The sequence below is a fragment of the Bacillus rossius genome, chromosome 1, assembly GCF_032445375.1.
Source record: "Bacillus rossius redtenbacheri isolate Brsri chromosome 1, Brsri_v3, whole genome shotgun sequence".
In the NCBI taxonomy this organism is placed as follows: Eukaryota; Metazoa; Arthropoda; class Insecta; order Phasmatodea; family Bacillidae; genus Bacillus; species Bacillus rossius.
Window position 1 is genome coordinate 372107314 of NC_086330.1, and position 116871 is coordinate 372224184.

At 41.5% G+C, this 116871-nt stretch overlaps 3 protein-coding genes and 1 long non-coding RNA gene across 4 annotated transcripts; 3 read left to right on the forward strand and 1 right to left on the reverse strand.

The window, feature by feature from the left end:
• Positions 1–3184: 3184 nt before the first annotated feature.
• Positions 3185–17784, forward strand: LOC134528473 (small ribosomal subunit protein uS15). Its single transcript, XM_063362121.1, has 4 exons — positions 3185–3296; positions 3480–3607; positions 14484–14649; positions 17601–17784. The coding sequence occupies exons 1-4, from the start codon at positions 3274–3276 to the stop codon at positions 17737–17739; spliced, it is 456 nt and encodes a 151-aa protein (XP_063218191.1). The 5' UTR covers positions 3185–3273; the 3' UTR covers positions 17740–17784.
• A 7692-nt stretch (positions 17785–25476) lies between these two features.
• LOC134528471 (uncharacterized) lies at positions 25477–40819 on the reverse strand. The gene is made up of 6 exons (XM_063362120.1): positions 40433–40819; positions 35426–35473; positions 34058–34141; positions 30348–30482; positions 28214–28420; positions 25477–25945 (listed from the first exon to the last, which is right to left on the reverse strand). The coding sequence occupies exons 1-6, from the start codon at positions 40514–40516 to the stop codon at positions 25883–25885; spliced, it is 621 nt and encodes a 206-aa protein (XP_063218190.1). The 5' UTR covers positions 40517–40819; the 3' UTR covers positions 25477–25882.
• A 1328-nt stretch (positions 40820–42147) lies between these two features.
• LOC134528474 (uncharacterized) lies at positions 42148–45623 on the forward strand. Its single transcript, XR_010074398.1, has 2 exons — positions 42148–42186; positions 42913–45623. It is a non-coding gene; the product is annotated as an uncharacterized LOC134528474 (long non-coding RNA).
• A 139-nt stretch (positions 45624–45762) lies between these two features.
• LOC134528780 (formin-binding protein 4-like) lies at positions 45763–91712 on the forward strand. The gene is made up of 13 exons (XM_063362451.1): positions 45763–45904; positions 47584–47688; positions 49201–49376; positions 50562–50745; positions 51656–51826; positions 54044–54206; positions 58092–58307; positions 58393–60200; positions 60283–60410; positions 63255–63388; positions 83758–84036; positions 84121–84655; positions 86354–91712. Exons 2-13 carry the CDS (start codon positions 47598–47600, stop codon positions 86477–86479), a joined length of 4011 nt encoding a protein of 1336 aa, XP_063218521.1. The 5' UTR covers positions 45763–45904; positions 47584–47597; the 3' UTR covers positions 86480–91712.
• The last annotated feature ends 25159 nt before the right edge of the window (positions 91713–116871 follow it).

A 116871-nucleotide genomic window follows, 5' to 3' on the forward strand; every position in this document is an offset into this window, starting at 1 on the left:
CTAAGTAGCCGGTAAGCTAAGTTGGGGCGTGAAGAGCCGACGTAAAGTCTCGTAGACTCCCCACAGTACTCACATATTATGTAGAACACTCATCTTGGAGCACTGATTTAATTAAGTGAAATACCTCATGGTAGATTGAGGCCGGCCGCGGAACTGTACGTAAACGATTATGAAAATATTATACTATTGAAACTACATGTCGGTGAAAGCAAAGGTTGATGGTTCCGCATTGCGCGCAGGCTGCCGGCCTGTCGGAGCTCCTGTAGGACACTATCGGTGTCGCCGCGCGCGACCCCCCTCCCCCACCAGCCCTCCCGCGGAAACGTGTGAATTTCGCGGGAAACTGAACCGGACAGGTTCGGGACAAAGCGCACAGTGAAACATGAATTTGAAAGGACTGAAATATTAATTGATGAAAAATAATGTTTAATAAAAACCTGTGGAAAAATATACATAAATTAATTGGTTGTAGTGCGGCGGAGGGATATGCCACACCCGGCCGGATCCTTCCGCCGGGTAGCACTCGTTGCCTGGCGTTCGCCTCGTCGCACGAACTACACTTTGCTGCGCGCACGAACGCGTTCGGTGCACACGCCTTTGCGAGATGTTGATGAGGCATAGTGGTCTATGCAACATAGAGGAGCATTGGCGGTCGGCGTCACAATATTTACATCACTAACAAATAATCTTCGAAAAATGCCTAATAATCAATTACACTTAAAAATGTATATTCCCCAGTCACTCAGTTTTTACACACCGCACACTTCCATGGGTCGCACCTTTGGCGCAACTTTCGCCGCTGCACCCCTCGTGGACCTCCGGCGCAGGACTCCGTTGCTGAACTCCGCCGCCGCCGTCGCACTTCCCTTCGCCCAAGTTCCGTTCGACGCTTCACTCGGAACTAGACACTCGCCCCAGAACACTGCCGCACCCGCGACACTATTGCGCAGACACTCTCGCTCAGACACTCGCCCCGGAACTCCGCCGTACCTGTGGCACTATCGCCCGGACTATCGCACCGGAACTGAACTCCCAACCCAACTCTACTCTGAAGCCGGCGTCCCGAGCTTATATGGGCCCAGGCGCCACTTCTAGGATTCGAAGGGCGGATGGGGCCAGTCGCGTCATCCTATGCCGACCCGACATCAGAATTCTCGAGAAAGGCATCGGCAGCTCGCGTGGCAGAGCGTGTAATTCCCCAGCTGCCAGGTGTCAGGTTTACAGTGCCGCATGGGGATTGGCATGAAGGAGGGGGGAAGCGACGACCCTTGTCATCCACCAGACACACGCGGCACGTCTCACGTTGTGGCGGCCACGTGACATAATTGACCGTGCGGGCCACTAGCCAGCTTTGAATCCGCGTGCGCCGCGACCCTGCTTACGTTTCGTAACAGTATGCATACAGCGAATGCACCGGTCATGTAAGTGAGTGCAGGAAAGATAACAACATCGATGTCAATGGGTAGATAGCTGCCTGCGCAGCTATCTAGGAGTGTTTATGTGTTTATCCACCTCTATAGTGTATATATTCGTCAGTTGAACATAGATCCCAAACATTGTTTATTTTTTTATTTAATTACTAATTGTCCCTTCCAAATACCCCATAATTATCCCTCCTCAGTTCCCTATCCTCAATTTCCTCATCTAATCAATTCTCTACCGTTACAACTTTAAACGCTTTATATGCCTTAACTATACTCCAGAACATGTCTAACTTCTTATACACACTTCTACAGTTTATTACTACCGCCCTCACAAGATCATTGTCTCATCATACCGTTGCTCTTCCGTTTCCATTTCTCTACCTCTGCACCACCCTACCCCCACACTTTCCAACTCCTCCACATTCAGTCCTTTCTCCCCCCTTTATCTTTCTTAACTGTCTCCCATCCTGGCCACCACTTTCCTGTTTCCCAAAAGTATTTCTCTCATCTCACCACCCTACCTGCTTTCATTACCTCCTCTTCCAGAAACCTTGATAGTTTCTCCTGCCCTTTTTGATTTAGGTTGACATTGACATCGTCCTCCCTGTAGTGATTAAGTTGGTACAAAAATACGTGGGTCTCAGGATTTGGTTCGGCCACATGACTAATGGCAGAGGCGTGCCGACTGAAAAAATTCCTGGTTTGTTCAGGCTACCCTGGACGTCGTATAAGATTAAAAGATGAATACACTGACAAATTACAGTGCAAATTACATGACTGGCACGAGGCGCACAGTGTTGTCGTACTATTGACCGTTTATGTTTTCGGATATACGTCTCCACACTAATACGGCCCCTTTTAGTGGTGGCCCCGATTCCGTTGCTCATGAAGATCCCTTACCGACGAGTGATGCGGTGGCCTTCCCGTGTGGCACGAAGTCTCTAACAGTATTATTAATGTAAATACATGACACTTGAGGATATACTTAAGACACAGTTGTCGTTGTGCTGCCTGTACGCATGATGAGCGATACTATGTCGACATCATGGACATTTCCCCTACATGCTTGTCCACGCATAGCGTGGAGGCTGTTGGCCTGTGTCAGCTCCCAACGGTGACTGACTCGCTTCCCAGCACCAGACTGGAGGCAGACACTAAATTCCGCTAAAAAAAAAAAACAGAGCACAGGAAAATACAAATGGCCAGTTTGACGACATAGTCGCACGTTGAACAATTTGTGTTTATGTGAAAAGCAATTCAAAGCAGTTACAAGTTTAAGTCTGTCCCTGGAAATAACTACATGAACCCTTCTGCGTAGTTTGGCGAAAGTGTCTTGCCACACCCGGCGAGAAGATATGGCCAACGTGGCCGATAGCTGCTCTATCTTTGTAGCGTTCGCGCAATGCTCACATCGGCACTCTACTCCGTGCACATCCGCGTTCTTAGCACATGTTTCTGGGCAGGTGTTGAAGATGCATAACAACCTGTGCCACGAGAGGATCACTGACGGGTGGCGTCAGAATGTTGTTGCACACAATGCGTTATTAAATTATAGTTTGATTAGTTACCAACAAATGTTTTTAAATTTTTTACATGCCCCCTCACAAAAATATAAACAGCCGATCGCGGGCCGTTTCAACCCCTTCCAGGCAAAATCAGGGATCATATTTTGGTCAGTACTTTATACCGACCTTTGATATCGTACCTAGTGTTTCGGATTTATTGGCGTTGGCGACACTTATTTTATTAAACCTTATGTTATTTTTTTGTGTTTCGTGTATTTATCTTTGGTAAAGTTCTTTTTTTCTCTTTGATTTTAGCGTTGTACGTTTTCAATTAAATAAGAAATATGGGTCGTATGCACGCTCCTGGGTATGTATTTGCGCAAATTATTTAATTGATATAATTTTTAATCGTGTTTTTGATTCTTTATAACCCTAATTTAGATTGTTATATAGTTTTATTTAAATGTTTTATACCACGTGGAGTTCGATACTTCATTCAATGTTGTGTTACTTTGTGGCTTTTTAATGAATTATTGGTGGTTTTTTCTAGTAAGGGCATTTCGCAGTCTGCTTTACCGTATCGGAGAAGTGTACCGACGTGGCTGAAATTAACTCCTGAAGATGTGAAAGACCAAATTTTTAGGTTGGCCAAGAAAGGGTTAACCCCTTCGCAAATAGGTGAGCATTTGTTTTGACCATCTTAATAAAAGTTAGTGGAATATTCTAGAATTAGATACCATATAAATATTGTTCACGTCGCTAACATGACGGCGTTAACGTCGTTACCATTCTTACAGGGAATTATTTCTAGATCCTGATTTGATAACATTACTAATTACGTCACCTAAATGGTGACCACCCCTTCATTCTTATGGGGGACCCTTTGGAATATGCTATTTTTCATCCATTTTATTTCGTGAATAGTACACTTTTTCAGTATCTTAAATTATACTATAATCCTTACTACTTGTGGGGGTTTGATTTTAAGTTACCTGGGGGTTTATTCTAAGTTTCCAGTGTTTTCTATCGGAACATTTCGATATCGATTCCGACATATAGCTCTTTGGCCGATTGGCAACACACGGTTTTGAACGATCGTAATCAAAAGGGACTGAAATTGCTATTCTAAGCGCGGTATCGTTACGAGACCTAACTATCTCGGCAAAGTTCGGGTTACGATTTCCCCCTCTAAAATTTTTCTGGCAGCGAAGATGTGATTTCAAAACTGCAACATAAAAACAAAAAACACTTCATATTTCTAACAAATTTATAAATAAAAACACAGAGTTTATAAGACAATATACTTTCTAGATGTTTCAATGTTGATAAGTATTTATAAAAAATCTGAAGTAATTTTAAAAGTGCTCGAGCAAGCGAAAAATGTTTATTTCTTAAATTATTTTTATAGGATATTTGAAGTGAAATGTTTAGAGTTGTTTGCACGTGGTCGGTCATTGTATTATTGAAATAATGGCTGCTCGGCGATCTCGTGTGAGTGAGAGGCAAATTAAAATGTTGCTTTATTTTTTGGTGGAGCACCCCGAATTCTTGTGGAGAAAATTTTCATCAAATTCCATGACTGCAACAAAATACACACGCTGAGTTATTGTTGAAACTTTTGATATCTGAAACAGGCGAATAATTTATGAATATGTATTTTGAAAGTTGGGTTATTTTTCAATTTACTTGCATAAAATCTTCGTTATTATATTGTTATTATAGAAAGAACGTCTTTACATTCCCACTTAGTTATTATGTATCTGGATCACTACTTACATTATGTAATTTTTAAATTTCTTTGATTAAATAGAAGTCGCTTCCACATGAAGATATACTTTCGTGTTTTTGGGGCGTTATTCAAGTAGTTGGCCTAACACAACAGTCACGAGATGGCAGGGCTTGCGGAAGTGCGAGGCAGTAGCGCGCAGCGGCTGGTAGGACTACTACAACACTTTATCGGAATTAAGTTTCCTGTCCACTACAGTTTCCTGATTGGTAAAAGTAATTACTGAAGATATTTGTTCATGTATTATGAATCAATATTTATACATAATAAATGTACAAATATCTTCAGTAATTACTGTTACCACTCGGGAAACGTTAATGGACGCGAAACTTAATTCCGATTAAGTGTTGTAGTAGTCCTACTCGCCGCAGCGCGCGCTACTGCCTTGCACTCCCGCAAGCCCTGCTGCCCTCTCGTGACTGTTAGGTCAACTACTTGAATAAGCCCCAAAATCATACATATTCAATGTTACTGGGAAAACATTTCATTTTACAAAATATTAAACACAATTGACACCTACGTTAAATATCATAAAAATAGATCACGCCCAAAAATGTACTATTTTCGACAATGTTCAACTATTTGTGTACACATAAATCGTGCATCCGCCATGATTTCAACTGGCTGCTAATTCCCGATCGGCAAAGGTTTTTCGACAGCAATTGTATACTCAAAACATGCCGATCGTTGGCTTCCGAGAATCAAAAGGTTCCGAGTTGATGAAAGTAACTTAGAATACAAAATTGTAGAAAGCTTTCGATAATCGTGGCATCACGATCGGGAACTCTTTTCCGAGAAACTTAGAATAAACCCCCTGGAAAGAAGTTCCAGATCGTAAAATGACTATCAGAAGATTCCACGTGTTTGATATTTTAAGTTATATGTGGCGTCGATCTAGAGAGCCCAACTGCTGGAACCTCACTACGGTCGGCAACTCTTTTCGAACTTAGAGGCTTGGAAGTGTGTCAATAGTTACATTTAAGCTGGATATCCACTCATTATTCACTTTTTAATCATTACTTGCATTGTTCTTAAAGTAAATTTTAATACATTTATGAATTTCTGTTTATTTACTAATTCCAATATAAACTAATCATTAAATTAACTATAGTTTTATTCTATCATCTAAGGAAGAAGTAGCAGAATGGATTAGGTCATGGCATTGTAACCACAATGATAAAGTTTTGCGAGTTCAAATCTCCGCTTTCACAAATTATTTTTGTTTTGAAATCAAGCCGATTTAATTTTTGTTCAAACAATTACAATTTTCAATATATTTTAAGTGTTAATCTTGTCTTACCTATCTTTATCAGTATACTCTGATATTGTTTAGTGCTATTATTTTCATATTTTATATTTTAATGGTAATAATCTGATATTGCGGCTTTTTAGAAGGGATATATATTTAAAAAAATGGTTTTCACACACTAATCACATCCCTAAATTTAATCCAAAAATATGGTTTCGTAATTTACTAGTTTGTGAAAAAATTAAATTTTATACCTTGCATTACATTACCTGTGCTTTTACACAGCTGCCGCCAATCATTGTCTAACCGCGAATAATAAAAATATTTGTTTGCCATATACTTGAGACATTCCTGAATTAATCCTGAATGGAAGGTTTCTTAATTCACACTGGTTAGTGAAAAAATTAAGTCTACATTATAATACCCGCGTATACACGCTTTCGCTGACTTTTCATTGTTTTCCTGTTTGGGTTTTTAAAAATTTTCTTTGGAGAACTCTTAGTCAATGTAGATGTAATAATGGAATTTGTGTAAATAGCTGCAAATAAATTAGCAATCCATCACCATACTGCTTACAACGGCCTCCACTGATCTTACCAGTACCGCATCTAGCAGAGTTCTATTTTCCTCCTCTTCTCTACAACTACCCCATTCTGGTGTTCTCCCCCCACCCCGGGTTCCAGCACCCACACTACCCCTGGCAACTCTCCCCTAGCCTGTCCAGTTCAGTCTGTATTGCTGTTGGAAAGAATTTTTAATGCTTATATTTCATGTTTTTTGTTTTATTAGAATAAGTAATTGTATTGCGAAATGTTTGTTTTGTTAACATTGCATTTAAAGTAAGTACATACTAATTTGAGTTAAATGTGAGGCGAAAATTTGAGTAGAATTGTTAACGTCGTTCATAATCTGTGAGGAATATGTGCTGTGCGATGAAGTAGCTGACACATTGATATTGGCAGTATTTCCAAGGAATTCTTTAATAACAGCCATCATATATTCTGTGTTTGATATGGTTGGTGTTTCATGTATCCCAGTTTATCCCTGTATCCTGAAGGCTTGATCCTGATGGCATGATATTGTTGGCTTGATCCTCTGGTAACTTACATGATGCTTGCTTGTTTTAGTTCAGTAATTATGTTGTAAGATCATGCACGTGAAAGAAATAGCTAAATTAAATACCATTATTGACCTCAGGATCATGCCATCAGGATCTTCCGACGTACTGAACTAAAACAGCAAGCATCATGTACCACAGGATCATGCCATCAGGATTGAGCCTTTAGGATCTAGGGACAAACAGGGGAAAATTAGCATATTTTAAATTCTCCATGGTTGGCCACAGTTGTGCTAAACAATTAATGGTGGCGGCAGTGTGAAAACAGGTAAATTGTAAAGTAAGTTTCAAACTGTTATTTTTGATGAACCAGTAGGAATTGAGGAATCATCCCTTCAGGGTAAATTTAGGGTTATGTGCAGTGTATGTAAACCATGTTTTCCGATTTTTCTTTCTATTCTAAAAGCCTGTATGTTAGAGTATTGCCATTTTAATTAATAATTTCAAGACTTACATTTTAAAATATTATTTCTTGTGTTAAACTTTGCTCAAAAGTCTTCATATTTATTCGAACAATTAGTTAAAAGTGATCATTTTTTTATGAGATATTACCTGAGATTGCACTGATAAAGTAAGGCTATAGTCAAATGTAATAAAAATCAATGTAATTTTTTTATCATTTTAATTTTTGTAAATAAAAATGAATATTTAACCTTTTTATAGAATAAAAAAAAATTTCAATTTGTTATAGAACCGAATCAAAAACAATCTCTAGCCGCAGTTATAGCATGTCATGCAGTCATTCTAACAACTGAGCTAAATCAGTTGATGTACTTATCATTATTATAATATATAATTATATAAAATGCAGAGAAGGCAGAGTAAGTGTGTATTTAGTTGCAGAGTGAGCTGAACCTTGTACCGATACAGCACTTAGAATAGCATTTTAAACACTTGGTCGGTAAAACTGATATATATTTAGATCGGCGAGCGAGCAGTATGTCTGAATTGACATTGGAAACTTACGATAGAATAAATGAAAAACATGGAATAAACCCCCTCCTCAAGTCTATTTTGTGAAGGTGTTATAACTTATGTCTAATAGTGTTAAAAACACTGTTACACTTTAATACCATTCAGATTTAAAAAATAATAAAGTGATAAGTGTTATATTTAATCATGCAAAGATATTCATTGTTTGAACTGCACAAGATTTTTTGTACATCAAATGCAATTTTCCTCTTAATGTCCACATGTGGATACATAGAATAATTTAATGGCAAACAGCTGGAAATGTTACACTATATTTCCCTTGTTTCTATGCTAAACAAAGATGTTTCTTTCATTTGCGACACAGTATTATTCGTAATATATGTTGTTCCACGTTTTTACAGTATCTTAACTTATCATTTCGCAAGCGCAGAGTTTAAATAAATAACTACGATTTAGTGATAAATTATGAAGATGTAATGGCTGATAGTGTCGCCATGTTGTGTGCCTGCATTGCCCAGGAGGAGGATACTGAAGAGAAAAGGTGGGGAATTGTTAGACCCAAACATTGCAGAGAGAGCGCAACCTTGTACCGATACAGCACTTAGAATAGCATTTTAAAACCCTTATCGATAAAACTGATATATTCAGATCGGAGTGCGAGCAGTATGTTTGAATTCACATTGGAATCTTACAATAGAATAACCTAAAAACTTAGAATAAACCCCCTGCTCAAGTCTATTTTGTGAAGTCTGTAGGTGTTATAACTTATGCCAGTAAAAGTTGCTGGAAAAAGTGGTGAATTATGACGAATAAAATATCTTATCGCAAAATAGACTACATCTGGTGAGATTATCTTCTACTTCATGATACTGTTGAAATATTTGTGTCGAAAAATCTCGCTTTCAAAAAAATAAAATAGCGGTGTTGCAAAGTAGACTAGACCGGGTGGGCCTGTATACTAATTCATGATTCCAATGAAATATGTTGAAAATTCTCATTTTCTAAATATTTAATATTGGTATCGCAAAATGTACTACAATGGGCGGGATTGTGTGTTCAGACAGTGACATTGAGGCCTGGGTCGTCTCGCGGTTTGAGTACTTGTGCAGGAGACAGCGACACTGAGGCCTGGGTCGGATCGCTGTTTGATTGCTTGTGCCAGAGACAGCGACACTGAGGCCTGTGTTTGAGTGCTTGTGCCCGAGACAGCGACACTGAGGCCTGTGTCAGCTTGCTGTTATAGTGCTTGTGCCAGAGACAGCCACACGGAGGCCTGTGTCAGCTTGCTGTTATAGTACCTGTGCAAGAGACAGAGACACTGAGGCCTGGGTCGGATTGCTGTTTGATTGCTTGTGCCAGAGACAGCGACACTGAGGCCTGTGTTTGAGTGCTTGTGCCAGAGACAGCGACACTGAGGCCTGTGTCAGCTTGCTGTTATAGTGCTTGTGCCAGAGACAGCCACACGGAGGCCTGTGTCAGCTTGCTGTTATAGTACCTGTGCCGGAGACAGAGACACTGAGGCCTGGGTCGGATTGCTATTTGATTGCTTGTGCCAGAGACAGCGACACTGAGGCCTGTGTTTGAGTGCTTGTGCCCGAGACAGCGACACTGAGGCCTGTGTTTGATTGCTTGTGCCCGAGACAGCGACACTGAGGCCTGTGTCAGCTTGCTGTTATAGTGCTTGTGCCAGAGACAGCCACACGGAGGCCTGTGTCAGCTTGCTGTTATAGTACCTGTGCCGGAGACAGAGACACTGAGGCCTGGGTCGGATTGCTGTTTGATTGCTTGTGCCAGAGACAGCGACACTGAGGCCTGTGTTTGAGTGCTTGTGCCCGAGACAGCGACACTGAGGCCTGTGTTTGATTGCTTGTGCCCGAGACAGCGACACTGAGGCCTGTGTTTGATTGCTTGTGCCCGAGACAGCGACACTGAGGCCTGTGTCAGCTTGCTGTTATAGTACTTGTGCCGGAGACAGAGACACTGAGGCCTGTGTCGGCTCGCTGTTTGATTGCTTGTGCCAAAGACAGCGACACTGAGGCCTGTGTTTGAGTGCTTGTGCCCGAGACAGCGACACTGAGGCCTGTGTCAGCTTGCTGTTATAGTGCTTGTGCCAGAGACAGCCACACGGAGGCCTGTGTCAGCTTGCTGTTATAGTACCTGTGCCGGAGACAGAGACACTGAGGCCTGGGTCGGATTGCTGTTTGATTGCTTGTGCCAGAGACAGCGACACTGAGGCCTGTGTTTGAGTGCTTGTGCCCGAGACAGCGACACTGAGGCCTGTGTTTGATTGCTTGTGCCCGAGACAGCGACACTGAGGCCTGTGTTTGATTGCTTGTGCCCGAGACAGCGACACTGAGGCCTGTGTCAGCTTGCTGTTATAGTACTTGTGCCGGAGACAGAGACACTGAGGCCTGTGTCGGCTCGCTGTTTGATTGCTTGTGCCAAAGACAGCGACACTGAGGCCTGTGTTTGAGTGCTTGTGCCCGAGACGGCGACACTGAGGCCTGTGTCAGCTTGCTGTTATAGTGCTTGTGCCAGAGACAGCCACACGGAGGCCTGTGTCAGCTTGCTGTTATAGTACCTGTGCCGGAGACAGCGACACTGAGGCCTGTGTCAGCTTGCTGTTATAGTGCTTGTGCCAGAGACAGCCACACGGAGGCCTGTGTCAGCTTGCTGTTATAGTACCTGTGCCGGAGACAGAGACACTGAGGCCTGGGTCGGATTGCTGTTTGATTGCTTGTGCCAGAGACAGCGACACTGAGGCCTGTGTTTGAGTGCTTGTGCCCGAGACAGCGACACTGAGGCCTGTGTCAGCTTGCTGTTATAGTGCTTGTGCCAGAGACAGCCACACGGAGGCCTGTGTCAGCTTGCTGTTATAGTACCTGTGCCGGAGACAGCGACACTGAGGCCTGTGTTTGAGTGCTTGTGCCCGAGACAGCGACACTGAGGCCTGTGTCAGCTTGCTGTTATAGTGCTTGTGCCAGAGACAGCCACACGGAGGCCTGTGTCAGCTTGCTGTTATAGTACCTGTGCCGGAGACAGAGACACTGAGGCCTGGGTCGGATTGCTGTTTGATTGCTTGTGTCCGAGACAGCGACACTGAGGCCTGTGTTTGCTTGTGCCAGAGACAGCGACACTGAGGCCTGTGTCAGCTTGCTGTTATAGTGCTTGTGCCAGAGACAGCCACACGGAGGCCTGTGTCAGCTTGCTGTTATAGTACCTGTGCCGGAGACAGAGACACTGAGGCCTGGGTCAGATTGCTGTTTGATTGCTTGTGCCCGAGACTGCGACACTGAGGCCTGTGTTTGATTGCTTGTGCCCGAGACAGCGACACTGAGGCCTCTGTCAGCTTGCTGTTATAGTGCTTGTGCCAGAGACAGCCACACGGAGGCCTGTGTCAGCTTGCTGTTATAGTGCTTGTGCCAGAGACAGCCACACGGAGGCCTGTGTCAGCTTGCTGTTATAGTACCTGTGCCGGAGACAGAGACACTGAGGCCTGGGTCGGATTTCTGTTTGATTGCTTGTGCCAGAGACAGCGACACTAAGGCCTGTGTTTGAGTGCTTGTGCCAGAGACAGCGACACTGAGGCCTGTGTTTGAGTGCTTGTGCCCGAGACAGCGACACTGAGGTCTGTGTCAGCTTGCTGTTAGAGTGCTTGTGCCAGAGACAGCCACAAGGAGGCCTGTGTCAGCTTGCTGTTATAGTACCTGTGCCGGAGACAGAGTCACTGAGGCCTGGGTCGGATTGCTGTTTGATTGCTTGTGCCAGAGACAGCGACACTGAGGCCTGTGTTTGAGTGCTTGTGCCCGAGACAGCGACACTGAGGCCTGTGTTTGATTGCTTGTGCCCGAGACAGCGACACTGAGGCCTGTGTTTGATTGCTTGTGCCCGAGACAGCGACACTGAGGCCTGTGTCAGCTTGCTGTTATAGTACCTGTGCCGGAGACAGAGACACTGAGGCCTGGGTCGGATTTCTGTTTGATTGCTTGTGCCAGAGACAGCGACACTAAGGCCTGTGTTTGAGTGCTTGTGCCAGAGACAGCGACACTGAGGCCTGTGTTTGAGTGCTTGTGCCCGAGACAGCGACACTGAGGTCTGTGTCAGCTTGCTGTTAGAGTGCTTGTGCCAGAGACAGCCACAAGGAGGCCTGTGTCAGCTTGCTGTTATAGTACCTGTGCCGGAGACAGAGTCACTGAGGCCTGGGTCGGATTGCTGTTTGATTGCTTGTGCCAGAGACAGCGACACTGAGGCCTGTGTTTGAGTGCTTGTGCCCGAGACAGCGACACTGAGGCCTGTGTTTGATTGCTTGTGCCCAAGACACCAACACTGAGGCCTGTGTCAGCTTCTTGTTATAGTGCTTGTGCCAGAGACAGCCACACGGAGGCCTGTGTCAGCTTGCTGTTATAGTACCTGTGCCGGAGACAGAGTCACTGAGGCCTGGGTCGGATTGCTGTTTGATTGCTTGTGCCAGAGACAGTGACACTGAGGCCTGTGTTTGAGTGCTTGTGCCGGAGACAGAGACACTGAGGCCTGTGTTTGATTGCTTGTGCCTGAGACAGCAACACTGAGGCCTGTGTCAGCTTGCTGTGATAGTACTTGTGCCGGAGACAGAGACACTGAGGCCTGTGTCGGCTCGCTGTTTGATTGCTTGTGCCAGAGACAGTGACACTGAGGCCTGTGTTTGAGTGCTTGTGCCCGAGACTGCGACACTGAGGCCTGTGTCAGCTTGCTGTTATAGTACCTGTGCCGGAGACAGAGACACTGAGGCCTGTGTCGGCTCGCTGTTTGATTGCTTGTGCCAGAGACAGCGACACTAAGGCCTGTGTTTGAGTGCTTGTGCCCGAGACAGCGACACTGAGGCCTGTGTCAGCTTGCTGTTATAGTACCTGTGCCGGAGACAGAGACACTGAGGCCTGTGTCAGCTTGCTGTTATAGTGCTTGTGCCAGAGACAGCCACACGGAGGCCTGTGTCAGCTTGCTGTTATAGTACCTGTGCCGGAGACAGAGACACTGAGGCCTGGGTCGGATTGCTGTTTGATTGCTTGTGCCAGAGACAGCGACACTGAGGCCTGTGTTTGAGTGCTTGTGCCCGAGACAGCGACACTGAGGCCTGTGTCAGCTTGCTGTTAGAGTGCTTGTGCCAGAGACAGCCACAAGGAGGCCTGTGTCAGCTTGCTGTTATAGTACCTGTGCCGGAGACAGCGACACTGAGGCCTGTGTTTGAGTGCTTGTGCCCGAGACAGCGACACTGAGGCCTGTGTCAGCTTGCTGTTATAGTGCTTGTGCCAGAGACAGCCACACGGAGGCCTGTGTCAGCTTGCTGTTATAGTACCTGTGCCGGAGACAGAGACACTGAGGCCTGGGTCGGATTGCTGTTTGATTGCTTGTGCCCGAGACTGCGACACTGAGGCCTGTGTTTGATTGCTTGTGCCCGAGACAGCGACACTGAGGCCTGTGTCAGCTTGCTGTTATAGTGCTTGTGCCAGAGTCAGCCACACGGAGGCCTGTGTCAGCTTGCTTTTATAGTACCTGTGCCGGAGACAGAGACACTGAGGCCTGGGTCGGATTGCTGTTTGATTGCTTGTGCCAGAGACAGTGACACTGAGGCCTGTGTTTGAGTGCTTGTGCCGGAGACAGAGACACTGAGGCCTGTGTTTGATTGCTTGTGCCCGAGACAGCAACACTGAAGCCTGTGTCAGCTTGCTGTTATAGTACTTGTGCCGGAGACAGAGACACTGAGGCCTGTGTCGGCTCGCTGTTTGATTGCTTGTGCCAGAGACAGCGACACTGAGGCCTGTGTTTGAGTGCTTGTGCCCGAGACAGCGACACTGAGGCCTGTGTTTGAGTGCTTGTGCCAGAGACAGCGACACTGAGGCCTGTGTCAGCTTGCTGTTATAGTGCTTGTGCCAGAGACAGCCACACGGAGGCCTGTGTTTGAGTGCTTGTGCCAGAGACAGCGACACTGAGGCCTGTGTTTGAGTGCTTGTGCCAGAGACAGCGACACTGAGGCCTGTGTTTGAGTGCTTGTGCCAGAGACAGCGACACTGAGGCCTGTGTCAGCTTGCTGTTATAGTGCTTGTGCCAGAGACAGCCACACGGAGGCCTGTGTTTGAGTGCTTGTGCCAGAGACAGCGACACTGAGGCCTGTGTTTGAGTGCTTGTGCCCGAGACAGCGACACTGAGGCCTGTGTTTGAGTGCTTGTGCCAGAGACAGCGACACTGAGGCCTGTGTCAGCTTGCTGTTATAGTGCTTGTGCCAGAGACAGCGACACTGAGGCCTGTGTCAGCTTGCTGTTATAGTGCTTGTGCCAGAGACAGCGACACTGAGGCCTGTGTTTGAGTGCTTGTGCCCGAGACAGCGACACTGAGGCCTGTGTTTGAGTGCTTGTGCCAGAGACAGCGACACTGAGGCCTGTGTTTGAGTACTTGTGCTCGAGACAGCCACACTGAGGCCTGGGTCGGTTTGCAGGGGTGATCCTGAGGGACTCGCACGGCGTTGCTCAGGTGCGCTTCGTCACGGGCAACAAGATCCTGCGCATCATGAAGGCCATGGGCCTGGCCCCCGACCTGCCGGAGGACCTCTACTACCTCATCAAGAAGGCGGTGGCCATCCGCAAGCACTTGGAGCGCAACAGGTACCACACGCTGCATCACGTTGAAGATTACTGCTCAGTTTGTAAAACAATCTAGAACCAGTAATCAATGCCTGGTTTGTGGGATATCATGGTCAACTCATTTTCAGTATAAAATATTAATTCTTAAGTTTTCCAAAATCAGTGCAGGTAGGGACGTACATATACTTTTGATCAGGCATCTATCATTTCGACATGTGCTATGATCGGCCTACTATCAAGTCGCTTGTGTTGAATTGTAAGGTAGGTGGATTTGGACTTTGTAGAACCTGACACAGGAGTATTTGTATTTTGCGGTTATGCAATGTATTTACAAAGTGAAGTTAGGTTTGGCAAATTCAGTATCTCAAAAAAAATAATGGATATATTCATTGCTATTAAAGTAATTCAGTCAAACCTTACAATATTTCGTATGATTTAGGTTTGAAAAATAACACCAAAGTGTTTATTTTCTTCCTAGTAGTGTACATACAGTAGAACCCCGATTATCCGCCACACGATCATCCAATTCGCGGATTAACCACGATTTATGTCCATCAAGTCCAATTTTTTAGTTACATATAACCAATGATTCAAAATGTATGTAAATGTTAAAATACTTTGCAAAATGTATGTTGGTCAAAGTACTTTGACTCAGTTATGTTTATATACACAGAAAGTTTAAAAAAAAATACTAGTACATACATACGTATGTACATAATATTTTTGTGTTTCATGTTACGTGAATAGATTATACACTGGTGCGCGATTCCACGTCCGCATGACCGGACTGTACACTCCCGCGCGCAGCACGGCGCCGTGCCTCAGAGATTACCCGGCGCATGCCGCATGGAGACAGTCCATTCCATTAGTGTACGTTGTTGAAGCGTGAAGGTGGTGATAATTTTATGTATTGTAACAGTGATCTGCATTCCGACGGATTATACCGTTGTGTTGTGCGGAAGTGTTGAGCGCAACATTTCATCATGTCATCAAATGAACAGAAAAGAAAGCGAGTGGTACTGTCCATCGACAGCAAAACAAAAATTATAGAAAGATTTCAGAGTGGAGAAACGATTGCAAACTTGCGACTGAGTTTAATGTCGGTAACACAACAGTGCACGACATCATAAAAAATCGCGAAAAAATCCTTCAGTTTGCTTCACAGGCTGACATTTCAAGTGGATTAAATAAACGCAAGACGATGAACGAATCCACATTTAGCAGCTTGGACACTTGTTTGTTTGAATGGTTTCAACAGAAAAGGTCGGAGGGTATAGCATTAAGTGGCGTAATTTTATCACAGCAGACGTAAATTTTTTAAAAATCTAGGCTTCACAGAAGAACCATTTTCCTGTTATATTACTTCTCCGTTATTTTATGAGCACCGACTGTACGGAAGTGTGTGTGTTGCAACTAGTACTTGGCACGCAAGATAAATTCAGCCTATCACTTGCTGATGCGGCGCAGTGATACGACGGTGTTTGTTTATTTCAAAACTCAGCTAAGAGTGAACGGAGAATAGATATAACGACACCTCACGGTTCCCGAGATTAGGGTCGTTATAGAGAGGTGGTCGTTATGAGATTTCCTACCCATCTGCAACACTAAGTCATAATAGGCCGTTTTTGCACTAATTCCACGTTCAGCAAGCTAAAAATAAAAAATCTAACATTTAAAATTCATATAAATAAAGGGGGATAAAAACACCGTGAATTATACGAGACAGAGACACCGTTTCAAAACCATGAAATCAAGTCTCAATGCACTGGTATGAAAAATCTTATCTCGAAAAGAATTTTGAAGGCAGTCGTTCTGTAAAACAATAACCAGCCCGATGGTGTTACCGACAACAGAGCAATGAGCTAAGTGTGGCAGCGTCGCTTATGGGCGATGAAAAGAATGCGTGACCTTGGCAGCTATCAGCTGTCTTGGGCCCTCGGACTGGCGGGCGGCTAGTCACACACCTCGGTGCAACAACGACTCGCGTGCCCACGTCTCCGCACACGAAAGACTTAAAAACCACTGCTGCCCAGCACTAAGCAGTCCGCTTCTATGTCAACAACGCACACGCACACAAAGCATGTGTATATATGTAATCTCCGAATGTTAACAGATGGCTGTCTGTGGGCTAATGACCTTTGAGGCAAGCATGACTCGGCTAACCGCGATTTTCGATTATCTGACTCACTCGCCCCCTTCATTAACACGGATAATCGGGGTTCTACTGTATTAATTTTTCTTTGGTATTCTTGTTCAAACTATTGGAGTTGGATAATCCAACCAATTCTGGCTGTGGTCCCTAAACGTGTGTTTTTTGATGTATAGAAAAGTTTGCTTCTGGAATAATTTTAAGAATTAAAAATAAACCCATATATTACAAAATAACATGTGGAACTGTAAAATATGGAATGGCCTTTATCTGCAAATGCTCCACAGCTTCAAGCTTAGAGCACTGGGAAATGTCAAGAGACAGACATGGTATACACATAACATGTTAACTTTCCTAGATAGTGTGTGTTGGAATAGTTAATTTTTTAAAAACTTTCTTTGCCTTTTTTGAGGGTCCTACTGTATTTGCAAAAAAGCCTTAATGGTTATGAATAATTACCCAGTTTATGAGTATAGATTCACTAGGCACTTGAAAATGTTCGCAAGCATTTTCAAAACTTTGGTGCTAGGCTTATTTCAAACAATTTTTTTTGGTGGGTGGGTGGAAATTCTAATGGCTGATTCACAGGAAAAATAATGGCTTGCTTGCCAACAACGTTACAAGACACATCCATTATATTTATTTAGATTTTGTTGGCAAATATAGAACAGTTGGAATTTGTGAATAATGATTAATGATTCCCGTCTGTATTTGATTGAGACTGGGAACGTGAGGTCTGCATGACGCAGAAGCTATCCTTGCCGTGCTTCGGCTGTGGAGGCGAGCGTTGTTTGTGGAGGGGTGCCGCCGTGTGGGGTTGCAGGAAGGACAAGGACTCCAAGTTCCGCCTGATCCTGGTGGAGTCCCGCATCCACCGGCTGGCACGCTACTACAAGACCAAGACCATCCTGCCGCCCACCTGGAAGTACGAGTCCAGCACGGCGTCTGCACTCGTGGCCTGAGCGAGCGTGTTCTTTTAAGCAATACAGCCTCCATACCTAGCTGTCCGTGTTGCGTTGTTATTGCCTCTCCGCTCCCTTCGTGACAACAGCAGTGGTCACGCTGAAACTTTATAAATGAGCTGTAATCACCTGGGAGTTTTAATGTTATGTCAATTGTTTACATCAAGCCTCAACAGCCACTTGCTTCGCTGAAATATAGGGTTTGCTTGTTTAGAAGCACACTCTGTGGTTCTCTCGCAAGGAACTAAGTTAACCTCCCCAGTTTTGCCCTCCGTACATGTTTACTTTAAATGGCTTCCTGTAATGTGGTGGTTTTATAAATGGAAATGTAAGGTTGTTAAAGTATTATAACGTAGTAAAAATTAAATTCAGTACAATTCAATATGCTTAAAATAAATTTTAAAATAACACTTTTTTTTTTATACAAAAGCAATTCGTTGGAGCTTATTTAGGTAAATTTTCTGTCCTAAAAACGTTTGTAGTAAAATTAATACAAAAATTAACAAAGAATACTCTGAACTGTTTACAGCTAAGTGAACTGTCGTCATCTGTAGTGTATGCTTGGGGTTTAGTGCAAACAAGTTAAAAGTATTCTACAGTAAAAGCCAGTTGTTATGACCCCCAACTGTTTCTGGAAATAGTGTGGCAATAAACATTTTGGACACCCCCCCCCAGCCTAATTTGTTAAAATGCAATATTTTCACAGTAAGTTGGTTTTGAGACATCGCTGGTAAGAAACTAACAAGTTTTTAAAAACTGAATTTTTTTTATGATGTAAAACAGCTTGCTTTGAAGCGCTGCTTCCAGAGCACCAATAATAGTTGCAGTTTTGTCATGGAATGTTGCATTTGAAAGCTGTGAAATCTCGTGCAAAGAAAACAATGTTGGGTCACACTTGTCTTAAAAACCTGTTTAAATAGATATGTTGAGATTGTGTATAGTGCCAGTTCATGGACATTTACGATAATGACGAGATGACTCAAAACCACTTCATGGGCCCCCCCCCCCTACCCCTACTAACACACACAAGCTGGTTAATTTTTAGATTATAACCCCCCCCCCCCCCCCACCAAAAAAAAAAAGTAAACCGAATAACATAACAGCAAGTCCTGTCAGGACGGCTCAGCAGACTTAGCACAAAGGTGCCATTCATAGTCCATTTTGAGCACTGCTTAGATATTTTAACTAAACTATTAAATACTCTTAAGGTGTGCATGTATACACACACACACACACACACGTGTTATTCATGCACATACTGAATAACATGCAATTATAATTATTTTTTTTACCTAAAATAATACATAAGGGTAGCATAATTTTTTTTTTAAACTAAAAAACTTTGTAAAATGAGACTAATACATGGGTAAACACGGTATACGAGACACCCCTCTTTTGTTCATAATTAAATTTACAAGTGTTATCACTTGCATTTATTCTCACTAAGTGAGGTGGTCATAAAAACATAATCCTAAAATGAGATTCTATAATTTGTAGAATTTTGTATTAAAGGAGAGAAAAATCACAATCAATTCAACTTATAATAACTACAAATAATTTTTTTTTATAGTTTATAGTGATCATAAAGTTTTCAGGTGTCAAGTAACAAAGTAGCCAGTGTGGAACATGCTAGTGCCACGGAACTAATCTTTTTGGAAGAAGGGTGGAAAGGATCAAGACTCTTGCAACCAGATGCACTTACAACGAACTTTGTCTATTTTCTTCAAATGTTTTGACTAACAAAACTATTTCACAGCTGCAAAATTAATATATGTATTGTCGTGGTTGGCACCCCGTGTATCACACCACCACAAGTCAGACACCCGTCTGGGAACAGCCTTAAACACTCCACGTAAATTCTTAATCTTTTTCAAATTATTATTTTGTGGGCTGCTCCAATAAACGGGTGCCCCAAAATTCTTAAGTAAATTATTCAAAGACCTTTTGGAAAAGGAAGAGAACAGAGTAATAGTATTTAAAACGAAAAACACGTAATTACTTGAAATGCCAAAAACTTTAATAGGACTACTTGTGCATGAACATGGCAGGCAATTTAATTGAAGACAAAATCTCAAAAAGATTACAATAATACCTATAACCTTTTGCCCTATAGAGCTACAGAGGCTTTTAATAGAGCCACGTTTTAGTACAGTATATACCAATAAATAAATACTGTAATAAACCCATAAATAAAATCAGACATTGATGAAAAGCTGCTCCAAAAATATATATATGTATATAAATAATTAATTACAATTCTTTTTAAATAAAAGTTAATAAAAATAAATGTCACTCTAAAATGTCTTAACTACACCCAGGTGATTTTTAATTTTCGACGCTTCGCGGCAAGCATGATACAAGGTTCGTTAAAATTGGTACCACGATGAAACATACACTTGAAGTTGTTGGCAGGGTCTTTTTGCAGAAGTTATTTTTGAATTATTCACTCTTATTTTGGCAAAGTCCAAATCTACGCCCCGGGATTACAGGGGCAAAAGTTCAGGGCCGGAATCACTTACTTGGACGAACGATGTACGTTGAATCACACCCCGGACCTCCTGGCCCGGAGTTTAGCGGGCTATAATTTAGCAGAGGTGCTAAATGCTTCATATTAACTCTGCAATCAACAGAAAATGTAGCGTGAACTCTTCTTCTTCTTGGTGGCACCCGTGACGACGTAAGTGTTCCCCAATGCTCAATACACGTCAGCTGATTTTATTGAAAAAGTATTCGCGAGCTTGCCCAGGCCCAATACCACGAGCCATCGCGCCCGTTAAACTCGAAGCGCACATACGCCACCCGGCGATCAGCTGACGACACTCCGCCTACAGCTCATTCTCTTTTTCTTTTTCCTTTGATGTATTTCCCCCACCACCTTATAGCCTTGGAACAGTCCATTTGCATGCTCACAGCGGGGGAGCGTCGCACACAGTATTTTGATTGAAAGTCCAAAGCGTTATTATTAAATATTAAGAAACTAACCATTAACATAAAAAATAACACAATATAAAAACATATTTAAAAATAAGATTTACAAAACTTATAACAAACCAATACTTTTTTAAAAAAAAAAAGAAAAGGCCAAATATTACAACTAAAATTACGTAACAGCCATAATTCAAAATTAATTAAAATAAATCTAAAATCAAGTGGCCATGCCGCCTATGGCCACAGTATTTTCAGTATTTGGTTAAATGGACAGCAACATGGTTATCCTACCCTGATATGCTTGCTTTGGTCAGCAACTGCATTGGCTGGTTTTCTGTTAGCATTCTAGGTATTGTGTGTTATGGATAGGGATGAGGCGAATCCTGATTTCCTCGAATCCGAATCCTAACTCGAATCCTCGACTGGAATTGCCGAATCTCGAACCCAAACCCGAATCTTTTAATAGATGTCCACATATCTAATGTAAGTGAGATGTATTCTGCTTGCACTAAAAGTCCCTTGACTTTATCACATGTAGATTGGTACATTTCTGGTATAAGTGTATATAAAGACAACAATTTTTTCTTGAGAAATTTCAGTTTTAGTACAGATTAGCGGTTAGGATTTTTTCTATAAATAAGCTAGAGGTCTGCGAGCCTAAGAATTTTACTTCGAGCCGAGCACGAACTTTTGTGGTACAGTTACACTTTTGGGAAATTATTTTTATCTTAAACTTAATATCATGTTTGAATAAAGTATTAAAATGAAGTGGGCTTATTAATTTTGGGTAACTATTTACAGAGTGTGTTTACATTTTGCACTGCTAGAAAAAAAATAACATTTTTTTTTCATTGAATCTTACCTGTTTCCATTGGTTCATTAGTAACTGATATCATCCAACTAACATAACCAAGTACAGTAAACTCTCGCCAGTCCGTGGCCCGAGAATCCGAAGTTCTCAGAAATCCGGGGTATTTCCGAAGTGACATGATCGTTACTGTTTAGATGTATGTATCACTATTCTCAGTGGATGATAAGAGCGACGCTCACTGATATTTATAGCGCGGTAAAAGGCTCTGAACTGGCGCGCAGTCATCTCGTTCCCGTCAGATAACTGTGAAATTTGAGCGGTGACCGTAACATTATATGGCGGGAAAATAAAGATAAAGGTGTAATGCCTTTTCCTCTGGTGCTTTCAAGATATTTTTAAACGGTTTTTTTCACCTAAAACTTCAAAACCATGCCTTTTAGCCATTTTAACTCCTCTTAATCCGATATAAAAAAAACAGTTGGGCATTAGCAAATTCTTAAATGCTTTTCGTAAACAGACTCCAGTCGGATATTTAGAGTAGGTTGGAAATCGCGTAGGTTTTCCTGAAGCTCTGGGCACCGTGTGTCAGTGTGTGAAACATGTTGCCAGTGACAAGTTTCCTAGCTGTGCGCGGCACACGACTGTAGTTGTCATGCGTCACACGCCGGGAATGCTGGCCGGAGGGAAGGTGAGTATAGTTCATTTGCGGTAAAAATAAATACTCTAACCGCCCTGCTAAATTTTTCCATTAAAGAAATTTTGAAGTTTCAGAGATTTTCCAGCAGAAATAATGTTCTGTAACTAACAAACAAATTGTATCAAAAAATTAACGGTAAATGGCTGCCGTGGGGGGGCCTTAAATAATGTTCATTTTACCGGGAATGGACTATACAACCTGGCTTTCGTCGCATGCAGTGGAGTAGGGGAGGAAGGATGTTGACAGTTTCACACGCAGAAAATGGCTAGAGGGAGAGAGATGGTTTGTTGTCTGGGAGGGAGAGGTAAGCCGTATGACGTCATGCATCCGCTGCCTTTGCAGCCGCCAGCCTGTCTAGACTAGATTCTCGCACTCCCACTTACGTCGCACAAGCTACTGCTGCCGTGTTTTTAAACGGACTGTCCAATTTTTTTTCTCTTCTTATACGAACATTAGTAAGTGCACTATAAACCAACACAAAATATATGCTGCATGTTAAATAATAGCTTTGTATAAGCTTTTATTGTGAGTTTTACCATTTTTTCCCCGATTATTTTTGTTTTGTGCCAAAATTTCAGATTTTTTGATGGTTCTAGTGTACAATTAACAAATGATTTTTTTTTTATTTCTCCCGTTTCTCTTTAGTTTAACTGGACTGGCCGTGTGTCTGTGAGGGAGTGGCCTTGAGTCTCTTGCCAGCTACGTATCGCTTCTCTCAACCGCCCCTCCTAAATTCACTTCCCCTTATCAAGGGGCTTCCCGTTTCAGCGCACGCCACATTGCTACGCCTAGCTCTTTCACATCAAAGTGCGACTTCGGGTGCCTTTAATTTAATATGACTTTAAATTACTTTTTACACAATTTACTACCAACTTGAACAAATGGGTGTGTTAAATTTAATCAGGCTAGGCTGTAAATTTTCAGGAAAAAAAATTTCTCGGGTGCTTCATTTACTATGAATGGACTATACTGGTATTGCTTACGTACCATTCTGTTAACTTCTCAAGTGTCTTGTTTATTATGACGTCCTGTGGTAGTATTACATGTTCATTGACTACCATCTTATCTTTTAGAATTTTTTTTTGTATTTTAATGAAAATTTTTCAAAAATCCGAAGTTTTCAAAAATCCGAAGGTCATAAATCCCCGACACCCACGGATTTGCGAGAGTTTACTGTATATGTTTGTGTAAATGTAACATATCTTTGGAAAAATTTCACCCTTGTCAATTTTTCTGGAGTCCTTACTGAGCTTCAACAAACTTAGCACCAAAAATCATGTTTGAAAAGTACATTCACATTGTTTCAACATTTCCACTTTTCAGCACAATAATTCTGAGAGAGATTGTTACAGAGTATTAAATTCTGTTCTTTAATCTATCATTCAGAACAATAATTTGTTCTGCACGTTCAGGAGTTAAATTAGCTCTACGATTGGAGATAGTGTTTCCAGCAAAAGAGAAGTGTCTCTCGCTGGCAACCTGCTTGGCTGGAATGCTTTAGTAAAATTGCTTAACCTCAAAATTAGTGTCATAAATATCTGTAACTGGTCATTAAAGTTTAATCAATTGAAAGTAATAAAAATAAAAACATTTTACTTCATTCAATTTACACTTGCAAAAAAAACATACACACAATAAACCTATATGGAAATTAAAGTCTTTTTCAATATCATGAAGTCTAAAGTATGTTTACTCATGTCATTAAATGTAGAGCTGTATTGAAGAAGCCGATTTTGCCAATATTTAGTTGAATCGGCATTTCTGCCGACTTCCGATACAGTACGCTCGTTAATTTTTGGCCGATATTACTGAAAAACGAAAGAGACTGCCATAACCTAAAAATCCACGAGTACCATTTTCACTTTTCGTAGTAGTACTGCATTCTTTCAGATCGCATTATTTCTTAGCAACATGTGCCAACCGTACATATCAAAGTTTAACGTCCTTTTTTTTTTTTTTTTTTAACAATGTTCTTTAATTTAATATGTCATAAATAAATAATACATTACTATCACGGTAAATATACATCTCAGTTGTTACGGTAACTATAGTGCAAATATGGTAGCTATCATGCTTCTGTAGTAATTATGGTATTCTACAAAGAATCTTTAGTTCTTTTTATGGTAATTATCTTATAATAACTATTGGGTTTGTACTGTAGTTATGGTACATCATCCATATTTCTTCGTATGTTGTTGTTCATTTGTCTTTTCTATTTACGTGTGCCATATTTGAGACAAGAAGTTTCAGAAAAAATTTTAACGGACATTATATCACACATTTAATGGCGTAAATGACGAGACCTCGGGCAATTTAAACGCTTTATACGGAAAAACCTACCATGCGGGACCTCGTAAGCGAGTTTTACTGTATTTTTTTCCCCGTAAATAGTAAAAACCGAATCCTTTGACGAATCCTATATCAGACCCGCCGAACCTTCGAATCCCTAGGATTTGGCGGATTCTGCGGATATTGGATTCGGTCGCCCCATCCCTAGTTATGGATTTACAAATTATTTCTTTTCTGCTATACAAATTTTTATGCCCACTTGTATACCCATTGGTATAACAGAAGGTATTGCAAGAAATGGGTTTCACAATAACTTATCAAAGATTGCTGCCTATTACCATTCAGCCTGCCACATCTTTGACTAATCTGTATTAGATCTTGACAACAGATTCAACCAACAGAGGAAAGTGATACACCTATATGAAAGTCACTACACAGTGTTTCATTAAAAATCCATGGTTAAATATGAAATGATAACAAATCACCACAAATGAGCTAATTAATTAATCTTCTATATTGAAATGTATTCCATTCATAAATATTCAGTTCAGGTTTGTAATTATAAATTTAGCTCTTGACAAGGTTTTCATTACGTTACAAAAGCAAAAGTTTTACTAAAAAAAAAACATTAACAGCAAAGTTAATATAATCTGTCAACATCTGATGCAATACTGACATTCATAGAGGCCTTCAGGGAAAATGAAATCTCAAATTTGTAAGAATTGCCTATCAAGATACTAAGATTTATGCATATTCATTATAACAATAAGCCAGTGATGATTAAAATTTATATATGAGCACATTAAAAAAAACTTAAAATCATTATAACAAATGCTTGTGTTTAGCAGTTTCAATAACATGGTTTGTTTTGATATGAAAATATAATACTTGGCACAAATCGAAGTAATTTTGTATAATCATGCAAACTTAGTAACAATCTGGTTTCCAATGAAACACGACCCAAACGGGCAGCAAGGGAGTGATTCAGGCACTCAAGAAACACACAACAACATTTATTCTCTAGTATTTACTGGCCTCCTGCCCTATACAATAATACAATGCATTAAACAAATCAAACTGGCTTGCATCACAAATCACTGGCAGCTTTCTAATTTTTCCAGATAAATAAATTGCAATTAAAAAAAAATACATTCAAATATTTAACACAATACATTTCATACAATATATATACACTTTGATAAAAAAAATTGAACAAATATTAACAAATATGATTTTACACATAGTTTAAACATTATGAATGAAGACTTGCTGGTCTCTTCCAAGGCAAACCAAGTCCGGGGACTATCAAACTTCACCTCGGCCTGCAAAGTGCGGCAGCTGGCCGCAATTCATTAACAAACGCGTGACAAGAGAGAGCGACGTGCCGAGAGAGAGCTTGCACGCAGGAACACGGATCCTCACAGCATGGGCGTGAACACGATGGCCAGCGCGGCGGCCGCGTCGTACATCATCAGGTGCTCCTGTCCACAAACAAAATAATGTCTCACGAGACAATGTCCAAGATCATCAGATGCTCTTTCCCACAAACAACAATGTCTCACGAGACAACATCCAAGATCATCAGATGCTCTTGCCCACAAACAACAATGTCTCACAAGAACACATCCAAGATCATCAGATGCTCCTGATACAAACAAAACATGTCTCACAAGAAAACATCCAAGATCATCAGATGCTCCTGATACAAATAAAAAATGTCTCACAAGACAACATCCAAGATCATCAGATACTCCTGATAAAAACAAAACATGTCTCACAGACAACATCCAAGATCATCAGATGCTCCTGATACAAACAAAAAAATGTCTCAAGACAACGTCCAAGATCATCAGATGCTCCTGTCCACAAACAAAAAATGTCTCACAAGTAGGGGTGTGCGGGATCCCGACGCTTCGGGAAAAAAGTCGGGAAATAGGCTTCCCGAAATGCCTGGCGGGAATTTTATTACTCCTGAATTTTTCGGGAAATTGTTTAAAAATTTACAAATGTTTACTAATCATGTGAAAATGTTTTCTATCAATTCAAACTGTTTTTACAACAATATTTTTTATGGATTCGTACATTTTTGGAGGGTTTCCGTACTATTTAAACGCAAAACATCTTTTAAATGTATGCCAATCGTAGCGACAGCTGTGGTGTGCAGTGAATTATGATAATTGTTTACAAATATCTAATTGGAATATAAAAAACGTACATGGAGTACCTTAAATATTGTATGCGTTCATAAATATATTTCTTCAAGGGTACAAATTTGCAAGATACGTGAATAGTCAGTTATATAACGTTATTGCCGTCATCATCGAATACTTAACCTAAAACCACTTTGTTTCCTTAGACACAAACAAAACACATGCGCAATCCAACCTTTTCACCAAAGATATAAGAAATACTAGACTTGCGTTACATAACGAAGCGTAACCGTTCTCATTACTTGATAGCAGTGGCAATGTAGAGAACTGTATTGGCACTTGCAAAGTATCTGTTCCTATTTTCGATGCCGTTGTATATTAAAACAAACTAGCAGCCTACAAATATTGGAGGTCGCAACCGATCAGCCTGTTACTTATAAACCTAAGGTGTTTGGAAGTATTTCGAACGTCTGACAGACAGTAAATCCCTGGCAAAGTGTGTCTCGTGTCAAAAATTCTTGAGATGCGAGCATGGTAGCACGTCTGGATTACTAAGACATCTCAATAAACATCCCTCTATAAAAAAAGAATTTGAGGATGCTAAAAAATATGAAGTCGCCGCTGAAAAAAGGGCAAGTGAAGCAGACAAAAGAAATAGCAGCAAAAAACAACTAACTTTGCAAGAAACTTTTAAATGGCCATCTTCTCATATTAGAATTAAAAATTTGCTTCTTTTTTTTTTTTTTAATTTTTCCCGATCCCGTCCCGTTTCCCGCGGGAATAATTTATTTTTCCCGAAAATTTCCCGCAGTACAAAAACCTATTCCCGCACACCCCTACTCACAAGACAACGTCCAAGATCATCAGATGCTCCTGTCCACAAACAAAAAATGTCTCACAAGAAAACATCCAAGATCATCAGATGCTTCTGATACAAACAAAACATGTCTCAAGACAATATCCAAGATCATAAGATGCTCTTGTCCACAAACAACAATGTCTCACAAGACAACATCCAAGATCAGATGCTCTTGCCCACAAACAACGTCTCACGAGACAATGTCCAAGATCATCAGATGCTCCTGATACAAACAAAACATGTCTTACAAGACAACATCCAAGATCATCAGATGCTCCTGATACAAACAAAACATGTCTCACAAGACAACATACAAGATCATCTGATGCTCCTGATACAAACAAAACATGTCTCACAAGACAACATCCAAGATCATCAGATGCTCCTGCCCACAAACAACAATGTCTCACAAGACAACGTCCAAGATGAGAGAAATTTATATGTTGTAGTGAAAATTATGATACTTCAAACTGAAACAATTTAGCATTGAAAATAAATGATTTTCGGCAGGTATTTTATTTAAAAAAAATATATATACATATTTTTTAAAGTAAAAAATACATTATAGTGGGCTACGTTGTACCGGTATTCTACTGTATTACATTATAACTCATAAGTGAATTCCAGGGTCTGTGGTGACAACTGTAGTAGTGACAGTTTTGAATTAACATTTTGTATTAATGAAATTCCACAGTAAGCCTCTTACTCCACCCCGTTGAGCGGGCGCGAGGTGCGCTCACCTGGTTGTGCGCGTGGTGGCCGTCCACGCGCCGGCTGATGCTGATCTGCAGCTCGTGCACGGAGCCCAGGTTGTGCGTCATGTGGAAGCCCATCACGGCCTCGCGCGGCGCCTTCACCTCCACCTTGCGCACCACCTGGCCGTTCAGCTCGTTGCGCACGCAGATGTGCGTGAACTTCTGCCGCCCCACGGGGCACGTGTTCGACTCCTGTCGGCCATTACACAACACAGCTGCTACCATCCAACACGAAGCAAACATCACTTCTAGATAATTGTTTTGTTGAGTTCAAAAGAAGGTTTATTTTATTTTAACATGGAACATGGATCTCTTTAAAGGCAGAATTGTGATTATTGTTTACATAACATGACTTGCAAGGTACTTTGGAAAATGGAATGGCATTTGAAGGTACATAATGTTGAGTCGAGATGCTGAAAATGGGCAAGTCAGCATGAAACAGGGGTCCAAATAGTCCTTTCGGTTATTGCAAAAACAAAGCAACCAAAATCCAGCAAATGGAGAACTTTACTCTGGAGAGATAGATAACAACAATCATGAGGTAATTCAGGCACCTGCTCATAGGAATACAGAAATAACAGGTGCACATCTCTTCACATCGCAAGTCCAACTTTCTGTAACCTATTGCATACCAAGGACCTCACTACTTCACAGACGTTTATTTAAGAGGTGCTTAATTTTGTGATCGAATTGAAGAAAATCCAGTTGTGTTCCTGCAGGAACTGGAATATGTGGGTTGAAGGGTACAGTATGTATGTGTTGTAAAATAGTACGGACTCCACCGGGGATTGAACCCGGATCATCTTGGTGGGAGACAAGTGATCCAAACACTTGACCATGAGGGCTCTTTGAACAAATATATCATATATTTCTGAACACTAATTGGAAGTATTGAAAAATATTCACAATTACGTTAGAAGTTGTGAACTGTGCCAAAAGAACAAAATTCTACCCAAAAATTACAATACATGGAACAATAAAACCAATATTGGTAAAAAAAAAAAAAAATGTATTTATAAGTAATTTTAATTTTTATCCGCACAGATCAAAGTCAAGCAGCGAATATTTGGTGATGATGCAGCAGGTATTTTGAAAGTACGTGCGACTATATGCTTTAGTACCAGCACCTCCAGTAGCAACATTGTGAAAATGTATTGTGTATAAAAGAGAGAAACCAAGGCCCACATTCAAAGACAAACTAAATAAATTCATTGGTAAACTACGGCAAAAGAAATTACCTGAGAAGAGTATCACTTCAAATCAAAACCTAACGGGTAATCCAGTTGAAAGGAGAGAGTTAGGTGGAAACAACACCATAACTGATTCACTTACATGCCTAATTAAAAATCTTTGCTGAATCCCTACATCCACAAAGTAAATGTTTATTGGAAAAATGAACAGACAAATGTTCTCAAGATTTCCCAACGGCACCTTCAAAAACGTATCTGATAAATAAGAAACCTTGAAATTGACAATGGCAGCTTAACAAATTGCATATATTTACGAACGACTCTTTTCCGATGCTGCAGTTAATAGAAGAACCATGGTTGCTACTACTAGCTTTTTGATTCCAATATTTCCCGACTTTGAAATCATTTTTATTAATTTAAATTTGCAACATGCGCCACCAACAGATCGAAACCTGTTAGGTGGGCCCCGACATAAAAAAAAAGGTACACAAGACGGTGAGCGTAGACCCAACAGGCATGCAAAATGCCGATCCTAAGCAGTGGACTACTAAGTGCAGGCGCACCATACCTGGGACACACAAGGTACAATACATTCGAAGACAAGAACAAACAATTAGTTACAGATATCAACAAACAATATACCATCAGAATTAATTATACATGACGGACATAAATCATGAAAAAAAAAAAAAAAAAAAAAAAAAAGGTTGGGGGGAGAGAGAGAGAGAGAGAGAGAGAGAGAGAGAGAGAGAGAGAGAGAGAGAGAGAGAGAGAGAGAGAGAGAGAGAGAGAGAGAGAGAGAGAGAGAGAGAGTGAACAAGGATTTCAACAAAAGATAAAAAGAAAATTTCAAGGACAACTTGGTTAATATTGATAAATTATTATTACAAGAGCCACCAAACGGGAGGAGCTGACGGCGCGACGCTCACCTTGGCCCACTTCTCCAGGCACTTGAGGCAGAAGCTGTGGTTGCAGGAGCCGGGCGTGCCCACCTGCTGGGTGTCGAACTCCGACAGGCAGATGGTGCAGCGCTCCGCCTGGGCGTCGCGCTCGCTCGCGCGGGCCTGCGCACACACACGCGCACGGCCTTCCCTTCACCATCGCCACGGCCCGAGTTAACAGTCTGGTTCAGCGTCCACAACTGTGCACGCCCGATATTGCACATTTGATCTGCTGCTGCTGCTGCTGTGCCTGCTTAGCACTATGAAATAATTAATTAGCTAGTGCACAGTCTTCATTCACAGGACAGATAATGCTGTAAAATACAGCAATGAGTAGAGACCGAAAAAATTCGCGAATTAATTTCGCAATAGGCTAAAATACAAATAGTTATACCTCACTGTTGACTCTGCTATTGGCTCACAATTCACCTGCATGACTCTGGGCCAATGAGAAACCACCAACTTTATCGAATCACAGGCTGCTACGTTGGGACGCCTCACAAGACAGCAGCCAATGAGTGGGTTACATTTGACCGAGTGCACGTAGAACTATGGAGTTCATCCTACAGGTCATTGAACCCGCAAATTTTTTCGGTCCCTAGCAATGAGAGAATTGTCCAGAGCTATCCAAAAAAAATCTGAGTAGGTAAGAGCCGACCATCCTATGCTACGTTATGAATAACAACACTAGCGACCTAAAATTTAAGCAGTAAAGCCTTGCTTTGTTTCAAAAAATTTCACGTGTCTAAAATGATTTAAGTAACCTGTAACTTAACAGCTGATAATTTAGCACCTAGACCCTTTTAATTGTCCTCGCATGTAACTAGATGTTAATTTTCAGTATTTTACTGGAAAAGTTTCCTCATTCTTTCACCGAAACACACAAATAAATTTTACCAACATTTTTAAACAAACAGAACCAAATAAAAACATACATTTTATCTTTCACTACCACCTAATGGCTCATTTAACGTTTGAGAGTCGGGTAGGACCCATGCTACCAACTGGTAGGACAAAACCTACCAAAAAGACTTTCATGGACATACACCATGGCTGGTTTTTAATTGTTTGTCATAGAGAAACCACAAGAAGGAACAAGAAAGATGAATACACAAACACACAGAAAACCAGTCAAAATCAGCAAGTGTCAAATGTTAAACACACAGACAACAGAGAATTCAGAGTATGGAATTAGTTTCCAAGACATACAGTTATAACGAGCAATAGAGTATGAAAAAAAAAAAAAAAAAAAAACTTAAATCAAGTTTCTCCATGGCAAGAACCATTCATAGAAACGAAACATCTCTACTTATAACTACCTGCAAACTGATTATTCAAAAAATATAACTAAGGCTACTTATACATGGATAGTTCCTGTATTTTTTTGTTTCTTTCAATCGTATTGTCAGAGGTGTGGTGCTTATACTGGAGTTCTCCACACTTCTCTCTAAAACTGATTGGTACAGATTGACGCGTGCACTGTCTTTTGGAGTTTTTATAGAAGAAACCCGCACTATACACTTGCCAGCTATCAGAATGCCAATGAACAACACTGACAAAGAACATGATGTATGCAATGACATACATTAAGTTTAGGATTCCATCTCACACGTCATTTTTTTCCAGTCATTACATATTTTTTATGAGCTATTTCATAAATTTTAACTACGACACCTACTATGGATTTTTTTTCTGCCACAAATATTTTCAACAGATATTCACTTAGTCTAATCATCTAATATTATGTGTGTAAAAAGTTACGAGGAATTCCGCACATTTTCACGGCCAAAATGTTACAACCATATGAATATCTGTTGGTAATATTTGTGGCTTAACAACAAAACAAAGAGACGTATCGAGTTACAGTTTAATCAATAGCCCTTATAAGAAAAGTAATAATAAAAATCAACATGGCTCATGAGCTCTAACACTGGTTGACAGCGGGGCACGACACGATGAAAGATGATGAGATGCTAACGGAGCTGATGGACTGAACGACTGGGGTGAACGGGAACACTCCAAGAAAACAACCCACCAGGGCATGCTAACGTCTGCCACATTTCCCACTTGTGAATGATCTGTGTTTGACCCCGCTGGGAACAGAACTGGGATCGCCTCCCCACCCGCCTGCTCAACCACCGTGGCGACACAACGCACGCACGTCGTGGACGTTTCACAAAGCACAATAACTTCCGCCAACAATAACTGCTGTGAGGTTTCATCGCACTGAACCAAGTCTTCTACAACACCAGCTATTGAACAGCCAACAGGGAGTGAGCCACAGTTACTTATAACACGAGCTATTGAACAGCGAATGGGGAGTGAGCCACAGTTACTTATAACACAAGCTATTGAACAGCGAATGGGGAGTGAGCCAGTTACTTATAACACGAGCTATTGAACAGCCAACGGGAAGTGAGCCACAGTTACTCATAACACGAGCTATTGAACAGCCAATGGGGAGTGAGCGACAGTTACTTCTTATAACACGAGCTATTGAACAGCCAACGGGGAGTGAGCCACAGTTACTTATAACACGAGCTATTGAACAGCCAACGGGGAGTGAGCCACAGTTACTTATAGCACGAGCCATTGAACAGCCAACAGGGAGTGAGCCACAGTTACTTATAGCACGAGCTATTGAACAGCCAACGGGGAGTGAGCCACAGTTACTTATAGCACGAGCTACTGAACAGCCAACAGGGAGTGAGCCACAGTTACTTATAGCACGAGCTATTGAACAGCCAACGGGGAGTGAGCCACAGTTACTTATAGCACGAGCCATTGAACAGCCAACAGGGAGTGAGCCACAGTTACTTATAGCACGAGCTATTGAACAGCCAACGGGGAGTGAGCCACAGTTACTTATAGCACGAGCTACTGAACAGCCAACAGGGAGTGAGCCACAGTTACTTATAGCACGAGCTATTGAACAGCCAACGGGGAGTGAGCCACAGTTACTTATAGCACGAGCCATTGAACAGCCAACAGGGAGTGAGCCACAGTTACTTATAGCACGAGCCATTGAACAGCCAACAGGGAGTGAGCCACAGTTACTTATAGCACGAGCTATTGAACAGCCAACAGGGAGTGAGCCACAGTTACTTATAGCACGAGCTATTGAACAGCCAACGGGGAGTGAGCCACAGTTACTTATAGCACGAGCCATTGAACAGCCAACAGGGAGTGAGCCACAGTTACTTATAGCACGAGCTATTGAACAGCCAACGGGGAGTGAGCCACAGTTACTTATAGCACGAGCTACTGAACAGCCAACAGGGAGTGAGCCACAGTTACTTATAGCACGAGCTATTGAACAGCCAACGGGGAGTGAGCCACAGTTACTTATAGCACGAGCCATTGAACAGCCAACAGGGAGTGAGCCACAGTTACTTATAGCACGAGCTATTGAACAGCCAACGGGGAGTGAGCCACAGTTACTTATAGCACGAGCCATTGAACAGCCAACAGGGAGTGAGCCACAGTTACTTATAGCACGAGCCATTGAACAGCCAACGGGGAGTGAGCCACAGTTACTTATAGCACGAGCTACTGAACAGCCAACAGGGAGTGAGCCACAGTTACTTATAGCACGAGCTATTGAACAGCCAACGGGGAGTGAGCCACAGTTACTTATAGCACGAGCTACTGAACAGCCAACGGGGAGTGTCGAAGACGGAGTTGCGCGGGCCACGTACCTGAGACGAGACTCCGGGCAAGGTGACCACGCCGGCAGTGCGAGCGTGTGCATGGCTGCGCAGGTTGTAGGGGCACACGTGTTCCTAGACACACACACACACACATCTCAACCTTACTCTCGCATCAGGCACCGTCACAGCACCTCAACACCACAAGCTCGACAATTACCGCGCTCCTGACAAGAGCCTGGAATAAGTAATAGTCTCCTTGGAAGCGGATTGTGAGGTCGGCCCCGTGCTAGAGGCCATTAGCAGTGTGTACGCACCAGCCGGGCTGACAGTCCCTCTGTTACTGTACGAACCACAAGGTATTAAAATGTAAGGTTAAGATTTTCCCCTGACAAACTAGGGAGCAGGCTTACCTTCTCAAACACAGCTGCAACAGACTGAAGCAGCCAAATGTGGAAGCCACTGTGTGATGTTAAAAAGCATGGTTGTACACTATACATTAACAATAATGCAGTGTTTACAGTAAACTAAAAGTAGTAGCTCATTATTGGTATTTGAGAGAATGGTCCATAACAGTGCCTGAATCTTCAGTAACTCTTGTTTCTTTGATGTTTGAGCTGAATTTTCTGTTGTGGAGGTTAAAAGTGATTTTATATAGACTAAATTAATTTTTTTTAAATCAACGCAAAGAATTATTTTGACAAAACAACACTATGTTTCTTTGTAACTAGTTCTAGGATAATAATAAAGAAACTTATTGGTCTGTGAGGACAATATATAAATTCAGAAAAAGTAATTTCGCAGTGACATATTTCAGTATTGTACTACGTTATCAAACATATCTGTTTAAACTCATCACGATTTGTTGAGCAATGTTGAACGCCAGTTGTTCTGCGTCCGCACGACATACCCCAAACATAGGCCGCCCTACGCACAACCAGCCAACCAACGTGTCGCAGATCATATACTATGTTCACTGCTAGGTGACGCCTTTATAACGAGACGCATTTAGTTTAGATATTGGTGTAATAATTACGTAGAGAGGAACCCTCCTCGTCATTCGGCAATAATGATGGCCGTGCCAGTGCACGTACGTTAAAGCCAAGGCAACAAGCCGACATACCTAAAGCATCTCCAGGTTGCCAATCTCCCATTTTGAATCTTCAAACTGAATTTTCAAAACAAAACAAAAAAAAAAAAGCCAATAATTTAAGAGGATAAGCTATTTTAATTATATCTATATATTATGTCGGATGCGCTTCCCACGGCTGACCACTGACACGGTAGCCCACACGTGCCAATGGAGATCCACCACTTTACCCCCCCCCCCCCCCCCCCCCTTCGCACACACTCGGCAGGAAATGCTGTACGACGGAGCGAGTGAGTGCACGTGCGTGGTGCAAGGCACAGAGAACGTACCAGCCGCCTCGGAGCTGGAGCCGATGACTGCAGCGACCGTGCTGCGTTCTGAAACAACCACCAGTCACCCAGCATGCACTTGCTGCTCCGTGATTACAGCACACAGCTTACATGCACTAAATATTATCCCTCACTTTAACCTATTTCTGTGAATTATACATTTTTTACATCTATTATTAAGTCTTTCATATACATTTTTTATGTGAAGTTGAGGCACTTTTCTAGACAAAAAAAATTAAATAGGGTTTTTAGCACACCCTAAGTTATTAGCACCACTCTCTACTGCCTGAACATTAGACACGCGAGCAATAAAGACACACTTGACTTCCTCCAGCATTTCTTGTTTAATTATTAAAAATAAAGGTTAAAAACACTGCAGATGTATGGATGTGCCCTCTGTGTTTATTCATTTAACTTACACAAGCAAATTTCTGCAGAGTACAATTATTCTCTAGGAGGACATTGCGATACTTTGAGTAGTTAAAATTTTCACAAGTGGTCAAGTTAGGTCAGGTTTATTAAAAATAGTGTAAAATTGTGAGAACAGTTAATTAGGTTAACATCACTGTGGCCAGTGAGCACTGACACCTGTTATGAGGACTTATGTATGGCCTTTTTAAATTAAATTTCGAAAATGTTTTTAAAAGACTTAAATAGTTTAATGATGTCATGATGTGGTCAGGGGATTCGCTGTTAGTTGTTAAACGACCAATGGGTGTCACAGTGTTTAAGAGGTACAGACGCGGCAGTGACTCTGTGCCAAACCGGTGACATCACCTGTGTGGGAGTGAGACTAGCATTCCCTTGGCGCAGTTACCAATGACACCTACACCTGGCCCACTCTCAGCATCGAATCACGTTATACACGTTAATGAAGTGAGCTCTTATTGGCATCCCACACGCCGCTCTTAAAAGCAACTCACGCACACGTGGGCAAACGCAGAGGAAACAAAAGATTTGCTGTAAGGAGATTTAATATACGCTACTGCATCACATGCCTCTCATACAAATAATACCACAAAGTCATAACTGCATAAAAGCCTAACAGCACAACTAGCTCACGTGATGTCCACAGCCATTTTGTGTTTGGATACAAGATTCGCGTTTATGATCAAACTCCGGCTAGAGGATTAATATTTAATGAATTAAGCAGTTAAGCCTCCAAGGTAAGCTCCGAGGAAAAAAGAGAATTATCTGAATTAATTAAAGAAGCTGGGATGACAAAGGTGAAGTCCTGCGAGTGCTGGAAGCATTTTACCTCGGTGGCGGTGCGAGGCGACTGTGGCTAGCGATGGCCTCCGAGGCCGCTGGACCGTGCGTCTGACACCTAGTTGAAACGACCATTAGGTAATTCAAATTCGTGCCGTTAAAATTATGATTTTATTCCAGCTTTAAAAACATGTAATGAAATGATGTATTAAGATTACAGTTCAAAAAAATAATTAAATATTGAAATAGCCTTCAGGTCCATTGCTGCAGAGTTATAATTAAATTAAATAAACACATAGAATGTTTGCGGGATCCTGAACTAACATGTAACTTGGGGATAAAAGAAAGGTTTATAATATGAATTATTGTTTAGTAAGGGAATGAGGCACTGACACTACTGCACTCTCTTGCGGAAGTTTTTGGATTAGTGCCATGCTTTTCAAACACGTGACACGCAAGTTGCGGCGGAAGGTTGGAAGTGCCATGAGGACAGGAGGAATGTGAGGGGTAGAGGCCGACTGGGCTCTGTGGGGGCCCAGTCCCAGATGAGTGTCAGTTAATTTTATAAATTTTTAAATTACCGTTAGTATGTTTTTGAATCAGTTTTACTACTGGTTATTTACTACATTTGGTATTAAACTTATTAAACTTTTAATTTGTTTATACAGAACAGTATTTTATTTTTTTTTTAAATTATATTCCTCTTAAATGTTTACAAGTTAATAAATTAATTCATCTTTCTAGTAGCTCAGATTTTAGCGCATTTGGTGTTTGGGAGCCATCTGAGCCAAGTGCAAAGACTGGCTTTTTCGTGGTTGCTTCTGGGAATCGACATTTGCGTGCACGATCTGTCGATGACGTCACCAAGACCAGCTGTTTTGCGAGTACTCGTCTGTTGTAGTTGGAGAGAACTGTGTGTGATCGGCGAGGTTGGCAGCTTTGCGCGGTGGCTTTCGGCTCGACGAGGGCACTAACATCTGCTCAGGAAGACTGGACAGGCTAGAGAGGAAGCCGAATGATGGTAGCTTACAACCTCAACTGGCCAGAAAGTGTGGGAGCAGGTGGGAGGGAAACACCAGAAAAGGTTATGGTAGAGGGAAAGAGGAAAATGGAACTCCGCTAGATGTGGTGCTGGCGAGACAAGTGGAGGTGGTTGTAAGCAGAACGGTGATGTAGGGGGTTCAGCAATCATAGGGGTCCCGGTCGTGGAGATAGTAAAAGAAGGAGAAAGTAGTTGAACTATGGGATAGGAAGGATAGGTTGGAGTATTATAAGTGGGTAGAGATTGAGGGACTAGATGGAGGAGATGGTGGAGTGTTTTGTGCCTGAAAGGGGGGTAGAGAAAGGGGGGTGACTCTCCCTACTATGGGAGAAAGTGCAGGCAGATGCATGGAAAGGCACGGAAGAGGAAGACAGGATGGGGATGAAGGCAGAGATGGAACTGGGGAGGAGAACAGTGGGCAAGGGAAAGGCTACGTGCGAAGGGAGAGGAAGGAATAGTGGTGTTTAGGGGAAGAGAGGGGCAGGAATGTGGGACAGGAGGGAGAAGGGAAAGTTGTTACAGAAGCAGTAGGCCCACCTATCAGTATTTGTTAGGGGAGAGCTATGGGAGGGTCGGAAAGAAGCAAACAAGGTAAAAAAGAGGGGTTTAGATGTATGGATGGAAGAGGTACAAAAGGCGGTTACGAGTTTGAAGGAGAGGAAGGCATCTGGGCCGGGCGGAATACAGAACCATCACCTTAAGTTGGAGGTAAGGCGATATGGAGATACCTAGCGGTGATGTTCCAGCAATCCCAAATCAACAGAAGGAAGCGGTAGTAGTAGCGATTTACAAGGGAGGTAGGGGTAAGGCATACCTGGCAAAATTACAGACCTGTCAGCCTAACATCCTGTGTTGGGTGAGCAGGTATGTGGTGGGGGAAATGGATGTCTCAGGGCGGGTGGACGACAGACAGCATGGTTTCAGGAGAGGGTTCTCGTGTGAAATGCAGATGGTCAGGGTTGCTGGAAGATCTGGTGGAAGCAGAGGACAGGGGGAAGCGGATAGATGCAATTTTCAAAGGTTTTGAAAAGGCTTTTGAAAAGGTACTGCACAAGAGGCTAATGGAAAAGGTAGAGCGTTGGTAAGGGATGAAAGGGCGGTAAGTTAGGAAGGAGACTTCCTGTGGGATAGAAGGTGGAAGGTGAGGGTCGGAAAGGAAAGGTCTGAAGAAGGGGAAGTGACGTCAGGAGTGTCGCAGGGTAGAGTGTTAGGGCCCCAGTTGTTCACAATAATGATGAACGATATTGGGGAGGGGATGGAGGCCAGGATGAGAGTATTTGCGGAGGATTGCATGGTGAATGTGATGGTGGGGGAAGGGGTACATCTGCAAGAGAACATGATCTAGCTGGAACAAGGGACAGAAGAGAACTGGATGTCACTGAATATTGGAAATATGAAGGTGGTTAGATTCACAAGGAAGAGGAAGGTAATGAGGAAGGTACAAGAGATAATGGAGGCAGAAGAGTATAAGTACCTGTAGGTGATCCTGCAAAATAACCTGAGGGTAACTGTTCTTTAATGCGTATCCAGTTGTATTTTAACATAATATATTTAAATACAGGAAGGTATTGTATGTGTTCGTGATACAAAGCTGTATAATCACCTAAATATAATTGATTTTGAAAGCATTTATAAAAATTTGAGAAACATTCTTCCCGGTAGACGGGAGCAGATGTTCTGAGTTGCATAGCAAATTGTATTTTTAAGTAAAAAAAAAATTTAGGAAGCAGTTGAATGTGTGTGTAATTATAAACTGTACCATAACCAAAATATATTTGATTTTGAATATATTAGTTAAAAAAAACTTTGATATAAACTAGATACACAATACTAGTTTTTGTTTGGCCATGATCTTTCGACGTACTGAATAAACACATCAAGCATCATATACAACTGGATCAATATATTACACGATCATGCTATCAGGATCAAGGTTTACATTGGATATGCGTAACAGCACAATTACCTAACCTGGGAAGGGCTAAACAGGTTCAGCGGGTGATGCATAAGGGGAGGAGGGTGCTGGGGTTGCTAAGCAGGACCCCACAGGGAGCAGGCCGGAGGGTAAGGGAGGAGGCATACCCCACATCGGTCAGGCCAGAGATGCAGTATGCGGCTATAATGTGGGACACCCTGTGACAGAGGTAAGCGAGCTGCAGAAGGTAAGCATAGAACAGTGAGGTGGGAGATGGGTATGTAGAGAAGGAAAAGGCAGGAGGGAGAAATGCATAGTCTGTCTGAGATAATTAGAGTTGGGGTGGGAAGCAATACAGAGAAGAAGGGTGGAAAGGTTGGTCAGGCTGCTCAAGGTGATAAAGGATGATGTGTCATGGGGACAGCTGGGAACTAGTGTGCACAGAGGTGGGTATTGAGGGCCACAGAACAAAGAGGTAAATGTTGAGGGTGTAGAGATCACAGGTGGAAGCTTTGGAGTGTATGGAGGCTAACAGAAAGAGGGAGGCGCTTTGCTAATGAGGACAGGAAGGGAAGGGAATAGAATTGGCTGAAAGAAGGAATGCTGGAGGTGAGAGATGCACGAGATCTGTGGCTACATCTAGGAAAATGGTAGGAGTAATTAAAAGAAGGGGAAGAAATTAGATAGGGGAAGATCCTTGCCATTGGGTTAAAGCCGTATTGCGAGTACACAAATCAATTACATATTCTCTGCAAACAGCTTTGGGCACTGTAGTATAGGACGTACATCTTGCACTACTTTCCCAGTACTCACCTTAACATAAGTTAAAAATTAAACTTACTTTTGTTTTGTTTCTTTTCGTATTAGAAGCGTCTTCGCCTTCAGAAGTACTTTTACGTTTACGGGGGTTGCGCTCACTCATCATACAATGGGCAAAAATCAGCTGTTCTTTAAAAACCTAAGCTCGTTTGGAATAAATAGAATTTAGAGTATTACAAGAACGACAAAATATTACAAAATATTGACAACATAAATGAGTTCATAATTTGTACTACACGTGATCCACATCGTAACCGTAATTCATTATTTCTTATAAGTTCTACTTCACCATCAATTAAACTAAAACGACAGCGATAGATTTATAGCTTCTCGTTTCAGAATCGAGAGTATTGCGATTTTTTTAAACCCTGTTATATTTATGATGTTCCAAGACCAAAGATATGATATTGACATATTATTGACTACTGCGCATAAGATAATTTTTAGCTTTGGAATTGTCCTTAAAAACCAACACTACAAAGAAATATATATTAATTATTTATATTAGCCCATTAGTTTACGAATAGAATTTTAAGAAAAATGATTTTGTTAAAATTTCTACACACAGTAGAAATTTCTTTCATGAACATCTTTGAATAAACTACCGAAAAAAAAAAAAAACTGAATTGTTCTATATCCCGGAACACTCAATGCCATGTCAGTTCCAAAGAAAAAGAAACCAACTAAAAAAATAAATAAAAATATCCTGCTGCATTGAAATGTGGACATACTAGGTAGGAGAGTGTAATTTTGACAGTTTTATTTGCAACTAAGATGTTTGGAGGTGGGAAGCCTACGATTCACTGGTCCTTTCGTACACGCCCGAAAACGCCCGATTACTCATGTTCGTGCAACTTCGGAATTTTCGAAAAAACGCGCGCGCGCAAATGTTGTAATTCATGTCCCATGCTGGTCAGCAGAGTTTTCAAGGCTTATTGCAAAACTATGTTTTCAGTGAAGCGGAGAAAAGTATTTCTGGTTTTTTGGATGGAGAGCATCAATAAGGAATTTTTTTTGGATGAACTGAAAAAGTTAGGGCAAACATACTCTGTGCGAAGCAGCTACAATTATGCCACAGCAGGTAAATCATATTATGTAATACTTAACTGTATAATTAATGTATTCAATAAAATGGCAACAGATTGCTACCTAGTTGTTATATGGCATATTTTTAGAAATTGCCCTAAATTCATTATGTTCAAGTATTATTGTTTTAAGCATTTTATCTCCATATATGTATACTGAGGATAAGTTAGATTCGAATCTCGGATTCGAATCCACAACCGTACCAACTTATCCTCAGTTATATGTAGCATATTTTATAAGCCACATTACACTTAACAGGATGCAAAGAAAAGTGGCTGTGAGAAAATCATATAATACAAATAAGATAAAAATAAGGAACGAAAAAGTGTAATACTGCAGAGTTGCAGCTTCTTCAGATTACCTTTAATGTACCTATGTTATTAGTCACCTTATTTTTCAGAAAGCTTTACTCTGCAGTAACTGTAATTCTGCAGTGATGGTGTTGTTGGCAGTGTTTTAATACACAATATGCTATTTTATATGTAATAACAATACTGCATGGTGAATTGATTTTGTTATTACTTTTTTGCAGCTTCGCCTAAAGTATTTTTTCAGTACAAGCAAGGCAAATTAACTCATGCCCCTGAGATTGAGTATTTTGGAGCACCATTCACAGTGGAGAAATGTGTGTTTTTTGAGTGTGCTCAAGGTCCAAAATATTACAATGCCAAACAGACTACAGATCAACTGGTAAGTTGTAAAACTGTGTGTTCATTGATGATTTGTATATAAACTCTATAATATTCATAATACATCCCAGTGAATGTGAGTTCTTTTCATATCTTGCAGTTATTAATAAGAAAGCCTTAGGTCCAAGGATACCTAGTATCGTATTGTTTTCTGTATTCTGCTTATTAGCAACAGTTCTTTTCCCAAAATTTGTAAATCAAGGAAGTTATAACAGACACTTAAATCTTTTTATATATGTAACTATTATTTATCAATTTAATTATTACATTGTTGGAACCAAGTAACTATTTAAGTCACTTAAACTTATATGCAATAAGTTGACATCATAAAGCAATATTAATAATAATATTTAATTAGCTAGGTACTTAATTATTAATGTTATAAATCATTGTTTTACATTGTATTTACTACAGGAATGTCACAGCTGGAAACATTTTCCATGACAAACAGGGTTATGCAATTTTCTTTAACTCAATCTAGAAATATAAAAAAAATCACATACATTTCATACTTGTTTTTATCCATCCAAAACAACCATGGTGAAAAAATATTAAACAGTATTTTTAACAATTGTATCCTGTTAACATTACCATCATGACTATCATGGGATCTTCATGTACCTACTACCTATCACCAGTCTCAAGATATGATTTTTTTTTTAATGTATGAAGCTAAATTTAGTAAATTTGAAGTTGAAGATTTGCCTAATTAAATTTTTTTTTCAAGCCTGACCATCCACAACCAAAAAAGAAAAAATTCTTGATAAAAAGTACCAAAAAACTGGGTTGTCCAGGTGTCATGGCTGTGAGGACTGTGAGAGTCTACCAGGAATTTACCGCAGCGGACTCGCAGAGGAAGAAGCATGCTGTAAGTTATGTACCTAATACAGATTTTAAGTTACATCTTTTACCAAATGCCACTTTAGTGCTTTGGTAACCAGTCAATATGCAAGTAGTTTTGAGCCCTCTGTAGGAACCTTAGAGATCACATGACAACTTAATGTCTTTATTTGCACATTCACAAGAAATATAATATTACATGAGATGTGTTTCTGTCATGGATACTTAAAAGAGAAATTGGCTTTGAAATGTGAACTTGAAAATGAGTGTGATTATGTTTTAATAAGCATAGCAAAATATACAGCCAACGTAGTTTTCTTCTTAAATTTATTTTATACTGTAGATAGTGCAATAGTGGTTGGGAATCAACATAAAATCACATGAATATTCATTATCTCAAGTATTACAACATTTCCTGGTGCACGACCATTAGTTTAGTAGGTCTTATAACTAAGCAAGTTGTAGGCTTCGCGTGCAGGCAACTTCATGTGTCTGGTGCACGCGGTGAACTGCCGTGAGGCAGTAATCGTAGCAACGCCTACCTCCACCTGTGCATGCATTGGAACTTCTGACCACCACAATCATAACTTAACTTTTACGAAAATGGTGTTCTTGTTAATTTCAATTGATAGTGACAATATATAATATTTCTTGTGATGTTTGTAATTTTATATGTGTATGTATACAAAAACATGTACAAATATAATATTTCAGTGACAAATAAATTGATATTAATAGCAAAAATTATTATCTCCAATCTTAAACCCACATGAATTCCACTAATATTTATTACTTCCTATTATATTTCATGGTAAGCATATATTTCATATATTAAAGACATAAAAAGTAATTGGTAGGGCCTAGAAACACTGCTTTCAACATCTTAAGAGAAATATAATAAATATAATGAATCAAATTGTACTTGTTAAAATAACATAAAAGTTTTTTAATTCTTCGGTTAACATAATAGGCAAAACTCATTTTAATTTGGCAACCTAGATTGAAGTGAATTTCAATATCATACTATTATGGGAAGTTAATAGATTATACATACAGTGGCAAAACCATCCAGGCCTTCAAGAACCTATATTTAGAAGCAGTATAATATTAGAACACGTTTACTTCACACTCATATGATTAATTTAAAACTTTTGTATGTGAACAATTTTTATACACAGGATGTTGTGTAAATGTAACATGAATATTAATTACCTTACAGGCTAAAAAATCACAAGTTGCACAAATTTAGATATTAAGGTGTGTGTATTTCCCATATGCTGAATCGGCAGCTATGTGCCTTATGAAAATATTGTAATAGTATGTACTTTTTTTATTCCATTTTACTACATACAAGAAGATAAACTGCTTGAAGCCTTTATGAACAAAATGCATATTCAACCATTTTTAAAGTTCGACAGCAGTCTCTTGCCATTATGTTAATTCATCTGCTACAGCCATTAAGTGTTTGATTAATTGGTTGATTGAACATACGCTTGCGACTGAGCTTTCGCCTGGTGGAAAGGAGTTCTCTCTCTCCAACTCATTCTCCTAAAATTCTAAAACCTCCTCTGTAAGTCTTTTCCTCCTCTCACATCCAGTATCCCCCTTTCAAGCCCATCCAACTCTCGCCCCATCCGCACCAGAAATACCTGCTTTCCTCTCTCGGTTATCTCCACTCCTCTGAATCTTCCACTCATGATCTCCCCTCCCTTTATACCTCCCTCTGTTAAACCTAGCTCCCAACTTTCTCCAGCCCTCCTCCCCTTTAATTAACATAAACAATTTCATGAGTTTCCACTTTCCCCCTCCTTTACAGTGTGTCCAACTCTAGTTCGATCATTACCGTATGTAACAGACCTTCTCAATAATATTTTTAAAAGCTATCCATGTACCTTTCCTAACTTTTTGTCACTTTAGTTAACATGGAGTAGCCTAAATAAATGGTGAATGTATCTCAAATATTTTTTTTCTTCCAACCTATGCCACATAAAAACAAATACAAATATATATCTTCATAGTTCATTAATAGATTTACATACTGTGGCATGAATACAAATATGATACAATGAATGTGTTAACACTAATTTTTCAAAGCATCAAATCTTTCACTTTCTTTTAAATGCATTGAAAAGATGTCCATGATATAAACATATACAATCATAAGATTTTCCCATTGATAACCAGAGATTCTATAAGGTACGTATTAAATATCAATGAAATAGTGACTACACCAGTGATCCTGTAGGCTGTAAACTCATGAACCTATGTTAATCTTCACAACCTAAAGAAGATAATAAAACTGAAATAAATAAATTTCTCGCAAGAAATGCAAATACAACTGATGCACCATACAGAAAAAGTCCATGTGTTAAAGCTCGATACAATAAATTGAAGAAAAAAATTAACGAATAGGAATGTGAACTATCAAACCGACAAATCATATGCTCAAACCATACACGACTCCGCTCATTAGGTATTTCTTATAAATTTCTGATACGTATTTTAAATGAAAATGCGACAAAACAATATAACCTCAATAACCGGTAATATTTTCTACAAGCAACGACCATATACCACCCCCGTGTTTACATTCTTTGTGTACGTAAAAAAAAAAAAAAAACGAAGTTGCACGAACATGAGTAATCGGGCGTTTACGGGCGTGTACGAAAGGACCAGTGAATCGTAGGCTTCCCTTTGGAGGTTTGCCTTACGAATTTTTTTCTCTGTGGAGGTTGAGTGTGCGTTCTAAATCTGCAGTTATCCATGATATCTGTAGAGCTCTGTTTGTATTTATATGTAATATTGCATTGCGAAAATGGCATTTTACTATCATGTGTACATATCGTGGTGTGTGTACGGAGTAAACTTGTAGTTTACGAGTAAGTAAGTAAGTTGATTATTGTATCTTCATTATTGTTAATTTGGAACCATAGAAATAAATATGGCCAACGTATTATAATTCTGGAGTGGAATTTAATTCATTGCGAGTTAAAATAGTATGGTTTTAATAGTGCTACTTGAGTGGAAAAAATACATATGTGACGGGTTGATTGTATAGAAGTGAACGTTTAAATGCTTCTTTGATATTATTTTGTCCACCGATGCATGCCCGTCGTGTTAAATATTGCACCTAAGAATTTGTAGTTAGTATTTGTTTCGACCTGTAACCTCCTGTACCCTAGATTGGCCCTAGCCTTGTTATCTGTTAAGGGGAGCCGCTGAGCTTTTCAGATGAAAAAGTGCTTAAAATCATAATAATGGTTTCCCGTCGCACAATGAAATAAGTTTGCGAAGAAGCTGAAACGAAACCTAAAGGATCAGTGTTTGCTAATCTTCATTACAAGACTTTGGGTTCCTGGAGTATAAGTATAGTGCTATTAAAGTACTCACCTTTGTATTTGAAGCATTTACATTGTTTTTTTTTTTTAAATAACTGATAAAAAAAAAAGTTAAAACATTGCAGGTAGATAGGTGTCCCTCATGTACTAAGTTTGCTTGTAGCCGAGCAGGTTTGTGTTAACACTTTGATAATTATTTTCGAGTGTGGTGCAGCCAAAAAAAAAAAAAATGTAAATATACATTTTTTTTTTTAGTTAGTGAAGGTTTTTTTTTTTTAAATTTTTTAAATGTTATATAGAATTTTAATATTTCCTTCTTATAATATTAAAAATGAAGTAACTTGAAAAGTAATTCATTCTCTTAAATTTTTTTAAATTTTCTCTTTTGTAAGCAATTACTAACTTTGATTAATAATAATTTAAAAGTGTTCTTCAAATACAGTTTTAATAATTCTCTACATATTTTAACTATAGCTAACTCAGCCGAAATAAAGCATTAACTTTTGTGAGGTAATGTAACAGAATAACTACCTAGGCCTTTTTCACTGAGACTTCATTTAAGAATAACAATAAACTAGATCAAAGCAAGGAAAACATAATATTCAAAGATGAAAAAAAAAAACAATATCTTACCCATTTTGGTGATTAAGTATGTAATGTAATCTTTGTAGTGTCCAAGCTATGATCTCTTTAGAAAAAGACTTAAGCAGAGCAAAACTTTCTCAGATTAAGACTAACTGAAAAAAATCTATTTGGTTGCTTTTTGTCATGTATAATCATTCATACTAGAGAGAAACTCTGCTGCAGAGGAACTATTCTCTGGTGTAGGAGGTCGACAATTCACGCAAGTCCCACAAGTCACGGACAAGTAATAAAACTGACGGGCTGGTCACGAGAATCACAAAAATAGTCCCCAAAATAAGCAGCAATGGTGCTGAAAGTCGAACTTCAATTTCCAGCAGCCTTTGCTAACATACATTTTTTTAAATATCTTTCAGTTTATCGTCACGTGGAAATGATCTCGGAAAATGCTTTATCTTTTTTTTTAACAGAAAAATCTGTTCATTATAGGAAATTTTGTACTGTGTTTGCTTATGTTTTTATTTTGGTTGTGTGTGTAGGTTTGGCAATCATCCGTTGATGACGAACACTTGCTGAAGGTTGTGGGAAACTGGTGAATTGGGTCGCCTGGGTGTATGTGACTGTGGTGGGTGTCGCAGGGCGGTGTCTCGCCATGGGGCTGAAGCGGCGCGGCACCAGCTCCCGGCGCCAGGTGCTGAATCTGGCGCCCAAGAAGCAGGAGCCCCAGCGCCACACGTGGCAGAGTGAGTGCCCCCGTCACACCGGCACGTCATCCTCTCAGAGCTCGTGAATCATTATTTTCTTTCAAATTATAAATAATCGCTGAAGATATAGGCAGTATAATTCACTGCTGCAGAGAAAACTGACGTATAAGTATGTGTTTGAAAATGTCCTAGCAAATGTTGCCTTAAAACAAGAAAATAAAAATTATGGTTGAACAGGACTTAAAATGTCTGATTAAATGTTAACTCAAAACAAGAAAATAAAAATTAGGGAACAGGACTTAAAATAACGTTGTTTCCGCAACATTTTGGGAGAAAAAGATTACTTAAGAGTTGTTATTAACAACCAGAAATACGTGAGTACTACAAGGGAAATAAAAAAAATTAAGTGGTTTTCCTTCACAAGATGTGCGCCCCTCCCCTCAAATTCACAAACTTTTTTCACAAAGTTCCAATTTCAAAGTTAATATAGAGCATGTGGGTTTAAGGTTTATTTATTTTTTTTTTTTCATTCTGGTAGATAGTATTATGAATAGGTTTGTTACAAAATAAAAATTTTATCTTTTTATTTTGTGTGATTTGTAAACTACTTTAACTACTAACACTCACTCTTATGCTTGTCTGATGAAGAATACTAGATGAATAAAGTGATCTCTTCATCGGAGTTGTTGCAAATGTAGTAATCATCATCGTGATGGTGGACAAACTATGAATAAGGGTGGGAAATATATTAGTTTTGATAATCCCTATGAAATAAGTTGTGGCTGACCAAAGATGTTTTCTAGCTTTGGAAATCTGTAATCATCAGTGAACTGCTCTGTGGTGGTCAAAGTATTCGTCTTTATTATTTCGATAAAGATGCATCTCCTTTCTGAGGGTATGATGTGTGAGCTTTATTGAAATGTCTCTGTTGAGCATCCACCTTGTGTCTGTTTTACTACCCTGGGAAAATGTTAATGTTACATTAACATGCCTGTTGCTGTGCACTTTTGGTATTAGGACGGATCAATTTTCATAAACTGTATACAAGCAGAATTCTGAATTGTGTAATTAAAATTAGAATTTTACATTACCACTTCGGAGCAAAGTGCTGTATTAACATTATTTACAGGTAGCACTGATAATGTCTGCTTGGCTACATGTCAGCTAGAAAAATGATTTAAGAACTTGATTTAAGAACTTTAAGAACTTGTCCTCCAATTACGGTCCTGGGCATTCCCATCCGCGTTGCGTGCTCCAGTTGACTTTCATTGCCGCATGCGGCCATCACCCGAGACACGCATACAAACACACATGCAAAGATCATTGCGATCAAAGATTCTCCACTTCTCTACATAATGTTTTGGCAAAATATTAGCAAACACTTGTTTCTAAACCAGCTAATTCATAACAAGACAAAATTAATAGGTATAGCAGTAATTAATTAAATGAACAGTACACACAGTACGGAACACGATCGACATGAAGTGTAATTGGGACGTGAAGATGGTCTGGTGCTGGCCTGCGGAGTGAAGCCGTGTTGTGTGGGCGCAGCCAAGTACCAGCAGATCTGCGCGGAGCACAGCAGCCAGCGCAACGGGGAGGCGGAGGGCAGCGGCGCAGACACGCGCGCCAACCCGCTGCAGCTGGTGGGGGAGTACCAGTCGGACAGCGACTCGGGGAGCGACACCCGGGAGAGTCTGGACGCCAAGGTGTCCGACTTCCTCAAGGTGGGTGCCGAGGTCGGCTCATACATGCTGCTGAGAATATTTGAAAACAAGCTTGTTAAAATGTGAATTTGGTAGCTTAAAAGGTTGCGTCGAGTGCCTCTAGATATGTAGTATGAGCCAGCCTAACTAGAAAAAACAATCACACAACATAATATATTGTACGTACCTTGTAAGTTTCTGATTCAACGTTAAAATAGATAGACAATTTCAAACATTAATTTTTTATTTTCTAAAGTTACCAATAAACTTCATTGAAAAAATTTTTTTTTTTACAATTTAATAAATAATGTTAAGAGAAAATGTGCGGGGGGGGGGGGGCGTAAATATTGTATGTACACATTGTAAGCACCGCGTACAGTTTGAAAATGTCATACTTGTGTGCTGAACATTCTTTATTCCGAAGCAGCTCGCTTTAGCTGCATTCATTCCCACTCTCACCCCAGGCCACTAAACAATCTGTAAGCAGACTCGAGCAGAGTATTTAATGTTCAACTTAGTCAGCAGTTAGGTCGGTCCTTTTAAATGTGTGTGCAAGCATTAACTACAAAACAAGTAGGAACATTAAACATCCAAATGACATGATCAAATATAGGCATATAACATACTCACAACTCGTACACGTAAATTGATGTTAGAACTTCGCCTAATCATTTGAGTGTTCATTGTTCACCTTGGCAAAAAAAATTCAACAGGGCTATGAAAAGAAATGGCCTTGAGACAAAATGAGATAGAGAATATTTAATATTTATCACGACAAAAATACCAAAACCATAATTGGAAACAATTTAGAAAGTGCTGTGGTGATGAATTTTGAAGAACCAAACTAATGTTTACTCCAACCTACCATTTGTCAACACACCCTGTCCTAGTGGACTGCAGTCAAAATGGGGCAGGAAACAACACCTTGTAGAAACAGAGAGACCTCAGTTCTGGTCATACACCTCAAAGTCTCGAACAAGAGAGAATGAAAGCAGGAGGGAATAGTGACGTCTCGTCGCCACGTGAAATGCCGCGAGTTGTACGGCCTGACCTGTAAGACCCAGTAACATCGACTGCATGGCTGCATATGTGTGGTGGTTGAATAGCAGGTTGTGTAACTCGCGGTTCGCGACATGCTGGTGGTGACGCAGTTCCGCCTCAGGCCACCGACGTACAGTTGACGTGTGTCGCGGGTGTGTTTCGCAGGAGATTGAGAGCATCGTGCCTAAGGAGCCGCCTGCTGTGACTCCGACCCCGTCTCCGCCCCCCACCCCGGCCCCTGTCTCCGCCCCGGCCCCTGCCACACCTCCGGCGCCAGCGACGGCCAAGAAGAAGATAACCGCCCCTGCCACCCTTGCCACCCCCCAAGAGCCAGAGCACCCGGGCAGTGGTACGTTCGCACAACATTTCTCTAAAATAAAATTTTGTTTATGAGAAAAAATTTTTTTTTATTTTAATCAAATTACAATACAACATCGCTAGCCCGAACTAATTGGAACAGTCCAGTTCGGATTGGTGGAAATTCACATTACCGGGTTTTATTTGCTTTGGAATCTTCCTTTATTAGCTTAAATCGAACATATTTTGATAAATTAATTTCATTATGTTAGAGTTATTAATGTGGAGGGTTTTTTATTTACCACTATATTCTCTGACTTCAATTTACAGAAATACAATATAGATAAAGAAGGATTTAATAAGGTTCGTTTCAGACTTAACCGCATTATTGACTCATATAATTTTACCAAAAAGGGAGTTAAAATTGTGTTGGAACTGTCAGCAAACTAATATAAGGCTGTCTAAAACAGTGTGCAACGTTGTGCCCCTTTGGTTGTTTGTTTTGCTCAAAATATGGCAAAGGAAACTTGTGTGGATCTGGTAGAAAAAAGTTGGCAATAAACATAAGAAATTATCAGGTTATCCTGTCTTGCAAAAACATGTTTTCTAACTAGATATACGCATCGATCGTCTGGAAGAACGTCCGCCCCTACCCCCATTTTTTTTTTTCAATTGAACTGTTCGGGCCTACATCTAGTAAATCAACGTAATCACAGCTTTGGACCTTTTTCCGTTATCTCAATAAATATATTGCTGTTTTAACAATTTAAAAGCTTAAAATTTCAAATAATACTGATATTGTCAAAAATAGAAACTACAAATAATATACGTATATATTTTTACAGCAATAACATCCAAATTGTTTCAAAAAATCACTACCTATTTGTATCTTACCCTCACTGAATTTTTAAAATCTTATATCATGGATATCAGGTAAAACGCGTGTGCGTGTGTGTGTGCAGTGTGGCAGGAGTGCTACGACGAGGGCAGCGGCTACGTCTACTACTGGAACGTCCAGACCAACGCGGTGACGTGGGAGATGCCCCCGGAGCTGCAGGCGTACGCAGCCTCCGTCGACCCGGCACGGTGGCTGTACCACCAGCAGCAACTGGCCTACCAGCACGCCTCCGCAGGTCGGCACGGCTCACTGCTTGTTCTCCTGCTTGTTGCTTCTGATATAAGTGTGTAAGCTGGGTGCAACAATTTCTCATTTATCCTTTTGACCACATTTGACTATATACATGTTTTTTACTCAAAGGTAAAGTACATGTTAAATATAAAATTTTGGGTGCATGGGTACTTGAAATTTGAAGTTGAGTGGAGTTTTAAGTACTCGACTCAAGCCTAATTTTAAAGCTAGAAAAATTTGATTAGTTTACTTTTTAGTCTAGGAAAATAATTAAATCTTCATGAAACATTACGTGTACAAACTTGGAGTAATCTGGGATTCTATGCCTAGTAATTGTGAAGCGCATACAAGACAGTTCAGTAGGAAACATGGTTATTTGCTGCAGAACATATTAAAAAGCTAAAAATACCTCAACATACGACACTTATATTCTCCAGGTGTTTCATTATTATTAACAATGTAGATAATTAAGTATTGAATAGGCTAGCCATGGTGGTTGGTTATATAATCTTCTACTGTATTTATGATTTTCTTTTATTTTGAATGTATTTGCGGTCATTTAGCGCATCGTCAAAGTAATTTGCTTTATATTAACATATACAGTCAAACCTCTATCTATCGTTTTTCAGGGGACCAACAAAAAAATTCAGTAGATGTGTACTTCACTCTAAGAATTTTTAAAAAATATTATTTCAACCTCAAAATTAGTGTCAGAAATATATCAGTTACTTGTCATTAAAGTTAAAGCCGTTGAAAAATAAAAAAAATGGAAGTATTTTACTTAATTCCATTTACACTGGCAAAAAAAACATACGCACAATAAATCTACATGGAAATTAAAGTCTTTTTCAATATCCTGAAGTCTGAAATATGTTACCTCATGTCATCAAATATAGAGCTGTACTGAAGAAGCCGATTTTGCTAATATTTAGTTGAATCAGCATTTCTGCAGACTTCCGATATGCTTGTTAATTTTCGGCTGATATTACTGAAAAACGAGAGAGACTGCCATAACCTAAAAATCCACGATTACACTTTTCACTTTTCGTAGTAGTACCTACTGCATTCTTTCAGATCACATTATTTCTTCGCAACATGTGCCAAACGTACATATAAAAATTTAACATCGGTTTTTTCAATAATGTTGTTCAATTTTAATATGTCATAATTAAATACATTACTGTCACTGTAAATATACATCTCGGTTGTTATGGTAACTGTAGTGCAAATGTGGTAGCTATCGTGCTTCTGTAGTAATTATGGTATTGACAAAGAATCTTTAGTTATTTTTATGGTAATTATCTTAGGATAACAATTGGGTTTTTACTGTAGTTATAGTACATCATCCATATTTCTTCGTAAGTTGTTGTTCGTTTGTCTTTTCTTCATATTTACGTGCTCCATTACTTGGCTGCAGATTTAAGGTGATTTTTACTACTGTATACTATCGTTACTGTTTTTATGACGGTTTCTTTCTAAGATATGGTTATTTCTGCAAAATCTTTATGGTTAAACGATTATCTATTATAATTTATAGTGACGGGACCACATATTTTGTACGATCAATGCGGACAAAACTATAATTCGAACATCGGTACAAGCGGACCTTTTTTAACCTTAGTTGTATGGCAATTTTGCCGGGACCGTAGAAAGTATACGATAAACACGGACAATCTATACATGCGAGTTCGATAGATAGAGGTTTGACTGTACTACAAACACAAAAAATCTAACTTCTATGCAAACGCCATATTAAAAATTTTGTAGAATTCTTTGCAGTAACAACAGTTCCTTAAAATGGGTAATGAATTTCATTTTTCACGTAAATATTATTTATACAGTATGTCATTAAAAGGAAATAAACATACAAAATATACTTTTATTTTACCCTCCGCCTAGCTGAACATAATAGTGGTGCTCGTGAAGTGAAGACAAATGAACAATGAGTGACGAATAAACACTGACGAAGCACCATAGTTGCAGCACATGTGCAATAGTTACCTAAGAAAACTACAGCTGCTTAGAAGCACCATAGTAAATTATACGACAGTCCTACTTCACATACAGGGCATTAGCACAATATATACTATCTTGCAATTCAAAATAAATTTTGTGTGAAGTTTGAAAACATCAAACGTTATATGAACCAAAATGTCCTAGCAGTAATATAATAAACAGTGTTGAGCAAGCAGCCTTTATTTGTTGTGTGTCCATGTGGCAGGCTACGCGGTGGGCCAGCCTCCGGCGGGGCACGGCTACGAGGCGGGATACGCCCACGGGGCCTGGCTCGCGGACTCCGTGCCGTCAGCCCCTGCCCCCGCCGCTACCCCCGCCCCCGCCGCTGCCCCCGACAAGTCTCCCGAGGCCAGCGACTCGGAAGATGAGTGAGTACCACGTCCCCATGCATAGCTCGGGTTAATATTGTCATTCCTTCAGGTTTTATTATAACTCTCATAGTTTCGATTAGAGATGAGTAGAGACCTGCAAAATTCGCGGTTTCAATGGCCTTCAGGATAGACTGCACATACTCCTGTACACTCGGGCAAATAACGCAAGTTCATTGACTGCCGACTTTTAAGTCGTCTCAGCTGGTTTGTCTGCGATTCGATCCTTCTTTGGTTGAGGGTTTATAACTTATAACTGGTTGAGATTCGTCCAGATGAACAGTAAGCCAATAGCAAATTTATCTAAGAGGTACAGTCAAACCTCATTAAGTCATTAATACGAATCCGCTTAGTACGAAATTCCCGTTTATGCGAAGTACTTAAACAGTCCCGGAAAATAAAGTATGATTTCCTATGTTATTCAGTACTTTTAATACGAAATACGGTTAATATGAATTACGAAGTTGTTTTGATCCCTCAAGTAGCTGTTAACGTGTATAAGTAAACGGTTAATACAAATTTCACCGCCGAAGTCTAAAGTAAATCGTCTTCATAACCGTCATGTAAACAAACGTTTCTCTAAAGATACATGTATGTATCCTACAGCGCAAAATGGTCGAAAAACAAGATGAAAAGTTCAACTCTAGTGGCGATGTTAGTAACTAAACTAGAAAAGATGCCATGTTGTAAACGGAAAACGAAAAGGAAAGAACTCTATACCTTATTAATATTAGTCGTCGGAAGTGTACATACGTAGAAGTTTAAACAATCTATGGAAAAAAGTTCTGATATTTTCCATTGTTCACGCACGTGTATCTTAACCTCAATTTTTAGTGTTTGTTGTTTTGTAATATGACTGCGAAACGTAAACGCAACGAACTTACATTACAAGTTAAAGTTAAAATTATCGAAGAAGTAGACAATGGAGAGAGAACGAAAACTGAAATTGCGAGAGAATTTAACATCCCGCAATCGTCGTTTTCGACAATATTAAAAAATCGTGAAAAGATTGAATCTGGTTTTGCGAGTTCGTGCAGATTATCAACAAGAAAAAGAATGCGAGGCCCAAAACATCATGAAATGGAAGCTACATTGTTGCAGTGGTTTTGAGAAATAAGTGCAGCAAACTTGCCAATTTCTGGACCTATGATTCAGAAGAAGACAGACTACCTAGCATTGAGGTTAGGAATTTGAGACTTCAAGTTCAGCAATGGTTGGCTACAACGGTTTAAGGATCGCAACAATCTTGTTGGCAGAACTATGTGTAGGGAGTCGGCAGCAGTATATATGACAAAAGTTAAATGTGGTAAACAATGCCTATAAGAAAAAGATAGTGCAAACCAGAATTGATGCTTTTTTTTTAAACGAAATGTTTGAATTGAAAATGTGTCATGAATGCAAGTTTATTGAAGTTTGTATTATGATTTATTCTGTAAGTGTTGCATTGTGTTTGTTTTCTTCAGTGTTTACATATTGTCATGCATGTAGTGAAGCCAGCTTATTCTACCAACGGTGTGTATAATTTTCTTTAGAATTGTAAATATAGGCATTTAAAGTTCAATAAATTTTTTTTGTCATGATATCCCAATAGTTTGGTTAATACAAACCCTCGTTATTACAAAGTGCTAAAATATGGTCCCTTCAGGTTTGTAATAATGAGGTTTGACTGTATATGTGTTTGAATTCTAGCCTATCACCGAATGAATCCGCGAATTTCGCAGGTCTATAGAGATGAGTTATTCTGAGTTTATAGTCTCGCTGATTCTTTGTGTTGGGAATCATCAATTTTTTCACTGTATTGTAAATCTTTTCAAACTTTTATTGCAGGGTGCAAATGTGTGATTTTCTGGACATGGTTACTACACCAGGTTAATGAGAGAGACTCCAAACTAATCAAGGCTTCCAATTAATGGATTTTTCCCCTTCATTTTTATGTTGATTAAATGTCACTTTGGATTTTTATCTTAGTATAGTGACAGTGTAACGTTTCCACAACACGAGGTTTGGCTATTAAATAACGAGACTGACGCTGTAAAAATCTAATGTTGAATTCATACAAATTTACTTATTATATCCTTCAATATACACCCCTCCTCTATCCCTACAACGCTCCATGTGAATCTGCCATTCGGTGCTGTAAGTCAGGATGCGTGCCACTTTTTCTTTAACAGCTTCAACGGACTGAAATCTTGTACCTTTATTTAAACTAGACCTTCTCAGTAACACTACTTACTAAGGGCACGTCAGAAATCATACTAACATTCTAATTTAAACATTCTGATGTTGATTCCTTCAAGCAACCAGTCTCTTGTTTAAATAAAAACTAGTGGTGCACCGATGCGGATACCGATGAATCGTAATCGGCGATTATGGGTACTTACCGATTAATCGTAATCGGCGATTATCTTAACGATTACTTTGCCGATTATTTACGTCCCGGCGTAATTAAGTAGGTTTTTACCGTGTAATATTTTGTTACACATTTTAGAATGAAATACGGTAATATTTGTATATATTACAAAATTCATCTAACTCCGTCATATCATAATTACAGATATTTCGTTAAGTTTAATAAATCTCATTGCCTCGAACAATAAAAAATACATTTTTCCTACACGTTTATTTACGTTTTGTATTTTGTTTAGTGGCCTTGTACATTACCTATAGCCAGAGACGTAAAATAGATGGCACGCAATCAAAATACCACAAACAGTTGCAGTGGATTCTATGACAATCGATCTTTTCGAGTCGTAGTAGCGGTTCAAAATCGTGGTCCCGATACCTTCTAGTTTTTATCACTGCGTTTTACAAACTCGTTATGGGCGTCTTGGGTAACATTATCCGTTTGTTATTTGTATGACGTGAAAAGTGAAAAAGTATTTATAATTTTATATATTCAGTCAACATAAATAAAATCACATGTGCTAGAATTGGTTTTTAGTCATTTTTATATAAATATAGTGAGATGGCAAGTAGGGAGAAAAAAAGTGAAGTGTGGAAACATTTTTCTATAAACTCAATTGAACAAAATAAAGCAGCATGTTTACATTGTTAAACGGTAATTTCTTGATGCAACCTTATGTGATAGTCAATAATAATGCTAGTTTTCCGCAACAAAAACTTACCCATTGTAAATTACAATTATTAGACTGTAGTTCAAGTTGTTTACAATAACAAATATAAATAGAAGTTAATTTAATTTACACTTTGCAATGACTTAATAGTGTATTTTATATATTTTTATACAGTTATTATTACTGTATTCTCGATTTTACCTAATCTTGTTATTAAATTCACATGGGAATAAAAATTTTTGTGTGCATTATTACACTTAAAAAAATTTCTTCATTATAATCGGTAACTGAATCGGTATCTGCCGATTATTGCTCTCATAATCGGTAATCGAATCGGTAATCGGTAAAGTCATATCGGTGCACCACTAATAAAAACATAAGCTGTCCAAAACTGCTAGGGACTATCCTAACTGAAAATGAGCAGTCACAGTTGATGTATTTATATATTAAATTATAAACTCTTTTATAACTAATACTTATTGTTATTGGTATTTACAAAATTTATTTAATTTAGTGAGCAAAAATAAAATATTGAGAAAGTTGTTAAATTTAAGCATAACAAGAAAACTTAGAGGATAAATGTACTTGCGTTTAAAATATTGCAAAGAATAATATATAATTCACTAACTTAACATCGTTTGTAACTCTTTACTATGAAGGTGATATTCCTTCCTTCATATCGTTTGGACTATACTAAAAAACAGCTTCAATTTTGCTGGTATTTAGTTTCGTGTGCAGTTTGTGTGACTGGTGTTGTACGTAGGTAGTGGTTAGTGATGTAAGTGTAGCGACTGTGTCGATGTGCCTGCAGGCGCATAGAGATGATCACGTCATACGGGCCGGCGAGCGACGAGGACTCGCCGGAGGACCGGGCATCACCGGCCCCCCACAAGAAGAGGCGGCTGCGGCAAGGCAAGGGGCAGAACAAGCGGCCGGCGCCGCAGATGATCGGACCCATGTTCCCTCCGGAGGACGCTTGCTGCCCTCCCGGGGTGGACCGCGACGAGTACACCACCGCCAGCTCCCGGTACGCCCTCCCCCCGAGGCTCAGTGTGGGCGTAGGTGTCGGTGGTTGTGGTCAGCCCTTGAGTTGTCGGTGTTGTGGTTGCCAGGGAGGAGGTGGAGAAGCTCGGGAGCGGCAAGGAGGCGAAGACGGCCGCGGTGGATAGTGACGGCACGGACAGCGCGGAGCCTGACGAGGGAGTGATCTTGTCTCGGCTGCGCAGCCAGGCCAGAATCCTGCGCGAGCTGGGAGGGGAGATCCCGGACGAGATCCGGCAGCTCATCGACAGTGGCGCGGGCGTGCCCTCCCCCGCGGCGACGGAGAAGGCAGCGGTGAGCGCGGGGAGCAGCCCGAGACCCGCCTCGTTCGCGCTGATCGCCGGCTACGGGGACGACTCCGACGAGGACAAGCCGGGCGCAGGGGTGCCGCCGGCTGACACCGAGGAGGCAGAGCAGGTCTCTTCGGTCCAGGAACCAGCCGACGTGAAGCCTACTGAGGCTTTACCTGGGGAGATAGAACTAGTTCAAGAAAAGTCGGATAAGGTTTTACCATTTCCAACGACGCCTGATAAGCTGGTGTCATCTCAGACAAAGCCAGATCCATTGATACCATCTCAGGATAAGCCAGTGAATGTGGTACTGCCTAAGGCAAAGCCAGATAATGTATTGTCAAATCAAGTAAAGCCAGAAAACAGTATACAAGATCCTTTACAGGCAGATAAGGTAGTATTATCTCATAAGAAACCAGATACGGAAGAATCAGCTGAGGTAATGTCAGACAAGGCATTGATAACTCAGTTCAAGCCTAATAAGGTACTGAAGCAGGTAAAACAGGACCCGATAAAACAGGCTCATTTAAAGGATGGAAGCGAAAGTAAGGGTGACAATGCATTGCCAGCCCAGTTGATCCCTAGTAAGGTACTCACTCAGGTAAAGCAGGAGTCAGTGAAATCGGCTCCTGTGCTGGATGAAGACGATAGTGAAGGCGACAAGGCATTGCAAGCTCAGTTGAAACCTAGTAAGGCACCCTCTCTGGTAAAGCAGGGCCCGATAATGCCGGCTCCCATGACAGATGAAAACGAAAGTATGAGTACCAAGGCATTGCAAGCTCAGGTGAAACCCACTAAGGTACTCACTCAGGTAAAGCAGGGCCCTATGAAACCGGCTCCTGTGGCAGATGAAGAAGAAAGCAAGGCATTGCAAGCACAGTTCTCACCTACTAACACTACCACTCAAGTAATACCGCCTCCTGTGAAGGAAGAAGTCGAGAGTGAGGGCGACAAGGCGATGCCTGCACAGTTCAAGCCTACTAAGGTACCCTCTCAAGTAAAGCGCAAACCGATGGTATCAACATGCATGACTGAAGAAGAAGAAGAAATTAAGTGTAGCAAGGCATTGCCAGCACAGTTGAAGCCTACTAATAAGGTACCTTCTCAAGTGAAGCGGGACCCGGTGGTACCGGGTCGAACGGCGGATGAAGACATGGGTAAGGGTAGCAAGGCATTACCGACTCAGTTCAAGCATAGTAAGGTGCTCAATCAAGTGAATCGGGAGCCTGCGTTACCAGCTGGCGTCGCAGATGAAGATAATAGCAATGGTGGCAAGCTATTGAAGTGCACTAGCATGCAGACGCAAGTAAGGCGGGAGCAGATGACGGCTGACGACAAGGGTGAGGAGGAAGAGGTCGTCAGGCCCCTGAAGCGCAAGAAGACCCCCGCGGAGATCGCGCCTGCCACCGGCACCGGCTACACCACGGCGTGGGCGAGCACGGGATACAACGCGGACCCGGCCGGCGGGGAGAGGAGGGGGTTCGGCTTCCGGCTGAACGAGGAGCCCCAGAGGGGGTCCGGCTCGGGGGCCATCAAGTTCGTGAAGGCGGAGACCATCAACCTGCCGCTGCAGACTCAGGGCAGCGAGGGTGAGTGCTGCTCGTCAGAGACACGCTGGGTGGCGGTTGCACGTTCCGCTACAGGTGCTGATGTCTCGTGGTGTGTTTGCAGGCGCAGCAGACGGGGCAGAGGCACCGGCCCTGCAGGAGTTGGCAGACCTGTTGCTGGAGAAAGTCACGTTCCTCGGAGAGGGCAAGGAGCCAGTTCCGCCCGTGCAGGAGATGGCCGTGCAGCTTGAGGTGAGCCGTGCCTCTGCGTTGGGGAAGTGCCTTAGAGGGATTTAGGAAACTGTGGAAAACTTTTGACTCAGAGTGGATGTATTGATGACTCAATGTTGAACTTGTGACCTCTTTTACGCAAGTCCGTCGTCTATTTTTTGTGCCACACGTCCTCGGTGGCTGTGAACACAAAGACTTCCTTTTCTTGTGACAGGAGCTGTGTGATTCGTAGTAAAATGGTGTGGAATATTTTTCCACAGGCATGTAGTTAACTTAAATGGTTGTTGGAGTAATCATGCTTTAATTACAAATTACGTTGTGTCTGCAAATGTGGCTTCTTCAAGCGTAACGATCCTTGCTTTGTGCTTGTGATTTCAGTTTATGTATTTCATGTCAATTCTTTTGTCTGAATTTTGTTTTTAACCAAATTCTGATTGGACAGAAATTGTTACTATGTATAGGGTTCTTGCTATTTTGGTTTTATTTAGAACTTTTAGTATATGTCAGAAAGTCTTGGGAATCAAATGTGTGAACATATAGTCAACCATCCATTCATTTTAGCATCAGTACTACGTATTTGCTTATTTTAAAGTAAAAAGGAGAATTGAAAGGTCTGTTGGTAATTCAAATGTGAAGGTTTGTTCGGATTTCTACGTGAAAAGTTGTTCTTCAGTGGTTTGAAGACTTTATAATTTCAAACATTTGTTTTACTGAATTGTGTGCATGAAAGCAATATAGATGCTTTGCAGTGCAGTGCACGATGTGTATGATCATATCAAGAACATGCCAGGAAACGTCATTTGATTCTACGCCATTTCGAAGCTGTGCATAGCGTTTCGAGGAACATGTACAACATTGTGACTCTCCAGTTCCCGCTTTCATCCAGCAACTACAAGGCTTCTATTGACAGTTTCTGAGGATGAGTATCAAGAGGACTTATTCAATCTAGTAAGGCAGACCACAACAGGATTTAAAAATATTTACATTTATTGGCAGCATATTTCACGTAATGGAATGATAGTAGTATATTGATTTTGCTTAAGTGTTTAGTGTAGTTTTGGAATTATTAGAATCCAAATTGAAGACTTTACTTTTAACTTTTTGATTTTCTTAACAACTTTAATTCTGTTCATTTTTGCATTTGTTAATTTTGTCTTATAATTGTTTTATGTAGCATATTGTAATTATGTTTGTAAGTAGGGCCATGCAATTTTCGCGGTCGTGAAAAAACGACGAAAAACGCAAAATATTCATGAAATCTGATTTTCCCACGAAATTTGCCTTGTTTTGACAATTCAAGATAAAACACGCGAAATACGCAAAAAAAAATTTATTAACTCCTTTGTTCAACACAACATAGACAGTGCCAACTTGTACCGCCTTACTACGAAAATAATATGCAATACTTTTATAACTGTAAACACGGCAAGAAATTTCAACAATCCTTAAAAATCTGACGTGAGTAGAGTATTAAACTTGTATTCTCATAAATTCATGCGGTAAGGGATGTGGATTGGAAAACACAGTATTTTTTTTTCCCGTAGCAACGTTACCAATTTATAATATATTTTTTCTAACCTCAGATAACTTGTCGTATATATAGAGCTGTCGGAAAAAAAAAAGAACCATCCGTCAACGATTGTGGTAGTATATTTTATTAACGAAGTCACGCGCCATCTTCTTTGTTGATACTGCAAATTAGACCAAAGAGTCACAGACTCTTTCTATGCATAGATGTGTCTATCCAGATGTAGAAAGCCGCTCACCCGAACAGTTCCGAAGTTTTCCGATCGCAAGTAAAAAAGCACCATAATTAAAGGATTAAAATATTTTTATTTTTCGGTCATTAAGTATTTTAAATAACGCCAACCTAACCTAAGATAACGTTTAACTTCGGAAGATTTCAGGTTGTTCTTGTGGTTTCTATTTGAACTGTAAGCTATCCATCCAATACAGCACAATGTTTTTAAAAGGCAATATCGCCACTATTCCAAAATGGCGCCGTTCTGGAAATGATGTATTCACAATGAATGCAACATATTAGGTCCTGAAATTCAAAAAAAAAATTTTCTTGGAAGTAATTAATTGTTGGTTAGTTCAACATGCCAAAATTTTTAACTTTGCATGAACGTGTAAAGGAATTTAAAAGTAATAGCTTTTTTTATTTTTGATGAAGGAAGTAAAATTATGATGTGCAAGTATTGCGACAGTCTTGCGGAGTGGCTGCGAAAAGACTTGATTCTTGTAACTGCAGTCTGATACTTCAAGCCAACCATTTCAAGCATACTAGGGACATTGTTGTACATTTTAAATAAATTATAAATATAAATATATCTATATATGTATATATTTTTTAATTTATTGCAAGGTATATGCATTAAGTGGCTTGAATATAAATACATTACGTATATATTATGTGCTAAGTTGATAAGTTTGCTATTCTTAAGTTTATATATGCATATTTGTATAGGAAATTCAATGGAAAAATAATTTTATAAAATAATATTTGCCGATAATTTTTTTGCCGATTTTTAACACCGCTTTTCAGTTTTTTTAACGAATTTTTATACAGCTTTTACCAGTTTATAATGATGAAATACCTCATTTTTATTCACCACTTTCAGGTGGCCCTATTTATTAGTGTTACTATTGCTGTAACATTGTCCTAGAGGAAACCCTTTAAAGTCGAGAGATCTCAATTATCGGCTCATATCTGTTGACTAGCCAACTTAATATATTCGTTCCTTGATTTAAATTAATTACTTACATACTTCATTACTTATCAAATACGTTTTGAAGCGAAGTCGATACTTGGGGAAGATTGTCGTGCGCGAAAGCGAGCGTGACGTGTGCGCCGTGTTGCAGACGCTCGTGGCCGCCTGGCAGGCGGGGGGCCTCACCAGCACCTACCTCACCTCCTGGCTGGGCAGCACCCGGGCGGAACTGGACCGACGTGAGAAGGAAGCCGCCCCGCGAGGCTGGGCTTGCGACTGGGATAGGTACGCCCCCCTTCTCGCTCTCTATCTCTGCCTTTGTTCTGCTCTCCTGTCTGTTGTATTGATGACGCGGCCGCCGAGAGACTTGTCGGCACGGTCGGCGTCACTGCTCTTCGTCGCCGCCGGCCAGAGGGAGCAGCTGCCGCCCGGTTGAGGTAACCGCCGCCTGCCCCCTTACTCCGTGCCTGCGGGGGAATACCGGATGCCACTTGCACACCTCGCCCATCTTCCCGATAGAAATGGTCTTGCCTACTAAAATGGAAATCTCGCGCAAGAACACAACAATTGCTTCTCCAAAACCTGCCGATATTGACGTGGTGACAGTGTACGACGACAGAGGGAGGGAGAACCATTAACACTGCTGCGAGGCCACGTGCACTCAAACACACACGCACACTCTCCGTTCCCCTCTTTCTCGCTGCCTGGTTTACCTATTATTAGATTCCCCCACTTACTGAGTGCCCGCCCGGCAGCAGACAGCCTCGTCACATGCTGCTGGCTGGGTAGCCGCACGACAGGCGGCAGTTCATGTTGCTTTACTCTCACTGCCGAGATATTGTAATTAAACAGTTTATATTTGCTCGTGACATATTTACCAAAAACCAACACAGACTAGTTTTTTCCTTACGAGACTTATTATTACATTATAAAACCATATTTAATTAAAATTATTACTCATTATCATTCAAATACACGGCTCTGTCCATTTGTTTGGTTATTTTACACGCAGTAAGGTTATAACAATTTTTTTTTTTTTTTTTTTTTTACTTGCGTTAAAAATAATACAGTATAATCTCGTTATAGTGAGCATGGTAATAGCGAGAACACGGCTATAACGAGGTATTTTTGAGGAATTTACGGCGTGATCGCTTGAAGCGCGCTTTTGTTATTTGTCTGCTTTATCTCCACCCCTTTCGCTCGCCACTAGACATCTTGCCGTTGTCGCCTGTCACATTCTTCAGCCTTGCAGTCGCCACGTAAGTGCGTGGCTTTAAAAATAGAATCCCGTCCTTTCTTTCTTTTATCAAACTTCCGTCGGCACTAGAGCTGTAGCAAACCGTATGTATTCGGTACAGAGTAACGGGTGCGCCATCTAGTAATGAGTATCGAAACGTTACACACGAATGCAACTCGTTACTCGCATTTTTCGTATGTTTTACGCATGCGCGCGTATATTAGATGAATTTACGTTACAAAGAACGAGGTTTGTTTATTAAGTAAAGTATAATTTGGAAATTTGTCGTCCAAGTTTATGTTTGTTTTTGTTTTTATAATCGCGTATTTTCACGTTTTTTTTTTTTGTTATCTTAAAAGAAATAATATTAAAAAGCCGCTCTAATGATATTTAATTGTTTCTTGGTTAACAAAAACTATTAATTATCAAATATTGTTAATTGTTTATATTCTATTTATTATTATTTACGCGACGTCATACTGTACGCGTACGCAATACGACTGGATTCGTTTCTGCAACATAACATAGCATGTTATGCGGTATCAGAAGTAACGAGTAACGTAACGATAGTAACGAGTACTAATTGTTATAGTAACGAAGACATACGGGTACACATTTTTTCGTTACTTTTACACCTCTAGTAGGCACTACCGTATTTATTTCCGAATCGCTAGGACAGTTTTCTTGTAACTTTTGTTTCGGTCAGTTGTTGGGGTATCTGTCCGGGAAAGGGGTGGTGATGGTTTGAGTTTAATCACTAATTTATTTTCTAAAAAAGTTGACAGGTTTCTTTAAATGAAAAAAGTATAGTTTTCCAGCGACTATTTGCGTACGTGCGTTGCCGCACTCCTGCTTTTTTGTAAGGAATTAAATCGTCGCACTACACTAGCACCACCTGTTAGCTACATCCCGAACCAACATGGCCGCCAGCAGACAGCCCGCGTCGGCAACAGATAGCAGGGCAATGCTGCGTCGGCCGCGGGCTGAGATGCTATACTTACGTGGCGTGGTAGGGTATTCCATTCTGGTTATTTTGACGCAATCAGTGATCGCATCCGTACTTATGGGGTATCGTTTTAAAGAGAATTCACACATCTACTCACAGAAATTAAGATTTCGTTAATATAACCTGTTATTTTCCAATTATACAGGTTTAAACACAATATTTATGCTATTTTCGGTTAATTTTTATTTTTTGGGGCCCAAAATTTGTCCAATTCGGTTATAACGAGGACACGGTTATAGCGAGGATCAAACCCGGAACCGTGACACCTCGCTATAACGGGACTCTAGTGTAGTTATAAACATAATAAAAATGATTGATTGGGTACATGTGAATTAAGTTTTATTCCGAGCTTGATGAAATTTTGCCCTCTTCAAAACAAGAGGAATGTTGCTGTCCACATAAGATTCCTAGAAATCACTCCCATTACCATTTCCCACCGCTTAGAGTGGAATTTTGGTACTTGGTGAAATTTTGTACAAATGGCATTTAAAGTAAGAGGAATATTTTTGACAGCCAGAACTAGAGAACTTTGTGTACACATAAGAGAAGATTGTAAAACACTTTAAATAACCAATTATTCTAGTACTTGGCTATTACAGCGGAACCCAACATATTTCAAGTAAATGAATCTTCAAAACAAACAATTGTGATCCTAGGAGAGCATGCCCAAGGTGCCAGAAACAGTCAAAATTAAAGGAGAAAGTTAGTAGTAGGTTACCACAAAAAGAAACATTGTTAAATCCAAGGGTAATTTTTTATTTGGATGTCAACACAGTATATTTTTAACAAGGGCGACAAACAAAAACTGAACTAAACTGACATTAATTCATTAACCACCTCTACAATTACAAACCTAGTTATACCTCGCCAACCCACAAATCACACTCACTCCTGCGGACACATGAATGAACCCAGTAAGCCAATATGAAACAGTCGGTGCTTGCTTAGAATTAACGTACTGCCCAAACCCACCCAATCACCAATTGAAAAAAGGAGGCCAGAGAGGGGAGTAAGGAAAGGTCCCCAGGCCGAAGCTAGCGTATGCTCGGCGTGTGATAAGTAAGTAGAGGACTTGTGTAGTGTATTAGTCTATTCAGCCTCTCCCACTTACCCACGTGCTTGTAGCATAGTGCTCGCTACAGCACTTTTGAAGCTGGACTGCGGTCATTTACAACTCTTTCCAAGTTTATATTTTTCTCCGACGTTTCTTATAACTGCATTCCCCGGGCTCAAAACCATGAGCCGAAGCTGTCGTTCATCCTTCCCTGCCCTCTCCTGCCTACTTCGTCTCGGACCACCGAGCTCTCTCCCCTTCTTCTGCACTCTCTCCGCGCCGACTGCCGCGCGCCAGCACGGCCATCCGCTATTCCCCGGCAGCAGTGTGCGTGTGGAGCATTGCACGGCGAAGCCACTCCGGCGTATCAGCTGTGCCAGTTTGTGCTGGTCAATCATGTCAGCTGTTCCATTTCGCTGGACCATTTCCCATGCAACTGCAGGACGTTTGTGTGCTGCTCGTGCAGTTTGTGCTTCGTCTGTCGGGCATTCAGAGCTCGCTGGGCGTGGCTCAGTGGACCGCGAGTTGGGTCACCGCGGCTAGACGTGGTCGGGGTGACGTTAGAACTGTAGCTACATTGTTATCTTTAAAAGATTTGTGCAATGGGAGTGCATGACTTGGAGTAAGTTTTTGGACATACGCCATTGCTAAGAACTTTTTCTGTTGAAGAAAAACAAAATAATAAAATAAATAAATAAAAATACCCAAAAAAAACAAAAAAACACACAAAATTAAGCAAACAATTGCTGTTGTCAACAAGGATATGAACACCACAAAATATTCCGTAACAGGAATATGGTCGACAAACAAAGAAAAACAAAGAAAAATGTACTAAGAGAACGAAAAAAAAAAATCCACAAATGATGACAACACAAAAATATTGAACCCAAAAATAATTCAGCACAACAGTTGAAACGAGACAAAACACGACAAAACAAAAAGACAAACGAACACAATAGTTTTACCAAAACAGAAACAAGCGACGTTTCGGGAACTGCTATCTGCTCCCGTCCTCAGGCAGAGACGCACATGGTACAGAAACACAGGTGTGACTTCAACAGAAAAAGTTCTTAGCAATGGCATATGTCCAAAAACTTACACCAAGTGTAGCTACATTGCGGCAGAACAGTAGTCTTGCGGGAAGTAATCCTTCAAGTACCAGTTTGAAGTCTTGTGAAAGCAATTTTACTTGGTCTTCGAATGCTTCTGGTACATTGATGTGTTGTTTCTGTTGTTAAAACGGTGAATGCCAATGGCTGTGGTAACGCACGATGAAGCCGTGGGGGTTGTTGAAGTTGGGGTCCCGGTCGGAGTGGCTACGCCGTGCGTCTGTCGTAGAGATGTGTGTTCTGAACAGGGATACAGTGCAGATGTTGTCGTCTTCGAGATTTATGCTCTGATCTTTTCCAACAGGCTGAATCAAGAGACAGGGTCAGCCATCGTTTCTCAGCGCGCAATGTGTTGCTCTCCGGCAGCCGCGAGCTTGACGCTCCCGCTCTTGTTCATGCAGCTCATGCGGCAGGTGTTGCCGGAGAGCAGGACGTTTTGTCCCTGCAGGTGTGGTTCGCCGAGGGCACCTGGCGGAACTCCCGCTCACGCCCCAGACCTGCATCGCAAACAGATCGCTTGTGAAATGTGATGGTGTCGGGCCGATTGCTGCCACCTTGTGCCGTGCCGCACTGCTTTAATACCGTGAAAGTGACTTCCTGGTATTGTTAATACAATACTTACACTGTGGTTTCCCTTGCGTCATTTTCTGCCGTTATTAATCTCCTTTTGGTTCCGTCCCGGCTGGATCAGCATTCTCAGATGTTCAATATTGATTTGGACACTGTGTGCAAAGTGAAATTCTGTGGCGTTTCAGAATGTTTGTGTTTTGATTGGTTAGTATTAAAAGATATGTACCCATTCCTTCTAATCATTGTTCAGTTATTTAGCTAGCAGTTATTTAGATAATTTTTTTTTAATGTGGGAATTTTTTGTTACGGTTGGGATTGTGAGTATCAAAACTTTTTTTCTGCAACTATCGGGCATTATTGCAAGTTAAAGATGTGTTTGCACCCCAGTGCCGTGGTCCTGGGACAGCTGTGGCTGCCTGTCCACTTGTGCGAGACAGCATTGTGGCGGTGATTGGTAGACGAGGGAGTTGGTTCAGTGACACGGATGGGAGTTGCGATGTCATAAAATAGCTTTTGGATTTAGTTTATTATGAATAACAAACGTAGAAGTATAACATGAGTTGTCAAACATTTCTATTGTAAGGTTGAATGGTATCATTAGAGTATTTACTGCGAAGCATGTAAATAAAATTTTAAAATAGAAAGTATTATTCATTTAGTGAGGCTCATACTGAAGTGTATAACGAATGATATCTGTATACTAGTTGTTGGTCAGGAAGTCGAAGAGCAGCAAAGTGTTAAATGAATCAGCTCGAGCTGACAGGTGAGTTGTCTGTACGTGAAGTCGCAGAGCAGTCGACCACGGGAGGGGAAGAAGCAGTGTGATCGGTTGACGTGGAATGAAGATTTTTTTAACGTGGCGCGAGGAGAAACGGTTTTTACTGTCGGGACCCTTTGTGCGTTCGGCTCTGATGCAGGATAGAACACAGCACGTTCAGCAACCGCAGTACCTAGTATCGACCTGTGAGCTCCTTGGTTGAACCGTTTAAGTGTACAGTTGTGATTGCTTGGTTCCTGCAAATCGTTCAGCTTAGGTATCTTCGACACACTCCAGACATGTACTTAACTGTGCTTCATTTCTTCTACGTATTTACCCATAAGTGGATTCTTCTACTAACTCATGCATCAAACCACCAGTGGTACTTTGAGTTGAGGGCTGAATAAAACAGTTAACGATTTTTCTAATCAAGATGGCGGCCATGTATATTCCATTTAAATATGGGCTACAAATAGATTGTTTCATTTTGGAATTTGTTTTATGTTACGGTGTAGATCTTTGGTTGTAGTATTTAAAATTTCTCAAATAATTGTGGTTGTACCATTTATAAATTGTTAAGAAATAAGTTAAGTTATGGTAATTAATCCACTGTTCAAGAAAATCCTGTTCAGTCGTCCAAATATCACATAATGGTGTGTTAACGAGAAAAAAAATCAGTATATTGGTGGTAAGTGATATAATAGTGTAATTATAATTTTTTTTATATCTGGACACATTTCTCACCACCAGGAAATCATCTAGGGCGAACACTTTGAGAATCACCATTGCACGTACCACTTCCGCTGCAGGATAATCCTCGTCCCACTAGGCCACGTTCCTCCCGTGGTCCGAGTGCTGAAACCCTGTCGGCTATCTCCGCCGTGGGCACCGTGCATGCAGCTAGTTTGAGACCGCTCACAGCTCGGAAGATGTTGAGCTCTTGTATTCTGCGGTCAACACCGCTTTACAGCACGTCACACAGAGAAAATGTTTGTTATGTACACTCAGGGATGGATTCGTGATTTTTTTCTAATTACTGAACGTCAATATAGTTATATACCAAAGAAAAAATAACATGTGGGACAATGTTACTTCAAACAAGTTGTCGACAGAATTAAAAAAATATAAATGAGCGTGCATCATCTTAAAAAAAATCGAATTTGATATACATGTACAAAATCGTGTTTCAAAACTACCTTTCTTGACGCGAATCACGCCTAGTTTCCGCACCCGTCGCAAGAATTTGTTGCCGTTACAGCTACGTTGTTTTTTTATATTTTTGAAAGCCTCCAGATATCAATAAAATAAACCTGAAGTTGTATTATTTATCTTCTGTGACCAAACACGTCTATTTAAAGCAATTTTTTTTTTCTTTTTCATATTCCATAGCAGTTTTCCACCGTTTGTCATGGAAAATTTCTGAAAATCAAAAAAAAATTATATATGAAAGTAAAAAATTCACAGAAAACAAAAAAGATCAGCTGATGTCGGACAAATGGAACCAACGATGAAACTAAACACAAGTATTATGAACAACACGACAGCAGCTCGAACAAAAATTATTCAGCCTCTAAATATCAGACAGCACAAGAATTCTGTTGAAGGAACTTGGTCATGACGAACACAGTGGGCTAACATCGATGCACAGATTGCATGCAGGCAGATAACAAACCTGGAAAATGCAGGCAGATAACAAACCTGGAAAATGCAGCAAAAGTATAAACACAATGACAATGATGGAAAGATAAACAAGTACGTACTTTGGACAAATCAACGATGATAGTACTGACGAACAGAGAAGTTTTCCAATGAACACAGTTGCGATGTTTCGAGAACTGACATCTGTTCCCGTCATCAGAAACGACAGACTGAATCATTAAAGGACACAAATAAGTCTACATATGGAAATTCATCTATCAAATATCAATCTTCAAATTTGTCATTAAAACATATTATTAACTCCAATAAAATATATTCCAAAAGACGTGGAAGTGTGGTCATCTGTAATGCCAAATTTTTTATGCCACAGAAATTGACTACTAAATATTTTAGTATTTCTATATGATTATAGAAATTTAGAAGTAAATAATTTAAATTATGGAAAATGTAAGGTTTTTCTTTTATGCACATTAAAAACCATTGTCCATACACAATTGTAATTTTTGTTGCTTCAAATGTTGTTACTTATTATCATTTAAAAGAACTCTTATTTATATATTTTTAGTACCTATAATAAAATAAGTTTGATGTTTATAGCCTTATTAATGTCTGAACATTTTCGTACTTGTGAATAAACTGTGAGCAAAGATTAAACCAGGATTTTTGTAGACAAACTTATCATGAGTAGTAGTTTTTTTTTTTTTTTTCATATAAACTTGTAGTTTTATATCTGTTACTAAAACCGTTAAGTGTGAAGTCACTAAGGTTTTGTATTAATTTATAAGGGATTAATTATTTTTTGTCACAAAGTATTGTCAGAGTTCTGTCAATTTAAACAATGTGATGTTTGGGTTTTGTTTGAACATTGTAATAGTAAAGGCTGTATCAAGTGATAGTTTTTTGTAGAAACAATCCAATGTTCCTACAGAATATAGGAAAATGATAACATAGCGTAGCTTCACAGGCAATACATACTAAAAACATTTTTGCATCCTAAATCAATGAATTTGTACTTGTTTTCCTACAATGGTACTGCATTGGTTATTTACTAAATATTGTTGGTCAGTATGGGAATTTTTTATGTAACTGTAGTTGCAGGATGTCTACAGGTCAATAAAGGTCTGGCTGCGAAAGTCATGGAAAAGTCCTGAAATAAACAGTTACTTGCCGCAAGCCACTGAACTGGAATTGACCGTTTGCTGAAATTTACTTTGTGTTTGATGCCTCACTTCAGTTGATAGTGGCACGTTTAATATAACTAGTTGGAGCCTGTTAGCATAATTCCTGTGGAAATTATTTATGAAATGATTTCATGTTTTGAACTTAAAAAATTTGCACTTTTCTGCAAATTGTAGATCTATTTTTCATTGTTGAATTTTTCTTATTAAAAAATAAATATTGCCCTATAAGAAATATTTATTTAAAAGTTTCTGATAGTGGTTGGCCAAGTATTTGTAGAACCCCGATTTAAGAATCAATAGTATGTACCCAATTTTAATTTACATAGTCACAAAACATCGGGCTCATATGTATATATTTACTTGATATAAGTGGTAAATATTTTCCAGAACACAGCAAATGTTTTCAATATCAGTAGGCATAATTTCTTTATAGTGCATATTAAAAATGTAATATTAAACTACACAGTTTACCTTTGGCTATTCAAAACCCGGCAATAGACACAGAAAAAAATTACATATCAGTTAAAAACCACACTGTTTAAAAATAAGACAACTCCACTTGTTGACTATTTTTAAACATTTCAAATTTTTTGTTTGATTTGTATTTATTACTTGGTTCAGGGGTTGGATTTATTTATGTGAAAGCGTGTTTTTTTAAACTCTTTTGTGGTTGAACTGTTGTACTGCAACATGTTTGTTTTGACAGTTTAATTATTTATTATTATTTATGATTTATTTTATTTTGTTTGCTCTATGTATAATATTATTTATTTTCAGAAACGGCAATATTTTGTTATGTATGTCTATGGAAAAGTGATTCTTTGGATTTTTACCGGACTATTTGAACGATGTATTGTTGATACCCCTCTAAGGACTAATGGACTTGGAAACTGTAAACGGTAAAATTAACGCCGTAATTTTATAATGTAAATTATTATTTTAATATTTATGTATTTAAAATATAAGTGAAATATTGTTATCCGCGCAATTGTTGCGTTCGGAATTCACGTTTTCGGTAAGAAATTAAGTAACCGAATTGGTCCTTTTGGCCAATCACGGGCCACCATTTAAAAGTTGAGTCTTACTGGTTTATTTGAGAAACTAGTAAGAAAGAGAGTTCTACAATGGCCAGCTGAATGGGCGGCAACTTCGTGACGTCGGCGATTATAAATCCTGAAAATTAGCTATTTAGCATCAGGCATCCCGGATAGAGGATGATAATTATGAACCATTAGGGAGTTCAGAATATTTAAATAGGATTTATCTAAAAAGATAAATAATATAGGAGTGAATAACGTGAGTAATAAAAGTGCCCAGATTTTGTGCCCTAATCTTATGCACGAATCACGCAACTCCCGTTTTTACATCACATCGCCGCCGAAACTTATTATAAATATTGATTTCATGAATTAAATTGACTTTATAGATGATTTAAATAATAATTGGACATAAATTTTACGATTTACACACTATTAACAGACTCAGTGGTCCTATAGATGAGAGGCTCTGAGCTCTGCCGATGACTTTTGAACCTAACTAGCCGAGGTAAATTGATTTTAAGTTCCCTAAAAACATTAATTAAAAACTGTGTAGTGCCAACGAGCCCAAATAAAGACTTTTGAAAAATATTTAAATGTGCGCAACATAACTCCCGGTAATTGAACTTTTATTGAATTCCTATGATGTCAATGTTAAGTTAGGTTGTTGTTTGAATATGAATAGCAATTAAATTAAATATATTAATAAGATTGAAATCTTTTAAATCGTTTTTACATTGGGAATAAAATAATTCTATATTTAATATTCAAAGTGTTGTGTTATGTCATTTGTAATTTCACCTACTCCAGTGTATATTGATGTATGTTTATAACCAGTCAAATAACACCTAACTGTGACCTACATAATATCAACACTACCAGTGGAGAGTCACACATTTAAGAAATAAAATTTATTACACAGTTTTAATTCAGCCCAACGTTTTAGTGTGTGGGGCCTCAAGCAGGAAGTAGCTCTACATAGTTAATTGGCGACCCAAGTGGAGCCTATCAAGTAGTAAGGAAGTTTCCCCACATAGTTAATTGGAGCCCATACGGTGGGGCCGATTTTGAGGTTAAGGGACACCTCAACATTTTTTTTTTGTGTGTAAATTCTGTACCATCTAAGTATTGTGTGCAAGTGCACTATTTGTGTAACATATTATCTTGCTGATTATTTCATTGCACACCATTATGGCCGACGAGCAGAACACTTATTTTCTGAGGGACAGATCACGTAGTGTAGGTGAGGAGTATGCTACTGCACAAACCTCAAGCAGTGAATCACATCCTACATCATCTGCAGGGAATTCGCCTGTAGTCACCTGTGAGGAAAGGTTAGGGCGGCCCACATCTCCCCTAATCATGGAGCAGGAAAATATGAATGACACTGTCCTACACACAATTGCACCCCAGGACATCACTCCTACTCCACCACCAGTGACACTAGAGTCATTGATGCAGATTTTGCTGCAGACCAATGCTCAAATGAAGCAGACCGACTTGAAATTGGAACAAAACAACACTGCTCTCACTGAGAAACTAGAGGTAAACAACACCAATCTCACAGCTGAGTTGAGGGCTGGATTGGAACAAACCAATGCGGCCATGGAACAGAACAATGCCAGCATAAGGAACCTCGAGCACAGCATTGAGGTTAGACTCGCACAACAACACGAGGAGATCCAACAGATAGTAGAACAGGTCTCCCAGTACAACAGCAGGGTAGATGGGTTGGAATCCCACGTCACGTCCCTAAGAAACATGATGGCCAACGAGCACCGAGGGCAGGCCAATGCCAGGGAAGAGGTGCGCGAGCACATCCAGCACTTAGAGAGCAGACTCAGCGACATTGAGGTGGCCACAGCTACGCTGAGGGACAGATTTGAAAATATGTCTGTCCAACCAAGTCCTACAGCTGGATCAGCTGGTAGTATAGGCCAGGCCCAGGCAAGCGAGTGCCATGGACCCACTGTTCCCACACTGCCCACCGCGGGCAAACGACAGGGCGGCACCGAGTGCTACACTGAGCACCTGCCCCAGGAACCGTCACATGTCACCCCCATCACTCACCGGCCAGGTAGCAGGACGTTCATGAACACGTCGAGTATGGACCCTGCTACTCTGATCCACCACCCGGCCAAGCATTGGGCAGAAGCCATGCCCACGTTTTCAGGGAGGGTTACCGAGAACCCGATACGTTTCCTAAAACGCTTCGAGGAATATGCGGCCACGTTCAATCTCAGCGAGACTGAGGTACTAAAGTGCCTCAACAGTGCATTGAAAGGGCAGGCTTTCTACTGGTGGGAAATGCTGAGTGCAACCACCAGTAGCTACAACCACTTCCAGGCCATGTTCCGCCAGCAGTATTGGAGTCTGCGGATTCAGAGCAATCTGCGTGCCCAGCTCCATACTGAGAGGTATGACCCCAGGAAGGGCACAACGCTGGAAGCCCATCTGTCCACAATGTTCGAGAAAACCAGATATCTCGACTTGCCCATGACAGACGAGGAGTTCGTAGCGGCAATACTGACTCAGCTGCCGCTGCGCTACCAAAAGCAGTTGTCCGGCCTAACGTACCGAGACATCACAGAGTTCAGGGAAAGGCTCCTGAACTACGACAAACTGGAGAAAATGGACAGGACGCCAGCACCCAAGGAGGACCACGACAGGGTACCTCAACAGAACCGCCAGCCACCTCTGAACAACTACTGGCAGAACCGAGACAACAAGCCAAGGGACAACCGTCAGGCAGCTGTCCACACTATGACGTGGCAACCCAAGGGCAGGGAGCAAAGCTCATATGGCCGTTACGTTACGAGCCAACGCAAAGGTCCTTACAACAAGAAAAGGACATGGTGGTCAAACGCAAGAAACTACCATAGCGACGAAGAGATGTACCAGCGCAAGAGGAAGGACGACCGCAACGACAACCGCCGCCGCTCCTACTCGCCTGAAGTACGGCCTCCCAGGGAGTCCCGTGACCGACGCCCAAGATCCTCGTCTGAAGACGAGAGAGAGTACGCGAGGAAGTACCGCAAGACGGAAGAACTTCGATACCAGGGCCGGCCCGAAGAAACCCGAATGCCACCCCACCATTATTCCCCCCAGACGACAGAGAATCATGGCGGCCAAGCCCATAATAGCCAGTTCTCTGGAAACAAACAACGCTACCAGAACGCAACGTTTCCACCACCATTCCAGGCGCAGCATTCAGGACATCAGGCTGCATACTACCAACGAGGGGAAGTGAACCCGGTAGCAGCCGAGTTCAAGGCTGCAGTGTCCAGCGTCGCAGGACCCAGTAATTGGAACCACAACGAACAACAACAACGTGTTCCAGGTGGACGTGCCAACCAGGGCACGTTAAACTAGAACGGGTTTCAGTTGGATCGCCCCGAACAGAAACCCACTATTCAGGCTCAGGGGTACAAAACGATAAAACTCCAATCTACAGCTGCATCAGCTACGATAAATTTATATGCACTGTTATGCTAAGAGAAAGTGAAAGAGACTTTCTATATAATGAAAATGATGAAAATAGGGTTCATCAAGTTTGTACAGTTTGTCCACATGTGACATTAAAAATTGAAGAATGCAATGTGGATGCATTAATTGACAGTGGCGCTGAAGTCACGTGTATCAGTGAGGAGTTGGTGAACTACCTCGAGCACCAAGGCATAATACTACCCAAGATACCAGTACCAGCACTCAAGATAATTGGAGTGACATCAAGGGCCAGCCCTATTGTAAACAGACAGGTACTGATAACAGTACACGGCCTAGGCAGACCAAAAGACATGACTGCACTAGTTGTGAAAGGCCTAGCAAAACCGCTGATAATAGGTACTGACTTTCTATCACAATTTGGTGTGGTGATAGATTTTAAACTATGTGAAATTCATTCAAATGACTGTGAAACCCCAGTCACACTCACAGGCAAGTGGCATGTGAGGGAAAATTTTGTAGGAATATTGTACAGTGAACCTATGCTCAGGCACATATACAATGCACAGGCAAGTGTATTGGCCTAACATGTCACGCTATGTAAGTAAGGTCACAAGTGCCTGTGACCTATGTCAGAAGGTGAAACCACCTGGACAACACCTGCATGGAGAGTTGCAGCCCATCATTCCAACAGCACCATTGGAATTATTGTCAGTTGATTTATTTGGCCCCCTACCACAGTCAAAGGGAGGTGTTAAGTATGTTTTTGTGATGCAAGATGTTTTCACAAAATTCACAAAATTGTATGCAATTGTGAACCCAACTGCAAAAGCAGTTATGCAAAAATTAAAAACTTTCATTGAAGAAATTGGTTTACCTAAAGTGGTATTGTCAGACAGAGGTACCCAGTTTACCAGTGATTTGTGGCAAACAGGAGTCAGGAAATTAGGTGCAATACCTACAACTATCAGTGTACGACATCCACAAATTAACCCTGTGGAGAGACTTATGAGGTCAATAGGGAGTCTTTTACGTACGCTATGCCATAACTCGCAGCAATCATGGCGAGATAAGTTGCCATATGTAGAGTGCGTTATTAACCATACTGTACATGGTTCTATTGGAGTTACCCCTGGAGAAGCCATGAGCCTGAATAGATCGGTGGCGATCAACCCGAAATATTTACCCCGATGTGAACAAACCCCCAATGAAGAGGAAAAACTACCTACAGGAGAAGAGGTAGAAGCTCTAGTGAAGAGGAAGTTGACAGCAGAAGCTGACATCAGACGCAAGAGGAAACCAGCATCAAAAGTAGCAAAATTTAAAATTGGAGACCAGGTACTGAAGAAAACAACTCCAGTAAGCAAGGCCTGGGAACATGTAACCAAGAAATTGTTTTTGTTATTTGAAGGTCCTTATGTCATCACAGACATAGTACAAGAGAATTGCTATGCACTAGCAGAGCCAGCAACAGGCCGACCAGTAGGCCGTTATAATATAACGCAGTTAAGGGAATACAAGAGCCCTACTACTATGTAAGCAGTACCGACCTAAGCTGTGAATGCCTCGTGATGGTACAAGGTGTAGTACCATAAACAGCTGAGAGCAGTCTAAGTGTAAGTTTCAGACCAAGGATCTGAACTGTACAGAGGAGTAAGTGTATGTCACTGTGATTATGTGATCTAGTACGCCATGTGAGGCGTAGTGCAGCCACTGTAATTTGTAATGTTAAGCGGAGGTGTAATTCCCGCTTGTTTCTGTGTAAAGGTGAAGTGAAATGCCACCTATGCAGATATTTACCCTGTGGTTATGCGGAAGTGTAATTCCCGCTATATTGCTGTATTTGAGGTGAAGTGAAATGCCACCCGTACAGATGTTATTGTAGCCTGTGAAGCTACCAGTGTACAATGTGTATTGTATTTATGTATCAGTTGGCTTGCACAATTCCTCGTATGAGTATGAACTCAAATGTCATGGAGACATATATTTAACGCTAGACTAGCCTATACCTATGTGAAGCTGTATGTACTGTGTACTGACAAACGAGAAGAAATTAAGCTTATTTAGTGTCGATGTAACTATGTGGTATGATACCCCATCCTGCTGTGTAAACATATGTAAACACTGGCATGCAAAGCATCTCTAAAAGCACATAACACTTCGCAACTACAAGCAGAATAATATAATGCAGGTTACCTTGATTTATTGATGATGCTGAGTAATCCAATAGGTGTCGTTATGTTGATGATGAAAAATAAAAGAAGCACTAAATTTTCTAATATTTATAGAAGAACTCACTAAGATTTTTAAAACTTCACTATTTTATCACCATTTCTGGGATGAATTTAGGGAAAAGAATGATCTCTAGGATTGCATTCTACCCAAAATGCAGATTAGAAAAGTATGCACTCACTTCGCATACAAATCCAATCATATTTAGTTTATTAAACTTTGGATGTCAAGGTATTGAAATTTTATGAAATGAAAACACGAAAAATTGAAATCGATGATTTTAAGGATTTATTGGGAGAAGCCCTTATACAAGAAAATTACGTCATTTCAACACTATTCACTCGCAGCACTGTCATAGTAGTTGTTTGAATAGTATTCTTCGAATGATGTGAAGAATAGCGAAGGATGTGGATCTGAAAAACTCAGGATCTAAGCCCTTTGTCGCGAGAAGTGAAGGTACTCCGGCAAACAAGTGTCCACAAGCAACTTCGCCTAACAGAAGTTATAAAATTGAAAAAGCAAGAAAACTTTCCTTAAAAAGAAATAAAAAAAAAATATAGAACATGGGATACCATATGTTAAAAGCTATCATGATACAGCCTGTTTGTGAAACAGCTGTTTTGTAAAGGAACCTTAGCTACACTGAAGCCAGGAGCCTCAGTAGGTTACAAGACTCATGTTACTGATAGTAACCAAGATGAGATGAAATGTGAACACTTATTCAACCCAGCGAGACCGCTACGGGATGAAAAACAACAGTAATGAAAGATGAGAAGAGGAAGATAAAGCTTGCTACAGCTGTTGAGCTGAACACAGCAAACTGAAGTTGGAAAAATCACTAAGTTGGTAATTGTGTAAACCAACGATTTCTCTGTATGTGAGATGATAATGTAAACAATGTGTAAAGACATTATGAAATTTGAATTGTATAACTTGTAAACATAATGAAATGTAAATGTTATGCTATGTAAATGTTATAATATATATAGTTATAAGTAAATGTTATATTTTATGATCAATTGTTAATATGGGCCATGTAAACATAATAATGAACTATTAATTGTTAATCGGTACATGATATGATATATATTCTTTAATGAAATGTTAACGAGTGTTATGAAATGCAAATGTAAATTGCAAGCTAAATATGCTACAGTTAAATGCAAATATTTTTAATAATGGAATATAAACATGTGTGTTACAAACATTGAGTAATGAATAATTATGTTAGCCATCAATATGTTATTATGAAAAAAAAAAAAAACATATGATGTTTAATATTCAGTAATGATATGTATAATGTAATGTTTTGTGAAATGTATGAAATCTCATGAAATGAGAACACAAACAAGCAAATGCACTGTGATGCATATTAATCAAGTACGAGCTAACAATGTGATATGTTAGTGGCAAGCAAAGTCATAATATTGAATTTATTGGTTATTGATAACCATGCATTGTTATGCAAGAATTGAGATTTAATAATTAATTGTATTTTTTTCTTTTCTAACAATGATGTTAATAATGTGAATGTTATATGTTAAGCTAGGAATTTTAATGTTAATTTAAGATATTTTTGTTTTAACACTGACATCATAGGGTTCCGCGGCAAGTACACAAGTTGTATTGCCTGCAGACACTTGTATTTGCAAGAGTACAAGTACGCACATAGTGATTAAGTTATCGATTAAGACCCGGACACCTATACTTAAGTCAGGTGCGAAGGTTACACTAGAGTGAGCTAGACATAGTGCGGTTCGCAACGATTGTGTACCTAACAGTGATGGGAATAGACGAGTGCTTCCTTGTGGGAAGTGGTGACCTCGCCCCATGCAATCAGCACCGCAGTCGCCACGACGGCGTCTCGCGCGTAGTCGTGAGGCAGGGCGGCTGGATGCCGCCGCATCAGCAGTTGATGACGTCAGCTGCAGTGCCAGATGCCGTGCTGTCTGGTACAGCATCATCGCCCCACGCCAGACCCCGTCGACGCGTGGTGAACCAGGCCAGGTTTGTTGGTCGTTTTGAGGACAGGCGCCGTCTCGACGCCGCTGTCCGCTGCAGGAAGGAGGAGTCGCAGCAAGGATGCAGTCATCACCGCAGGTGGACGCTGACCCACTGCCGTGACGTGACCTGGAGAACGTCCTATTGTTGACTCATGTGTACATTGCACCCCTTCGAATCCCTTTAGTGAATCCTACTCACAGTAAGTAAGTCCTCCCGAGTCCCTCTCAACAGGAGCGGCTCAAGGCAGAAGCAGTCGGAGAGCAGCAGCAGTTCCCGCCTTCGAAGATTTTGCACTGCAAAATCCGTGAACTTCATCGCGCAGGTCTGTTAGCAGCGACGACCCGACGAAAAGTGTTTAAAAAGGCGCGATTTTCAAGCGCGCAACGGTAAAAAACGAATCCAGGAGGAGAGGTAGTCTCTCCCAAGTTGTTTTTTTTGTTTGTCGTTTTGTGCGCGCGTTGCTAGGCAACGAAGAGTGTTGTGTATTGTGCGACGGAGAAAGGGAAGTGCCAATCACATTGCACCGTTTTGAACAGGTCAAAGAGCACTGTTCAATGTAATTGACAAGGGCGGCAAAATCTGTACTGCAACATGTTTGTTTTGACAGTTTATTTATTTATTATTATTTACGATTTATTTTATTTTTGTTTTCTCTATGTATAATATTATTTATTTTCAGAAACGGCAATATTTTGTTATGTATGTCTATGGAAAAGTGATTCTTTGGATTTTTACCGGACTATTTGAACGATGTATTGTTGATACCCCTCTAAGGACTAATGGACTTGGAAACTGTAAACGGTAAAATTAACGCCGTAATTTTATAATGTAAATTATTATTTTAATATTTATGTATTTAAAATATAAGTGAAATTTTGTTATCCGCGCAATTGTTGCGTTCGGAATTCACGTTTTCGGTAAGAAATTAAGTAACCGAATTGGTCCTTTTGGCCAATCACGGGCCACCATTTAAAAGTTGAGTCTTACTGGTTTATTTGAGGAATTAGTAAGAAAGGGAGTTCTTAATGGCCAGCTGAATGGGCGGCAACTTCGTGACGTCGGCGATTATAAATCCTGAAAATTAGCTATTTAGCATCAGGCATCCCGGATAGAGGATGATAATTATGAACCATTAGGGAGTTCAGAATATTTAAATAGGATTTATCTAAAAAGATAAATAATATAGGAGTGAATAACGTGAGTAATAAAAGTGCCCAGATTTTGTGCCCTAATCTTATGCACGAATCACGCAACTCCCGTTTTTACGTCACATCGCCGCCGAAACTTATTATAAATATTGATTTCATGAATTAAATTGACTTTATAGATGATTTAAATAATAATTGGACATAAATTTTACGATTTACACACTATTAACAGACTCAGTGGTCCTATAGATGAGAGGCTCTGAGCTCTGCCGATGACTTTTGAACCTAACTAGCCGAGGTAAATTGATTTTAAGTTCCCTAAAAACATTAATTAAAAACTGTGTAGTGCCAACGAGCCCAAATAAAGACTTTTGAAAAATATTTAAATGTGCGCAACATAACTCCCGGTAATTGAACTTTTATTGAATTCCTATGATGTCAATGTTAAGTTAGGTTGTTGTTTGAATATGAATAGCAATTAAATTAAATATATTAATAAGATTGAAATCTTTTAAATCGTTTTTACATTGGGAATAAAATAATTCTATATTTAATATTCAAAGTGTTGTGTTATGTCATTTGTAATTTCACCTACTCCAGTGTATATTGATGTATGTTTATAACCAGTCAAATAACACCTAACTGTGACCTACATAATATCAACACTACCAGTGGAGAGTCACACATTTAAGAAATAAAATTTATTACACAGTTTTAATTCAGCCCAACGTTTTAGTGTGTGGGGCCTCAAGCAGGAAGTAGCTCTACACTGTGTAGTTGAAATGAATCTGCTTTTTCAAGTAATGTTAGTTAGGAAAAGAATTAAATATTAATGTTAGCCTAATTGTAACTACGAATCAAACATTGTATCTGAGCATAGCTTCAATACTACTTATACGTATGTTTATTCAGTGAAAGCTACATAAATCTGATGTGTGTAATCAGCTAGATAAAAAAATATATATAGTTGGGCAGATCTTAGCATAACTTTTGCTAGTGTTAACACACTTTTTTTTAATTGTTTTTATCAGTTATATAAATAATTGAGTTGGTAGTGGTAGTAAAAATTTTGAGTTTTTTAAGATGTGTAGCAGAGTCATTAGTAGTGAAGAACTTAGAAATATAAATAAATAAGTTATAAAAATTACAACCTGGAAAAATATTTTTCGGTTCATATGTAACATTAAATACAAACAATTGTTGTATTTACACGAATCTTAGATGTATATATATGAATATGATATATTTGCTACAAATATTTCTCAAAAAATTAACCTACAATAATAGCACACACTTAAATTTGAGTACTGCATTTGTTTCTATTAGGTGAATGTTAACTGTGTTCATTACCCAAAAGCAGTCTGCCGACCCACACCGCGACCAGCAGGTTGTACTGCTTCTACCTTTCCACAGCCTCATTGTGCGATCTTGGGAACTCCTTGAATAGATGATTCTGAAAATCTAATGAACTCAGCAAATGTCAGATGGCATCAGGTGTAAGGTGGCATTTTCTGAGCACAAAAGGTCATAAAACATGTGGTTTTTTTAGAATTTGGAAAGTTCAATTACGACTAATTCCATTTATGTTGTTTTTGCTGGTGGAGTCTAGCCGTGTCAAAACTTAAGTGTTCAACGTTTTTCTCGACATTGGAGTTGCCATCATGAGGGTAACATTTTTATAATTAGTAGGAAATGTTAGTGAAAACTTAACTTTTGAAGCCGCTTAAACTAATTAGCAAAGAAACCACAGACAATATCCACAAAAGTCTTCAATCCTTAATAATCTCATTGTATTAATAATACATACAAATGTGCAGATGTTTGAGGGTGGCTTCTGGCATGAACGTAGTGTTCGGCTCATTTGTCACACTTGCGAGATTTAAGACACTCTTCCAGTGGAGCAAGGTCCATCGTATTGGGATTGTCAAGTTAACAGTGTTTTGAATGCTGACTTTCGAGCATGTACTATCAGAACTTGCTCATGCTTCATTGCTTTTATCACGTGGTTTCCGTAGTTGTATCGGCAGTCTCTAGGCTGCTGATGGGTTGAAGGTGTCACTTACGATACACATTTCCAAGGTTCTGTGGAAGCAAACATGTTGGCGTATCGGTGGAAGTTTAATGGTGTGTGTATGTATGTGTGTGTGTGTTCGTGATGCGTGCGTGTGACGACCGCGCGCTACACCAGGCCTCTCTGTTCCCTCTGCGGCGGACAGGACCTACAAGCGCTACTACTACTGCAACCTGGAGACCGGCACCACGCAGTGGGAGTACCCCGACGAGGAGGCGCTGGAGCCGGAGACGGAGCAGATGCCCGAACCGGAGCCTGAGCCGGAGCCGGAGGATGTCGTGGTGGGGGCCGGGGACGAGATGGAGATATGCCTGACGCCGCCCCCTCCCCCGCCGCCGCACATATCCCCGTGCCGGGCGCCGTCCCCGCCCCCACCACCCAGGATATCCAGTTCCGAGCCGTCTCCGCCGCCGCTCCCCGCCAGGTCAGCGCTCCTTCAGGCTGCTGTGAACCAGCATGAAGTGCCTCCTCCTGACGTAACTGTGCTCTAGCAGACCTGATGTGCTGTTGCAGGGTCGCCGGGGGTTTGCGAGGAGGTCCCGCTGCCACCCCTACCCCCCCTGCCCCCGGCAGAGCCGCCCCCGCCCCCGCCCCCGGACAGTCCGCCGCCGCACGAGGAGCCCCTGCCCCCCGGCGTGGACACCCCCGAGCTGCCGTACGTGGTGGCTCGGCCGTACCGCCCGCCCCCGCCCCCTCCCCCTCCCACCGACCTGGACGGCACGCCCCTGTACGACGAGCCTGCGCCCCTGCAGTACGTGATGGCCCCGGCGCCCTTCCAGATGGCCATGATGCACGCCGTGATGGTGCCCTTCCCGCACCACACCATCTCCCGGCCGGCCGCCAAGACCCTGCCCCGCGCCCCCGACCTGCACAACGAGCTGGACTCCTTCTACAGCGACCTGGCCTCCCTGCAGGGCTCGGGGGAGCCCGAGGCCCGGCCGGCGCCCGAGCCCGAGCCGGAGCCGCAGCCCGCGCCCGCGCCTCAGCCCGCTCCCGCGCCCCAGCCCGCTCCACCGCCCGAGGAGCCGCGCAGGAAGAAGAAGGTGAGCAGGCCACGCGTACCTTTCCTGGAGGTGACGTTGCGCTAGCAACCCTGTGTTTGTTTACTTCTCTATTTGTTGCTTTTAATTTTAATACTAGTCAGGGGCGCAACAACAGGGGGGTGGGGGGGCAAGGATATTTTGCCCCCCCTCTGAAACCTTGAAGTGGGGGCAAACAGGGGCAAAGAAAGTGCTGTGTAATCAATTTTTAGATAATAAAACTGCTTAAATAGCACCATTTTCCACCTTGAAATACAAATTTTTCCGGGGGAGGGCCCCCCGCTTCAATAGGGGGGATTGATGACTCTTTATAAAAAGGTATATTGTAGTGATGGCCCGATATCCAAAAACCCGATACCGATACCGATTCCGATATTTCCAAATTTACCGATACGATACCCGATACCAGATATTCCGATAATAGGCCTATCTCATTTCTAATACTGATTCTATAAAATTGTGGTTCTGGAGTATTGTTAGAGACAATAATGAAAAATGTTTAATATTAATAAAACATACTTATGTGAATGTATATTATTTTTATTAATTGTAAAATATGGTAAATTCACATTAAATGAAAGCTAATAACGAAATTATCATAATGGCCTACAAATAAGCTCTCTAAATTCAAATTCACAAGTCACTGCATGTACTTAGTCCAGTGTCTCAACTGTAATCTACGAAAAATACAGTCTGAAAAACATCAAACTTTACCAACTTTTGTACTCATTGTAAAATTTCATCACGGTAAACGACACTCTAGAAAGGAAGGTCTTCAATTAGCAAATTTTGTGACCATTGTTCTAGTGTATCACTCCATTTATTGGTGCGAAAACACGTTAAAAATACGTGAAAAGTAATTTCAATACAACTTTGAAACGTACTGCAGAGTTTATAAAACCACACATCTTTATTTATGTTATTGGCAATGCACTCAATATAGCCAACATAAATACCTTTGCTGCAACTTGCCCTACTTAAATACGTTTCATATTTTAGCTTTTGTAAAACTTACGTAACGTCTTTGTATAGAGCAGCAGTTGGCGACCATGAAACGACACGGAAAGAAAATGCCTGTTATATCCTACTCTATGGTCATATCAAGCAGCAACTTTATTCTTCCCAATGTTTACTTGCGGCTACACCACTTATTAAATTAAATATCGTAATTATTTTCGTTTATGTTTTCAATTTATGTACACTTAGTGAACTTCGAAAATTCATCAAGCGAAAATATTTTGCGAATATCTGAAACGAATAAATATGCACTAATGACTGGGATTTGTGTACACATGGAAGAATTGTACCGTCGGGATGCATTGCAGTATCAGAAAGAAGAAATAGGCTTGAAATTGTTTCAGTGGAAAATAAGCTTGGAATTACTATGTAATATGGTGACGTGAAGAAAGATAAATTACGCCCGCGGAAAATAAGCTAGGAATTACAGTTGAGGTTATGTGAGAAGTATTATTGGCGAGAGCAAACATCGGTTATTAAAATATCGCAAGTATTTACCGATGTCCGATATTGAAAAATGTGCCTATATTACCGATCTCCGATATCGGATATCGAATATCGGGCCATCACTAGTATATTGCCCCCCCTTTGGAAATTTAGTTGTTGCGTCCCTGATACTGGTGATATCATTGTGCGGTTGGCAAGGCATGGCAGCTGAAGTCACACGGCAGGAGTGTGTTGCAGACGAGGCTGACGCCGGGGCTCACGCTCAAGAAGAAGGGAGTGTCCTCGCTGGTGGCCAAGTGGCAGCAGGTGCAGCAGGAGGTGCGACGCGACATGGACCAAGACTCCGCGCTGCTGCCCGACTGACCGCCCCCCCGTGCTCGCGACTGTCCATATCAGCTTCTCGGCTATCTCTCTGCACCATTGCAGTAGATCACTTGTGTTGTGTCTGTAGTTTTTTTTTTTTCATTATTATTAATTTAAAGTATAAATCTACCTATTTGGCTTTTTTTTCTTGGTCAGTTTAAACATTACGTATTAACTTTTACAATTAATGTTGCCCCCTGAAGTGTTAAATATGTTCCATTTTGAAGAAAAAAAATTACTGCACCGAATGTTGTGCTTGGATGGATATTTTTTTTATTAGTATGTATTTACATAGTTAATTTTCTTATAATACAGCTTAGAAAACGAGAATTTTATACAAGATTGAAGTAATGATTTTTTTTTTCTTATGTTGTATGACAGGTGGTACAATGTAATGTTTGCTATGCTGCAATTGCACAGAGACAAATATATAATGCTTAGAAGTGAAATGATAAGAAAAGCTATTGGAGTGAGAAATCCCATACTTCATGCCTGGCATGTCATATAATTTTTTTTTACTTTGGCAAGGAAAAACGAAAGCAGTTTTTACCGCAGTACTTTATAAACTGATAATAAATTTTCTCATAAACTTCCTTTCGAAAAAATATTTGTTGACAAGAGGTTGTGCAAAATGGTCATGACCAAGTGGTGTCACAGCTTGTATGGTGGTCCGATTTATTTTCCAATCTTCGTTACTGACAGTGGCACGCTCCACCGACCACTGCATCCGGACAGGGGTCTGTGACTATTCATTCGTGAATAGGTTGATATTCAGTTTGACGTTTCATATTGAATAACTTTTCTAAAAATCCTTTACCAATACTTTATACAGCAAGTGGGACTCGTGCAAAAAAATTGTGTAGCAAGTATAAAACCCAAGAATATTTATTCAAATATTTGTATTTTTTTTCTGTGACATAGTACATACATGTAAAATGTGACAAGTCATTTGTAATTACACTACAAAAATATTTAAAAAAAATACTGTATTTTTATGTATTTATCAGCCTGATGAATCAAAAAAAAATAATAATTTTATATTTACCAGGTTTAAGAAAATGCTTTGCCAAGTTTATTTGCATTCGGTGTCACTCTATTATGGCCCTATAGATATTTCATCCAGTACACTAGAACCTCGATAATCCGAGCTGGATGGGACTGGGGCCAACTCGGATTATCAGAACCTCGGATTATTGGAAATACGAATAAAAACACACAAAATCAATTTCTAATACATATGTCGATGTTTTAATAAAAATAAAATACAAACATATTGAAAGGCAGATTAGAAATATATACATAATTATTATTTTTTAAAATAATCTATTATTGTTTTTTGTTTTTTTAATGCTCCTCGCTTCTCAGCTGCTCGTGTGCTCAACTTCTTAAAAAACATTACGTCATTTGGCGTGACGTCATCTTGCTGCTCCACGTATTCGAGTGCCTTTTCTAAGCGTAGAAACCCATCTGCATGGCTAATTTTTTTGTTGGTTTATTCTTCCCCTTGTTCGTCTTTTTCGGTGTCCTCATCCCGGTTGTTGACCATTTCAATAATTTTCTCATCTGTCAATTCTTCAATTTCATCACTGTCTAACCACTTCTTAAACTCTTCAGCACTGGATTCCATTTCGCAGCCAGGGATTGCCACCATTAAATTCAATAGAGTCATATTATCACAGTCATCTTCAACTGTTTCTTCTTCTTCACTTTGTGAAACTCTCGGTTTTATAAGTTTTGACCAGGATTTCTGTATAGTTTCCTGTTTAATTTCTGACCACGCATCAACTAACCAATAGATAACGTCTTTTATATTAACTGTTTTTAGCATATCTACTAATGAAATTTCTTCTTCTTGCAAAATATATGTCAGAAGCATGCGTCTGTACTTTTTCTTTATTGTCGCAATGACGCCTTGGTCCATACGTTGAATGAGGCTAGTCACATTTGGGGGCAGGAAAACAGTTTTAATTTCATCACTTGAAAGCTCTTCTACGTTTGGATGGGATGGAGCGTTGTCAGTAACCAACAGTGCTTTTCTCGGTAATTGTCGTTCTTTTAAAAAAGTTTCTACTGAAGGAACAAATTCCTCGAAGAACCAATTTTTAAAAATGGTCGTATTCATCCACGAGTTCTTTTGATTTTTGTATGCGACGGGTAGTGCGTTCATATTTACATTTTTAAAAGCTCTAGGTTAGGTTTTTTTGATTTTCCTATCACCAAGGGACGAAGCTTATGTGTCCCAGAGGCATTGGAACATGGCATAACAGTAATTCGTTCCTTGCTCTTTTTATGCCCAGGAGCGGAAATCTCGTCTTTGGATGCTAGATTCTTGTCAGGTAGCATTTTAAAATTTAACCCAGTTTCGTCACAGTTATATAATTGATAATGTGTGTAGCCCCCTTCTTCGATCATGCTTTGAAATTTTTGAACATAGTTTTCAGCACCAGCAGCATCAGCTGAAAGCTTTTCTCCTGTGATATGCAATTGCTGCACACCGTATCTTTTTTTCCATTTATCCAGCCATCCTTTACTGGCATTAAAATTGCTTTCACCTTCTTGTAATTTATTACGAAAATACTGCGCTTTTTCTTGTAATATAGGCCCAGAAAGAGGGACACCTTTTTGCCGCTTTGCTAAAAACCATGAAAACAAAGCTTCACTTGTTTTTTCGTACTCACTTTTTTTCATACGAGATCTGGATGTTGTAGCCTGAGAAAGATTTTTTTGAGTTTGCCATAACTCCAATTTCTGTCTGTTGCGCCTCCAGTCACCCACAGTAACAGCACTCACTCCTAAATCATGCGCAATTGTTTTTAACGGCTCACCTTTATCAACCCGCGTCAGCGCTTCTAATTTATCACTTAATGATATTTCAGTATGTTTTCTTTTACTCATACTGGTTCGTAATAGAACTGGGACGTAACTAAATAGATGTGCTCACGGCGAAGAACTTATGGGAACTAAAAATTGCCCTCTGGAGGGAACGCGGGGAAGTGACGAGGGGGCGGAGGATCTAGGCCGACGGAGAAAAGGGGTTTCCCCCAATGTTCTAAAAATAGATGCTTGCGACTTCTGACAGGGGTGGGCCGCTACCTGCTATGTATAGTCACTTACCCAACTCACCCCATCAGGTCTTCCTCCTCAACGTAGCCCTGGCCGTCCCTACATGTATGTGTGTTTGCAAAATTCATATTTTTTTCTTTCTCATAACCCCCGAAACTGACTCGGATTATTGGGAACTCGGATTATCGGAGCTTGGATTATCGAGACCCTAGTGTATATATTTATCTCATTGTAATGTATTTTGCATCAATTTTTCTTGGACACATGTGAAGTGTGGCGGGAAAAATATTTTTTGTATGTTTAAATTAATTTTGAAAAATATTACATTTTCCTAATTGTTTGCAGTTTGATTCAAGTCATAAACACAGGATTGGCAGAAGCGTACGCCTGGACAGCCATTTTGAAGCACTGAGGCATCATTTAGACTCCTGCCATCACTTCGCTCATCGGCCCGACCGCTGTGATGGACCTTCCCCTCGTCTGTGGCCTGCCAGACAACCAGGTCTTGCTGCCTGCAATTAAATTACAGAGCAGAAAGAGGAACCTTATAACTGGGTATTAGAAATTCATATTGGCCATAAAGGTGCGAATAAATGTGACAGAAGCCCTTTCCAAGGAACATACACTCCGAACGTGCTCTCGTCCTCGTATCGAACTAAACATTGTCACTGTAAGATAGGTTCCTCTTCACTGTTAGAACTTACACCAATTATGAACACAGTAGAGTTAGGACATTTCAGGGGAATAGGGTGTAATGGAAACATACAGCAAAAGATTTTTGTTTATTCATTAATGATGATTTTAATAATTACAATATGCCTTAACATCAAAAAGTCTTATCAGTTGTCACACATCTTACGAGCAACGTAGAAAGTAAGGGGTCCTTAATTAACCAAAATTAAACAACCAAAGTTAATACATTTTAAAGTTCCTGGCATGTCAAAAATCAGAATAAATAATTTATGACTATTTTAAAATTGCATTATACCTGGTCCTACACAAGCTTAGTGAGTGGCCGCATGTCTGTTTCATCAGCCCTGATAACTTCCATCATCACTGACAATACCAATAGTTTATCCACACTATCGTAAAACAGGCAACATTCAGTATTGACACGGGTCGAAGAAGAAGAGTTCTGGCCTGCCATTAGCATGTTGGCGAGTAGAAGGTCATCGTCCAGGATACGAACACTACTTGGTATGTCGCAGATCACATTACTGGTTGGTTTTGCTGGACGGCTTACTGCCGGTACTCAAATTCCATTAGAGGTGTGTCAAACACAATAACCACAGCAAGACAAGAATAACAACTACACCTAAGCGAGCATTTATAGCAGGTCCATTTTACACTCCTCCTTGGCTGGCTGCGAACAAACTGTCTTTTGGCGTGCGTGGGGGCCATGTTTGGCAGTGGTCAACTGTCGTTTGGTGGTGAAGTGTGTGTTTTTCAACTGAATACCAAGATGCTTGCCCTGCGAGAAGTTGGCGAGTAATGTGTAGTGTTACCAACTCCTGATGAGTCTAATGTTTTGGGTAAATTTACAATTTAAACTCACTTTATGATAGGTTGTAGGCTACTCAACTGAAATGAAATATTTCCAATAAATTTAAATTTTGTGTTATTTTTTTGTATTTTAATGATTTTAATGAATGTTACAAGCCAAAAATATGAATCCTACTTTCCTCTTGTTTCTAATCACAAAGTAAGCACTGCAGATAGTCTTGTGGGTGGCTGGCTGTAGTGGTCAAACACATGCTCCAGTCGTGTCTATTCTGAAGTAGTTCCTCTTCACCCACCTGGGGCTCTGTGCAGCAACCACGCAAGTACATTTTCACATTCTGCAAACTGGCTTAAATGGGGAATAGTACATTTTTTCCCCATCTTATACAGCCCAAAACACTGTATATTGAAATATTTATTGCAAATTCATACCATCTTTGATGTCTGCCTGTTCATGGAGCATAAGCAAACTTTTTTGTCTGCTTGACATGATACCATGTTTGTTTTGTAATGTATAAATCTAATGTGTTTGAGTATATGGTCCTATAAAAAAATAGATTACCTAATAATAAAGAAACAATATCATTGTCAAAATAACGTTTCTTGTAACCAGACCGCAGTAGATACATTTTTATTAATTAAAGGCCTGTTGGCAATACGTGTCAATACATATGCTACTTCTAAGACCAGCACAACATTCAAGAATGTGACAAAATGTGCTATGCAAAACAAGTTAACATAAATACAGAATGTGCTTTTTTTATAACAGATTTTACACTAAAATAGCAATAAGAATAAATAATACTGATACTTTGTCATAACAGAGTTCTTAATAGTGATAAATAGCAACATGTTTTTACTGGTGTAAACATTCGGAATGTTTAAATAATTGATTTTGCTTGGTTCATTAATTATAATTTATTTATTTATTTTGTATTTATTATTGTGCTAACGTTTAATATAGTTCTATTTTATGTAAATGTGTTGAGTTAGTAACCCAGTCACACGTTAACTATTTTCCTTACAGTTTCATCATTGTACTCAAGGAAGTGTACAGGCTATAATATTTAATCACTTTCAGTCGCGGCCGTGTGTTCATAGCTGACAGATGTGTGTGTGTGTGTGTGTGTGTGTGCGTTCGTGCGCGCACGCGCTTCTCATTTTACCTGAACATTCTCGTGTCTCTCATCACCTGTATTGTATTATCAATATGAATTCTTCTATGTTAGATGAACCTGATTTCCGTGTGTTCCTTTTGCCCTATAATGATGCAGTTTCTTTGAACCTAGAACTGTTCCACCCATCTCCCAAGAAAACTGGACCTAGAGTGGCTGGAACCATCAACAGTCTACGATGGAAGCTTTTCTTTTATTAAAAGATTTAATTAAAATTTTTTAATCGCATTGTGCTAAGGCCGACAACCTTAAAAGTGAAAATTCAGTACTTAAGACATTGCTTATCGATTCGTGCTCTGAAACTGCCGAGAACCAAACAAGAACATCTTAAAATTAAGCAAAGCTTGTTTTTCAAAATTGAAAGTGATAAATCATGCAATCAATTGCTAAAGCAATCTTCGAGCGGCAAGAAGGCAGAACATGTGGAAACTCCGGGTGTCTGGTAATAATAGTCCGTCTCGTGGCCAACATCTGATGCAGTGGGAAATACTTGATGTCATTGGCAGCATGTGGATGAAGATGGCTTCACTGTGGAGCAATATGCACGGTAGCCGAGAACCAACGTAAACTCTTGACGCTAAACACAATCAGGAACTTAAGAAAATGCCCATGTGTGTAAGAAATATTCCCCTTATGCAGGGCCGCAACTAGAGGGGGGCAAGCGGGGCATACGCCCCGGGCGCAAAGCTGTGGGGGCGCCTACTACAACTGGTAACTGGTAAAAAGTTTTTTTAACTTGCATGCCAAGAATGTCTAATCTGATTTACAATATAATGTCTCAACATATTTATTTTAAAATACTCTGAGAAAAATGTTTAGTTCATTATTAACATAAAAAATTGTAAAGGGAGAAAATAGAAAGTTTTAATGCGTCCTCTATACGAATACAGTACAATGTTGTCAGAGAGGGTGGTACCACTGTCGGTACTCAAGTTACTCGTCGGGGTGGCGTGACGCGGGAGTCATATAGCACTCAGAGCTGAGCTGTCCGGAGTGGCGTCGACATGTGCGTGTAGTGTTTCCAGTTTTTATATTTATAAGACCCAGGCTATAATTAGTTGTGTTGATCAAGAGTTAGGTTTTTTGTGGTAAATTATTTTAGAGCATTTAATTGTTAGTTGATTAAAATGTCAAAGAAACCTAGAAAAAAACTTACCTAGTGGAAGGATTCCAGATCATGAAAACTCGCAAAGCCACAAACTTAGCTTTTGTTCTTGGAAAGCTCTTGATTCTTCTTCAGGAAAGGGAGGAATAGACAAAGAAAATCAAAATCAGATAGCAAAAGAAGAAAGTCATTGGATGAAAGTACTATACTGTATTGTAGATGCTATAATGTTTCTGGCAAAACAGGGAAGCCCTCTAAGGGGATCACAAGAACAGTTTGACTTTGGTGATCCCAGGAGTGGAAAATTTCTGAATACAATTCACCTATTATCTCACTACAATGCAAATTTGCGTGAACACATAGAGAGACATAAGAAAGGGCAATTAAGTTATTTCTCATGGAAAGTTCAAAATTAATTCTTAAATATTATAGCAAGTAAAATAAGACAAGATATTCTGAATGATGTTAGAAATGCAAAGTATTTTGCCTTGATCTTCGACTCAACCCCTGATATCAGTCATAAAGATCAAATGACAGAAATAATTCACTATGTGAAATTCTGGAAAGCTTCATTGACTTTTTCATTATCAGTGACAAAACCGGTTTTGGTCTCACTGAAGAGATTTTAAAAAAGTTGGAATCAGATGACTTAGACTTAAGAAATTGTAGAGGGCAGTCGTACGACAATGGGGCCAATATGGCTGGCATCTATAAAGGGGTACAATGAAGAATTCAAGCAATTAATGACAAGTTTAGCTTTTTAAATGGGAATAACATCTACAAAATGGAAGTTAAAGATTTGAAGACTGCAGCCAAATGGTTGTCTGAAACATACAAAGATGACATCAATGGAGAAGAAATAGTTCAGAAATGGAAAGTTTTTAACATCACACCTTGGCAGTTGATGACGCTATTAAAACAGCATCTGCAGCGACCCTCTTAAAGCTCATTCACACAGACTTGAAGAAGGATATCCAAACCTGACCACAGCCCTTAAGATATTTCTTACTCTTCCTGTAACAGTTTCTTCAGGCGAAAGAAGTTTCAGAAAATTGAAAATTGTAAAAAAATATTTAAGAAATAGTATGAGGCAAGATAGACTGTCGAATTTGAGCATTATTTCCATAGAACACAAGAGAGCATCCTCTATTTGCTATGATGATATCATCAAAATCTTTGCTGCAAAAATGTCTCGCAAGTTGAATTTGAATCTTTAAAAATCATTTATGACGACAATTTAATGAACAAGTCTAGTGATTATACGGACTACTTTATGGAGATAGTGGGTTCATGCATGGAAGTTACAGTAGCACAGAAACTGTTACTGTAGGTATGGAAAATGCTTAAATAGCACCATTTTTCCATGGGAGGGCCCCCCCCCCCCCCTCTTTATTGGTGTGGTATGTGCAAAATAAGAGGGGGGGGGGGGGGGCACATGAATCCATTCATGCCCCGGGTGCCAGAGACTCTAGTTGCGGCCCTGCCCTTATGGTCAGTAAACCTTTATTCAAAAACAAAAGCTCTGTTTGTTACTCTATTATATCCTTCAGTTCAAGAACATGAGCTTGTCAATTATATATTCAGTGAACTTGGCAGCCTGAGATAAGGTACTGCATTGATATCCACCCAGGTGCCTGGAGGAGCATCATAACTTAGTCCCATGCATTTGAATCCCAAGGAGTGAGAATTTTTATATCAAAATTTCAGAGTTCAAAGAACTAAATCCACAGAATAAACTCTCATATCATCTGCCCAACTGAAACCTGTTTATTGATATTATTATAAATCCTTACTTCCTCACTGACCATCATCTATTGTATAGAAATGTGTTACTTACGTCTAAATAACATGGTGGTGGTGTTGGTGTTTTATTAGCAGTCAACAAACTCATATCATTTCAGCCTATACATATGTATATTTGACTATCGTGGAATTGAAGCTGTTTGGTTAAAATGAAAATATTTGTAAACTAATTTTTTATTTTTGGTAATATCTATTTACCCTCTCAAACAGGGCAGGGCACATCATGATTCACATTAATCTGGGACAATTACAGTACAACACCCTAATATCTAATATTCTTTTAGATCTTTTTTTTACAATGATTTCTCGATGTTTAGTTACTCTAGTGTTGAAGCACTTGTATTATATATATATATATATATATATATATATATATATATATATATATATATATATATATATATAAACCCAGTTTTAAATATAAAATTAATATTGGACAATTTTCCTTAAAAGATAAATTTTTACATAGTTTTGAGGTTCCTGGAGTTGTTTGGACCAACAATTATAACACATCTTGTATATGCACATCAAAAACAGGGCAGGGCACATTTTGATTCACATTAATCTGGGACAATTACAGTACAACACCCTAATATCTAATATTCTTTTAGATCTTTTTTTTTACAATGATTTCTCGATGTTTAGTTACTCTAGTGTTGAAGCACTTGCATTATATATATATATATATATATATATATATATATATATATATATATATATATATATATATATACATATATATAAACCCAGTTTTAAATATAAAATTAATATTGGACAATTTCCCTTAAAAGATCAATTTTTACATAGTTTTGAGGTTCCATAAAAGCTGTGATTATCTTGGTCTTTACAGTGCTATGAACTATTGTAATAGGGTCTAACTTGTTCCTGAAACGTGGCACCCTGACAGGTTCACAGGGTTACACAAACACTGCTTTAAACATTGCAGTTCCTACATCCCCAGGTCACGGCGTAGGGTGAAGGAGGCTCAAAGACATTACATTTACAACTATGTAGTCCGCATGGTAACGCAGAGGACGGAATTACCGGCGTGTGGTTAGCAATGGTGAAAAAGGAGGTTTCCTTACCGTAGCCATGGCAGAGGGCCCCTGTAGGCACGGGCCTCACATAGTCACCACACGGCCGACCACAGAGTCCCAGGTAAGAGATGCAATATGAAGTTGGTCCACACTGTTAGCCCATTTGCAGCCCCATTTGGCGAAACTAGAAAGCCTCGCTGCTCATTCACTTTACATGAGGGCGGGTCCTTAACTCGTGGTCCGTCTGATTAAACAAGCATTAAATACAACAAATTGCGTCCTGAGGGAAATACGAAAATTAAGTTTAGCTGCCGATATTTTCGTACCAGGCTGATAAAGGCCGGCTACGGAGAAAGATGTTACAGCTGCCGTCGGCCGGGGTCTCAGGTCCGAGTCCCGCGGCGAGTCTAAGGAACTGGTGGTGCTTTATGGGGTTTTTTTTCCGGGAGGGCGCCAGGTTAGCTCGAACGTCTAACTAATGGGGTGGGTCGATCTGCCCCAGCGTGCTTCCCTAGACTCGGTCTGTATCTTAAGGGTGGTATTAACTGCTAGTAGACAATGGTGACACTTCCTGTTCAGCATAAGGTGGCTGGTGCCTAACTACAGATATAATGCACGCACTGGAACTGAAAACGTGTGGTACACGTATTTATTAACGGACATATTTGGGTACACGATATTGCGCGACACTACTCTTGGTTGATAATTTGGACATAATTGATACACGATATTACACGACACTACTCTTGATTAATTAGGATTGTCTCTCCCTAAGGCAGTCAGTTAGAGGGGGGAGTTTGTTGGTTGCCCTGGAGTCGGCCAGGTCCATAAAAAGACTGACCTTAAGGTGGCCCTGTGGCCTTAAGGCAGGAATTACGACGTCCCGGTTAAGCCCTGCACCGTAAAAACCGACCCGGGGTCGCGTGGGGAATTGACGTTACAAAGGATTTGGTTCATGACTATATTTAGCAGAGTGAAGAATCGGTGAGTTACTAAATTGAAGGTTCCCCACAGAACGAACACTCTAACACATCCACCCCGGTCCGCGAGCTGATCTGGACTGCCGGTGGGGGCTGATGCGCGGGGGTAAAACAGATCCACCGCGCACCAAACCACGAGTGAAGAAAAGAAATTTACCGTTATTCGGTTTTTAATTGAAAACTTACTTGTTAATTGTATATGGCCCATGTTTTAATATTAATGCTGACATTAGATGTATTATGAAATATTGATTAAAGCTTTAGTTTAAAAAATTAAACAAATATTATTTAAAAAGATGAGTCAACTTAAAGACTACTGACAATTTGGTAAAAACCACTGGTTGTGTTTATGTTTATGGGTTTGTTCTGGATATTGCTTAAGCACCTTGTTTCTTACTTAAATAATTAAGGCTCTAGGCCGCGTTGAGAATTAAGGGCGTTCATTAACCACTTGTACCTTGAAGAGGGGGAGGGGGGGGGGGGCAACACTCGTGTTCTACGACGCACATTTCTATCACGTGTTAATTTAAGGGGATGGCTTGATGAGCTTACTCCGCTAGCCTGGCGCCCCTCCGGACAACAAGAGCATCGCGACGCCCGTAGCGCCCGTCAGGTACCCCCCGGGCCTTTCACAGAGGTCGGGTGACGGCAGTATTTAATTATTTAAATTGTGACATCAAGTTGGCGACTGTAAATTTACTAACATATTGTCTCACTGCGAAATGTTTTAGAGGGATTTCTCCTTTTCTGACTTGATCATAGTCACGGGCATTTTAATTAAGGCCAGTGGCCGCGGTGACTGTTAATAATGTTGTTGTCTGCTCCGTGCGTGGTGTACTCGCCCGGAGTGGCTACGACGCACTTATTAAATGTCGGGTAATTTGTAATTTCGTACTAATGGATTTTCCCTTAATTGAATTATTGTTTCGAGCCTCCGGGGTTCTGTATCTTTAAATTTCATTATGTCTATTGGGGTCACGCCCGAGGCGCTCGCCTGACTCAATCCGGCTGGGCAAGGGGCGCGCTCCGAAAACGGTATACGGTGACGCCAAACATTAGTGCTCCTCGAATCCGCACAGACCGCTATGGCGCATCCCGCCTCGCCCCGAGCGTGTGCGACGTGAACGCACCTGGGTGCAGGGTGGTGCAACGCCTCGAACGTAAGCTGCCCTGCCTAATCGACTGTCGCCCGCGCGAAAGTCGACCAAGCGGGTACTGTTAGGTGACCTGATTACCTGGACTTTGAAATTAACATTCAGCACTCTAAAAAACAATATTAATTAAGTAATGACTATGCTTAAATATTAATTGTAATTCTGGACTTTAGCGCGATCAGGCGGCGTGCATGGCCCGGGATTACTTTTGCACACGACACTTTTTCGCGGGAGCGAGGCTGGGGAGTCGTGCGGACGTCACAGCCATCGCCAGTTAATCACCGCCCTCCAAGGAGACTAGTCGCGAGTCGCCCGCGGAGCCTCTCGACCTCCGCCCTTGCCATCTCTCCTGGAATTGCGTGAGTTTTCAGCCCATCAGAAACGTGTCCTGTAGAGCGCGGCTCCCAGTAAGCGGGTCATGCACGACGCAGCGCATGTATAGCGTGCCTGACAATAAACCACTTTGAATCGAGCCCCGCGTATTTGTTACAACGCCCGTAGTATAGCGTCCCTGGTGGCTAAAACAGCCGGGGGTAACTCTGACGGAACGACCCTTACTGCCTGCCGGCCACGTGGCGACGTCACGCCCTGAGTCAAGAGTCTCGGCTACGCACTAGCACGTAGCTATTATTGCTAGTTGGCGCCCAGAAGCAACTCCACACCCTCAACATCACCTTGGCAGAAGGCAGAAGGCGTCAACGGTACTGGCGGTGCGGAGCTTGGGCTTAACGGCCATGGTCGGTACGACGTCAGTTTTTATGACCATTAAAGTATATAAAATGAATTTCAAGATAGTTTCGCTATCAAAGTTGCATTTGGTACATCCCCAGATTATCATAAAAATGACTAGATACAAGTTAATGGTGCCAGATGCCTTTCAGCCAACTGTACGAAATAAACGAAAAGGTGAGCTCTGCGCATTAATGTAATTTTGTCAACAAATAGGACACCAAAATCGGTTACTAAAAATAAAAGACTATACATGTACTATTGTGCACTAGTATAAGTGTAAGTGAACAGGTGTAACATAATATAGAACCTCTACACCATTATTAATGTGCCTGGAAATACTGGCCTAAGTGTACCTCAGACATGGACTTACAAGTAAGTGAAAGAATCGACGAAATCTCGCAAATGCACGACAGCGAACACTACATTTAAACTAAGCGGTGAGTTTGGTAAAACTAAATCGAGGTTGGAGTCGGTCACAAGGCCGATGACACAGGATTCGAAAGTACTTAAACTATTGCGGATTACTGGTGTAATATTCTATTGTGTGATTGAACTGATATTAAATAAAAGTAAATATGTGGGATCTATGTACCATTGTTTCGTTGATAATAATTAGGTCTCAAAAGAAAATCATCTAATTCAATAATCAATGTAATGGTATTTATTATATTTATTCTCAAATAATCTTAGAGTAAATTTATGACAACTTTTAATTCATCCATTAAGTAGACATATTAAAGCAAATAAACAGAAAAAGGAAATAATTATTTTAAATCAAATTACATGCAAATTTACCTAACTCGATAACCCATTGATACTGATGAATTATTCATCATTTAATTGTAAGTACGTGAGACTCTAAAATGATTAATATTTTTAATTTTTGAAGAAATATGCTCCGGCTTAGTTCAGGGGAGGGACAAAGGAGACACCGTTCTCCCAAGACTTCTGGTCTCGTCCTCGACCTCTTCAGGATACTTGTACCGTCTTGCTGCAGAACAAACAAACTAACTACGACCCAGGAGGAATACTACTTAAGACCACTCTTCTGGACATCTTTCAGGATGGGCTAAAAAGTCTGTATATTGGTTGTATCTCACCAGCGTCGACAGGAATCGCTGCATGCAGAAGATCGGTCGTCTTGAAGTACACAAATGCAGATTACGATTCCCTATAGCCCATTTGTGGTAAAGTCGGACTGTCTTTACTGAATACTGACAGAAAAGCTAGCTAAATATGTGATCGCAGCATCTCTTCTGGTCCTCTGCGCACAATTCCCGCATCCAGGAACTGCAGAACGCACGGGGGAATTCCGCTCGCTTAGCCGATCCAAATTTCCAGTCTCTCCTTTTTTATCACACTCAAACAACCAAAAAATGTCTGCATAGCGAAACATACCAACTAGGAGTAATAAATAAACAAACTCTTTCTTTACTTGACGGGAATGCAAAACTTAAAGACTCTAGCTAATAGCGCCCATATGCTGAATCGGTCATAGACAGAACAATATATATGAATTAATTTTGATAAAGAAGAATAACATTACAAATATCGCTGACATCTAGTTACATGTGGTGTATTTCTGGGTCATCGCACTCAGTATTACCATGCATTAAAGACAAAATTTATACATATTCTTAGTTATATAACAGAATATACATGAAGCTAATAACGATAATAATAATAATAATAATAATAACAAACATTTAAACATGCTTCAATGGTTACACTGGATGTGTATTAAAGTGGCGAGGAACCCGTGGTCCGTGGGCGCTCCTGCCCCTGAGTCGGTAGACATCGACTGGCGCGTCTTCGGCCACGGCGCACCAACGGAGTCCGCTTTTCGCGCGGGAACGATTTGGGCTGAACTTTGTGGCCTATTAGGAAAGTCTTTAATTAATTAAAAAACAAGTGATTATGAGTTTTTGATTAATAATTAACAATTAAAACAAAACATTTTAATGTGTGGAAACTACATCTAGCGGGTTGATACATGAGATTCCAGCGGAGGAACACAGAAGTGATGCGTGATAGCCACACTGGTGGATATAAATCACATACACTACACATCTCTAAACTATGAAACAGCCCTGTCTGATCATGATGCCCAAATCATTGCACTAGAAAAATCTATTTTAGATAGTAATATCAAAATTAAAAAGTTGTTTACAACTTACAATATAAGAAAATTTAATGATGATAAAATTACTCTTTTCAATAACCTGCTACAGAAGGAGAACTGGCACGAGGTATACTCTCAGAATGACTCTAATATGGCGTGGAATGTGTTTTCCAACACATTCTCACGGATATTTGAACGAGCCTTCCCAAAAGTAACAGTAAAGGATAAAAACAACACTCCCAACAAATGGATGACTAGAGGACTTCACATTTCATACAATAGACTTAGATCACTCTACCAAGAAAAAAGGAGAAATGGACGGCTTTTATATAAATGGAACCAAGCGCCATTCAGTCACAACTGAGAAAAGACTGTTCAAAGTATTGATATGTCAAAAAAATAATGAAACATCTACATAAAAAAATCACTGTAAAATATTTTAACATGTATAATAAGCTGCTTTATTATTATGCATAACATTGTGAATTATCTTCCTATCATAGTTTAATCAGTAAAAATGTCTGTTGGTTCTCTTTGAATAAAATAAAGTAGAGTTTCTTTAAAAAGAACCAAGTATAATGGAACATGAATGCCATGGTCACGTTGTCAAACAAACAAATAATACACCATTTTAATTACCTCAATATCCATTGTTCAGTAATTGTCCATTGTAAATCTACATAATCGGTCTTAAAACAATCTGGCAAGTGTTCTTCATCTGTCGGATATAAGCTTTGTGTTAAAAATGCCAGATACATTGAAAGCATAACTTATACCATATGAGATGACAAATAAATTACAAAAATGTTCTTAAAAGTCAGTTGGTTACGAGAAACTATTACTTACACATTTCAGCATAAAATACATAAGCAATTTATTATTCATCTTCCATTGTGAATTCTGCGTTATTCCCAAAGCCATCTATGTCATCTTCAACCTCTGTACTCGACTGAAATTTCTGATAAAAATGCCAGACTCCTTAAGGTATAAGATGACGAATAGATTTAATATCCTTAAGCTTTTCCTTACTTATAGGCTTTCCTTCAGGCCACAGCGAAATTAATTTAGATGATTGAAATCCATATGAGTCTCCCTCGTCGCTTGTTTTTGTTAATGTTAACATCAATGAAAGTTTCTTGAGAATGGCTGGTCTTCATCTGAAGAACTTGTGGTTTACATCTCTCCAATTTAATTTGACGAACTGTGAGCCAGTTAATTTTATTTCCTTCTGTGTAAATCTTCCTGTTGGTGATCTCTTTCTCTATTTCACTGGTCCCTTTAAAGTCATAATTCTGCATTTATGTCACAACAAATTTTCTCTTTTTACGGCATCCTTCCATTACATTTATGTAGTCCTCCAAAGTATATAGTCGCTGTTGTTTTAGGGCAGATTCCACATCGCCAAAATCAGAATCATTCGGGAGGTAAGTGTGACAGAATTCAGTGGGTTTAGATCACCAAACAATGTGTTCATCATTAGTTCCATTTTGATATTCCTATCCTGGCCCCCACACGAGTCAGACCACAAAATGATGTCTGTGAAATTTTTTTCCGACATGAGTAACAACATGCTTTCGCAAGCTGGAACCCACTTCTTGGGCACCTCTTCCGGCAGTGCCTTCTACCCAAACATAAAATTAACTATTGGATTCTTTCCCAGAGTCTATCCCAGTATTATAAACCCATATTTGCCTCTTGTAATAAATTATATTTTTTGGGATTCTAGGCAGAGGCAATGTTTTCTCCATGCCATAACTTAACGTTTCCACATTTTCACATTCCTTTGCAGTCTTAAGTTCACGATTCATTGCATCTCTTGCTTCTTCAGCTACTGACTGATGCACATTTAACTCATTCATAATTGTTTCCTTTTCAATGATGTTGCAGTTTTGCATTGCTGCATAAAATCTGTCACATGCATTGCATGTATCTTTTTTGAGCTTTTTTTCGTTTGATATTAAAATATCTGTGAAGTATAATTCTGTAGCAACTAAAACTTACTGCTCCATTTCCTTCATTTTCCTCTTTGTATAATTCATACATTTTTAAATCTGTAAGTTCTGTAGATAGGTATTCTGTATCACCACTCACCCGCCGACAGTAGTGTGATTTATACCTAGGAAACTTGTTGATGTGGTCCTTAATTTTTTTAATTTCAACTGGAGAAATTCGAGGTACACCTTTTCTTGAGTTCCTCTCTAGTCAGTTACACAATCGGAGCGAATTTTGTTCAGTGATGTGTTGACTCGTTTTGTTGATACTCCAAAGGTATGAGTACCTACTAAACATTTCTCTGCAGACATTCACTTTATCCAGTTCGTATTTTCTAGTGTATTGTCGTTTGTTAGATGATGACCTCTTTCTTTTAACATATACCTCTTGAATATGTGCAGCAATGAAAGCAGTCTGGCAATCATAAGATCCTAAATCCCAAAATTTCTCAAACATTTTTTTCCTGAAATCAATATTAACATTGTCTTTGCATCGTTTGGAGCAGTTGCAATTAAAATCATTGAATTCCTTGGGACTACAGTAAGTACCTTTAACTACGAAATGAGGTTTGTTGCTGTCTTAGTTTTTTCCATGACTGACATGTTTGACTGACATGCTTTCGTTTTCTCCCCTTTTTAGGTCTACCTCCTTTCTTATTTTGAGTCGTTTGTCCATCTTACTTTTCAGGTACATTACTATTATATTCATTCTCTTCCTTTATGTCTTTGGTCTCTCTATATTCACCTTGATTGCCTGAATCTAAATGTGGAGTGTAGTCTGGATCTTGAACACTATCATCCCAGTCTTCATCATAATTTGTATGATCCTTTTGACAATAGGCCTATACATCATGATCATGTTAAAAAAAACACAATAACAAATCTAATATTAACTTATAGAATTTTGTACCCTCAGTATTTCAAAATCTACATTGAATTAAAAACAAATTGAATCCAACAGTGTTTGATTTAACAATATTATTACTGTACAATCAACATAATATCACTTGGTTCTTTTTAAATCAAGAAAGAAAATACACATTAAATTTTCTTTAAACAGAACCAACCGCCAAATGTCACTTGGTTCGGTTTAAATAAAAGTAGAAAACCTCTATGTAAAATGGTTGTTGGTTCAAGTGCTCACAGATAGGAGCACAGCCTATATATCACTTAGGTCTATTTTTTTAAAGAATTTAGTGTGTTTCATGCATTCAGTTATGGGTATATCTCAAAAATATAAAAAATGGCGCTTGGTTCTTTTTATATAAAAGCCGTCCAAATATAAGTGAAAGTCAAAAAATATACATTAAAAATTATGAAAAGATATATAAAGAGTTAATTAATACAGCTAAAAAGCTATATAATAATAATATAATAGATAAAGCACCTAATAAGTGTAAACAAATGTGGAATTTAATAAAACAAGAAACTAAACAAGGTCACTGCCATGTAAATCTATCTCTAAAAATAAAGGACTGCCTAGTTGAAAATCCAATTATAATTGTCAATGAGTTTAATAAATTTTTTACAACAGTACCTCATGAACTAGTAAGGCAAGCTGACCCACAAATAGCTGATATTACCATCCCTCAAAAAGACAAAGGTTCAATAAACATAAACCAAGAATCTATAATTTTCAATCCAATTACTGAAAATGATATACTTAAAATAGTAAATATTCTAAAAGCAAAGAATTCAGCTGGCTTAGATGAAATACCTATGACCATAATAAAAAAAATGCTGTCATGCCATTAAGTATCCACTAACATATATTTTTAATCATTGTTTACTAAACGGAGTGTTTCCTGATAGGCTAAAGTGGGCTAAAATAATCCTGATCCACAAAAAGGGAGAAGCTACGAGTATGACCAATTATAGGCCTATTGCAGTACTTTCTTCTTTCTCAAAAATTCTTGAAAAAATCATTGCCCACCAGTTAATAGCATTTTTAGAAAAATGTAAAATAATATCACCAAATCAGTTTGGCTTTTTAAAAGGGAAATCAACAGAACAAGCAATATATCACTTTATAAACAAAGTAGTTGACTCTTTCGATAAACAAAACCATGTCTTAGGTATTTTTGCTGATCTCTCTAAGGCTTTTGATTGTGTAGATCATAAGTTGTTAATTACAAAATTAGAATCATATGGGGTAAGAGGAGTACCACTTAAAATATTTCAATCATATTTACATAACCGTTATCAAGTTACAGCACTTACTCATAGAAATAACAATGGAAGATTAATAGAATACATTTCGCAAAAAAATCCAGTAACCATTGGTGTACCTCAAGGCTCGATATTGGGGCCAATATTATTTATACTATTTATCAATGACCTTCCACAAACAGTAAGATTACTTAAAGGTGAAGCAACTATGTTTGCTGATGATACAAGTGTAATAATATTAGGAACTGAAAAAACAAATTTTATAAACATAACAAATACAGTGATAAGTGAACTCAATAAATGGTTCCAAAAAAATAAACTTGTCCACAACATTTCTAAATCCACTATAATAAAATGTTCACGGTCAAAACATTTAATTCTGGAAGACGAAATTAAGCCTATTGGAAACAGAAAATTGGAAATTAAAAATGAAATAAAATTTCTTGGCTTAGTAATTGATAAAAATCTATCCTGGAATGTGCACATAAACATTATTTCTAAAAAATTAAGTAGGTACTATGTGTTATGCTATGCAAACCATTAAAAATATTTGTTCGACTCAAACTGTCCGAGCTCTATATTTCTCAAACGTTCAATCTATCCTTGAGTATGGTATTATTTTTTGGGGAAACTCAAGTAAAGCAATTAAATTATTTCGCCTTCAAAAAAAAATACTAAGAATAATAAAAGGTAAAAATAAAAAGTACCATTGCAAACCTCTCTTCAAGGAGCTAAACTTTCTTACACTCCCCTCCTTGTACATATATCATACCATATTGTTTGTAACTCAACATATAAATTTTAAACAAAATAGTGATATACATGAATATAATACCAGGGGTCAAAATAAGTTACAGATAGTAGGGCATAGAACCAATATATTTGCACAAGGCCCGTACTATTGTGGCATAAAATTAATTAACAAACTTCCAAGACAGATGATATGACGCCAACCGCCGGTGCTCCCTCTGGTCCGCAAAGGTCGTTATGCCACAGCAACACTGGCTCCGAAGTGCGACGAACACGCCCGAGCGCGATCTTCACAAAGTGTAAGAAAGTGCACCGCAACGAACGCCGCGACGACGACAGCGCCCGGCCGGGTGTGGCAATGCGCCTAATTAAACACTTGATTATTTTGTAATTAAAACAACCAAATTAAGAACAATTTAAAAGAAGGGTTCATGTAAGGGTAATTATGTCTAATTGTCTTATAAGCATATGTTGTGTAATTTGTTTCTAAGTCCAAAACTGGTCGGGTCGGTTTTCCCGCGTTCCACGCATTTAAGCGCGAGGCCGCCGGGCGGTCTCGCGCTCAGTCTTGAACTCGGGCTCCCAGGGGTCGGACGCTCCGCGAACGTCGGGCCAGCACTTCTAGTTTTCTCTTCAACATTTCAGCAATAGTGTAAGTTTCTACAAACCTTCATTTAGCTCGGCGCCGACCCCACTTAAGTCGCACGATACTTCGTGCGACACTTAACTTAATATTTAATTCCCGTTAGGGATTTTGTTTTAACGTAATACGTAAGGCCATGTCCAGTTTAAGGACCGCGTAATATTGGCACGCAGTTTTAGGCTCCAGTAGCCAATTAATTGTTATCGTCGAGAATCTTGTGAAAGATTGAATAACTTTCATATTGTAACTTTCTTCATTCTTTAGTGTAATTGGTAACGTGTGTTTTAAGTGACTATCTTGCCACGCATTGAGACTTTACGCGTACGTCACTCACTGACGTGATTGCATAACTTTTCGAGTCTTTAGTTTTGTCGCAGGCTAGACTGCAAACCACCCTAATCACAGGGACTCCGCTATTCGTTAACTTTGCTGTATAATTTGTTGCATCCGCAACTCCGTGACTGTATGTCAAATCTTACTCAGAGACACGTAGCCACAGCTTCAACCTGTCGATCCACTTTGCAATCTATCCTGGTCGCGCATATTATTCGCCGGCGTTTAGGTGTGTCACAGCGGTACGACAACGGACGCGGCCAGTAAAAGGACCATCCAGTGTATCGACGTTGAATAAAGTGCAGTGTTCTGATAATCTGTTCATTAATTATTTTCAAGGCGTCCTGGGTGGCCTAAACAGCCCGGGTAATTTCTGAACGTAATTTCCAAACTCCGAGACGCACTCCTGCCTGCAGCCACGAGGCCGAACCCCCGTTAAAAACCCTGAGATATTTCACATTATTAATAATAAATTTAAAAGCTAAAGACAGGCAGCGGGAGTGGCGTCATTTGTCGCCCAACTAGTGTGGCTTTCAAAAACGAACTTAGTGAACGTGTTTTGAACTGTAAAGTACATTTCGGGACTATTTAATAAGGAACATTTATATTTTAAAATTTTTTCTAACTTCATTTCTTAACTCCAACGCGAGTCTCACGACAAGGCGGCAGCGGAAGCCGGCGCGCCAGGTCACAGGATGCGGCGCCGCGAGATAGCGACCTGAGACGGCGCAGCAAGATAACGAAGGGAGATCGGTTTCGCCGCGACGCGATAACGTCGGCATCGCGAGATACGGCCGGGATAGGTTACACGGCGTCTCACCGGGATCGGTGACGACTCGGAACCGCGGGAACGGCGCGTCGCAACCGCGGGACACCTGCGCGGCGCAGAGTGACGTCACAGACAGACAGCCGCGCACGCAGCACCGGGCTTCCGCGGGACAAGAGGCGTGCGAGCACGGGACACCGACTCGGGGGTGAGGGGAGGCGGTCCTCCCTAACTGCTCGCGCCCTGTCAACGACGCCCTGATCCGTCAGATAAATACTAGAAATGATAAGAAATTTAAAAAGGAATTAAAAGAGTATTTAACTAATGAAGCGTTCTACTCTGTTAAAGAGTTTTTAGATGGGTGATTCATATTTTTTGAAAAGTGATTTTATTAAATGCTCTGCAAATATAGTTTGACGCCACTCCCGCTGCCTGTCTTTAGCTTTTAAATTTATTATTAATAATGTGAAATATCTCAGGGTTTTTAACGGGGGTTCGGCCTCGTGGCTGTAGGCAGGAGTGCATCTCGGAGTTTGGAAATTACGTTCAGAAATTACCCGGGCTGTTTAGGCCACCCAGGACGCCTTGAAAATAATTAATGAACAGATTATCAGAACACTGCACTTTATTCAACGTCGATACACTGGATGGTCCTTTTACTGGCCGCGTCCGTTGTCGTACCGCTGTGACACACGTAAACGCCGGCGAATAATATGCGCGACCAGGATAGATTGCAAAGTGGATCGACGGGTAGAAGCTGTGGCTACGTGCCTCTGAGTAAGATTTGACATACAGTCACGGAGTTGCGGATGCAACAAATTATACAGCAAAGTTAACGAATAGCGGAGTCCCTGTGATTAGGGTGGTTTGCAGTCTAGCCTGCGACAAAACTAAAGACTCGAAAAGTTATGCAATCACGTCAGTGAGCGACGTACGCGTAAAGTCTCAATGCGTGGCAAGATAGTCACTTAAAACACACGTTACCAATTACACTAAAGCATGAAGAAAGTTACAATATGAAAATTATTCAATCTTTCACAAGATTCTCGACGATAACAATTAATTGGCTACTGGAGCCTAAAACTGCGTGCCAATATTACGCGGTCCTTAAACTGGACATGGCCTTACGTATTACGTTAAAACAAAACCCCTAACGGGAATTAAATATTAAGTTAAATGTCACACGAAGTATCGTGCGACTTAAGTGGGGTCGGCGCCGAGCTAAATGAAGGTTTGTAGAAACTTACACTATTGCTGAAATGTTGAAGAGAAAACTAGAAGTGCTGGCCCGACGTTCGCGGAGCGTCCGACCCCTGGGAGCCCGAGTTCAAGACTGAGCGCGAGACCGCCCGGCGGCCTCGCGCCTAAACGCGTGGAACGCGGGAAAACTGACCCGACCAGTTTTGGACTTAGAAACAAATTACACAACATATGCTTATAAGACAATTAGACATAATTACCCTTACATGAACCCTTCTTTTAAATTGTTATTAATTTGGTTGTTTTAATTACAAAATAATCAAGTGTTTAATTAGGCGCATTGCCACACCCGGCCGGGCGCTGTCGTCGTCGCGGCGTTCGTTGCGGTGCACTTTCTTACACTTTGTGAAGATCGCGCTCGGGCGTGTTCGTCGCACTTCGGAGCCAGTGTTGCTGTGGCATAACGACCTTTGCGGACCAGAGGGAGCACCGGCGGTTGGCGTCAAATGCCCCCCCTCAACGAGGCCGTTATGCCCAACAACACTGCCCCTCACACGCATGGAAGGGGTACGCCGATCGATGCACTGCGGGGTAGGCAAGGTGGGGACCTGAGTGTGGTGTACCTAGTGGAACCGTTTATAACAGAATCATGGGATGATCTGGCGTGGTCCGTCTGAGGGGTGAGAATAGTGATTGCGAGCCTACTAGTGGGTCGAAAATTGCGTGTGGGTCCTCCCTCGCTGAGGTGGGAGACTGTCCTATCATCCCTCCGGATTCCTCTACCATGATCTGCCCCAGAAAGTAGTCTCCTAAGCGAGTGGGTACCCGTGGAACACGGCGAGATACCCTGGTAGGAATCAATATTGGTGTCGTCTGTTCCCGTCGCCCTCCCTGTTGAGCTCGAGTCACCTCCGGGACGCTTGTCGTTCCCTGTTGCTGTGTATTTCCGGCGATGTAGTCCTGTGAATGCACCGGGGGGCGAGGTATGGTATTTTCGCTAACACTAACATCTACAAGTGTCTGCTCCTCCCCCTCATCACCGACCCTGTTGTTCTCGGCCGTGCACTCCTTCTAGGAGCTTATCGCGCCTCCAACTGTCGGTTGTGGTTGTGAGCAGCACGTGCGGGTTATCAAACGCCGCCGCCTCTGCGGATACCGCCTCTGCACAGTCTCACCCTCCCCCTCTGACGTAGGCTCCTCAACGGACATATTAAACGCGGACTCGCTCAAGCTGACGTCCATCGGCCACCAGGGTTCGTCGACCTCGCCCTCCACCTCGGGCGCGTCCCCATCGTCCGGCTGCCAGACCAGGGGAGTCGTCTCCTCCCCCTCCAGAGGGATCGGGTTTAGGTTGGTATTGTCTGTCGCAAGAGGAAGGAGGCTGGGTGGGAGGCCGTTGGGGACCGTGGAGTCCATGATGTTGATGGACTCGGCTGGAGTCCTTGGTGCGGAACTTCCTGCAAGAGGAAGAAGGTTGGGTGCAGTGGAGGTTGTATGGCCGTCGTGGTGTCGGTGTGGGTTAGTTACGTCCGGTTCGGGCGAGCCCAGAACCGGGCCCGGAGGTGTGCCTGGTGGCCTATCATCCGGGGTCCCGCCCCTGTTGGGGCCGGGTGGAGTGCTGCGAGACGCAGGTCGTCTCGGTGCACTTTGGCCGGTCGTCCGCTGGGGGTGCGCACGTTGTATGTTGACGGCCCGGTTCGCCACAGAATTTGACGGGGTTCTGACCACTTGGGGGCCAGCCCCGCGCAGAAGTTATTTTTTCCGGAAGACAAATGGTGTTGCCGCACGTACACCCACTGACCGGGCTCAAGCTGAGTCGGCGGGCGGGTGGATTGCGGTGTCTTGTGGGCCAGGAACTGTGTTTGTTTTACGCGTGCCTGCTCCCTCATGGCTGCGATCTCCTCCCCCCATAGATCTTCAGTGGCCGCAGCAGCTACCCGACACTCCCCAGGTAGGGCCAGGTTCTGCCCCAGGAGGAGTTCGGCTGGAGAGTGGCCCGTGACCACATTGGTACGTCGGCGCAGACAATACAGGAGTTTTGGTAGGTGTATGTCCCACTTTGAATGATCCTCCCCGACGCGGAGGCGGAGCTGAACCTTTATCTCCTGGTTCCTCCGCTCGGTGGGATTCGCCTGAGGGTGGTACGTAGGAGTGGTATGGTGAAGAATTCCCCACTGGCGGCATCCGGCTCGCCAGCGCCCCCCAGTGAACTGGCACCCATTGTCTGTCAGAAGTACTTTTGGGAAGCCGAATCGTGGGTAAATTTCCGTTTCAAGGAGGGACAGAATGGTGCCTGACCTGACGTTGGAGACCGGGAATGCTTCCACCCAGCGGGTGAAAAGATCGGTAATGACGACCAAGAACCTTTTCCCGCGTGACGTGCGGGGGTATGGTCCCATGATGTCTAAGGCAAGTGTGTGAAAGGGTTCCGTTGGTCTGCGGGGCTGCTGCTGCTCTACTCCGTCGGCTCGCCGCGACTTGCGCTGTTGACACAGCTGGCACCTCCGCACGTAGTCGCGGACATCCCCGGTAACACCGGACCAGTGAAACTCCCGACTTAGCGCCTCTCGTGTCTGCTCCGCGCCCGGGTGGCCGGCCAGGTCATGATCGTGGTAGAAGTTGATGACAGCTGCCCGGGCCGCTACGGGCACGTATGTTCTCCAGGCCCCCCTGTCCCCTGGTACCCGGGTCAGCAGCGTCCCGTCCACGCATCTGTGGTGCGGCTGCACCTGCTCCCCGCACCTGGCCACCCACCCCCTTGTTGACTCGTCGTCGTGCTGTGCCTCCAGCACGACATGATGTAGGGCCGTGAGCGTGTCCAGGGAAGACGTGTCTGGATCTGGGTTGGAGTTGGTGGCGTACAGAACTGTGGGTTCGCCTGTCCCAGGAGTGTGCGCGGGATGTCCTACGGGCGGTAGCAGCTCCTCCCAGCTGCCCTCGTCGTGATACTCCGTGTTAGGGTCGGGATGTCGTGAAAGCTCGTCCGCCAATTGGTTTTCGCGCCCTGGAATGTGCTCGACGTGGAAGTCGAAGTTCTGGAGTGTCAGAGCCCACCGCGTGAACTTCGACTTCCGGCCCTGTGCCGAGTCGAGCCATTTGAGACATTGGCTATCAGTTCTTAGGGTAAATGGCCTACCCTCCAGGTGATGTCGGTAGCGCCCCACCGCCCACACGACCGCGAGGCACTCTTGCTCGTTGACGTGGTAGCGGCGCGCCGCTGGGCTGAACTTGGCGCTCGCGTATTCCACTACGCGCCGTTCCCCATCCGGACCTACTTGGTACAGCACCGCCCCCATCCCCTCCTGACTAGCGTCCGTTTGCAGGAACACGTGCTCCTCGGGGCGGAGGCGGGCGAGGGTGTGGCACTCCCGGAACAAACGCTTCACGTCAGCCAACGCGCGGTCCGCCTCGTCTGTCCACCTGAACCTGTTCTTGGGAGAGAGAAGGGCTGTCATCGGCGCCGTGACAGTGGCGAAGTGGGGAATGAAGCCCCTCAACCAATTGAGTAGGCCTATGAGTTGCTGCAATTGTTTGCGGGTATGTGGTGCGGTTTTGGACTCAATTAGGTCAAGTTGCACTGGCAGGGGTCGGCATCCGTCCGCGCTCACGATGTGACCTAGGTACTCAAGTTCCGTGGCGCCTACGTGGCATTTGTGTGGCGCGCAGGTCAGCCCATGTCTGGCCAGCCGCTCGAGGACCATGGCAAGATGCTGCGCATGCTCCTCCCACGTACGTGACCAGATGATCAAGTCGTCCAGGTAGGCCGCGGCAAACTTGCCCACGAACCCATCCAGGACGCGGACCATCATGGTCTGGAATGTCGCGGGGGCGTCCATCAGCCCGAACGGCATGGCGCAGAACTGGAACCTGCGGCCATCGGGGGCAGTGAAGGCTGTCTTGGGTCTGTCCTCCGGGCACACTGGGACCTGCCAATACCCTGACTTCAGGTCTAGTGAGGTGAAGACGCGGGCGTCTCCCAGCCCCGCCAGAGCGTCGGTTATGTTGATGAGAGGTGGAGGTGCTGGTATGGTGACGGAATTGATGGGCTTAAAGTTAACGCAAAATCTGAGTGAGCCATCTTTTTTCTTCGCCATCACCACTAGACAGTTGTAAGGTGACTCGCTTGGCTCAATCACCCCGTCCCGTAGCATCTCTGCTATCTGCACCTGAATGGCCTCACGTTCTTTGGGTCCAAAACTATAGGGTTTTACGAATTTAGGTTCGTGAGGACGGGTCGGGATAGTGTGCTGTGTTACCGTGGTGCGGCGAAGCATGTCCGCGTCCGCGAACACCTGCGGTTGCTGCGCTAGGACCTCATTGAACCGACCTACGTGTTCCTTCGGTACCTCGTTACGCAACTCCTCTATGGTAATGGCTGGTGCGGTCGCGAGGGGCCTGTCCCCGCCGACGCTGTACACCGTCCTGCGGCTCGTACGTCCCACGTGTACCTTACCGTCACTTACGTCGATGGATGCGTCCTCCTGGACGAGCCACGGGAGGCCCAGGAGCAGGTCGTCCCTCAACTCCCGCAGCACCAAGGCAGTGGTCTGACTAGTCATATCTCTGATGGTGATCGTTACCTGGGCGCGCCCAGACGTGAGCGCGCGGGTCCCACGAGTGGCCAGGAGGACGTCCTCCTCCCCCGGCTCCAGCTCTGCCTCAGGTACCAGGTGGGCGGCGATGTAGGAGTGGCTCGCCGCGGTGTCCACCAGTGCGTGGACAGGTCGCCCGTTGACCAGGACCGGCACACGGATCAGCGCCTCCGCGTTGCCCCCTGCACGCCCCAGCCGGTTTGGTGTTTCCGTCTGCGCTGCCTGAATCGCCGGGTGCGCCGACGAGTCGGCGTGGCACGGCGGCGACCCGGGGCGGGGCGGCGACACGTGGTGCGAGGCACCACCGCCTGACGTGACAGGTGGCGGTGGTGCGTGGTCGCGCCCCGCAGGTGGTGCCGGAGTCGCCGGGTGCGCCGACGAGTCGGCGTGGCGCGGCGGTGACCCGGGGCGGGGCGGCGACACGTGGTGCGAGGCACCACCGCCTGACGTGACAGGTGGCGGTGGTGCGTGGTCGCGCCCCGCAGGTGGTGCCGGAGTCGCCGGGTGCGCCGACGAGTCGGCGTGGCGCGGCGGCGACCCGGGGCGGGGCGGCGACACGTGGTGCGAGGCACCACCGCCTGACGTGACAGGTGGCGGTGGTGCGTGGTCGCGCCCCGCAGGTGGTGCCGGAGTCGCCGGGTGCGCCGACGAGTCGGCGTGGCGCGGCGGCGACCCGGGGCGGGGCGGCGACACGTGGTGCAAGGCACCACCGCCTGCCGTGGCGGTTGGCGAGTCGGTGCGGGCAGGCCTGGTCTCTGGTGACAAGGCCGTGAGCTGGGGGCAGTAGCCCGCTGGTACGCTGCCCCCTACTTGGCATTTCCCGCCGGCGACGTTCCTGAGCGCTGAGCCTGCTGCAGCGCGGCGAGGGTGGGGCAGACTTCGTGCCAATGATACACCACCCCTTGGCAGTACCGGCACTTAGGTGGCCGTGTATGTTGCTCGCCTGTTCGTCGGGTCTGCTGGGCTGCCTGGTCGGGACGGCGTGCGGCCGTCGGAGGAGTGCGGTCCCGTCTCTCGCCCGCCGGTGCAGCGTCTGAAGGCGCGGGGGCCCTGTAGGGCACTACCGCCAGTCGATCCTCCGGCGCCACATGCCGCGGCAATGCCTGTACGTCCCGCTCGATCTCCCTGGCCAGCTGTACGAAATCCTCCAGGTCCCGACCAGTGGCCCCCCTCAGGTGAGGGCGCAGCTCCCGCCGCATCAGCTCGACCACTATTCCTAGTGCCTCACTTAGATAACAGCCCGTGGCTAGGCGGCGATGAAGTCGTACCTTGGCCCGAATGAACGCCTCCACGTCCTCTCTGTCGCTTTGTGGGGTGCAAAACAGGGACCGTCGACACTGCGCGCGTGCCCGCGCGTCGCCGAAACGGCTTTCTAGACGGGACATGAAATCGTCCCAGGGCATCTCTCCTTCTCCGACCATGGTCCACCAGTCCCGTGCGGCTCCCCTCAGCTGTTCGCTCACCCGCTCTGTCCATTCGTCGAGTGGGACGCTGTAACGGGCCAAACGGTCTCGGCAGGTGCGGCCGAATGCCCCCGGGTCTTCATGTGCTTGCCCGGCGAATTCGGGGAGTCTTACTCCGGCGCCTGCGCGAACTGGGCCGGGCATGACTGCTACTGGCGCCGGCGCGATCGCCCCGCTCTCACACGCTTGGCACATGAATAGTCCGTCCCGAAACGTCAGAAACTCCCGCGCGACTGTACATGTCCGGTGACGTAGCGTGCCGCACTGGTAACACGTGGCTAGCTCGTCGTCGCGTCCGCGGCACTGCACGGCTTGGCACTCGCCTACTCGCGACTCCAGTTTCTGTGGTTCCTGTTTCGCGGCTTGGTCCCTCTCGTCCCCGGGACGTCTTGCGGTGCCCGTCTCCGCGGCGTGCTTTCCCGCCCGTAAGCACATCTCCCATGGGTCGTCCCCGTTCATATTGGCTTGTGACCTGTTACGCGTTCGCGGCTGACTGTCCGATCGCCGGATCAGGACGCCGATGACAGGGCGCGAGCAGGTAGGGAGGACCGCCTCCCCTCACCCCCGAGTCGGTGTCCCGTGCTCGTACGCCTCCTGTCTCGCGGAAGCCCGGTGATGCGCGCGTGGCTGAGCGCGGCTGAGCGCGGCTGTGCGCGGCTGTCTGTCCGGACGACGGATCAGGGCGTCGTTGACAGGGCGCGAGCAGGTAGGGAGGACCGCCTCCCCTCATCCCCGAGTCGGTGTCCCGTGCTCGCACGCCTCCTGTCCCGCGGAAGCCCGGTGCTGCGTGCGCGGCTGTCTGTCTGTGACGTCACTCTGCGCCGCGCAGGTGTCCCGCGGTTGCGAGTCGTCACCGATCCCGGTGAGACGCCGTGTAACCGATCCCGGCCGTATCTCGTGATGCCGACGTTATCGCGTCGCGGCGAAACCGATCTCCCGTCGTTATCTTGCTGCGCCGTCTCAGGTCGCTATCTCGCGGCGCCGCATCCTGTGACCTGGCGCGCCGGCTTCCGCTGCCGCCTTGGCGTGCGACTCGCGTTGGAGTTAAGAAATGAAGTTAGAAAAAATTTTAAAATATAAATGTTCCTTATTAAATAGTCCCGAAATGTACTTTACAGTTCAAAACACGTTCACTAAGTTCGTTTTTGAAAGCCACACTAGTTGGGCGACAAATGACGCCACTCCCGCTGCCTGTCTTTAGCTTTTAAATTTATTATTAATAATGTGAAATATCTCAGGGTTTTTAACGGGGGTTCGGCCTCGTGGCTGTAGGCAGGAGTGCGTCTCGGAGTTTGGAAATTACGTTCAGAAATTACCCGGGCTGTTTAGGCCACCCAGGACGCCTTGAAAATAATTAATGAACAGATTATCAGAACACTGCACTTTATTCAACGTCGATACACTGGATGGTCCTTTTACTGGCCGCATCCGTTGTCGTACCGCTGTGACACACGTAAACGCCGGCGAATAATATGCGCGACCAGGATAGATTGCAAAGTGGATCGACGGGTTGAAGCTGTGGCTACGTGCCTCTGAGTAAGATTTGACATACAGTCACGGAGTTGCGGATGCAACAAATTATACAGCAAAGTTAACGAATAGCGGAGTCCCTGTGATTAGGGTGGTTTGCAGTCTAGCCTGCGACAAAACTAAAGACTCGAAAAGTTATGCAATCACGTCAGTGAGCGACGTACGCGTAAAGTCTCAATGCGTGGCAAGATAGTCACTTAAAACACACGTTACCAATTACACTAAAGCATGAAGAAAGTTACAATATGAAAGTTATTCAATCTTTTACAAGATTCTCGACGATA

Coding starts and splice junctions, on each gene's coding strand:
- LOC134528471 (XM_063362120.1), bottom strand. CDS start 40,516: ATGATGAGTGAGCGCAACCCCCGTAAACGTAAAAGTACTTCTGAAGGC. Junction 34,142..35,425: donor CTCCAGCTCCGAGGCGGCTG/GTACGTTCTCTG, acceptor GTGTGTGTCTAG/GAACACGTGTGCCCCTACAA. Junction 28,421..30,347: donor GCCTGGAGAAGTGGGCCAAG/GTGAGCGTCGCG, acceptor AATGGCCGACAG/GAGTCGAACACGTGCCCCGT.
- LOC134528780 (XM_063362451.1), top strand. CDS start 47,598: ATGGGGCTGAAGCGGCGCGGCACCAGCTCCCGGCGCCAGGTGCTGAAT. Junction 54,207..58,091: donor GCCAGCGACTCGGAAGATGA/GTGAGTACCACG, acceptor ATGTGCCTGCAG/GCGCATAGAGATGATCACGT. Junction 60,201..60,282: donor GCAGACTCAGGGCAGCGAGG/GTGAGTGCTGCT, acceptor GTGTGTTTGCAG/GCGCAGCAGACGGGGCAGAG.
- LOC134528473 (XM_063362121.1), top strand. CDS start 3,274: ATGGGTCGTATGCACGCTCCTGG. Junction 3,608..14,483: donor GTTAACCCCTTCGCAAATAG/GTGAGCATTTGT, acceptor GTCGGTTTGCAG/GGGTGATCCTGAGGGACTCG. Junction 14,650..17,600: donor AAGCACTTGGAGCGCAACAG/GTACCACACGCT, acceptor GTGGGGTTGCAG/GAAGGACAAGGACTCCAAGT.